The sequence below is a fragment of the Pristiophorus japonicus genome, chromosome 1 (assembly GCF_044704955.1).
Source record: "Pristiophorus japonicus isolate sPriJap1 chromosome 1, sPriJap1.hap1, whole genome shotgun sequence".
Taxonomy (NCBI): Eukaryota; Metazoa; Chordata; class Chondrichthyes; family Pristiophoridae; genus Pristiophorus; species Pristiophorus japonicus.
The window spans coordinates 456,323,311-456,467,489 of NC_091977.1; the positions used below are offsets into that span (position 1 = coordinate 456,323,311).

At 43.8% G+C, this 144,179-nt stretch overlaps 2 protein-coding genes across 2 annotated transcripts in view; both read left to right on the top strand.

The window, feature by feature from the left end:
- Positions 1–4,785: 4,785 nt before the first annotated feature.
- LOC139276152 (copine-3-like) lies at positions 4,786–106,850 on the top strand. The gene is made up of 16 exons (XM_070893699.1): positions 4,786–4,865; positions 37,803–37,939; positions 38,911–39,090; positions 42,580–42,654; positions 45,730–45,801; positions 46,073–46,156; positions 47,549–47,638; positions 48,720–48,818; positions 53,092–53,178; positions 61,978–62,037; positions 63,069–63,202; positions 77,473–77,527; positions 77,613–77,664; positions 101,533–101,666; positions 102,757–102,993; positions 105,506–106,850. The coding sequence occupies exons 1-16, from the start codon at positions 4,841–4,843 to the stop codon at positions 105,611–105,613; spliced, it is 1,629 nt and encodes a 542-aa protein (XP_070749800.1). The 5' UTR covers positions 4,786–4,840; the 3' UTR covers positions 105,614–106,850.
- Positions 106,851–121,780: 14,930 nt separating this feature from the next.
- Positions 121,781–144,179, top strand: part of LOC139276156 (copine-3-like) — a 151,479-nt gene continuing 129,080 nt past the window's right edge. The window contains exon 1 of the mRNA XM_070893714.1: positions 121,781–122,016. The gene's annotated coding sequence lies outside the window, so the exon portion shown is untranslated. The remainder of the gene's footprint in view (positions 122,017–144,179) is intronic.

Below are 144,179 nucleotides of genomic sequence, written 5' to 3' on the forward strand. Positions count from 1 at the left end.
ACCTGTTTTCACCCTTTCACCAAAATATCACCCCCACCCGCGAAGAGTTTCCCCTTGTCCTATTTGGTTGTTAGTCTTGAATAATGTGACCAACCTGGAGACTGTGATAATTGTGAACATGTGATTGGCTGTATGTGGCCTCTATAAAAAGGCAATTGAATTGTTAGTTCAATTCCTCCCTAGCTCCAGTATCAAGTTTGAACATCTCACAACTACTTAACAAAACTACTTATTCAATTGTTTTCTCCTTTGATTCAGTCTATAAAGCAATGCACTATTTTCATTTAAAAAAAAATGAAAAGGACAAAAATATTTAAAATTGTTACTGTACTTGCCAAAGGTTATAATCAATTAATAATGGTTAGGAAAGGGTTTAAAAATTGTAAAGGGTGTCTAAATCTATTCTCATTTGACTAACTGGCACAATTTATATATAATTCCTTCCTAAAAGAGCACCGTGCAAATAACGGTCATTATTTACATATTCTCAAGTTGTATATGATAAAACTGGGCTCTCTGCCTTTCAGATATTTGATCAAAAAACATGCTCTATAAGGTGATAGTGTATAAGATACATACTTCAGCTCATGAGGGCTGAAAATAAACCAATCTCCAAGTCTCTTTAAAATGCTTACTATTGGAGACACTTCCAACATGTATTCTTTTCCACATTTTTCAACATTGAACAGCATCTGGCACCTATGCAAATTCTGCTAGCTATGTCCCGCTACAATCTTCTATAATATAATTTGCCATTTTGTCAGTATGCTGCCATCAGCGAATGTCAATATTTTCCCCTTAATTCCTCAGTCTATGACTTACTTATATAGTAAATAAAAGCAGCCCCAACTGTGACCCCTCTGGCTCACTTTGAGCCATATCTTTTCCATTTTGAGAACCATATCTTTACCTGTACCTTTTTGATTTCTTTCCTCCAACTATCTAGCCATGTGGCTACATTCCCCTCAATTTCACAAAGCATAATCTTTACATTGTCACAGGCTTTCAAATTCATCAAAAAATCATATCCCTGCAATTCCTTTATCATTTAAAAAAATTCTATAAGGTTGGTCAAGTACAAACAGCCCTTTAGAAATCTGTACTGACTGGCCCTGATGTTTCCCCATATTTCTTCTATATTAAATAATAAAATATGTAACCTGATGGGAGTACATTAAGGAAGTGACATATGGTGGATGGGGAAATGGAGTGGATATGGTGTACACTGACTTTCAAAAGACCTTTGACAAGGTACCATACAGGAGCCTATTGGAGAAGGTAGGGGTATGGGATGATGGAGATAGTACTAATCAAAGAAAATTACAACACAGAAGCAGGCCATTCTGCCAATCACATGCGTATCGGTCGAAAAAGAGCTACCGAGCCTAATCCCATCTTCCAGCACTAGGTCTGTAGGTCGGCTCTTTAAGGGATTTTTAAATGCGATGAGAGTTTCTGCCTCTATCACCCTTTCAAGCAGCAAGTTCCAGCCCCCATCACCCTCTGGGTAAAACATTTTTTCCTCCTCTCCCTTCTAATCCTTCGACCAACTACTTGAAATATATGCCCCCTGGTTATTGACCCCATTTGCTAAGGGAAATGGGTCCTTCCTATCCACTCTATCTAGGCCCCACATAATTTTGTACACCTCAATTAAATCTCCCCTCAGCCTCCTCTGTTTCAAAGAAAACAAACTCCAGCCTATCCAATCTTTCCTCATAGTTAAAAATTTTCCAGTCCTGGCAACATCCTCATAAATCTCTTCTGCACCCTCTCTAGTGCAATCACATCATTCCTGAAATGTGGTGACTAGAACTGTACGCAGTACTCAAGCTGTGGCCTAACTAGTGTTGTATACAGTTCTAGCATAACTTTCCTGCTCTTGTATTCTATGCCTCGGCTAATAAGGGAAAGCATTCCGTGTGCCTTTTTAACTAACTTATTGACCTATCCTGCTACCTTTAAGGATCTGTGGACATACACTTCAAGGCCCCTCTATTCCTCCACTCCTCAGTATCCTCCCATTTATTATGTATTTCCTTGCCTTGTTGCCCCTCCCCAAATGCATTACCTCACACTTTTTTCTGGATTGAATTCCAATTTCCACTTTTCTGCCCAACTGAACAGTTAATCGATATCTTCCTGCAGTCTAAAGCTTTCCTCCTCACTGTCAATCACGTGGCCAATTTTTGTATCATCTACAAATTTTTTGATCAGGTCTCCTACATTTAAATCTAAATCATTAATATATCCTACAAAAAGCAAGGGACCAAGTACTGAGCCCTGTGCAACCCCACTGGAAACAGCCTTCCAGTCACACACACATCCGTCAACCATTACCCTTTGCTTCCTGTCAATGAGCCAATTTTGGATCCAATTTGCCACTCTCCCTTGGATCCCATGGGCTTTTACTTTTTTGATCAGCCTGCCATGTGGGACCTTGTCAAAAGCCTTGCTAAAATCCATGTACACTAAATCAAACACATTGCCCTCACCGGCCCTCCTTGTTACCACCTCGCAAAATTTAAACAAGTTAGTCAGACATGACCTTCCCTTAACAAATCCATGCTGACTGTCCTTGATTAGTCTGTGTCTAAATGAAGGTTTATACTGTCCCTCAGAATTGATTCCAATAATTTGCCTACCACCGAGGTTAAGCTAACTGGCCCACTTACTCGGTTTATCCCTTACTCCCTTTTTAAACAATGGTACAACATTCGCAGTTCTCCAATCCTCTGGCACCACTCCTGTAGCCAGGGAAGATTGGAAAATGATGGTCAGAGCCTCCACAATTTCCAACCTTGCTTCTTTTAATAGCTTAGGATATATTTCATCTGGTCTTAACGATTTATCTACTTTCAAAGATGCTAAACCCCTTGATACTTCCTCTCTTACTATGTTTATCTCATCCAATATTTCACTCTCTTCCTCCCGTCAGCATCGTCTCCCTCTTTTGTGAAGACAGCCGCAAAGTATCAATTAAGTACCTTACCCACAGGGTCATCCAGGGGACTCTAAATTTGGCAGCTGTACCCTTTTTCTTTATGGGAACATGTTTATTCTGAACTCCATGTATTTCTCTCTTTAATGCCTCCTACTGCTCAGACATCGATTTACCTTCAAGTAGCTGTTTCCAGTCCACTTTTGCTAAATTGCTTCTCAACCTAGTAAAATTGGACTTCCCCCAATTGAGAACCTTTATTCCTGTTTTATCTATGTCCTTATCCATAATATGTTAAAACTAACTGAATTATGATCACTACTAAATGGGATTAAATGATTAGCAGGGAAGAAACAGAATAGGAAGTAATTGACCTTAGCTGCATGTATTTAACAGTAGTGTTATGGCTTTAAAAGGATACAGATTATAAAATAAACATGGATCAGAAAGGCTATTTGGCCCATTCAAATTATTTCAGTTTTCACCTTCACTACTCTACCTGGAAGTCCATTGTATGTGTTGATCACCATGTGAAGAGCTTTCTGGTGTCAATCCTAAATAAACCTGTGCTCTCTTGTCCTGCTATCATAATTTAGTTTGAAGTACTATCTGTAGCTACCTTTTTCAATAGTTCCTTCTATACCTCTAACACTACCTCCCTTCAAGGATGCAAAACCAAAATTTCTCCAGTCTTTCGCATATTTCAGTCCTCCGATGCCAATAATTAGCTTGTGGCTCTTGTTTGAACTGCCTGCGGGGCTTAAACGTCTCTCTTGTGCTTTGGTAACCAGAAACGATCCATCAAGCAGCATACTACATGGTATTATGCTCCTCACATTATAAAACAGTGCATCATAAAACTTATGAACAATACCACTAGAATATGTACAACATGGCATATTGTGTCCAACATACTTCCAGTGTCACACTTCACACTGCGTAACTCGTATGTTTTTATCACACTTGGTTGGTTGAAATTTCATTTTCATAAATCTAACATCTTGAACTCTCACTGAGAAACTGAGCACTGGAAAAAAATTTACAACACAAGGGATGTACAAAATATAAAAGTTACAAGTAAATTCTTAAATTTAATTATACACTATTTTCTGTGTTCAACTATGTCTACGTTTTATATCCAACATGTGTGTGCCCCTCTATAAAGACGGAATAAAGCACGACGGGCCTATGGAGCAAAACTCACCATAATGCAGAAAAACGGCATACAGCCGCTGGTTCCAAATATTCTAGAATTTAAGAACATCATATACCGACAGTTGCCCTTGCGGTTCGCATGTATGTTGTAATAGGTGGATTAGTGGGCGCAGAGGCCTCAAGAATGTTTAACGCCTTTACAGTGCAAATCAGTGAGGACAGAAAACAAAGTAACTTTGGAACCTTTCAGAAAAAAAACTACTTTCAAGATCCTATTTTTTTAGAGAATATGTATGAAAGGCATTTAGAATGCAAACATAAAAATACAATGAGTAAAATATTACGAACGGAAATTTCCTCATTAATTGGCTTTACTATTTTGCACTATTTTCTTTACGAGTGACACTTTTTTTGTTAAATGTTAAATGTGTCTGTTGTATTTCCCTGGATATAGCCGCACAAGAAAAGAGTTTGCAAATCTGCCTCGCATCGTCTTGAAAATGTATGGGGGCAAATGCTTTTAGTTTGCAGAATGGACTGCAGCTATATAAATTATACGTCCATATACATCATCCCTTCACTGGCGTAAGACAGATACTCATTTCCACTGGATGGATTGGTAAACAGGATCGACGTCGGCCGGCTGCGGCAGGGCGGGTGCAAGCTGGCCAATCAGACTGGCGCGCTCCCCAGGACTGAAGGTTGTGTCAGTCGGCATTGTGCGCGAGCGGGCTGGGTGAGCTAATGAATGTGGCTGCGGCGCCCACTGGTAACACTTTTCTTTGTATAGCTACTTTTCCTAATTGTACTAAGGAATTATATACAATAAGGTACTTGTTATGTTTTAAAAAATATATATTTTCGCTTCATAGAGACGCGGTGAAGTCAGTTTTCAACGAGAAGATGTGGCCACTCCTGGGGTAGTTTTACGCCTATTCCTCAGTGTGATGTCTTTCGGAATGATCAGTGCGTTATTTTACAGGGCGTCGTCACAGCAGGAACTAGGGCTGTGTTGTGCGACTGTTGTCATAGTCCTCTCAAATCTGTACTTTGAGTGATGACATCTTGCTTTTTATTGGACCTCTGCAGTGGAATTCTAACGATTTTTTTAAAACTGAAGGCTCTCTGTGAGAATAACATTGCAGATTAAGTTGAATTTTGTGCACCGAGTGGTTCAAACCATTGAGTAAAGTTCCCAATAGTGTCCGTGAAATTTTGAAACGTAGTGTTGGTCAATAGTATGTAAGTGGTAATAGCACGTTTAAAAATGTCTTGTGTGCATGGTGTCTCAGCTGCTCGATTTTCTGCTTCATTCGCCAAATGCGTTTTTTTCTTCCTACTTTGTTATTTTTCACTTACTGTTTTGCTAATTCTGTGACGCAGAAATTCGCTTTATCCTCAATCCCATTTCAACAAAACTGTTCTTTAGGGATGAACAAGTGTTAGTGCATTGCACACTCACTTTGTATCAACGCTGCTGTTTCATTTTGCACGGAGAGTGATTATAGTGTAAATACAGTTTTGAGTCTGGAATCAAAGGCCCATCTAAAACTGCAGCGAGGTGAATGAGAATCTGGAGGAGCTGTTGTCATAAGAATTAGGAACAGGAGTAGGCCATCTAGCCCCTCGAGCCTGCTCCGCCATTCAACAAGATCATGGCTGATCTGGCCGTGGACTCGGCTCCACTTACCCGTCCGCTCCTCGTAACCCTTAATTCCCTTATTGGTTAAAAATCTATCTATCTGTGATTTGAATACATTCAATGAGCTAGCCTCAACTGCTTCCTTGGGCAGAGAATTCCACAGATTCACAACCCTCTGGGAGAAGAAATTCCTTCTCAACTCGGTTTTTTTAAATTAGCTCCCCCGTATTTTGAGGCAGTGCCCCCTAGTTCTAGTCTCCCCGACCAGTGGCAACAACCTCTCTGCCTCTATCTTGTCTATCCCTTTCATTGTTTTAAATGTTTCCATGAGATCACCCCTCATCCTTCTGAACTCCAACGAGTAAAGACCCAGTCGACTCAATCTATCATCATAAGGTAACCCCTCATCTCCGGAATCAGCCTAGTGAATCGTCTCTGTACCCGCTCCAAAGCTAGTATATCCTTCCTTAAGTAAGGTGACCAAAACTGCACGCAGTACTCCAGGTGCGGCCTCACCAATACCCTGTACCGTTGCAGCAGTATCTCCCTGCTTTTTTGTACTCCATCCCTCTCGCAATGAAAGCCAACATTCCATTCGCCTTCCTGATTACCTTCTGCACCTGCAAACTAACTTTTTTTGGGATTCATGCACAAGGAATCCTCGCCGGCCGTCCGGACACGCCATGGCGTACCATCTTGCCGTCCGGAGGAGGCGGGGGTCCCCGATGGAGGGCACTCTATGCGGGAGTCCTCCCACTATTCATCGGGGACTTGGCCTGGAGGGTGGTGCACGGAGCAGTGCCGAGCAACAAATTTTTAAGCCGGTTCACAGACTCCCATGCCGCCTGCAATTTCTGCGGTCTGGAGGAGTCCGTGTTCCATGTTTTTCTTGAGTGCACGAGGTTGCAGCCCCTGTTCCATTATTTAAAGGGGCTGCTCCTGAAATTCTGGCTGCACTTCAGTCCCACTCTCCTGATCTTTGGGCACCCTGTGCGGAGGGGAGTGGGTAGGTCCGAGGGCCTCCTCGTAGGACTGCTCCTGGGCACGGCCAAGGGTGCCATCAGCCGGTCCAGGCAGCGGGCGGTCGAGGGGGTCGTTCAACCTGACTGCCTGCCTCTCTTGCGCTCTTACATCCGGTCCAGGGTGTCCTTGGAGATGGAGCACGCGGTGTCCACCGGTACGCTCGCGGCCTTCCGGGAGAGGTGGGCACCGGAGGGACTGGAGTGCATCATCACGCCCGGCAACCAAATTTTAATTTGATTTTACGTTTTAAAGTTTAATTTGTTTTAATTGCCGGTGCTTTTAGTGTCCCCCTCCCCTTTTATAGGGGGCACTGGAGGAAAAAAAAGTGATTTTAGTGCCCAAAAAAAGAAAAACACAAAAAAAAAGCACCAAAAAAAAGGGGCCTTGTAAATGTCTGGTGTGTCATCCAGGTCGGGTGGCACCGATTAATGTTTTATGTTTTACAGGTAAATTCCAAAAGAGTTTCATGCACAAGGACCCCCAGGTCCCTCTGCACTGCAGCATGTTGCAATTTCTCCCCATTCAAATAATATTCCCTTTTACTGTTTTTTTTTCCAAGCTGGATGACCTCACATTTTCCGACATTGTATTCCACCTGCCAAACCTTAGCCCATTCGCTTAACCTATCTAAATCTCTTTGCAGCCTCTCTGTGTCCTCTACACAACCCGCTTTCCCACTAATCTTTGTGTCATCTGCAAATTTTGTTACACTACACTCTGTCCCCTCTTCCAGGTCATCTATGTATATTGTAAACAGTTGTGGTCCCAGCACCGATCTCTGGCACACCACTAACCACCGATTTCCAACCCGAAAAGGACCCACTTATCCCGACTCTCTGCTTTCTGTTAGCCAGCCAATTCTCGATCCATGCTAATACATTTCCTCTGACTCCGCGTACCTTTATCTTCTGCAGTAACCTTTTGTGTGGCACCTTATCGAATGCCTTTTGGAAATCTAAATACACCACATCCATCTATCCTCTATCCACCATGCTCGTTATATCCTCAAAGAATTCCAGTAAATTAGTTAAACATGATTTCCCTTTCATGAATCCATGTTGCGTCTGCTTGATTGCACTATTCCTATCTAGATGTCCCGCTATTTCTTCCTTAATGATGGCTTCAAGCATTTTCCCCACTACAGATGTTAAACTAACCGGCCTATAGTTACCTGCCTTTTGTCTGCCCCCTTTTTTAAACAGAGGCGTTACATTAGCTGCTTTCCAATCCGATGGTACCTCCCCAGAGTCCAGAGAATTTTGGTAGATTATAACAAATGCATCTGCTATAACTTCCGCCATCTCTTTTAATACCCTGGGATGCATTTCATCAGGACCAGGGGACTTGTCTACCTTGAGTCCCATTAGCCTGTCCAGCACTACCTCCCTAGTGATGGTGATTGTCTCAAGGTCCTCCCTTCCCACATTCCCGCGACCAGCAATTTTTGGCATGGTTTTTATGTCTTCCACTGTGAAGACCGAAGCAAAATAATTGTTTAAGGTCTCAGCCATTTCCACATTTCCCATTATCAAATCCCCCTTCTCATCTAAAGGACCAAGATTTAGTCACTCTTAGTCACTTTAGTCACTCTTTTCCGTTTTATATATCGGTAAAAGCTTTTACTATCTGTTTTTATGTTTTGCGCAAGTTTACTTTTTCATAATCTATCTTTCCTTTCTTTATTGCTTTCTTAGTCATTCTTTGCTGTCGTTTAAAATTTTCCCAATCTTCTAGTTTCCCACTAGCCTTGGACACCTTATACGCATTGGTTTTTAATTTGATACTCTCCTTTATTTCCTTGGTTACACACTCATGCCTCTTTGCTTTTGAGTTAGTTTGCCCTTTCACACTCAATTTAAGCTCCAACAACAAATTGCATTTATATAGTGTCCTTTTAATTTCGAAAAAATATCCCAAAGGGTTTTACAAAGGCATGTAGAAAAAACAGACACTGAATCAAAGGAGAGATTAGGAAGGATCACAGAGGCAGGTTTTTAGGAGGAAATAGAGGTGGAGGAGTATCGGGAGGCAGTTCCAGAGTGTGGGACCTAGCTGGTCGAAGGCAGGGATACCAATGGTGGGGTCACGGGGGTAGGGGAGATACACAAGAGGATGGCATCATAGGAAGAGAGATTTGAGGGAAAGGCTGGTGGAGATTATAGGCAGTGGATGAAAAATACAAAGATGAGAATTTAAAATTGAAGGTGTTGGGAGCAGGAACATTATTTAAGTAAATAATGAAGGGCTGAGCAGGACTTGGTTGTGGAATAGGATATCGATGGCAAAGTTTTGGAAGAACTGAGGTTTATGAAGGATAGAGTATGGGAGGCCACTAGACCAATCAGGAGGGTATTGGGAGTAATTGAGTCTGGAGATGACAAAGGCATGAATAAGGATTTCAGTGGCAGATTGACTGAAGTAAGGAGAGGTGGGCAATGCTACGGAGGTAGAAGTAGGCAAAGTTTGTGTTGCTGGCGATTATGGGGTTGAAATCTCAATTCAGTGATGAACAGAATACTGTGGTTGAGAACAGTTTATTTTCAGTCTGAGGCAGAATATAACAAGAAATAGGATCAGGAGTAGGCCATAAGGTTCCTCGAGCCTACTCCGCCATTTAATACAATCGTGACTGATCCGATCAGGGACTCGGATCCACTTCCCTGCCCGCTCCCCATAACCCCTTATTCCCTTATCGGTAAAGAAACTGTCTATTTCTGTCTTAAATTTATTCAATGTCCCGGCTTCCACACCTCTCTGAGGCAGTGAATTCCACAGATTTATAATCGTCCTGAGAGAAGAAATTCCTCCTCATCTCAGTTTTAAATGGGTGGCCCCTTATTCTAAGACTATGCCCCCTAGTTCTAGTCTCCCCCATCAGTAGAAACATCCTCTCTGCATCCACCTTGTCAAACCCCCTCATAATCTTATATGTTTCTATAAGATCACCTCTCATTCTTCTGAATTCCAATGAGTAGAGGCCCAACCTATTCAACCTTTCTTCATAAGTCAACCCCCTCATCCCCAGAATCAACCTAGTGAATCTTCTCTGAACTGCCTCCAAAGCAAGTATATCTGTTCTTAAATATGGAAACCAAAACTGTATGCAGTATTCTAGGTGTGGCCTCACCAATACCCTGTGTAACTGTAGCAAGACTTCCCTGTTTTGATACTCCATCCCCTTTGCCATAAAGGCCAAGATTCCATTGGCCTTCCTGGTCACTTGCTGTACCTGCATACTAACCTTTTGTGTTTCATGCACCAGGACTCCCAGATCCTGCTGTACTGTAGCACTTTGCAATTTTTCTCCATTTAAATAATAACTTGCTCTTTGATTTTTTTTTTCTGCCAAAATGCATAACCTCACACTTTCCAACATTATACTCCATTTGCCAAATTTTTGCCCACTCACTTAGCCTGCCTATGTCCTTTTGCAGGTTTTTTTGTGTCCTCCTCACACATTGCTTTTTCTCCCATCTTTGTATCATCAGCAAACTTGGCTACGTTACGCTCGGTCCCTTCATCCAAGTCATTAATATAGATTATAAATAGTTGGGGTCCCAGCACTGATCCCTGCGGCACCCCACTAGTTACTGATTGGAAACCTGAGAATGAACCATTTATCCCAACTCTTTGTTTCTGTTAGTTAGCCAATCCTCTACCCATGCTAATATATTACCCCCAACCCTGTGAACTTTTATCTTGTGCAGTAACCTTTTATGTGGCACTTCTCAAATGCCTTCTGGAAGTCCAAATACACCACATCCATTGGTCCTCCTTTATCCCGTCCTGTTCGTTACATCCTCAAAGAATTCCAGCAAATTTGTCAAACATGACTTCTCCTTCATAAATCCATGCTGACTCTGCCTGACTGATTTATGCTTTTCCAAATGTCCTGTTGCTGCACTCCCAACATTTTCCCAATCATAGATGTTAGGCTAACTGGTCTATAGTTTCCTGCTTTTTGTCTGCCTCCTTTTTTAAATAGGGGCATTACATTTGCAGTTTTCCAATCTGCTGGGACCACCCCAGTATCCGGTAAATTACAACGAATGCATCCATTATCCCTGCCGCTACTTGGCTTAAGATCCTAGGATGCAAGCCATCGAGTCCAGGGGATTTATCCGCCTTTATTACCAATATCTTACTGAGTACCACCTCCTTAGTGATTGTGTTAAGTTCCTCCCGCCTCCCCCCATAGCCCCTTGACTATCCACTGTTGGGATATTTTTAGTGTCCTCTACCGTAAAGACTGATACAATATATATTTGTTCAGAGTTTCTACCATCTCCATGTTCCCCATCACTAATTCCCTGGTCTCGTCCTCTAAGGGACCAACATTTACTTTAGCCATTCTTTTCCTTTTTATATACCTATAGAAACTCTTGCTATCTGTTTTTATATTTCGTGCTAGTTTACTTTCATAGTCTATCTTCCCTTTCTTAATCATTTTTTTTAGTCATTCTTTGCTGGCTTTTAAAAGCTTCCCAATCTCTGTCCTCCCATTAGTTTTGGCCACTTTGTATGCCCTTGTTTTTAATTGGATACCATCCTTTATTTCTTTAGTTAGCCACGGATGGCTATCTTTTCTTTTACACACTTTCCTTCTCGCTGGAATATATTTTTCTTGAGCGTTAGGAAATATCTCCTTAAATGTACGCCACTGTTCATCAACCGCCTAATACTTTAATCTATTTTCCCAGTCCACTTTAGCCAACTCTGCCCTCATACCTTTGTAGTCTCCTTTTATTTAAGCTTAGTACGCTGGTTTGAGATCCAACTTTCTCGCCCTCAATCTGAATTTGAAATTCAACCATGCCATGGTCACTCGTTTCAAGGGGATCCTTTACTAGGTGATTGTTTATTAATTCTGTCTCATTACACAGGACCAGTTCTAAGATAACCTGTCCCCTGGTTGGTTCCATTACATACTGCTCAAGGAACCCATCCCTTATGCACTCTATGAACTCTTCCTTAAGGCTACCCTGACCAATTTGATTTGTCCAATCAATATGGAGGTTAAAATCACCCATGATTATTGCTGTTCCCTTTTTACAAGCCCCCACTATTTCTTGGTTTATACTCCGACCAACAGAGTTGCTACTGTTAGGGGGTCAGTAGGCTACGCCCACCAGTGAATTGTTCCCCTTATTATTCCTTATCTCCACCTAAACTGTTTCAACACCCTGATCATTTGAGCCAATATCATTTCTCACTATTGCAGTGATTCCATCCTTTATCAACAGAGCTACCCCACCTCCTTTTCCTTTCTGTCTGTCCTTCCGAATTGTCAAGTACCCCGGAATGGGTGATTTTAAACTCCATATTGATTGGACAAACCAAGTTTGACAAATTTGCTAGAATTCTTTGAGGATGTAACGAACAGGGTGGATAAAGGGGAACCGGTGGATAAAGGGGAACCAGTGGATGTAGTGTATTTGGCCTTCCAAAGGCATTTGACAAGGTGCCACATAAAAGGTTACTGCACAAGATAAAAGATCACGGGGTTGCCGGTAATATATTAGCATGGATAGAGGATTGGCTAACGAACAGAAAACAGAGAGTAGGGATAAATAGTTCGTTTTCGGGTTGGCAATCAATTAACCAGTGGGGTGCCGCAGGGATCAGTGCTGGGACCCCAAATATTTACAATCTATATTAACGACTTGGAGGAAGGGACTGAGTGTAATGTAGCCAAGTTTGCCGTCGATACAAAGATGGGAGGAAAAGCAATGTGTTGAGGCTGCACAAAATCTGCAAAAGGATATAGACAGGCTAAGTGAGTGGGCAAAAATTTGGCAGATGGAGTATAATGTTGAAAAGTGTGAGGTCCTGCACTACCGCAGAAAAAAAAATCAAAGAGCAAGTTATTATTTAAATGGAGAAAGATTGCAAAGTGCTGCAGTACAGAAGGACCTGAGGTACTTGTGCATGAAACACAAAAGGTTAGTATGCAGGTACAGCAAGTGATCAGGAAGGCCAATGGAATCTTGGCCTTTATTGCAAAGGGGATGGAGTATAAAAGCAGGGAAGTCTTGCTACAGTTACACAGGGTATTGGTGAGGCCACACCTGGAATACTGCGTACAGTTTGGTTTCCATATTTATGAAAGGATATACTTGCTTTGGAGGCAGTTCAGAGAAGGTTCACAAGGTTGATTCCAGAGATTGGGGGTTTGACTTATGAGGAAATGTTGATTTAGGTTGGGCCTCTACTCATTGGAATTCAGAAGAATGAGAGGTGATCTTATCGAAATGTATAAGATTATGAGGGGGCTTGACAAGGTGGATGCAGAGAGGATGTTTCCACTGATAGGAGAGACTAGAACTAGAGGGCATAATCTTAAAATAAGAGGCTGCCCATTTAAAACTGATGAGAAATTTCTTCTGAGAGTTGTGGATCTGTGGAATTCGCTGCCTCAGAGAGCTGTGGAAGTTGGGACATTGAATAAATTTAAGATCGAAATAGACAGTTTTTTGAACGCTAATGGGTTGTGGAGAGTGGGCAGGGAAGTGGAGCTGAGTCCATGATCAGATCAGCCATGATCGTATTAAATGGCGGAGCAGGCTCGAGGGGACATATCGCCTACACCTGCTCCTATTTCTTATGGTATGTTAAGTTCCCAGTCTTGGTCACCTTGCTACCACGTCTCTGTTCTGGCTATCAGATCATACCCATTTGTAACTCTGCTGACAGCTCATCTAATTTATTATGAATGCTGCGTGCATTCAGAAAAAGAGGTTTTAAATGTGTTTTCTTACCATTTTCTCCTGCTTTGGCCCCAGTTTCTGATACTCATGTTTATAGATTCTGTCCCTGTCATGCTCTGGTTTTCATTTCCCCCAATGCTACCCTGCTCTGTTGCCTTCATCTTGTTCTTTTGAGCTTTTAGGTCTCTACTCACCTCAACCCTTCTCCCCACCGCCCCCCCCCCCGAGTAATTAGTTTAAAGCTCTCTCTGCAGCCCTAGTTATTCGGTTCCCCAGGACCCTAGCTCCAGCACGTACCAAGTGGAGTCCATCCTGACGGAACACTCCCAATGCCCCAGGTATCAAAACCCATTTCTCTCACACCAGTCTTTGAGCCACGAGTTTAACTCTCTGATCTTGTTTAACCTATGTAAATTTTCTTGGGGCTCGGGTAGTAATCCAGAGATTATTACCTTTGTGGTTCTACTTTTTAATTTGGCCCCTAGCTGCTCATAATCCCTTAGCAGAACTTTCTTGTCTGTCCTTTCTATGTTGTTGGTACCCACGTGGACCACGACAACTGGATCTACCCCCTCCCACTCCAAGTTCCTCTCTAGCCCTGAGGTGATGTCCTTAACCCTGGCACTGGGCAGGCAACACAGCCTTCGGGATTCACGCTCACGGCTGCAGAGAACTGCATCTATTCCCCCTTATGATACTGTCCCCTACTAATGTAATGCTTCTTTTTACTCCTCCTGTTTGAATGGCCTCCCGTACCATGGTGCTGTGGTCAGTTTGATCATCCTCCCTGCAGTCCCTGCTCTCATCCACAAAGGGAATAAGAGCCTCGAACCTGTTAGACAAGAGCAAGGACTGAGGCTCCTCCATCACTACCTCCTGCATTCCCATACCTTCCTCACTCATCGTCACACCCTCCTGTCCTTGACCATTAGCCAAATCTGAGTTAGTTAGCCTAAGGTGTGTGACTACGCCCTGAAACACGGTGTCCAGATAACTCTCCCCCCTCCCTGATGTGTCGCAGTGCCTGCAGTTCGGACTCCAGCTCATCAATGCGGAGCCGAAGTTCCTCAAATTGCAGGCACTTACCGCAGACGTGGTCACCGTGGACCTCAATGGTGTCCACCAGCTCTCTCGTGTTGCAGCACTGACAGATCACCTGCCATCTTAATGTATTTAATTAATTTAAATAAGTAAGTTTTATTTTTAGTCCCACCAATGCCACAGAATTCTAACCCTTAGTAAAACAAAAACTACTGCTATTTAGTAAACAGTGGATGAATTAATTAAGCAAGAAAGGAGAGAGAACTCACCAACCAATCACTTTCCTGCTTTCCTGTGACGTCTAATGCAGACGTGCGTGCTGTCTCTTGAACGCAGCATGCACGTCTGCATGAGCCCCCGGCCTGCGAGCACCATCGGAGCAGGCCGGGGAGCAGAAGGAGCAGCGTGGCAGCCTAGCCCAGCAGTCTGTGCGGCCCCCGGTCTGCGAGCAACATCGGAGCAGGCCGGGGAGCGGAAGGAGCAGCTTGGTGGTATACCACTTCAGGGAGCAGCACGTGCTGGAGCAGGAGATCAATGGCAGTGAAAAGGGACGTCGTCAAAGTCCAGGTCAGTGATTGGAACGTGGGCAGGTACAGCAGGAGCGGCGAGGTCAGGGCAAAGGAGCAGCGAGAGATTGTAGAGGGATGTAATTGGGGTCCAGAAGAGGCGAGGGCCCAGAGGTAGCACGGGCCAGCCCACTCTGCGATATGTGTGCGCACTAGGTCCGTGTAGCAGAGTTGGTCTCCAGTCGTCTTGGTTAACCCTTGCTACTGGACAAGACCTAGCTCTGTCAAGCCCGTGTGGTGGCTGGTGTGCAACGGCCATCACATGTTAAAAAAATCCAAGCACAGGCATTTTCCACCCCTCAAGATTTAGTTCGGACCTGGAACTTTAGGTCCTTTATTGAAACACCTGTGAACTTTTTGACGTGGAAGCAAGTCATCCTCGATTCAAGAGACTGCCTATGATGATGAATGTAGTTGCCCAGTTCCACCTCGTCACAGTCACCAACCTGCTCGCGCTGCTCCCTGGCGTATCTAGCCGCCGCCGCTGCCTTTAAGCTGTCTGTGGGGGGGGGGAGGCGCTTAGCTGAGGTCGCGGTGATCTGGGGCATTTTCCAGCAAAGAGGATGAAGATGATGGCTACAGTCTCACTCGTGTTTAGCTGGAGGAAGTTCTGTATCCTCCAAGACTCTCGCTTGTTAGAGGTGAGGGTGGAGAAGACAGAAAAGGAGATAATTGGACAAACAGATGATGGGTCAAAATAAATCATGGGGAGGTAGAGTCTGGGTGTCATTGGCATGCATATGGAAGCTGAAACCATGGGTTTGGATGATAACTCAAAGGGGCGAGGTAGATGAGTAAAAGGAGGGGCCCGAGTACAGTTCCTTGGGGGACTCCGAAGGTGTTCGTGCAGGCGTGGGAAGAGCCCCCATTGTTGGCTATGATCGGTTATGTAAGAGCAGACCCATCCCTAAGACAGCCTATTTCCACCTCTGTAACATCACCCTGCCTCAGCTCATTTGCTGAAACCCTCATCTATGCCTTTGTTACCCCTAGACTTGACTATTCCAACGCACTCCTGGCCGGCCTCTCGTCTTCCACCCTCCGTAAACTGAAGTCATCCAAAACTCTGCTGCCTATGTTCTAACTCTCATCAAGACTCGTTCACCCATCATTCCTATGGTCGCTGACCTACATTGGCTCCTGGTTAAGCAATGCCTCGATTTTAAAATTCTTATCCTTGTTTTCAAATTCCTCCAAAGCCTCCCTATCTCGGTCACTACCTCCAGCCCTACAATCCTCCCAAGATTTCTGCCCTCCTCCAAATCTGGCCTCTTGACCATCTTCGATTTTATTTGCTCCACCATTAGTGGCCGTGTCTTCAGCTGCCAAGGCCCTAAAGTCTGGAATTCCCTCCTTAAACCTTTCTGCTTCTCTACCTCTCTCTTCTCCTTTAAGGGGCATCTTAAAACCTACATCTTGGTCATCCGCCTTAATATCTGCTTGTGTGGCTTGGTGTCAAATTTTGTTAATGCTCCTGTGAAACGCCTTGGGACGTTTTATTACATTAAAAACGCTATATAAATACAAGTTGTTGATGATGATGATCATCGTTATCCATCACCAAGAAGCTCCAGTCCATTAGAGCTGGACAATGGAGGAGGATAATGTGTCATGAGGTTGATGAGGGATAATTCACCATGGTCGCTGTCACAAAGGATGTAATTCCTGATTTTGGTTAGCGCTATTTCAGTGCTGTGGGAGGGGCAGAAAGCTGATTGCAGAATTCAGATAGGAGATTGTGGGAAAGATGGGCACAGATTTTGTAGGCAACAATACCTTCAAGGACCATGGAGTGGAGTGGGTGATTGGAGTTGAGGTGGTACTTCGTGAAGATAGGGTGGAGAGTGGATTTTTTTTTTAAAGTATGGGTTAATGGCTATGAAAGCAAGGGGGAACAGTGCCTGAGGAACGGGAACCATTTACATTATGGGCTAATAGTGGACTAGGGAGGGAATCAGAAGTTTAGTAGCAGTGGAATTGAGGGACCAGGGACTGGGTGTTGTGGATATGAACGTGAAGATAGAATGATTGATTCAAGGTAGAGTGAAGGCATGACAATGGGGAGGTTTGGCTTAGTAGGCAAGGGGAAGGGATGAGCAGCTGAATGGATGGTCTCTATCTTGGTGACATAGAAATCCATGAACTACTCGCACTTGTTAGAGGTGTGGATGGAGGGGGCAGAGGAGAGTTGGCGATTGGTAGTCAGAGAGAGGGGTTTAAGGATGCGATTGGTAGCATAGAAAAGGAGCCTGAAATTGCTTTGTATTGATGCTAAACTAGTAGTGTGAATGCACTGTTGGATTCAGCTCCTCGTCCACTTTTGGGGGGGGGGAGGGGGGGAAACCAAAACATTAAGAACTCCTCTGCACCCCCAAGCAGCACAAAACATTGAACATCCTGGACTCTGGATACACCTTCCCCTTCATACAACATGATTTCTAGCTGGGCAACTAATGTCCACACTGCAATATACTGTTAGTTATCTGATTCCTGTGACTCTCCAAGATAGTTGGATTCAATTTTAGCTGTGTGTTAGAAGGAGGTACAAGCAAAGCTGATATCCTCTTTCACAAGTGGGAAGGGAAATCGCAGGGTTACTCAATCACAGGCTGTGATCAGTAGCCTGCAGAAAAGACAGCTATAGTCAGGCCTACTCTCACTGTGCACCCAACCAATTTGGTTAAAATCTACAATTTAAATGAAATAAATTAATTCTGTTCCCAGTCATTCCCATGCATAATTTATATTTGTATGTACTGTCATCTTTCCATTCAAATGCCCCTATGTTAATATTCCTTTTTCTATATTTGTTCTCGGAATGTGGGAAACACTGGCAAGGCCACATTTATTTCCGATCCCTAGTTGCCCCGAGAAGGTTATGGTGTGCCTTCTCCTTGACCTGCTGCAGTCCTTGTGGTGATGATGTTCGCACAATGGTGTTGGGTAGGGATTTCTTGACTCAGCGATGAAGGAACAATGATATGAGGAGTTTTCAATGTTCATTATGTCCACACCTATGTTACATCTGATGATGCCTGTCCTGTCACATTTTTAAGAAGAATCTGGTAGCCTGTGATGTTAGAATCCTTTTTAAGAATTGCTTTAATTTAAAATTCTAATTCTTCTCCAGCCATATCATCTCTGAGAACTCTTCCTCTAACTCTGGTCTCTGATAGGAATCCGTATGAGCTGTGCTAAAGATTTGTTGTTTGCACTTTAATTGTACTTTTACTAAAATCCATTCCTATGTTTTCAAGCACATTCCATGTTTTATGCTGTACAATTTTAAGCTACCTAATACTGCATTTTGACTCTTCAAAGTCTAAATAAACCATTGCAATGGCCCTGAAATTCTGGTCGGTGGCTCCTTTCGAACGAACGCCTCCGACCGGAGAATTTTAACGAATTTACCTGGTGGTCCTGGAGATGCCTGGGATTCCGGTGGGGAGGCCTTCTCTTCCCGTGTTGCGAAGCGCACTCCCGTCCTCCAGGTTCCAACGCAGATGCAATCAATCAAGTAAGGTATTCCACAGCATTCTCATTAATAGCAATGAGAACTCGTAGCTACAGAGGCGCAAGAGATGGGTAAATACCACAATCTTGCCCATGCGAATGTCCTGGCTGTGAAGATGCGAAGGATCGGTGTCGAGGAAATATTTAGCTTAAATTAACTTGGGCGGAGACTTTCAGAAGTTGCTTCGAGAGAAGTTTATTACTAAAGCTAACAAGATATCTTGGAGAGCTTGCTTGGACCGTACCAAGGCAGAACTCTCCCGTACAAGCAAATTGCACTTATCTTTATACAGAAATTGAATACAGAAATAGAAAAGGAATCTTATTCATTCGTCCCGCGAGTACAAAGGTCGTCTCGGGAGGTACACACTCTATCTGTCCTTGCATAGTTTTTCTCTGTTCACAGTCTAATAAGCAGAATCAAAGGAGACTCCCTTTTAATATCAGATAGTCATTTAATTGCATCTGTAAGTTTCAAGGCTAAAAAGCGTGGCTATTTTCTAGTCTTATTATTTCTTTAAGCATAGCTAATAGAAAAAGAATTTAACCCTTCCCTCTTTCATAAGCCATGGATTCATAGATTCTTTCTTCCACAATTCCCTCCTTGTTGATCTTTTTATTTTTTAGATCAACACAATTTCCTATATCTTCTTCTTTATCAAAAGGGGGTGTATACCCTTCCGGATAGGGTCGCATTTGGAGATAATCGACTTCATCAACCTTTTCCTCTAAGCGACTTAACCTTCCTTTCATGCATACACCTTTTCTTTCTATTTCGGAGAGCAGGCCTATTACTTGACTAATTACGTTTTTTAATTTTATCCACATTCCGCAAAGGATTATTAATAATACAAGCATAACCACACCTACGATTACTATGGGGTGTATAGCAAGCTTCAGTACTGCTGTAGCTTTTGGGGACCATCCGGTAAACACATCCCACCAGTGGTGTACTGTCAAAGAGGTGACTTCGTCTGCGATTCTCACTAGCTGCCCCTTCTTGTAACTCATTTCGACTCTAAATTGGTGGATGTCTCTGCCTTGCTTTGACAGAGCCTCCTCAATGTTCTTGTCATTCCGTATCAAATTGTGCAATCTGGTCAAATTAATTACAGGGGGTAAGGGTTCAATTTTGTGCATAGACAGATATTTGTCTACATTTTGCCACTGCCCAAAGGTATAAGTTCTTTTTACTGCAGGATCATACAGGGTGTAGACTCTGCTTACGCATTTATTAATGGGGGGTTTATACAAAATTCCATCCAGATAGACAGGTTTATTTCCTGTCACGCAGATAAATAAGTCGTTACAATAATAACACGTCCACACGATAGTAACAGTGACCCAAATAATAAAGGCCCAAACTTGCACACAGATGAGCTCTGACATTCGTCTGTGAATTTTGTGCAATAATTTAAAGTCCAAATATTTAATACAAGAGCAGGTACAGTTCTTCAGCGAGAAGATGGCTGTTTTCTTAATCGGGCGACCGTAGTACGTCCTGGTTCAATGCCTTTTCCTTCGGCTGTGATTCGTCGGGGAAATAATGTTTACAGCGGGTCGCATGCACCCAGTTCGTGTGCTTTTCCAACTTCAAAGCGGTTCGTGTTGTGAGAATTATCTGATATGGTCCTTTCCACCTAGGAGAAAAGGATTCTTTGTTTAATGTTTTTACCAACACTTGATCTCCAGGCCTGAAGGGGTGCATATTTCCTTCCGATGGGGGCACCTGTGTCTGCTTTATTTGTTCATGCAGACTTCTTGCTATTTCACACATGGCCTGAGCATACTTTAGTGATTTTTCATCGTTCCAAATTAATGCTATTTTTTCATCTGACAGTGGTGGTTTTACGCCGGTAGGCATTGGTCTTCCCAATAAGGCTTCATGTGGTGTCAAATCAGTGTTTCGGTTTTTCTGGTTTCTCATTGTATACAATACTAATGGTAAGGCTTCTGGCCACTTCAGTCCAGTCTCCTGACATACCTTGGTAAGGGTAGATTTTATTATCCCATTTACTCTTTCTACCATTCCCGAGGACTGTGGCTGATATGGTATATGTAACTTCCACTGGAACCCTAACGCTTCTGCAAGGTTCTGCACTATTTTTCCGGTGAAGTGGGTTCCCCTATCACTGTTGATTCCCATAGGTATCCCATATCTTGGTACTATTTCTTTAAATAGAATTTTTACTACGGTTCGGGCATCGTCTTTCCTAGTGGCGTACGCTTCTACCCACCTTGTGAACATATCTACTATGACTAATAGATATTTAAGACCTGATACTGGAGGCATGTGAACAAAGTCAATTTGCAAATTTTCAAAGGGCATACTTGGTTGAGGTAGATGATCATATCCAGCAGGTGTTTTACCTCTGTTATTTTGTTGACAAATTTGGCATGTTCTAGCAACTTTCTCAATTACTACTGTCATTCCTGGTGCATACCACTGTGCATTAATAGCATGTATCAGATACCAAATGCCGTTTTTTAGAAAACAACCCTGGTTTTCCCAAGTTCTTCCTTCTTGTATAGTAACTTGTTGTTGGGCTGTTTTAAGTTGTTGGATGTCAAGTACCTGTGGAGGGGAGACTGAGACTGCTTGAAGGCAGTCTGCCTGTGCCGAAGCGGCCTGTTTGGCTGCCTCGTCAGCCCTCCTATTTCCTACTGATACTTCATCCTCACCGGTTGTGTGAGCTGCACATTTAATAACGGCTACCTTACTTGGCAACTGAATGGCGTCTAATAGATTAAGCACCAGTTGAGAGTGCTTAATATGCTTTCCACCAGAGGTGATAAAGCCTCTGTTTTTCCACAGTTGTCCAAAATCATGGACCACACCGAATGCATATCTGGAATCAGTATAGATATTAGCAGTTTGATCTTTAGCTATTATACAAGCTCTAGTGAGGGCAAACAATTCAGCAGCCTGAGCCGAGGTTCCGGGAGGCAGGGCGAATGATTCAACAGTTTCGTGGGGATTTACAATAGCATAGCCTGCCAAAAACAAATCATCCGACGGCCTATGTGATGATCCATCCGTATAGAGAATAAGATCAGGATTGTCCATGGGTTCTGTGAGCAAATCTGGTCTTGGTAAGGTGGCTACTTCCACCGTTAACAGACAATCATGCTGGTCTGGATCCTCTACTTCTTTAGTAGGAAGAAAGGTGGCTGGGTTCACTACCGGTGCACGTCGAAAGGTATAGTTAGGGTGTGACAGCAGTAATACTTCATAACCTGTTCTTCTAGATGCTGTAAAGTGTTGTGTGGCAGCTGAATTCAAAAGTAATAACACAGCATGGGCTGTAATGACAGTACATGGATGATCCAAGACAATAGGTACCGACTTCTCCACCATGACCGCAGTAGCAGCTACAGCACGTAGACATGCTGACATTCCCCTTACTACTGGAGGCAGTAAAACCGAATAATAAGCAACTGGTCTATTTCCCCCACCATGTTCTTGGGTTAGTACTGCTGTTGCAAATCCTTCTTTTTCATTCACATGCATCTGAAAGGGTTTACCATAATTCGGAAGTCCCAACGCCGGAGCATTAGTAATGGCTTTCTTTAACTGTTTAAATGCCTCCTCTCTCTCTGGGGTCCATTCCACCTTGGGTGGGGCATCATTTAGGGCAGCTGATCTTAGGACCGCATCCCATTCTCGATAATCGGGGATCCATTGTCTACAGTACCCAACCATCCCCAAAAATGACAAGATATCCTTCTTTGTCTTTGGTATGGTGGCCCTTTGAATTGTCTGAATTCTTTCGGGTCCTAGCTGCCTTTGCCCTTGAGAAATGTGAAAACCCAGGTACTGGACTTGAGTCTGACAAAATTGTAGCTTTTGTAACGACACTCGGTGCCCTCTTTCACATAGGTGCTGTAACAGTTTCAAGGAATCTTGTATGCACCTGTATCCGTGGCTGGAAGCCACAAGCAAATCGTCCGCATACTGCAGCAGTACAGACTGGTCTGATAATGAACAGTCTTCGAGGTCTCTTTTTACTGCTGCTGCATATACTGCGGGGCTTTCGGTGTATCCTTGGGGCAACCTGGTCCATGTGTACTGCTGTTTCTTGTGGGTGAAAGCAAACAGATACTGACTCTCTTGATTTAACGGGATGGAGAAAAAAGCTGAACACGGGTCTATCACAGTAAAGACAGTTGCTGTTGGTGGTATAGCAGATAGTATAATGTTGGTGTCCGGTACCACAGGGGTGATAGGGACTACTATCTTATTAATAGCTCTCAAATCTTGCACAAATCTCCATTCATTCGGCCTATTAACCTTTGGTATGGGCAGTATCGGAGTGTTACACGGGCTCTGTGTCTTTTCTAAAACTCCTTGTTCCAACAATGCAGAAATGACTGGCTCTATCCCATTTTCTGCCTCTGGGGGCAGTCTGTATTGCCTAATGCTTGGTAACACGGCATTCTTTATCAATTGTACCCGATGGGGTACTGCAGAATGTACTTGCCCAACATGATTCTTATGCTTTGCCCAAAGTTCAGAAGATACTTGATTCAATGCCATTGGCAGCTTAGGGCTTTGTTGTTCCGGGGGTTGCTGTTTTTTAAAAATGGAAGCATGATTTTTACCTTTCCACTGGAGAATCCCCCTGTTGTGGGTGATAAAGTCTATCTGAACACTTTGTAATTTTATTACTGCCCAAGGTCGATAGCCGTGTTGCTGTTTTTCTCTTTCTATTCCTACAATCATCGGACCTATATCTTCAGGTTTCGCTGGCGGTTTTACAGCCAAGGTCAGATGGGGTGTCGAGTTCGCTTCCCTAAACCGCTGTTGCTGTAAGGGTGTCAAGTCGATGGCTACTCCCAATCCTTCTGGTCCAAAATAAATGCGGGGCGTAGCTTCGACTATTTCTTCTCTATTTAAAAAGGATTGTACCAAACACTGGTAAGTTTCAGCTTTTTTGACAAGTGTACCAGGCTGTACAGTGAAGCTGAACTGTCTCAAAGCTTGTCAAAATTATATACATCAATTCTTCAGTATTAGGGTCAAATTTAGCTTTTAAGTTTTGTAAATCTTCGTGTATCAAGGGGGAATAGAAGTTGCCAATCAATTGCCAACAATAGAGGGCAGCCTTTTCTTTGTTATCCTCCCTTCTCTCTTCTTCAATCCCATTATAGAACTGATGGATTTTATTTGGAGGGAGCTCCATGTACATTCCTTCCTTTGTGCAATAAATTGTGGCTCCTAGTTTGCACAAAGTCTGTCTTCCCAATAAAGGGAGAGGTGTTGTTTTAGAGACTATCAAAGTCTCATCATTAACCGATTGTCCTTCAATTATCAATTTGGTAGGTTCCGATAAAAATTCTTTCATGGGGATACCAGCCACACCCATACTTAAGACGGTGGTGTTGCTTACAGGTAATCCCACAGAGGATGGTACAGAAGACAAGTAGCACCGGTATCCACCAGGAATTTCACATAAGTGTCTCCTACTTTTACTACTGCCAGAGGGTTTTCTTCTATGTCCGCTGATAGGCGGAGGGCTGGCGCCTGTACCACTAAGCCTCCGGGGCATCCCTATGCTGATTGGTGCGGGTTGGGGTTAGAGAACGAAAACTGATGGGCCAATGAAGGTGGAGGTTCGGGGAAACCCCCTTGCAATCTTCCACCCTGTTTCGGGGGGCATCTGCAATCGCGAGCCCAATGCCCTTTTCTTCCGCAATTTCGCTACACATCTTGAGAGCGGTCTCTTTGGGGCCACTGTCCTCTCCCTCTTCCTCGTCCTCCATATCCTCTATTATTCTGTGCCTGTCCTCTTCCCTTTTGCTGATAGTACTGACCTGCTGTTTTAGCCTTATTTTCCTTATAGGTAAATAGTCCCTCCCTATCCATGTTGGCCAAGACGGTAATTGTTTCCTCCCAACTTTTTCCTTGCCAGTCCAAAACCTTTATTTTGTATGTTCTTGCTTGTTGTGGTAACATACAATTTAACAAGGTTTGCACTACCAAAGGTTCATTTTGATCCATTGGTATTCCTGCATGCTCGTCCCAACTATTTTTCCATCTGCCTGCAAAATCTATCATCGATTCTTCTGCTTTCTGCAAGCAGCGGGTGACTTCTCCTATATCTCCATGTTTTTTAGCTCCCTTTAATATGGCATCCTTGCCCCGGTGTTGTAACCAATGTTCCCGGGACTCATTTCCTTCTATGTCATTATCTTCCCGCCAATCTCCATTTTCGCCGGCGGGTATAGGGAACATATCTTTTACCCCCTGCCAAGAGGACCCATATGCTGCCTGCAGTAATAATTTCACATCTCCGGGGAGGGGGTTATAAATGGTACAGGTTTGTTCAAGCCAGTTGTGAAAGGCTACTGGCTTCTTAACAGGATTAGGGGCGGCTGATATCATATCTCTGGCTTCTCCAGGGGACCATGGTTTTAAAACTGCCGTAGTTCCTATCATTACCCTAGGATTTTGGCTGACGTGGGTTTGGGAAGTAGAGTCAGCGGCTTCTCTTTGAGCCGCTTGCCCTCTTGTTTCTACCCCATATCTGTGGTCTATGCCCTCTTGTCCAGAGGCTCTGGCGTCCCCTGACCCAGATGCTCCCGGGTCTCCTCCATCGGCTCCTCCACCTGCTCCGTTTTCATTTTCTAGTGGGTTTTGTGGATTTTCTCGTCGCCTAGAGGCCTGATCCAGCTGAGCGGCCACTATTTCTATAATCTCCTGCCAATCATCTGGCTTGGTGGTTGGAAGACGGGGGTATAAGCCGACAGGGGAAGCGGTCATAACCGGGGCACTCGGGGGGCTGTAAGAGGGAGGGGGCTTCTCCTTACTCTCCTCCTCCTTCTTTTTAATTTTAGGGGGCTGGTGCCTCTTTGCCACCTCTGTCCATTTTTTAAAACAATTCTCCATATAATCCTTATCCCAAGTGGGGTCCCCCGCCCCATCTTTGGTGGTCTGTCTCCATTCCTCAATTAAGGACAATTTAAAACTTCCTCCATACGGCCAATCCCCATCAGACCAACCGTACAAATCGCTACTAAATGTTACCGCGTATCTGTCGTCTCCTGTTTTTTTAATTACAGTGTCCGCCGGCGAGCCAGGCGGCACAATAGGATCTCCTACCTTCTCTCGTTGCTTTACTACCTTACTGATTCTTTTCTCAGTCTTAGGATGTACTTTCATTCTTTCAGTTGAGAGGTCGTCCGTCTTTCCTTTTCTAGGAACTGGGCGCGAGCGCCCTGCTCGACTAGAGCCGTTTCCCATTCTTCCGGGTGCAACGTCTCGCGATCTTTTCTGAAATGAGAGTTAGGACAATCCTACAAAATATACAATAATTTACAAAGCGCTCACCGGTGTTCTATTTTCTGCTCAGCTCGGGGTCTCCTTTTGCCTTTTTGTTATTTTAGCTTCTTAGCGGTAGCTACCTTATGCCTCACCCTCCAGGGGATCTCGGCGGCTCGTCCCCCTTTCAGCTAGGACGGCCTAGGCACCTTCCTCCTTTCAGCTAGGAAGGTCCTTAAAATTCCTCTTTTCTCTTTAAAAGTTAAATTTAGTTCTTTTGGATCTCGTTTTTTTTTTAGAGATCCTGCCGGACTACGCCAGAATCTGTCGAGGAAATATTTAGCTTAAATTAACTCAGGCGGAGACTTTCAGAAGTTGCTTCGAGAGAAGTTTATTACTAAAGCTAACAAGATATCTTGGAGAGCTTGCTTGGACCGTACCAAGGCAGAACTCTCCCGTACAAGCAAATTGCACTTATCTTTATACAGAAATTGAATACAGAAATAGAAAAGGAATCTTATTCATTCGTCCCGCGAGTACAAAGGTCGTCTCGGGAGGTACACACTCTATCTGTCCTTGCATAGTTTTTCTCTGTTCACAGTCTAATAAGCAGAATCAAAGGAGACTCCCTTTTAATATCAGATAGTCATTTAATTGCATCTGTAAGTTTCAAGGCTAAAAAGCGTGGCTATTTTCTAGTCTTATTATTTCTTTAAGCATAGCTAATAGAAAAAGAATTTAACCCTTCCCTCTTTCATAAGCCATGGATTCATAGATTCTTTCTTCCACAATCGGAAAAGCCGGTTTTCGGCGCATGTGCATTTTTTGCTGAAAACCGGCTTTTGCGATGCTTTCCGAGGTCCATACACACTCTGTACAGACCCAAGGAGGCCGGGATTTTTGCCCCATTATTTTATTTGAAGCTGAGTTCCATCCTTTTTTAAATGTATCACTTTGGAGCTCACCTCAAACTAGCCCAGCTTACAAATGCATGGTGTTCCCAATTTATTCACCTTCCTGTGACACTTTTACATATTCCCAAAATTGAGGCTAATCCTTTCTAATTACAATAGAAAAGATTTAGAAGTAAGATTTATAATTTCCAAAATGACAACAGTGACTACACTTCAAAAGTAATTAATTGGCTGTAAAGTGCTTCGGGTCGTCCTGAGGTCGTGAAAAGTGCTATATAAATGTAAATCTTTTTTTTTTAAGTGATTACAAGTAATCTCTACACTTAAATTAAAAGCATGGTATTTAGGAATGTTTAGCTTTGGAAAAGATAATTACAATCTGACCTCAAAGTTTAAAAAAAAAACTGTATTGTGCACTTTGTTTTATAACCATTAGTTGCTTCTAATGGCAAAAAAAACTATCTGGCTCCCTTTTAAACTTGCTGACACTGTCTCCCTATGCATTGAGTTCCAAAGACCCTTACCACTCTGTGAAATAGTTGAATCTGATATTTGTTTTACATTAAGTGCATAGCAACAAGGTACAGGCAGAAATATCCCTAACCAGGATTGATTTCTGATTTAATGATACTGATGGTACTGGCAGTGTGGAAAAATGTTTTAAAAACTGTATTGAGTACAAGCAAGCAATATTGAAATGCCGTTCCCTGTCTCATCAGTGATTTAATTAATTGTTTTTGGGCAGACACCAGTTAGCATGATGGAGAGCACATTTTCTATTTCCACTCTTAGATACCTTAAGTATTTTGCCCATTCAGTGATGACAAATGACTAGCTGGAGGAACTTCCAGATCTTTATGACAGATAGTGCTGCAAAAAATGGTTGTTCAACAGGTCTGGTTCATTAATTGTACTGCTTGTATTTCAATGGAAATAATTGGACCAACTGTGGACAATAATACGGATGAAAAGATTAGAGATCACTGATTTATATAGGATTGCAGGAACTTGAATATAATAATTAAACATAAATGCAAAGCATGTGAAAAGGTGCCAAATGGTTGGTGAATGTGCTGTGCAGTCGGGTTTTATTTCATATGCCTTGTTACCCACTTAGTCAACAATCACAGGCAGTCACTGACTACATGAAATTTGTTTCCACACAAAGAAGGGACAAAGGAAAATAAACTCTCTTTATGTTAATACCAGGGCCTGTAAGTTGTTTTGTGTGCTCCGTGTGTCTCTGACTCTCCCTTGAGTCGACCCGTACTTTAAAACTCCCCGGTTCGGGTTGTTTCGCTTTGGACGGCTGGAGCTTTTGCCAATAGTTCCTGCCTAGCCCGTCGACTAGCGGGTAATCCCACAGAGAGAGAGAGACCAAGGTCAGATAGGTCTTCTCCTATGCCCAATGCGCAGCGTCCCCAGCGGGATTACTGTGTAACCCGGCCGTGAGCGGATGCCACCTGGTTTATGTCGCGAACCACAGGCCCTACAACCCCCAAGTTTCGGACACAAGGAGTTACTATGGATAGATTATAATTGACTCCAAGACAAAACAAAATAGTTCCAGTTGGTCAAAGATCGATTCCTTTTATTACATTCTCAAACCGACAACTCCTGCTCCTCTCTCTTACGGCTTGAAGAGTAGGTGACTGTGGACACTAGCTTAAAACCTGAGACTAAATATCCACCCTGTCGGTTACGCTGAACCAACCCCCTTCCCAGCATCGAAACCTAGAAAATGGAAACCCTTCTAACTAAACCCCTCTCCCGGTTTGGTCAGACACACACGTGTTAGCTTGCGTCTTGGACACTTGCAGTTCCTCAGCAGCTAAACACGCTGGCGGTCTTGGGGATTTCCAGAGGTCCATGCTGGTTATAATTACCAGCTCTTGTCGTTGATTCACACGGTCCCGGGTCTGTTCGGCTCTGAAGACAAAACTGTGTCTAACAGAGGCATGTGATGAGGCCGAGAGAGTTATGTTCAGGCGGTATGCGAGGCACTCACTTCGGGCGTCCCTGGAGAGTTGACGGACGCATAGCCACTTTTTTTCCCCCAAAATATACTTTATTCATATAAAATTTTCACAATACACTGGAAAATAGCTCAGTACCTAGCGTGCATTTCATTTCAAGGTACAGTTTAGTACAATCCGTAAATCACGTTACATGTAGTACTGTGCAAATGAGGGTATTACATGGAGCAGATGAGAACAGGTTTACCTTGGATTCCAGGATACATTTCAATGCCGATCATGAATCACGTTACATGTAGCACTATGCAGATGAAAGCAGTACACTGAACGGATGAGAATACATTTACATTTCTTTACAAGTTACTAAACAGTGCAAAGACTTTCTTTATATATGGCACAACACAGGTGTTTTTCAATACATGGTGCTCTGTATACAAGCAGATTAACAAGTACAGCCCGAGGGGGGTCTGATTCCATCCCCTGCGTTTACCATGGCGGAAGGGCCTTAAATTGTGGCTCTTCCCCATCGTGCCTTTGCGGCGACTGCACCAATCTTTAGTGCGTCCCTCAGCACGTACTCCTGGACCTTGGATTGCAACACTTGGCCGTGGATATCTCCTTGCTCTGGAAGATCAAAGTGCGTCTTATACCGAGTTGATGGCTCTCCAGCAGCAGAATATGTCTGTCTCGGTATGCGTCCCTGGGAACAGTCCGCAGAGCACAGAGTCCTGTGTTACAGAACTGCTTGGGATGAAACTCAACAGCAACCATTGCATCTCCTTCCAGACCTGCCTTGCAAAGGGGCAGTCCCAAAGGAGATGGATGACAGTGTCATCCGCACCACAGTCAACTCGGGGGCAGAGTGCCATGAAGGATCTGACTGGTAGGGCCCTTCTCGCCGCCAACCAAGCTACATCTTGGTGCTTGTGTGAAAGCTCTGGCGATGAGACATTCTGCCAAACGAGTTCGACAGTCTGCTCGGGGAACCGTCCGACAGGATCCATCATCTCCTTTTTGTAGGGCGTCCAGGACCTTGCGTGTCGACCACTGCTTTATGGCCAAAGGTGTTTTTCTTGAAAAACTTTTCCACGAAGGACAGGTGCTGAGGCATGGTCCAACTGGTTGGAGCGTTCCGCAGCAGACTGGCCAGAACCATCCTTCGCAACACCGGGGACAGATAGAATCTCAGCACGTAGTGACATTTGGTGTTTGCGTACGAAGGGTCTGTGCACAGCTTGATGCAGCCACACACAAAGGTGGCCATCAGGATGAGGGCCACGTTCGGAACGTCCTTTTCCCCCCTTGTCCAGAGATTTGTACATCGTGTCTCTGTGGACACGGTCCATTTTTGATCTCCAGTCGAAATGGAAGACGGCTTGGGTGACTACCATGGGCCACGTACAACAACACTGAGAGCACCTCACTCCTGATGACCAAGTTCTTTCCTGCAATGGAGAGTGAACGCTGCTTCCACCATCCCAGTTTGTTTGGCTTTAACGATATGCTCCTTCCAGTTTTTGCCGTCTGCTCCGAACCATATTCCCAAAACCTTCAGGTAATCTGACTTCACAGTGAAGGGAATAAAGGATCGGTCGGAGCAGCTTCCAAAGAACATGGCCTCGCTTTGGCTGCGATTTACCTTCGCTCCCGAGACCAGTTCAAACTGGTCACAGATTGCAAGCAATCCGCGGACCGACTGTGGATCCGAGCAAAAGACGGTGACGTCATCCATGTATAGGGAGGTCTTGACCTGAGCGCCTCCGCCTTGGGGATGCTTCGACCAGGTGCCCTCACCTGGTGTTGGTTGGTCCTTGTGTGCATCCCGTGTGGTATCGTCGCTCACAGCGTTCTGGAGCTGTGGTGCATCTGTCGCTTCGTCGCTCCCGGAGATCCGGAGTGGGGGTACATTGGTGGCTTCGTCGCTCCCGGATGCGTAGCCACGTAGGAAACCCCGTTCCAGATGGTAGAGAAAGTAAGCCACTAAATCCCCCAAAGTTCAGCATCTTTATAGCCCGTATAATACACACAACTGGCTGGGTGATTTCTGGTTACCATGGTCGCGGAGATGCTAGTTGGTCTTCCTGGTGACGTCTCTGTCCTGGATTGGCCATTTCTGTAGATGAGCAGTTCTCGAAGTGCAAACCGTTTGTTGAGTTCTTGACTGCTCCTTCATTGAAAGAGTCCAGAGGCATTACATTTGGCCTGCAAACTTCATTGTCCATCCAGACATCCTGGCACCATGGACAAAAGGTGTTTTTCCACAAATCACACACAGTTCAAAATCAAAAGGCCTTTCCCTTTCATGATGTCAGCGTTGAGGCTGGTCCCATGCCAAAAGACAGACAGCTCCTGCTATCAGTCCTTTTTAACGTCCAAATTATGGGCCCAAGCTTCGAGCCGCGCCTAGAACAGCGCAGTCCCGACCTGGACGCCCGTTTTTCGCGCCACAAAGTGCGCCGGAAAAAAACCCTCCAGATTCTCCACCTCCCTGCAGTTCTTCTGGCCCTCGGCAGCAGCACAGCAGGAGCTGTAGGGGGCAGAGCCAGGTCCCTGCGCTGAAAACAGTGCCAGGACCTCTGCACATGCGCGCTGCAGTGGGCACGCAAGTGCAGTAGCTCCAGGCGCCCGAAACTGTGTGGGAGGGGCCCGAAGCACGCAGCCCCTAGCCCTGGCCGAATGGCCTCACTGGGGCTGCGTGAATAAGGCTCCTGCCACGGCCAGCTCCTGCTTCCTCCCGACTCGACTCCTGCTTCCCGCCCCCGGACCGGACCCGACACCCGCTCCCCCCCCCCCCCCCCACCTCCGGACCGGACCTGACACCCGCCCCCCCCCCTGCCCCCAGACCAGACCCCACCCCACCGCCGGACCCGACACCCGCTCCTCCCCCGCCTCCGGACAGGACCCGACACCCGCCCGCCTCCGGACTGGACCCGACAACCCCCCGGACCTGCCCCCCCCCCCCCCCCGCCTCCGGACCGGACCCGACACCCGCTACCCCCGGACCGGAGCCGACACCCCCCCGCCCCCGGACCGGACCCGGCACCCGCGCGCTCTCTCCCCAGAACCCGACCTGACCTCCCTCTCCCTCCCTCCACCTGACCCAAACCGAACCGAACTCCCTCCCACCAACCCCCGACCCGACCCAATGCCAGCTACCTGTAAATCTGGTGCTGGGGACAGGCCCGGCCCGAAGTCTCGGGCCCGGCCCGTACAGCTTCCCTCCCCCTTCTCCTTCTCCTTCTCCCCCCCCCCCCCCCCAAATCTCCTTCTCCCCCCCCCCCCCCCCAAATCTCCTTCCCCCCCCCCACCCCCCCCAATCTCCTTCTTCCCCACCCCCCCCAATCTTCTTCCCCACTCCCCCTCCCCCCCCCAATCTCCCTCTTCCCCACCCCCCCCCCAAATGTTTGTAAACTTCACAAACAACACCCCACCCCCCTCCCACCATTCCCTACGCCTGACTTGTAACCTACGCCTGATTTTTTTTAAGTGTAGACAAGGTTTTTTCGAGCGTACAAAAATCTTCACTTACTCCATTCTAAGTTAGTTTGGGGTAAGTTTTCACTGACGAATCTTTGAAAACAGGCGTAAGTGGCCGGACACGCCCCCTTTTGGAGAGAGAAATTCTGTTCTAAAGTGAAACTGTTCTAACTGACTAGAACTGGAGCAAACTAAATGACGAGTATTCCGATTTCTAAGATACTCCGTTCTACACCAGTTGCTCCTAAAAAATCAGGAGCAAATCATGTGGAAACTTGGGGCCGTTCAAACTCCATTTTGAAACGCAGCCCATGTTAAAAGAGTACAGATCCATTTTAAATGTCCAAAAATCCTTCCGGTCCATACACACACTGATGTTGGCACCGACCAAATCCTACAGGCCTGGCCTAGTGTATCCTTTTGAGTGACCAGTTTTAGAGCACCACCAGTACTAATCTGGGAGCAATGTGCTCTGTCTGTCCTGTTTGATTTGTACAATTTAAAAACAAACTTTTTTTTTTAACAAACATTACAAATAAAATTAGTTGAGGAAGGACCTACTTCCCTTAGCAGATGGATCAATAACCAGGGGGCATAGATGTAAAATAATTAGTAGATGGATTAGAGGGGAGCTGAGGAGACAGTTTTTTTTACCCAGAGGGTGCTGGGGAGTCGGGAACTCGCTGCCTGAAAGGGTGGCAGGGCAGAAACCTTCAACACATTTAAAAAGTACTTGAATATGCTGTAACCTACAGGGCTACAGACCAAAAGCTGGAAAGTGGGATTCAGCTGGACAGCTCTTTTTTGGCCGGCTTCTTTCTGTACGGTTAACGTCTATGATTTTGTGATTACTTTTGTGTTGGATATTTGGTAGTTTTTTTAAAAACTTGGTACTGTGGATAGTAGTTGGGCTTGCGTTTAAAAGCTCTGAGGTCTGGGCTAATTCCAAAGGGCTGGAGTGAGTCGCAACAATAAGAAATCAGACCCTGGGAATTATAGGCTTGATTTTCCATCTGTTGCAGAGAAGATGATAGATGGCATTTTAAGGCCTGTGACTTCTGATCAGCTGTAGAATCAACAATTCTAAGAGAATCACAGCATTGCTTTAGGAAGCAGAAGCCTTGCCTCAATAATCTGATTTGAGTTCTTTGAGGAAGGGAACACATTAGTGGATGATGACCATGTCATAAATGTTGTAGAGCTTGATTTCCACAGAGCCTTCAATAAAGTGTCACATGGAAGGCTTTTGGATAAGATTTCATCAAGTGGAGTTGGCGATCAGACATCATGCCCGTGAGGAATTTGATTGCAATCTGGTAGGCAGAAGTTTGTGGAAGGAGATCTATATGGGTCTATCTTTCATTTTCATAGATATGATGAGAGCATTAATAGAACCATTCATACATTTGCATAGGATTGCGAATTTAGATCAAATGGAGAGGTTACCAGCTGATTTAGGTACGTTTTTTAGGGCGTCACTGGCAAGGCTTGCATTTATTGCCCATCCCTAATTGGCCTTTACTGAGTGGCTTGCTAGGCCATTTGAGAGGGCTGTTAAGAGTCAACCACATTGCCGTGGGTCTGGAGTCACATGTAGGACGGAAGGCATATTTCCTTCCCTACAGAACATTTGAAACCAGATGTATTTTTATGACCCTGTTCATGGACACCATTACTGATGCTCGCTTTTTATTCCAGATTTATTTAATTAACTGAATTTAAATTCCCCAGCTACCGTGGTGGTATTTGAACTCGTGTCTCCACATCATTAGTCCAGGCCTTGGATTATGAGTCTAATATGCTACCATTCCCTTAAGTTAAGGAAATGGGCCCGTTGTGACAGATGTTCTACACTGTGGATAAGTGGCGTTTTGCATTTGGGTCTGAGAAACTCCAAGCATGTGTTTAAATTTTGGCAATATCTGCTAAAGGTTACAATGCAGGAGAGGGACCTTGGGTCATAACTACTAAATCATTAAAGGTCCACAAGCAGAGTGACATGGCCATTGGAAAGGCCAATAGGGTTTTAGGTTATATTGCTAGATCAGTACAATGGAAAACTTGGCTTGTACAAGACTTTGGCATGGCTGAACTTGGAGCACTGTGTCCAGTTTTGGTTGCCACAAGGACCTTGGTGAAGGTACAGAGGAGGAAGACCAACATTATAACTGTCTTAGTTAATGGATAGGCCCGATGAGTTGCAGCTAATTTCATTAGCGAAGTGCTAGTTTAGAAAAGGTATGATTTGAGGTTCTAAAATGATGGGATTGGATTCTGTCTGGTTGGATAGGTTATTTGAGATGGAATGGACTGGCAGAACTAGGGCATGTGTGATGGCAGAACCAGGGTACCTGTTTAAAGTGCATAAGCAAAAAGTTAGGTTAGATGTTGGAAAGTATTTCTTTTCAAAGTCATTGCCCTCAGCACACCAAAAGTTGTCGAGAAATATTTTTTTAAACCCACAGAAAAATAAGTTTACAATAATGCTTCCATCTTTACTTAAACTATTGGTCTTTGTTTTTACAGAATTAACATAAGAACATAAGAAATAGGAGTAGGCCATTTGACCCCTCGAGCCTGCTCTGCCATTCAATTAGATCATGGCTGATCTGATCATGGACTCGGCTCCACTTCCCTGCCCGCTCCCCATAACCCTTTATTCCCTTATCACTCAAAAATCTGTCCATCGCTGCCTTAAATATATTCAATGACCCAGCCTCCACAGCTCTCTGGGGCAGAGAATTCCATAGATTTACAACCCTCAGAGAAGAAATTCCTCCTCATCTCAGAATAAGGGGCCGCCCATTTAAAACTAAGATTCTGTCCCCTAGTTTTAGTTTCCCCTATGAGCGGAAATATCCGCTCTGCATCCACCTTGTCGAGCCCCCTCATTATCTTATAAGTTTCAATGAGATCACCTCTCATTCTTCTGAACTCTAATGTGTATAGGCCCAACCTACTCAACCTATCCTCGTAAGTCAACCCCCCATCTCTGTAATCAACCTAGTGAACCTTCTCTGAACAGCCTCCAATGCAAGTATATCCTTCCTTAAATGCGGAGACCAAAACTGTACGCAGTACTCCAGGTGTGGGCTCACCAATACCCTGCACAGTTGTAGCAGGACTTCTCTGCTTTTATACTCTACCCCCCTTGCAATAAAGGCCAACATTCCATTTGCCTTCCTGATTACTTGCTGTACCTGCATACTAACTTTTTGTGTTTCGTGCACAAGGACCCTCAGGTCTCTCTGTACTGCAGCACTTTACAATTTTTCTATTATTTCTGCCCAAGTGAATAACCTCACATTTTCCCACATTATACTCCATCTGCCAATTTTTTTCCCACTCACTTAACCTGTCTATATCCCTTTGCAGATTTTTTGTGTCCTCACAATTTGCTTTCCCACCCATCTTTGTATCATCAGCAAACTTGGCTACATTACACTCAGTCCCTTCATCCAAGTCATTTAATATAGATTGTAAATAGTTGAGGACGCAGCACCGATCTCTGCGGCACCCCACTAGTCACTGTTTGCTAACCGGAAAATGACCCATTTATCCCGACTCTTTGTTTTCTGTTAGTTAGCCAATTATCTATTCATGCTAATATATTACCCCAACTCCGTGAGCTTTTAGCTTGTGCAGTAACCTCTTATGTGGCACCTTATTGAATGCATTCTGGAAATCCAAATACACCACATCCACTGGTTCTCCCGTATCCACCCTGCTCGTTACATCCTCAAAGAACTCAAGCAAATTTGTTAAACATAATTTCCCTTTCATAAAACCATTCTACTTCACTGACTATTGAATAATGTACAAATATCAAAAAAATACTGTACTAGTGGAGGTTCTGTTGAAATAGTTATTGCAGTGCAACTGTATACACTGAATCATGCGACTGTGTGTGTGTGGCTGTATATGGAGCTTGTCTATACAGCCCTTGGGTAGTTTGCAACAATAATTCATGATCAACGCAATATTATGTCAGATGTGCAACGCATGCACTTAATTATTTTTGTTTCTACTAATGTCCAGTAACTTTGAGATTGCATAGGAAGGCATAACTGATCACATCACAAAATAGTTGCTTGATTATTTAAATATTGGCAGCACAGCCCCTTAATATTGTAGCAGGAGTAAACCTGAATGGAATAAAATATTTTTTTTTTGGAGAAGCACATTCAGTACTAAAAAAAGTATCTTTTTTTTAAAGAAAAAGGTGACTTTAAAGAATACCTTCAATAAATGAACATAAGAACATAAATAGGAGCAGAAGTAGGCTATTTGGCCCTTCGAGCCTGCTCTGCCATTCAATAAGATCATGGCTGATCTACACACAGACACAGAAACGCACACACTGTGTCTGCGTCTGTGTGTGTTTGTGCAGCGGCCCGGCGACGGCTACGAAGCCAGGTCGCTGATTGCAGTGCGGACGGGTACACAGTGCGATATGTGTGCTCTCTAGGTCCGTGCAGCAGAGCTGGTCTCCAGCCGTCTTGGGTAATCCTTGCCACTGGACAAAGACTGAGCTCTGTCAAGCCCGTGTTGTGGCTGGTGTGCAACGGCCACCCCATGTTAAAAAAAGTCCACGCACAGGCATCTTCCACCCTTCAGGATGTAGTTTGGGATCTGGAATATTAGGTCCTTCATTGAAACACCTATGAACTCATCCCTTTTTGGCATGGAAGCAAGTCGTCCTCGCTTTGAGGGACTGCCGATGATGATGATGATGATGATGATGATGATGGCTGATTTGCAAATTAATCTATACGTTAAATTTTATGATAGCATTTGGCTGGGAAGGGAGTGCTTTTTTTTTTCTTGCATCTGACTGGCCGCTGACTTTGGCCATCATTGCATAGTAGAAAAAAATGATTTGATATTAAATGCACTCCTGTAATTGGGGAAAATGGTTAATTTTCCTTTTAATCATAAAAATTGCAGCCAGTGCTTTACAATTGCACTTAGTTTTGTTTGTTTTTTCAATTTTTTTTAAATTTTTGCAGCAAGTGCTTGTGCTTCAATATAAAATGAGTAAGCTGCTAATACAGAGGCCCAGAATTTGCGGTCAGCGACGAAGTGAAGATGTTCACTGTAATCCCCAAATTTTGCCACCTCTGTCGAGAAGTTTAGGTTTTCCAACATTCAATTCAAATCAGTGGAAGTTAATGGGGATGCCCTTGTGCGAGCTGTCTAAGCAGCCAATTAAAACGTAAAATTTGCAAGTGGGTAAGCTCTTTTAAAATTCTAACTTTTAAAAAAATGTTGAGAGCAAAATAAAGATTGGGGCACTCACATGGGTAAGAGGTAACTGAAATAAAGATGAACAAACTTTGTATTTTTTATTAAAATGAATAAATTTCACATTGCACAAAATTAAAATTAGTTTTTCTAGCTCATAACCTTTGTTTAGCAGTCTATACGCTGTTAAAACTGAAGTCACAGCTAATCCCTTTGGGTCTAACTTTTAGTGGGGAATTTTAAGAGTTGGACCTATAAAGAAAGGAAGGGGTGGTTGTAGTGGTTCAATCAAGTGCAATCTGTGCTGCATCTTTACGTAGTTTTGCTCTGTTTATTTTGCAGGGCAGCAGATGGCCGATTGTGTCAGCAAAGTTGAACTGAGCGTCTGCTGTGAGAACTTACTGGATAAAGATATTACTTCCAAATCGGATCCGCTATGTGCACTGCTCATGAATGTTGGTGGAAATCAGTGGGTCGAGGTAAGTTTATAACATTGTTTTTCAGTAACTTTTTTGTTGACATTGTTATAGTCTTGGTTTACCAGCATATAAATAATGCTTTTCAAACTATCTTGGTGAGGGCTGAAAATTGGAGGAGGAAACTGAATCAGAAATAATTTTATGGTTCAATTTTCAGTTTTAAGCATTTATACAAAAGACGTTCAAGCCATACTTTAGATTTACTAGGAAAATGCCAGGGACAGGAAACTAAACGTATGAGGAGAGACTTGAGATACTGGGGCTATTTCCAATGGAGCAGAAAAGGCCAAGAGGAAATGCAATGGAGGGTTTTAACATTATGAAGGGCTTTGAGAGGGTGAATAGGGTTGGAGTCAACAATTTAAAATGTCATGGAGAGTGGTGGGGGATGGGGGTCGTCGGAGGGAGAAGAATTTTCTTTACTCAAGTTGAAGCATAGAATGCTTTGTCACTAGATGTAGTTGAGGCAGAAACCAGTGCATTTTTTAATGGAAAAGTGGGTAAATGTTTAAAGCAGAGGAAGATATAAAGCCAGGGGATTAATTTTTGGAATTCTGTAGCAAAGAGACGACACAGATGCGATGGGCTAAATGGTCTCCTTTTGTGCTGTCAACCTGTATGGATCTGTGAATATCCATTTTACGCACTCTGTGTCAGCATTAAGCACTTTTTTCTTTCTCTGTATTTCAAGGGACTTTATATTGGAATAAGTGCCCTTCCAGACCTTGGTTCTGTATAGGTATAACATCATTGTAGTTTACTTTTCTAGCAGCCTAATTAAATATTTTATATAAATGGGCCAACTTCCAATCAGTAGGCGATACTTGAAGAAATTTGAAACAGTGACGACAAGGAAATGTAAATCGAGCTGTGTGTTTTCTGCATTTTGAGTTTAGAATGCACTATTCGCATGATCTGTACTTGTTCATTTCACTCCAGCGGTTTTAATTAGGGGATTTTATTTTTTGTAGATTGATCGCACAGAGAGAGTTAATAACTGTCTCGCTCCAAAGTTTGTGAAGAAGTTCCTGATAGATTACTGCTTTGAGCAGGTTCAAAAACTGAAGTTTGCGATTTACGATATTGATAACAAAACCATTGATTTGAGTGATGATGACTTTCTGGGAGAATTGGAATGTACTCTGGGACAGGTAAATACAAATAAAAGCTTCTATTATTTACCTTTGCTGCTGAATAATACTTTGGGGACACTTCTACAATGTTGAATTAGGAAAACAATTTACAAACCTTGGGTTATCTCTCTCTTATAACCAGTAACAAATTTGTTGTGTGAGAAGAAAGAAGGCTTGAAGAGGATTAACTTTATCAAACAGAAAAATAAGGCTTATTCTCATGGATATACTCCCAGTTGGCGACATCATGTAAACCCACGACAACGAGTTCGACATGTATGCTGCCGATATTACAATTTCAAGTGTTGACATGAAATTATTTTGTGCAGTGTGTATTGTAGTCTTTTACAACTGTCACCATTATAATTTTTTAATTGTCGATCTCCTGACGCATTACACACTGGAGTCAAAACCAAATGTAATCTTCAGATGAAATGGGGTTAGAGGCTGGAGTCAAGATGGTCATATGAACTTCAGTTGTAATTTTAAAGTCATACATTCTGTTAACTTTAAATCATTCCCTTATAAATTCCTGTGGCTATTTATAGTGGAAACTGACTATGTAAACTTGTCACATTGGAATGACAGCTTCTTGCTCATAGCAGCACTGCAGTGCCTCCAGTGGGGGAACAGTATAATTACAGTGCAAGAAGTTTACATAGGCAGTTAATTGACTGTGTGTAGTTGTAAGAGTTTTAATAGAAAAACATAATGGTCATATTTTTATTATTTCACTAAATTTGAATATGAAACTTGATGAATAATGTGTTTTGCAGTAGCAGTCTATGATATCTAAAGCCAGCTAACCATTTTTAAATTGCTAGTGAGATTTCCTACTTGTTCAAAGGGTTTTTGAAATTTAAAAAATACACACAAACACGGACCACTTCCTAATTCGCTCAGTTATCACCATCAACATTGCCCCAAAACACCGATGGCAACAGAAATAATGCCGCAGGAAAATCAACGTTGGAGCACTCAAAGATCTTGCTAAGAAAGCCCTTTTCAGCCAGCGCCTTGCTACCAACCTGACGACTCCCAGAGACGCAGAATGTCCACAGTGCCTGGTCTGCCCTCGAGGCTTCCATAATTAGCACCTGCGAAGAGACGCTCGGTCACTTGACCAGGAAACACCAAGACTGGTTCGACGCGAATGACCAGGAGATCCAGGAGCTAATATGCTGCAAACGCAAGGCATTCTTGGACTGGAAACAGCAACACAACTCGAGGGCAAGAAAGCAGCTCTACAGACATCTGAAGGCTGAGGTCCAATATAAAACCCGCGACCTAAAGAACAGATGTGGGTGGAGAAAGCACAAGAAATCCAGCAGTTAGCCGACAACCACGATGTGCGAGGATTCTTTAGCGCAGTCAAGACAACCTATGGCACAAGCACCCAAGGCCCTACCCCACTACTGGCCAAGAACGGAGAGGTGCTCATCAAGGACAGAGAGGCAGTCAATGCCCGCTGGATGGAGCACTTCGAGGATCTTCTTAACCAAGACTCTATCTTCGACGTGAGTGTCATCGACTCCATCCCACAGCATGCCACCCGCCACCATCTCAGCACAGCTCCAGCCTGGCATGAGGTTGAAAAGGCCATCCGCCAACTGAAGAACAACAAGGCATCAGGAACAGATGAAATCCCCGCCGAAGCACTAAAACATGGTGGAGAAGCACTACTGTGCGGATTCATGACTCTCTTATCTGGAAGGAGGAGATCATGCCAGGAGATCTCAGATGCTGCAATCGTGACCATCTTCAAGAAAGGTAACCAGTCCGACTCTGGTAACTACAGAGGAGTATCCCTGCTGTTGACCACTGGGAATGTCATCGCAAGAATCCTTTGCCCTTTGACTGAAGAGCTTCTCTTCACTGAAATGCGGCAGTGAAGAGAAATGCAGGGAACAGCACCAACCCTTGTACATGGCCTTCTTTTGACCTCATAAAAACCTTCAACACGGTCAACCGTGAGAGATTATGGAGCGTCCTCCTCAGATTCGGCTGCCCGCAAAAGTTTGTCACCATCCTCCGCCTGTTCCACGATGATATACAAGCCGTGATCCTGACCAATGGATCCATCACAGACCCATTCCACGTTCGCACCGGGGTCAAGCAAGGTTGTGTCATCGCACCAACGCTTTTCTCGATCTTCCTTGCTGCAATGCTCCATCTCCCCCTCCGCAGGCTCCCCGCTGGATAAACTGGAATCTGTTCAACCTCCGCCGCCTCCAGGCCAGATCCAAGGTCGGCCCATCCTCCGTCATCAAATTACAATACGCAGACGATGCTTGCGCCTGTGCCCACTCGGAGGCCGAACTCCAAGCCATCGTCAACACCTTCACTGAGGCGTACGAGAGCATGGGCTTTACACTAAACATCAGTAAGGCAAAGGTCCTCTACCAACCTGCCCCCACCACACAGCACTGCCCGCCCCCGGTTATCAAAATCCACGACGAGGCTTTGGGACAACGTGAACCATTTTCTATACCTCGGGAGCCTACTGTCAACAAGGGCAGACATCGACGACGAGGTCCAACACCACATTCAGTGTGCCAGTGCAGCCTTCGGTCGCCTGAGGAAAAGAGTGTTTGAAGACCAGGACCTCAAATCCGGTACCAAGCCCATTGTCTATAGAGCGGTAGTGATACCCGTCCTCCTATATTGCTCAGAGACATGGATTCTGTACAGCAGGCACCTTAAAACACTGGAGAAGTCCCACCAACGTTACCTCCAAGATCCTGCAAATCCATTGGCAAAATAGGCGCTCCAACATCAGTGTTCTTGCTCGGGCCAACATCACCAGCATCGAAGCATTGACCACGCTCGATCAGCTCCGCTGGATGGGCCACGTCGTCCGCATGCCTGACATGAGACTCCCAAAACAAGCTTCGACATGGCAAGCGAGCTGCAGGTGGGCAGATGAAACGCTTCAAGGACACCTTCAAAGCCTCCTTGAAAAAGTGCAATATCTCCATTGACATCTGGGAATCCCTGGCCCAAGACTGCCCAAAGTGGAGGAAAAGCATCTGGGAAGGCGCTGAACACCTCGAGTCTCTTCTCCGAGAGCAAGCTGAAGCCAAGCATCGACAGTGGAAGGAGCTTGTGGCAACCCAGGCACCCCAACCTCCTGTTCCTCTAGTCACCGTCTGTCCCACCTATGACCGAGACTGTACGAGCCGCATTGGACTCATCAGTCACCTGAGGACTCCTCTTTAGTATGGCAGCAAGTCATCCTCGACTCCGAGGGCCTGCCTAAGAGAGAAGACCTTGTCAATGTTTGTTTGCTGTCGTTTATTGCTTTGGTCCCAACCATGCAATACATGAACAAGTGACAACACAGTTGAGGTAGCATGCTGCTCTTTAGTCTACACCATTAAATAATGCAGTGTGTTCAGGTTTTAGTGTGAGGTAAATTAGCTCCTCTTTTCAGTGATTTCTAACTTTTGTGTCTATGGTAATTGTTCTGTTAGAAACTGAGCATCTACAGTTGAATTGTTTTGACAGATTGTCTCCAGCAGAAAACTGACCAGACCTCTTGTGCTGCGAAATAGAAGACCAGCAGGAAAAGGAACAATCACGGTACAGACCTAAATATCTTGATCTTATTTAGTTGTTACGGGTAGACTTTGGTGAATGCAGCAAGTAGTTTTAATATTATTTCAGCAACACTAGAAAAATTAAATAATAGATCACACTAATGTATTTGTCTTAAATGTTTTTCCCCTTTTATTTTTTATTGTCTCTCTGCTAAAAGGTGGTGACTTGTGCTGGAGCCCTCTGACATCTTGCCCAGATAATCATACTGTGCCTGAGTTTAGACTTCTGCTTCACCACATGATACTGTTGGAGACTCGTCTCATTTTCCAGACATTAATGAAATTGTAGAATGGGCATATAATTGACAACAATAATATTGAGGGGGTTCTCATATGGGCCTTCATGAAGTTATCAATGGCACCATGTACATGGGGGATTCCTGGATTCCTGCTATTCTATAAAAGGTATCATCATCATCATCATCATAGACAGTCCCTCGGATTTGAGGATGACTTGCTTCCACTCTTAACATGAGTTCTTAGGTGGCTGTACAGTCGAATACGAGAACCACAGTCTCTGTCACAGGTGGGACAGATAGTCGTTGAGGGAAGGGGTGGTGGGATTGGTTTACCGTGTGGTGTTCTGGCCTGTCGCTGTTGGAGTTGTCCGTGAGGGTCCTGATGTTCCAGGTCCTGAACTTCATGTTAGAGGAGTGGAAGATGCCGGTGTGTAAGTTCTTTTAACATGGGGTGGTCGTTGCACACCGGCTACCACACGGGCTTAGTTGAGCAAGTTCTTGATCCAGTAGCAAGGGGGTCCAAGATGACTGGAGACCTAGCACTGCTATATGGGCCTAGTTGCCTACGGTGAGATGTTGGCCGCAGGCTTGGCGCTGGGTATCGCCCTTGATGGTAGGTGATCCGAGGCTTGGTTGGGGGCAGGCATCGAGAGGGTCAGTGGCCCACTGGGGTTCAAAGTGGGAGGGCGGGGGGGGGTCACAGCCATGGTACTCACCACGTGCTGGAGGAGGAGAGGAGGCCAGGTCACCAGTGGGGAAGGAGAGCTCCAGTCGTCGCTGAAGGAGGGGGGGAGGCCAGCCGACCTGGTCGCCGTTGAGGAGGAGGTCGTCTGTCGCCACAGGAGGTTCAGCTGTCGTCGAGGAGGCCAAGAGTTAACTGGTATCTGCTTGGCAGGGTTCATTTAAGAAGCCTGCCTGAACAGAGCATCTGTAACCACCTTAATACAGTGATGCCCAATAGATGGAATGATGTGAATTGGGTCATCCAAAGCTGCCTGGAAGGACCCGGTGATGCAAAAATTCAGTGCTGTGGTCACTTAAAAGTCAATGACAACACTGTGTCCCTTATTCATTTGGGCTGCAAGTCTGCAGCTGGCATAACTAGTCAGTTGCATTCAGGTGAATCGGTTTTCTAATATTGCCTCAGAAATGGCAACTTATGGCATCCAAGGTTGGTGTACTCTCGAGTGGGTAGGTACGTGTCAGATGCTGACGCCTTCCATGATATCTTCCTCTCCATGCTTCCTTCCTTTCTTCCATGTTCTTGTCATTCTTGCCATTATAACACAGGAATGAGGGTATTCTCTGTGAAACCTGCAACAAATTACAAGAAGATATAATGAACTTGTAGAAATGGCATATAATTGGCAAATGAATTTCAACACTTAAATGTGAGGTATTACATTTTGATAAGAAATATAAGGAGGTAACATATTACTTTGGAAATAAGAATCTAAATTGGGTAGAAGAGCAAAAGGATCTGAAAGTAGTGTTGCAGGTTAATAAAGCCATTAAAAAAAGCAAACCAAGCACTCGGGTTTATTTCTAGAGGGATAGAATTGAAAAGTAGAGACATTATGCTGAACTTATATCAAACCTTAGTTAGACCACACTTGGAGTACTGTGTTCAATTCTGATCGCCATATTATAAAAAGGCTATCGAGGCACTGGAGAGGGTGCAAAAAAGATTTACAAGGATGATATCAGAAATGCGAGGTTATACCTATCAGAAAAGGATGAACAGGATTATAGTTGGGATCCTTTTTTGTAGCATTTAAATTGAGTGATCTGGATCCTAGCAACAAAAAAGAACTACAAAATGAAGAATCCGAATAGGACATTCTGGCTGAGAAATTGCATCGTGCAGCACCAGTTTCCAGGTCCCAAATTGGTAGGCAGGAAGCATGCACATATTTTCAGCCGTATAGGACATAGTGGATAAGGACAAACAAGGCATCCTTTACCTATGCCTGAAGCAGGCATCGAGTTCTTTGCATATGCAAATAAGTGGCTGAACATCTGCTTGAGATTCCCGCTGTAACATTGGTTTGCCCTGATTCACTCAGGGAAATGGGCCCTACAGAACGCATGCAAAAAAGAAGATAATTAATTTAGCTGAATGTGGAGCCAGGAGAAAGTAATAGTGCTTCTCCCAACACCACACTAAAAGACCCTCCCGTAAGCCACTGCTATCCCCATCCCCCGGACCTACTTACCTGAGGGCCCCTGCCGTGCTAGTAGTGGCCACTGGCACCTGGGAGTCCCTGGCCCAAGACCGCCCAAAGTGGAGGAAGAGCATCTAGGAGGACGCTGAGCACCTCGAGTCTCGTCGCCAAAAGCATGCGGAACTCAAGTGCAGACAGCGAAAAGAGCGTGCGGCAAACCAGTCCCACCCACCCCTTCCCTCAACGACAATCTGTCCCACCTGTGACAGAGTCTGTGGCTCTCGTATTGGACTGTTCAGCCACCAAAGAACTCTCTTCAGGAGTGGAAGCAAGTCTTCCTCGATTCTGAGGGACTGCCTATGATGATGAGTAGTGGCCCAATTTCTTACCGGTCCTCTCCACTCTTTATAGGTGGGCTGTAGCGCCATGCCAGTTCTATTACCTTGAGGTCCGAGGCCCAATATCAGGGGTGTCTTGGTCCTCATCATTCTGGTGCAGGATATTTGCCCTGTGTGCCCCCCCTCCCCCAATGCCTAAAAATGGGCGGTCCTGAATTTTTGGCCAACGCCTCTAGTTCAGATATTTAAAATGCAAGTTATTTGATCATCGTGTTTTTAATTGGTTTCTATTTTGTTCTCTATTTTCATGTTTAAGATTTTTGCAGAAGAGGTGAAAGACAACAGGGTGGTAAATTTTGAAGCTCAAGCACGGAACCTGGATAAGAAGGTGGGTTTCATATATAAAAACTGAAAATACACGGCAGGTTCTTCAACTGAAAAGAGGGAAAATTGGCCAATGATTTGGATAGAGACATTTCATTAACACTGGCTGTTTATTTCCATCATTTTTTGTTTCATATTAACCGCATTAACAGTTTTGCTTTTTATCTCTGGGTTTTGTGTATCATTGAAGTATTATTTGTAGTTATTGTTGGTTCAAATTTTCTATCTGGCAATAACGTCTGTTCCATTTTATTACTCGTGATGGTGGTGATCAGGATTTCTTTGGGAAGTCGGATCCTTATTTGGAATTCTACAAACAAACTGAGGATAGAAAATGGCAAATGGTTCATAGAACAGAGGTGAGAGTTACAATTTGAAGGGTTGGTGTTGACATGTTTGCTCTTAATTTATAATACACACATTATTGACTACTTTTCTTCCTTATACAAACTGGCTATCTACCAAGTTGTTCCTTTCAAATGCGTTGGAATGCTCAATTAGACTGTTGTGATTTTATGCTGGTTATGTAATACTGAAAGTATGGGGATAAATTGGGCCGTGTAGCGCCCAATTTTTAGGTGCTCCGTGGATCAAAAATTGGATCCAAGTTGCTTGCGCGCACTTCCGCTGACTACATTATCAAGAAAGCGATGTTGAATTTGTACATCACATTAATTAGACCAAAATTGGAGTTTTACATGCAATCCTGGACACCCCTTTATAGGAAGGCTATTAGTACTATGGAACGGATACAACGAAGATTCACGCGATAGATAACCGGAATGAGAGATTGTAGTTATGAAGAATCCTTAAAAAAAAAAAATTGGGGCTTTATTTCACTAAAACTAGGGTTCTGATAGGAGTTTTAAAAATTACGAAAGGCTTTGACTGGGGCTTTTGAGAAGAGAAATGGTAAGATTTTTTGCAGTGGTTGACAACTTAATAATTCTTAGATTTGATCCTTATCCCTAGAAGAAAGAGGAAATTTGAATAAATATGGGCTATTCGAACCTGGAATATTTTGCCACAAGTGGCTATTGAGACAGACTACAACATTATTTAAAATGTAATTTGATAAGGATTTGTAAAGGATAGAGGCGAAGGGTTATGGAATTGGGATTAGAGTAGCAGCTCGACTTGACAAGCTAGCACACACAATGGATTGAATGGCTTGTTTCTTTTTGGAAGCCCAGGGCTGCATTTTACCCTGGATTCTGACTTCAGCATATGTTTCCAGTGCTTTCTGATCCACTTTTCCCCTTTGTCAACAGCCGATATGCACTTTAGAATATAAAATGGCTAACTGTCGATCAGTGCATTGACAAACTGCTCCAATTTAATTGTCTTTTACAATCTTTTCTCTCAACTGCTTTCTGTTTATTTCTTTTTCTTCTAAAATCCATTTTTTTCATTTAAACTTAGCTTATCTTGTATGCACAATCTCTGACCCCTCACATTAATTTAACACTTTTTTTATGCACTGATTATTTTGCCTCCTTTATCATTTTAGAACAATATACAACTTTTATTTAATGAACAATGCCCCAGGAGATGATAGAGCATACAATCGTTTTCTGTCTCTTCACTTTTTACAATTGGTGATCTTTCCAATTTCAAAAATTGATGCTGTGGCCCTCTGTACAGTTAAGGAACTTGATTGAACTGTCACACAGATTACAAGGGATTTTTTTGAAGTCACAGCAACACTTTTGTGATATTTCAGTGATGCTACTGTATTTCCTACTTTTTAGGTAATAAAGAATAACCTGAATCCGAGTTGGAAACCTTTTAAAATCCCTTTGCGGTCTCTGTGCAATGGCGACTTACAGAGGTCTATCAAGGTACTTTTATATTTATCTACATAGAAGGGAAAATGAGTAATTCCTCATCTTTTTCAGAATATTGATTGTTTTTTAAATTAATCAGTAGGGAAATATTTAGCTGGTTATCTTTCATAGTGATAAATATAAAATCACATCAGCAAGTGTGTCTACCTGAATATTGGTATCGCCATCAGTATTCTTGTAAAGAATTGACCAGACTGAGCAAGCTCATTCAATTGTGAGTGAAGTCATTGGTTAAATTTTGTTGTACAAACAAGTAGCAACAGAGGTTTTGAATACGTACAATGTATGGTTTGGGAATTTCTAGTACTCAAAGATTATTAAAGGATGGCTTTCTTTCTGAGTGGCCTTGCTTCATCTCTAAATGAGTAAGTTCTATAATTAGTTCTACTTATTGGGCTAATTCAGAGTTTGGCAAACTTTTCATGGGCACTATCCTTACTGATACAAGTTCATCCTGCCCAGGAGATAAAGCATTTTACTTGGGTGCTGTACTCATTTAATAGCTCATCCGGCCAGTTTTCAGGAACTCTGTTAACAGGATGAGTTTGAATTAAAATAGTATTTGAGTTTTTATTGGTCCTAATGGGTTGGCAATGGTGATGCATATAAATAAGCTAGTTTAGAGAGCTCGGGTTCCAAGTGTTGATGACACTTCATGGTCAAAGTACTTCATTGGCTGTAAAACGCTTGAGACGTCCAGTGGTTGTGAAAGGCGCTATATAAATGCAAGTCTTTGTATTGGCAGAAAATCTAGGGCTTTAAATCAAACCATCTCATTTGGATTGCAGTTGCAAAAATGTCAGCTTTTGTCTAACTGCTCACTTCTGGTATTTTACAAAGATGTTTTGTCCACAAGCTTGCTTAGTTGCTCAAGGTTTTTGCTGCAGATTTGCAGTGAGAATTATTTGGAGCAGTACTGGTCATAATCAGCAAAAGAGGGTAATGCGCAGAGGAATGTTTGATGCATCATCAACAATAGGCCCATTAATACTGCAGATTGAGGGCAGCAGAGTGTGGAAACTTGAAAATAGCAATTTATACAGTTGCAACAAAATTTTAATTTAATCTTTTTCAGGTGGATTGCTATGACTATGATAATGATGGATCACATGACCTAATTGGTATATTTGAGACTGATATGACCAGACTACAAGAAGCATCCTACAGCTCACCAGTAGGTTTTTACATAGAATTACATAGAATAATACAGCCCAGAAACAAGCCATTTGGCCCAACTAGTTTGTATTGGTGTTTATACTCCACACTAATATTCTCCCATTCCATTTACCTAATTTCAGCATATCTTTCTATTCCTTTTTCTCATATACTGGTCCAGCTTCCTTTCGAAAGCAGCAAAGTTGTTTGCCTCAACCACTTCTTGTGGTAGCGAGTTCCACATTCTAACCACTCTGAGTAAAGACATTTCTTCTTATTTCCCTATTGGATTTATTAGTAACTATCTTGTATTTATGGCCCCTTGTTTTTGTTCTTTTAATTATTTTTGCTCAAGTCTAAAGTACAATGTCTCTCTAGCTGCTTTTAAAGCTGTAGTACCTTTAAAGGAGGAATTTTCAGACTTTGCACATTCACTGGAGAGCCTGGCAATGCACATTGGAACTTCAGGTGCATGTTGCATCCAATTATTTGACCATAACTAATGGTTCAAAATTGGATGCACCAAGTACCACAATTTCTGATTGCAGACAAAAATTCCTGCTGGGCACACAAAGTTGTTGTCTTCTACAGTTTATTTTTGCTGCAGTATCCTAACTGTTTATATTTTCATAACGCCTAAACTCTCAAATACTTTTAAATGTTAAGAATGCCTGTGTTGACTTTGAATTTCTAGAGTTACATCTGGAAGTTCTTGCAGCACTTAGCCAATAGCCTATTGTCAAATGTGGTTTGTTTAAAAGAAAATAGCCATTTCTATGTGTCATGTTGAGCATACCTAGCCTACCTCAATGACCAAATCATTAAAGGCGCTATATAAATGCAAGTTGTTGGTTCGATCCATCAGTGACTTATTCACTATACAAAAAATAGCTAAGTATACCAAAGGAATGCTGCCTCCTTGTAAAATTGCACTTGGGTGTGTGGCAGGTTAAAGGGCTGATTCCAGAAGACATAATTTTGCATTCAGTGAAGCATGTAAATAATGAGTCAAGAGGATGGATTTTCTGAGTCCTTGCCCATGATGAGGTAGTTGGTCTGCCATGAGCACTTATTGTAAAAATGTGTTCAAGCATTCATAAATTGATCCTGTGAGGCTGTGGCTTGTTTATACACTAGTCCAGTGTTTTAGTGGTTCCATTTGATAGTTCTATGTTCCATTGTGGATGAAATCTGACTTTTTTTTCCTGTGCAGATACATATAGGTGTGGCAATTTAGTCCTGTAGATTTCACAGAAAAAAATCTGCACAGAATTTTGACCTCACATTTTCACTCTTTTATTGGGCAATCTTTATTGAATTATCTGGCTGGTGTGCTAGGGGAACTGTTTCATAAAGGAGAGTAAGAAATGGGGAACTGCAGCCATGCACATCCTCTACAGAAGCTGATCCATTCAGTTGCCTCTGCCACTTTCCCATCTTCCCCAAGTCCACCCGGCCAAACTTCCCCCAAGGTTCCTCCCTGCCTTAGCCCTGAACTTGCATCGTTGTCTAGTTTCTCTCCTATCTCCCCTCGTGCCGCCTTTGAGCTCACCCATGTCCATACGACTCGCCTGCTGCTCCTTCGACCCTATTACCACCAAACTGCTTATCACCAAACTTCTCTTCCTAGGCCCCATGTTAGCTGATATTGTTAACAGTTCCCTATATTCAGGTACTGTCCCCCTCCCAATCAAATTTGCTGTCATCACCACTCCTTTTTATTTTAAAAAACCTTTTAGCCCGCCCCTCCTGTCCTTTCATCTACTGCCCCATCTCCAAACTCGCTTTACTCTCAAGCCCTTTAACATGCTGTCACCTCCCAAATTCTTGCCCATCTTTCCCACAACTCCATGTTTGAATTCCTCCAATCTGGTTTCTACCCCTGCCACAGCATCGTAACAGCCCTTGTCAAAGTCACAAATTGCAATCCTATGTGACTGTGACCATGGTAAGCTATCTCTCTTCATCCTTCTTGACTTGTCTGCAGCTTTTGACACCGTTCACCACACCATCCTCCTCCAGTGCCATTCCTCTGTCGTCCAGTTGTGTGGGACCGCCCTTGCCTGGTTCCATTTTTAACTATCCAGAGAATCTCCTGCAATGGCTTTTCTTCCCACTCCCACACCATTACCCCTCGAGTCCCCCAAAGATTCATGCTTGGCCCTCCTATTTTTCATCTACGTAAACCTTGGTGACATCATCCAAAAACACAATGTCCACATTTATGCTGACAACACCCAGCTCTATCTCATCATCACCTCTCTCGATCACTCCACTGTCTTTGATTTGTCACACTGCTTGCCCGACATCCAGTACTGAATGAGCAGAAATTTCCTCCAACTAAATATTAGGAAGGCCGAAGCCATTGTCTTCAGACCTTGCCACAATCTCCATTCCATAGCCACCAAATCCTTGACAACTATCTGAGGCTGCACCAGGCCAGCCTTGGTGTCAAATTTGACCCGAGATGAATTTCAAACCACACATCCGTTCGATCATTAAGACCGCTACTTCCACCTCCGTAATATCGCCTGCTTCAGGTCATTGCCTGTTGAAACCCTCATCCATGCCTTTGTTACCTTTAGACTTGACTCTTCCAATGCTTTGGCCCAGTCTCCTCTTCCACCCTACATAAACTTGAGTTCATCCAAAACATCGCTGTCCGTATACTAACTCGCACCAAGTCCTGTTCACCCATCACTGCTGTGCTCGCTACATTGTCTTGCAGTCCAGCAGTGCCTCTATTTTAAAATTCTCATCTTGTTTTCAAATCCCTCCATGGCCTCGCCTCCCTATCTCTAACGTCCTCCAGCCCTACAGCCCTCTGAAATGGTTGCGCTCCTCCAATTTAGACCTCTTGCACATCACCGATTTTTAATCATTCCACTATTGAAGGACATGCCTTCAGCTGCCGAGGAGCAAATCTCTGGAATTCTCTCTGTAAATATCTCTGCCTTTCTCTCTTCCTTTAAGACACTCCTTAAAACCTACCTCTTTGTTTTTGGTCATCTGTCCTAATGTTGTTAACATTCCTGTGAAGTGCCTTGGGACGTTTTACTATGTTAAGGGCACTATATAAGTACAAGTTGTGTGTATGTGTATATGTGTGTATATATATATATATATGTGTGTGTGTGTGTGTGTGTGTATATATCACACGTATGTATGTTTAAAAAAAAAGTTGTGTATTTTTAGATATATAAATATATATATATTATATAGATATATAATGCTGAAAATATTCAAGTCGGGCAGCATCTGTAGAGAGAGGAACAGAGTTCACGTTTCAGGTCGATGACCTTTCATCAAAAGTATGTAACAGAATATTGCAACATTCCTGTCTTGAAGCTTGTCTTGAGTGTTGATGAGGTAACGTGTATCAATAAAGCTCCAATGGCTGTCTTTCTTTTTTTTGCAGTAACTTAGTGTCACTGGCGTTGGTTTTACAATCGCAGCGATCATTTTAATGCCTTGCATGGAATTACGTAGAACATACAGTGCAGAAACGAGCCATTCGGCCCAGCCAGTCCATTCTGGCATTTATGCTCTACTTGAGCCTCTTCCCATCCTTCCTCATCAGCATAACCCTCTCTTCCTTTCTCCCTCATGCTTGTTTAGCCTCCCCTTAAATGCATCCATACTATCCGCATCAACTACTCCCTGTGGTAGCAAGGTCCACATTCTTACCACTCTCTGGGTAAAGAAGTTTCTTCTGAATTCCCTATTTGATTTCTTTGTGACTATCTTGTATTGATAGTCTCTAGTTTTACTCTTCCCTACAAGTGGAAACACCGTGTTTATCTTATCAAAACCTTTCATCATTTTGAGACCTCAATTTGGTCACCCCTCAGCTTTCCCTTTTCAAGAGAAAAAAGACCCAGCCTGTTGTTCATCTTTTCCTGATATGTATACCCTCGTAGTTCTAGTATCATCCTTGTAAATCTTACAATTCTCCAGTGTCTCCTTTTTATAATATGGTGACCAGAACTGTACACTACTCCACGTGTGATCTAACCAAGATTCGAAACAAGTTTAGCACAACTTCTCTACTTTTCAATTCTATCCCTCTAGAAATAAACCCTAGTGCAGGTTTGCTTTTGTTACGGCCTTGTTGACCTGTGTCACAAGTTTCAGTGATTTGTGTATTTGTACTCCCAGATCCCTTTGCACCTCTACCCCATTTAGATTATTATTTTCCAAGTGATATGTGACTACTTTAAATTTATATGATCAGGCCATTGTGTTTAGTCTTATGATTTGCTGTCACATTTCTCATGGCGTTTCTCTTGCAGACAGAGTTTGAGTGCATTAATCCAAAGAAGAAACAGAAAAAGAAAAGTTACAAAAACTCAGGAATAGTGAGTTTTAAATTATGCCAGGTAAGAAATGTTGGCCCTTATCTGATTATTGATGAAGGGTTTTATCCTGACTGCTGCAATGGTTGCTTAGTAGGTTATTTTTATTTTCTTTCTCTCCCTCCTCTCTACTGTTGCTTTATGATTTCTCTCTGTCCCTCTCTTGCTCTCCCCATCGCTTACTCTCCTCCTCCTCCTTTCTCCAGCCTTCTCTCCTGCTTTCTTGCTCTCACTCCTGCCTCAACCATTGCTCTCTTTGCTGCCTTATGTCTGAAGCCTCAACAAATTGTTTTGCCTTCCACAATGGCTTCCTTGAACCTCAACAGCTCTGTTTCCTGCCCCCAGGACTGCTGCTGCATCTTTGCTGATTTTGCAGCATCAAGTCAGCAGCTTAGTTTTTTATACTGGCTGTATTTGCTGACTATATATTTGGCAAATACATTATAAGCATAATGATGCTTTAAAAATGAAGCAATTGTTTTCCCAGCTCCGTGCTGATGATGATGATGGGGAAATGCCAACGGAGGAGGGGAAGGCAGGAAAGCGAGAAAGAGGAGAAGAAATATAGGAAGGGAAGAAAGGCAAGGGTCAGGGATGGCAGTGAGGTGGAGAAGGAGGATGAGACGACATGGAGAGGTGATGAGTGGTATGTAAGGTGGCATGCCACCTCTTCCACATTGTTTTCTGTTACTGCTCTGTGGCTCACAACCCACTGTCCATCACCACAAAGCCACCCTGCAACCCTGGCTGGATCGAGCACCAGATGTAGCTCCAACTCAACTAACAGGAGAAAGATTCCCACCCAAGGCGCTGCTGCTGCTCAATCTCCACTGCTCCCACTGGTGATCGTATTCAGATTTGGAACCTAACTCACCGGGCCCATTTCCTCGACCTGCCTGCTTCTAATGCTACCAACCCCATTGAAATTTCAGACTTTGACCTGCCCGCCCGTTCCCACTGCTATCATATCCTGTCCTATTGATGTTTTGAGCCTCTGACTACATGCCTTAAACTTTATGCTTCAGGCCTCCGACCTACCCTACACCGGCATCCGCCTTGAGCTGTAACCCGTGTTCCATCCTTTTTAAAAATGTATTTGTTCAGGAGATGTGGGCTTTGCTGGCAAGGCCAGCATTTATTGCCAATCACGAATTGCTCTTGAGAAGATGGTGGTGGACTGCTGACTTGAGCCTCTACGGTCTATGTGGTGAAGGTGCTCCCATAGTGATGTTAGGAAGGCAGTTCCAGGATTTTGACCCAGTGACTGAAGGAATGGCGATATATTTCCAAGTCAGGATGGTGAGTGACTTGGAGGGTTACTTGCAGGTAGTGGTGGTTGCATGTGCCTGCTGCCCTTGTCCTTCTAGGTAGTAGAGGTCGTGGGTTTGGGAGGTGCTGCCGAAGAAGCCTTGGCGAGTTGCTGCAGTGCATCTTGTACATGGTGCACACTGCAGCCATGGTGCACCGGTGGTGGAGGGAGTGACTGTTTAAGCCGTCTGATCTCTCATCTGATGCATCTCCCTTCCTATCGGTCTGCCAAAGTGACCTAAGAAACCAACAGAGTTTGGGGGGGATTTTGGGCAAACGGGATTTTTTTTTTTAAGCGGGAAGTTAGGATGGGAGAGGGAGTAGGAATGACAGAAGTGATGTAAAAATCATGTGGGGCAGGGGTACAGATCAAGCCGCCTCTCAAATTGCAATTGCCAGAATGCCATCCACCACCCATTCTTTTGGTTTGTGACTGCATTTCATGCTAGGGAGGGAAGAGTCGAGCATTCTGGCAGTTGCAATTTTAGAGACAACACTTGATCTTTGTGTCTGTGTTTGTTTTAGTCCTGCTTTGTTTTTTTTTATTCATTCCACTCATGGCTTTTGTGTACTTAAGTATGTCACTGTTTTTAGCCCTGCACCTGTTCTTTGTATTTCTTTTCCTACTTCTGCTGCTGATATTGCTGTTTATTTTAGTACTGCTGGTGGTGTTGGTATTTTTCCTACTTCATGACAAATCCACTTTCAAAACGCGCCAAAATGAGCATAACTACCAATGTGGATTCCTGGGTCTGTTAATAGAGGGAAAGGTGGGGGAAATGGGAAGTCTAACAGAGTAAGGGAAGGTCCTGGACCTGTCACAGCTAGTTTGTAAGTTCTGCAAAAAAGGACCAAGAGGGGAAAAATAGAATATGAGAGTAAATTGCAAGGAACATAAAAAACAACAGCAAAAGTTTCTACAAGTACGTAAAAAGAAAAAGATTAGTGAAGACAAATGTAGGTCCTTCACAGACTGAAATGGGAGAATTTGTAATGGGAAACAAGGAAATGGCAGAACAATTAAATAAATACTTTGGTTCTGTTTTCACGGAAGAGGGCACAAATAATGTCCCAGAAATGCGAGGGAACCAAGGGTCTAGTGAGCAAGAGGAATTAAAGGACGTGATCATTAGTAAGAAAATAGTGCTGGAGAAACTGATGGCCAATAAATCCCCAGGGCCTGATGATCTGCATCCTAGAGTACTAAAAGAGGTAGCCATGGAAATAGTAGATGCATTGGTTGTCATCTTCCAAAATTCTATAGATTATGGAACAGTTCCTACAGATTGGAGGGTGGCAAATGTAACCCCACTATTTAAAAAAGGAGGGAGAGAAAATAGGGAACTACAGACCAGTTAGCCTGACATCAGTAGTAGGGAAAATGCTAGAGTATTATAAAGGATGTGATAACGGCACACTTCGATAATATCAGCGGGATTAAACAAAGTCAACATAGATTTATGAAAGGAAAATCATGTTTGACAAACCTACTGGAGTTTTTTGAGGATGTAACTGATAGAATAGATAAGGGAGAACCAGTGGATGTAGTGTATTTGGATTTTCAGAAGGCCTTTGATAAAGTCCCACATAAGAGGTTAGTGTGCAAAATTAAAGCCCATAGGATTGGGGGTAATGTATTGGCATAGATTGAAAATTGGTTAACTGACAGGAAAACAGAGTAGGAATAAGCGGGTCTCTTTTGGGGTAGTGGACAGTGACTAATTGGGTACCACAGAGATCAGTGCTTTGGCCCCAGCTATTTACAATATATATAAATGATTTGGATGAGGGAACCAAATGTAATATTTCCAAGTTTGCTGACGACACAAAACTAGGTGGGGTTGTGAGGAGGATGCAAAGATGCTGCAAAGGCAATTTAGATACGTTGAGTGAGTCGGCAAACACATGCCAGATGCAGTATAATGTGGATAAATGTGAAGTTATCCACTTTGATAGGAAAAACATAAGTATTATTTAAATGGTGATGGCTTGGGAAGTGTCGATGTACAGAGGGACCTGGATGTCCTTGTACACCAGTCATTGAAAGCAAACATTTAGGAAGGCAAATGGTATGTTGGCCTTCATTGCAAGAGAATTTGAGTACAGGAGCAAGGATGTCTTACTACAGTTATACAAGGCCTTGGTGAGACCACACCTCTGGAGTATTGTGTGCAGTTTTGGTCTCCTTACCTAAGAAAGAATATACTTGCCAGAGAGGGAGTGCAGCGAAGATTCACCAGACTGATTCCTGGGATGGCAGGACTATCGTATGAGGAGAGATTGGGTCGACTAGGCCTGTATTCACTGGAGTTTAGAAGAATGAGAGGGAATCTCATTGAAACGTGTAAAATTCTGACTGGGTTGGATAGACTGGATGTGAGGAGGATGCTTCCCTTGGCTGGGAAGTCTAGAACAAGGGGTCACAGTCTCAGGATACGGGGTAGGAAATTTAGGACCGAGATGAGGAGAAATGTTTTCACTCAAAGGGTGGTGAACCTGTGGAATTCTCTACCACAGAAGGCTGTGGAAATATATTTAAGAGGGAGATAGATAGATTTCTAGAAACAAAGGGCATCAAGGGGTATGAGGAAAAAGCGGGAATATGGTGTTGAAATAAAGGATCAACCATGAACTTTCTGAATGGTGGTGCAGACTCGAAGGGCTGAATGGCCTACTACTGCTCCTATTTTCTATGTTTCTAATACATTTCTGGAAACAATTGAATTAATTATTTTGTGACTGGTTCCTGGAAGAATACTGTTTTCCTTGGATAAGTAAGGATCGCAGCTGCATAAATAAATATATGTTTTGTCTCTCTGAAACTATGAAACATATCAACTTCAATAAAAATGTAGTTTTTATTTTTGATCTACTCATAATAAAGAATGAAACTGAGTATTGTGAACAATGAACAAGTGTGACCTTGGCTCCTTTAATAAGACTCCAGAGTGCAGATACCTTGTGGGTGGCCTGCTTATATACAGTGCTCCCAAGGGATGCTGGGATCCTTTGGGACTCCAACAGGTAAGCCCTCTGGTAGTAGTGTGATACAGGTCGCAAGGGGTTAAATACATAACATCACTCTCTTGTAAAGTTAAAAGTACACTTATTTACAAGGTGAGACGATCTGGAGCTTTTCGCTCCCTTGTCGATCGTCTCGGTACAAATACGGGTGTCGGTGGGCTGTTTAGTTCTTCACTGGGCTGCTGTGCAGCCGGCCTTGCCAGGCTGCTGGGGATGTTGAGTTCGGCTTTGTGGTCAACCATGATAGCCATGTGTGTGTGTGTGTTGGAGGGTCAAAGTTGGTGGTGTCTTCGGGTTGTTCGTAGCTGTTGGTGGACCGCAATTTGTTTTGGTCCAAATGTTTTCTGCATGTTAGCCCATTGGCCAATTTGACCTGAAACACCCTACTCCCCTCTTTGGCTATGACCGTGCCAGCGAGCCATTTGGGACCATGTCCATAATTGAGTATAAACACAGGGTCATTGACCTCAGTATCGCGTGACAAATTTGCACGGTCACGGTGTGCACTTTGTTGATGCCGCCTGCCATTCACATGATCATGGAGATCAGAGTGGACAAGAGAGAGCCTTGTTTTGAGCGCCCTTTTCAGGAGCAGCTCGCTTGAGGGAACCCTGGTGAGTGAGTGGGGTCTGGTGCGGTAGCTGAGCAGCACTCGGGACAGTCAGGTCTGCAGGGAGCCTTCCTACACACGTTTTGCTTGATGGTCTGAACTGCCCGTTCTGCCTGGCTGTTGGATGTGGGCTTGAACGGGGCAGATGTGACGTGCTAGATCCCATTGTGGGTCATGAATTCCTTGAATTCAGCACTGGTGAAACACGGCCCATTGTCGTTGACTAGGACATCAGGCAGGCCATGCGTGGCAAACATGGCTCGTAGGCTTTCAATGGTGGCCGTGGATATGCTTACAGACATTATTGCACGTTCAATTCATTTTGAGTAAGCATCCACGACAACAAAGAACATTTTGCCTAGAAATGGGCCCGCATCGTCCACGTGGATCCTTGACCACAGTTTGGAGGGCCACGACCACAAATTTAGCGGTGCCTCTCTGGGTGCATTGCTCAGCTGAGAGTAAGTGTTGCATTGGCGCACACATGGCTCTAAATCTGAGTCGATGCCTGGCCACCGCACATGGGATTTGGCTATGGCTTTCAATGCCTGGGTGGGTGCTGTGCAGTTCACAAATAAACATATCTCTGCCTTTCTTGGGCAAGACCACGCGATTACCCCACAACAGACAGTCCGCCTGCAGGGACATTTCGTCTTTGCGCCTGTGGAACAGCTTAATCGCCTCCTGCATCTCCACTGGGATACTGGACCAGCTCCCATGGAGGACACACAGTTTTTTACCAAGGACCGTAAAGGATCCTGGCTGGTCCAGGTCCTGATCTGGCAGGCCGTAACAGGGGACTTTTCGTTTTCGAATGCATCCATTACCATGAGCAAGTTTGCAGGCTGTGCCATTTCCACCCCAGTGGTAGGCAATGGTAGCCGACTGAGAGCATCGGCGCAGTTCTCTGTGCCCGGTCTGTGGCGGAATAGTTGTATGCCGACAGCGTGAGCGCCTATCTTTGGATGCGGGCAGAGACATTAGTGTTAATCCCTTTGCTCTCGGAGAACAGCGATATGAGCGGCTTGTGGTCAGTTTCAAGCTCAAACTTGAGGCCAAATAAGTAATGGTGCATTTTTTTTACCCCGCCAGAGCCTTTTTGTCAATCATGCTGTAGGCCCTTTTGGCCTTGGACAAACTCCTGGACGCATAAGCGACCGTTGCAAAATCCCTGATTCATTAGCCTGTTGTAACACACACCTGACCCTGTATGACGACGCATCGCAAGCTAGCACTAATCGTTTACAAGGGTTATACAGGACAAGCAGTTTGTTTGAACACAACAGATTTCTGGCTTTCTCAAAGGCAGCCTCTTGTGAATTCCCCCATACCCAGTCGTCTCCCTTGCACAGTAGCACATGTAGGGGTTCTAGCAGGGTGCTTAACCCAGGTAGGAAATTACCGAAATATTAAAATAGTCCCAGGAACGACCACAGCTCCGTCACGTTCTGTGGTCTTGGCGCGTTCTTGATGGCCTCCGTCTTGGCGCCGGTGGGCCTGATGCCGTCTGCTGCGAATCTTCTTCCCAAGAACTCGACCTCCGGAGCCAGGAAAACACACTTCAAGCATTTCAACCTGAGTCCCACGTGATCCAACCGACTAAGAACCTCTTCCAGATTCTTCAAGTGCTCAGTGGTATCCTGACCTGTAACCAGTATGTCATCCTGGAAAACCATGGTGCGAGAAACCAACTTTAGCAGGCTTTGCATCTTCCGTTGGAAGATTGCCGCGGCTGACCGAATCCTGAATGGGCATCTGTTATAGATGAACAGACCTTTGTGCGTGTTGATGCAGGTGAGGCCTTTTGAAGACTTCTCCAGCTTCTGCGTCATGTAGGCCGAGGTCAGATCCAACTTGGTGAACATCTTCCCTCCAGCCTGGGTCGCAAATAAGTCGTCTGCCTTGGGTAGTGAGTACTGGTCCTGCAGAGAGAAATGGTTAATCGTTACTTTATAGACCCCACAAATTCTGACCATGCTGTCCTCTTTAAATACTGGGACAATCTGACTAGCCCACTCATTGAATTCCACCGGCATGATGATGCCTTCTCGCTGCAGCCTGTCCAGCTCAATTTCCACTTTCTCACGCATCATATATGGTACCGCCCATGCCTTGTGGTGGATGGGTCGTGTACCGGGAACCAAATGGATCTGCACTTTGGCTCATGAGAAGCTTCCAATGCCTGGCTCGAACAACGATGGAAATCTGCTCAGAACCTGGGCACATGAGGCGTCATTGACTGACGAAAGCGCTCAGATGTCATCCCAGTTCCAGCGGATTTTTCCCAGCAAGCTTCTGCCGAACAACATGGGGCCCTCCCCTGGCACGATCCACAGCGGGAGTTCGTGTACTGCTCCCTCATAGGAGACTTTGACTTCTACACTGCCAATTACAGGGATTAGTTCCTTGGTGTAAGTCCTTGGTGTAAGTCCTTAGTTTGGTGTGAATGGGGCTGAGCTTGGGCCTGTGTGCCTTGTTGCACCACAGCCTATCGAAGGTCTTTTTACTCATTATGGACTGACTCGCACTCGCGTTCAGTTCAACTTTCAACATTATTGGTGGACATTTCGTGGTGAATGTGTGTACCCCGTACACTTCTGCCTCCTCGGTACGAGTCTCCAATTCAGCCTGATCCACAGTGGATCGATCTTCCTCTGCAATGTGGTGGTTTGCAGGGTTTGCAGCTCGCCTGCACAATCGCTGGAGGTGTCCCGTTGTTCTGCAGCCGTTGCACGCATAGTGTTTGAAGCGGCATTGATGGGGCCGATGATTACCTCCACAACGCCAACAGGGTGTTAACTGCCTCGCATTAACGATTGATGGCGGACTCTGGGTCATCTGAGGTCGTGCAGCAGCAGCCGGCGTGTATGTTCTGCCATGTATATTCCTGCTCGAAAACGACGTTACTTTGTGCACAGTACTGGCCGAAACCCCTTTACTCTGCGAAATCTGTTTGGTGTTGTCGCTGATGGACATAAATGCCTGGGCTATCGTTATGGCTTTGCTTAGATTTGGAGTTTCAACACTTTGCGAAGGATTACCTCATGGCCAATGCCCAGTACAAAAAAGTGTCTCCGCATTTGTTCTAGGAATCCCTCAAATTCGCAATGTCCTGCGAGGCGCCTTAGTTCGGCGACATAGCTCTCCACTTCCTGGCCCTCCAACCGTTGACACGTGTTGATCCATAAAAACGCTTTCCTTAGGATTCAGGTGCTTCCGGACCAGCATACACAATTCTTCATAGGATTTAGTTGTTGGTTTTACCGGAGTTAGAAGATTCTTCATGAGGCCACAGGTTGTTGCCCCACAGACAGTAAGGAGGATTGCCCTTCGTTTGGCAGCGTTCTCGTCCCCTTCCAAAGTATTGGTCGAGTCTCTCCACGAAGGCCTCCCAATCGTCCCCTTCTGAGAACTTTTCCAGCATACCAACTGTTCTTTGCATCTTCGCGCGGTTGTTTGTTACCTCGTCACCAATTGATACTCATAATAAAGGATGAACTGAGTACTGTGAACATTGAACAAGTGTGACCTTAACTCCTTTTAATAGGACTCCAGAGTGCAGGTATCTCGTGGGTGGCCTGCTTATATACAGTGCTCCCAAGGGATGCTGGGATCCCTTGGGATTCCAACAGGTAGGCCCTCTGGTGGTGGTGTTTTACAGGTTGAAGGGGTTAAATACTTAACAATTTTCAAATAGCAAAATTCAATCAGCAGTGATCACATCTGTTAGAAAATGGGTGGCAGAGGTGGGGCTTACAATCCTGTTGTAAAGGTCCAGTTTTCCTGCGATACATACATGCTTCCAGAAATTACCTCTGGAAAACATTATTTACCTGCGATAAAACAACATTGTTTTAGTTCTTTAAAAATCTAATTTGCAGATCGTGAAAGAGTACTCTTTCCTGGATTACATCATGGGTGGCTGTCAGCTGAACTTCATTGTAAGTAAAACATCCCCTGAAGCTAATCAATGTAAATTTGGTCCCTCCTCAGTCTCTCCTAATTCTCAAAGCAGATCAATATGAAGTATTATATACAAACACAGTTGATATTTGAAATAACCTAGAATTGATAGAGGAACATTAATAACGCTTGTTCATATAGAATTCCTTCTTTTGACAGATTAATTTTATGTTTTTGGTTTATCCTACCCTTGCCTTGTTAGCCGTCCCTAAATGCATTACCGTACACTGCTCTGGATTGAATTCTATTTGCCTCTGTTCTGCCCACCTGACCAGTCCATTGATTGATCTCTTCCTGTTTCTGTTGGATACCATGTCAGAAAAATTAATCTGTAAGCAATTTATATCCCAGTAGAGTAGCATAGTGGTTATGTTCTTGGACCAGTAATCCAGAGGCCTGGACTAATGATCTGGAGATAGGGTTCAAATCCCACCACGGCAGCTGTGGAATTTAAATTCAGTTAATTAAATAAAGCTAGTATCCGTAATGGTGACCATGAAACTGCAGGATTGTCGTAAATACCCATCTGGTTCACTAATGTCCTTTTCGGGAAGGAAATCTTACCCGGTCTAGCCTATATGTGATTCCAGACCCACAGCAATATGGTTGACTTTCAACTGCTTTCTCAAATGGTGGCTCATATCGCAATTAGGGATGGGTAATAAATGCCTGCCAGCGACATTAATGAATCACGTGAATAAATTTTTTAAAAGCTTACTGAATGAAATATATAAATACTGCATGGTATTCAATTTACAGTGATGTTAGTCCAAGTATCCTAGTAAAACAATTAATAAATTATAATCCCTGTTGCTTTTAACATTAATTGATGTTAAATAGGAAACACTTGCCATTACAGCTAATTTTAAAATTACACTGACCATTCTGACCATTATTTTTGTGTTCGTTAAATATAATTTGTTTGGGAAGATGAATGTTAACCCAAAGGTCTGCATGCTACATTTCATTGTTTATTTCCAATAAATGTTTTCATGTTTCCCAATTGCAGGTTGGTATAGATTTCACAGGCTCTAATGGAGATCCTCGCTCACCTAACTCTCTACATTATATACATCCTAATGGATTTAATGAATACCTGATGGCAATCTGGTCTATTGGAATGATCATTCAAGACTACGATACGTAATGCATTCCTTTATTTTTTTTGTCAATTTACAGTTCCATTTTAAGTTTTTCCTCAAGACTAGCGTAGAAAATTATATCTGCTTGTGAAGATAAAAACTGTATAATACAAATTCTTGTAGATATGATTTTAATGTTTCCATTGCTTGTCTAATGTTAATGAAAATTATTTTTAAAGCTTTTTTTATGTACAGTTATGGAAATATAACACTAACAGTATTATAGGCTCCAGGTTTTTACATGCTTTTGTAACCGTGGTGAGATCTAGTAATGCTTTTTTATCCATTGCAATTAAAAGTCAGATTCTGTCTTTGCAATCCTAAAGATGTAGGTTATTGTGACAGAGCTTTCCAATGGGGCAGTTTGTGGCATAGCCATATTGGCCAGGATCTTCTTTTGAATTTAGCTACAAAACATATTTATCAATCCCCAGCTGTGTCACATTTTGGAATTTCATCATAGGCAGTCCCTCGGAATCGAGGAAGACTTGCTTCCACTCTTAACATGAGTTCTTAGGTGGCTGTACAGTCCAATACGCGAACCATAGTCTGTCACAGATGGGGCAGATAGTCGTTGAGGGAAGGGGTGGGTGGGACTGGTTTGCCGCATGCTCTTTCTGCTGCCTGCGCTTGATTTCTGCACGCTCTCGGGATGAGACTCGAGGTGCTCAGCACCCCCTCGGATGCGCTTCCTCCACTTAGGGCGGTCTTGCGCCAGGGTCTCCCCGGTGTCAGTGGGGATGTTACACTTTGAGGGTGTCCTTGTAACGTTTCCGCTGCCCACCTTTGGCTCGTTTGCCATGAAGGAGCTCCAATTGGAGCGCTTGCTTTGGGAGTCTCGTGTCTGGCATGCGAACTATGTGGCCTGCCCAGCGGAGCTGATCAAGTGTGATCAGTGCTTCGCTGCTGGGGATGTTGGCCTGGTCGAGGACGCTAATGTTGGTGCCCCTGTCCTGCCAGGGGATTTGCAGGATCTTGCAGAGACATCGTTGGTGGTATTTCTCCAGCGACTAGAGTTGTCTACTGTACATGGTCCGCATTTCTGAGCTATACAAGAAGGTGGGTATGACTACAGCCCTGTAGACCATGAGCTTGGTGGCAGTTTTGAGGGCCTGGTCTTCAAACACTCTTCCTCAGGCGGCCGAAAGCTGCACTTGCGTACTGGAGGCAGTGTTGGATCTCGTCAATGCCTGCTCTTGCTGATAGGAGGCTCCCGAGATAAGGAAAGTGGTCCAAGTTGTCCAGGGCCGCGCCGTGGATCTTGATGATTGGGGGACAGTGCTGTGCGGCAAGAACAGGCTGTTGGAGGACCTTTGTCTTTCTGATGTTTAGCGTAAGGCCCATGCTTTCGTACGCCTCAGTAAATGCGTCGACTATGTCCTGGAGTTCAGCCTCTATATGCACAGACGCAGGCATCGTCCGCATACTGTAGCTCGACAGCAGAGGTTGGGGTGGTCTTGGACCTGGCCTGGAGGCGGTGCAGGTTGAATAGTTTCCCACTGGTTTAGTTCCACTCCAGCGGGGAGCATGTCGACTGTGAGATGGAGCATGGCAGCGAGGAAGATTGAGAAGAGGGTTGTGGCAATGACGCAGCCCTGTTTGACCCCAGTCCGGACGTGGATTTGGCCTGTAATGGATCCGTTGATAACGTCAGCCTGCATGTCGTCGTGGAGCAGGCGGAGGATGGTGACGAACTTTTGGGGGCATCCGAAACGGAGAAGGACGCTCCATAGACCCTCGCGGTTGACTGTGTCAAAGGCCTTTGTAAGGTTGTATAAGGGTTGGTGCTGTTCCCTACATTTTTCCTGCAGCTGTCGTGCTGCAAAAATTATGTCCATTGTGCCCTGTAGGGGACGGAATCTGCACTGTGACTCCAGGAGGAGCTCCTCGGCAACGGAGAAGACGGTTGAGGAGAACTCTAGTGACGACTTCCCAGTGGCTGATAACCGGGAGATTCCTCTGTAGTTGCCGCAGTCGGACTTGTCCCCTTTTTTTAAAGATGGTCACGATCACTGCATCTCTGAGATCTCCCGGCATGCTCTCCTCCGTCCAGATGAGAGAGATGATTCGCGCCAGTCGTGCCTCTCCGCCATACTTCAATGCCTCAGCAGGAATTCTATCCGCTCCCGAGGCCTTGTTGTTCTTAAGCTGTCTTATGGCTTTTTCTACCTCGTGCAGTGTTGGGGTTTTACTGAGGAGTGGTGAGTAGCATGCTGCGGGATGGAGTCGAGAACACTCGAGTCAAAAGCAGAGTCTCGGTTGAGGAGATCGTCAAAGTGCTCCTTCCAACGGGCCCTGACTGCCTCAGTGTCTTTGAGTGTTTCCTTGTTCTTGCCCAGCAGTGGGGTGGGGCCTTGGGTGTTTGGACCGTAGCTGGCCTTGACTGCGATGAAGAATCCTCGCACATCATGGCTGTCGGTCAGCTGCTATATCTCCTGTGCTTTCTCCATCCACTACCTGTTCTTTAGGTCATTGGTTTTTTGTTGGACCTCAGCCTTGACGCGTCTGTAATGCTGCTTTGCTGCTCCGGAGTTGGGTTGTTGCTTAAGGCTCAGAAATGCCCTATGTTTGCGATCTATTAGCTCTTGGATCTCCTGATCATTCTCATCAAACCAATCCTGATGTTTCCTGGTCGAGTGACCGAGCGTCTCTTTGCAGGCATTGGTTATGGAGGCCTGGAGGGCAGACCAAGCGCTGTGGACATTTAATCATCGTAGGCAGTCCCTCGTATCGAGGATGACTTGCTTCCATGCCAAAAGGGATGAGTTCACAGGTGTTTCTTATATTCCAGATCCTGAGCTACATCGTGAAGGGTGGAAGATGCCTGTGCTTGGATTTTTTTGTTGCACACCAGCCACCACATGGGCTTGGCAGAGCTAGGTCTTGGCCCAGTGGCAAGGATTACCCAAGACTAACCGGAGACCAGCTCTGCTGCACAGACAGAGCGCGCACACATATCACAGTGTGGGCTGGCCCGTGCTGCCCCTGGGCCCTCGCCTCTTCTGGGCCCCAGATTCACGCCTCTCCTGGGCCCCGGTCACTTCCATCTACAAACTCTTGCCGCTTCTTCGCCCCTCCTACTGTGCCTGCCTGCACTGCAATCAACGACCTGGCCGGGGCCTTTGGAGGAGCAGCTTGCGACGGCCCGGCCCGGAAATCAGCGCGGTCCCGGCCTGCAAGACCATCAGCAGGCCGGGGCCATCGGAGGGAGCAGCGTGCAGTGGCATACCACTGCAGGGAGCAGCGCGTGCTGCTGCAGGAGGGCGACAGCTACGAAACCAGGTCGCTGATAGATTTAAAATAGCACCTTAGATAAATGAGTTGACGACACATAGAAATAAATGGGTATGATCTGATAGCCATTAGAGAATGGTTGCAAGGTGACCAAGGCTGGGATCTGAATATTCAGGGATATTTGACATTCAAGGAGGATAGGCAGAAAGGAAAAGGAGGTAGAGTAACCCTGTTAATAAAGGATTTGATCAGTGCAGTAGTGAGAAATGATATTGACCCAGAGAATCAAGATGTAGAATCAGTTTGGGTGGAGATAAGAAGTCACTGGTGAGAGTAGTCCATAAGCCTCGTAACAGTAGTTACACTGGGGTGCGGACCGTCAGGTCCAGGAGACTTGCCAACCTTTAGTCTCATTAGTTTACCTAGTAATTTTTCTATAGTCTAAGTGATTGTATTGGGTTTCCCCCCCTCCCTGTCGCCCCTTGATTATCTATTATTATTGGGATGCTTTTAGTGTCTTCTGCCTTGAGGTGTAGGGATTTGTTCAGGGTCTCTGCCGTTTCCCGTTGTTAATTCCCCGGTCTCATCCTCTGGAGGACCAACGTTTGCTTTGACTACTCTCTTCCTTTTTATATACCTATAGAAGCTTTTGCTGTCTTTTTTTAAATATTTCTTGCTAGTTTACTCTCAATCTATCATCTTCTCTCTCATTTTTTTTAGTCGTCCTTTGCTGGTTGCTAAATAATTCCCAATCCTCTGGCCTACCACTAATCTTTGCAACATTGTATGCCTTTGTTTTCAATTTGATACCATCCTTAACTTCCTTAGTTAGCCACAGATTGTTCATCCTTTTGAATCTTCTCACTGCAATATATCTTTGCTGAGAGTTATGAAATATCTACTTAAATGTCTGCCAATGTTTATCTACCGTCTTACTTTAATCTATTTTCCCAGACCACTTTAGCCAACTCTGTCTTCATTAATTTGTAATTGTCTTTATTTAGGTTCAGGACACTATTTTGAGACCCAAGTTTCTCACATTCAAACTGAATTTGAAATTCTAACATGCTTTGATCGTTTTTCCCTAGAGGATCCCCTTTACTATGAGATCATTAATTAATCCCATCTCATTACACATTGCCAGATCTAAAATAGCCTGCTCCCTGGTTGGTTCCAGAATGTATTGTTCTAAGAAACCATCCTGAATACACGCTATGAATTTGTCCTCAAGGCTCCCTTTGCCAATTTGATTTGTCCAATCTGTGTGAATATTAAAATCACCCATGATTATTGTGGACATTTACTACTGCCCCCACCCACACATTCATAATCCAGCACCATCTCCGCTGAGCAGGATTCTGTTGCTCGCCCCTCAAAATAGTGGCTGTCCCCAACTGACCATTTCATTACCTCTCATTGGGCCCAAGTTTCCACATGATTTGCGCCTGATTTTTAGGAGCAACTGGTGGAGAACGGACTATCTTAGAAATCGCAATTCTCCACATTTTTTTTTCTGCAGTTCTAGTCAGGTAGAGCAGTTCTAGTCAGGTAGAACAGTTCTACTTTGGAACAGAATTATTTTCTTCAAAAGGGGGCGTGTCCAGCCACTGACGCCTGATTTCAAAGTTTCCACAGTGAAAACGTACTCCAAACTAACTTAGAATGGAGCAAGTGAAGATTTTTGTAGAACTGAAAAAACCTGTTCTACACATTAAAAAAATCAGGCGCAGGTTACAAATTAGGCGTCCAGAACGAGGTGGGGGGGGAGGGAAGGGAAGTCATTAAATTCTACAATAAATCCTTATTTATACTTATACAAATATTATACAAATAAATCCAACCTGAATAAACATATATGAGCAAAGAAAAGATTAAATAAACCATCTTCCTACCTGTGTGAAAGTGCTTCAGGCAGGCCTTTTGGGACCGAAGGCTGAACGGGCCGGCCCGAGACTTCGGGCAGGGCCCGTCCCCAGCACCAGATTTACAGCTAGGTGGCGTTGGGTCGGGTCGGGGAGGTTCGGTTCGGTTCAGGTCGGGGGGAGGGAAGGAGAGAGAGGGGGGAGAGGGAGGGAGGGGAGGGGGAATCGGGTCAGGTCCAGTCGGGGGAGGGGGGAGCGGGAGCGGGAATCGGGTCGGGTCCGGAGGCGGGGGGAGTGGGAGTCGGGTCGGAGGGCGGGAGCGGGAGTCGGGTCGGATCCAGTCGCGGGGGGGGGGAGCGGAGTGGAGCGGGAGTCGGGTCGGGTTGGATCCAGTCGGGTGGGAGGAGCCTTATTCATGCAGCCCCAGTGAGGCCATTCGGCCAGGGCTAGGGGCTGCGTGCTTCGGGCCCCTCCCACACAGTTTCGGGCGCCTGGAGCTACTGCACTTGCGTGCCCACTGTAGCGCGCATGTGCAGAGGTCCCGGCACTGTTTTCAGCGCAGGGACCTGGCTCCGCCCCCCCAAAGCTCGTGCTGTGCTGCGCCGTGGGCCAGAGGACCTGCAGGGAGGTGGAGAATACGGAGGATTTTTTTAGGCGCACTAGGCGTGTGGAAACTTGGGCCCATTATTTCTCCCCTTATCATTCTTCCCCCTCATTGCAGTTTTTCCATGTACAGCACGTTATTAACTTTGAACAAAATGTGTCTTGAGTTTTGTTTTGCATTCACAATCATTTGCTTCCTTAAGCAATTGATTTTTAATGTAGTTGTCTGTTACTTGCATACACCTTAACTTCAGTAGAAATGCACCCTTCGCTAAAGGGCTCCCTTTGTTACAGAGCAGCTATTTGCTCCAAAGTTCTTGCAGCTGAAAGGTTCAACTTGATTGGGGAAGCAACAGTGGAGTCATGTGAAGCCTTCCCAGTCCAGTGGCTGAGAATTGGGGGCCAATCATAATGGAGTCCCCACCCTCCAGACCAGTGATATTGGGCCCCAAGTTTCGAGCCGCGCCTAGAACGGCGCAGTCCAGACCTGGACGCCTGTTTTTCACGCCACAAAGTGCGCCTAAAAAAAACTTCCAGATCCTCCAGCTCCCTGCAGGTCGTTTGCAGCTCTGCTCGGCGCAGCGCAGCAGGAGCTGTAGGGGACGGAGCCAGGTCCCTGCGCTGAAAACAGTGCTGGGACATCTGCACATGCGCGCTACAGTGGGCGCGCATGTGCAGTAGCTCCAGGCACCCAAAACTGTGTGGGAGGGGCCGAAGCACGCAGCCCCTAGCCCTGGCCCAATGGCCTCACTGGGGCTGCATGAATACGGCTCCTCCCATGGCCAGCTCCTGTTTCCTCCCGACCCGACTCGACTCCCGCGCCCCCCCCGGACCGGACCCGACTCCCGCTTCCCCCCCCGGACCCGACACCGACCCGACTCCCGCTTCCCCCCTGCCTCCGGACCGGACCCGACCTGACCTCCCTCTCCCTGACCCGAACCGAACCGACCTCCCTCCCACCACACCCCCGACCCGCGCTCCCCCCGATCCAACCCAACGCCACCTACCTGTAAATCTGATGCTGAGGACGGGCCCTGCCCGAAGTCTCGGGCCCGGCCCGTTCAGCCTCCCTTCCCCTTCTCCTTCCCCCCCCTCCCCCCATCATCTCCCCTCCATCTCCTTTCCTTTCCCCCCTCCATCTCCTTTCCTTCTCCCCCCTCCCCCCATCATCTCCTTCCCCCCTCCCCCCATCATCTCCTTCCCCCCCCCCCCCCCCATCATCTCCTTCCCCCCCCCCCCCCATCATCTCCTTCCCCCCCCCCCATCATCTCCTTCCCCCCCCCACCATCATCTCCTTCCCCCCCCCCATCATCTCCTTCCCCCCCCCCACCATCATCTCCTTCCCCCCCCCCCCATCATCTCCTTCCCCCCCCCCCCATCATCTCCTTCTCCCCCCCCCCATCATCTCCTTCTCCCCCCCCCCATCATCTCCTTTCTCCCCCCCCCTCATATCTCCTTTCCCCCCCCATCATCTCCTTCCCCCCCCCCCCCCCCCCCCTCATCATCTCCTTTCTCCCCCCCCCCCCCCCCCCCATCATCTCCTTTGGGCCATAGTGAGGCCATTGGCCCCCATCCCTCCCACATTGAAAACTGTCACAGGACCTGCCTTTCCCTGCCTGTCCCTCGAAAGACAGCTGTAGAACAACACAATTGGGGCTTACATCATCTAGCCGATTACAGCCGATGTAAAGTTCCAACAATATGGCGATGGACCTTTAAGTATCTCTCACCTCATGCCTGTGAGAATTGAGAGATTACTGGGCTTGCTCCAATGGAAGAGTTTACTGACCTGTTCACCTCCCCTGCCAAAAGTCTGTGTGCCTGCCTGGTTCCCCCTCTGCTGAAATTGCATTAAATATGATCATTTTTGTACATTATAATCCAACAGGAAGCATTTGTATAAATGCTTATCTCACAAACTACAAAGTTATTAAATTAATTTTGATCTCTTGGAATTTTGAAATGAAAAATCATTAACTGAGGAGAAGCACTTCCTTGTAGGGAAGATGGGAAGGAAAATCAACAAGCAAGTCACTCATGGATGCCTAATACAGAAGACAATGTAGGAATAGAAGAGGCCAAAAATAATTTTGAAGATGTTCTCACTTTTATTTTTAGTTTTAATTTGCTGCCAATATTTTACCATATGTTACTTTCATTCATAAACAATAATATATCGCAGTGCTGAAAAAAAAATCATCATCATCATCATCATCCTAGGTGGTCCCTCGAACAAGGATGACTTGCTTCCAAAAGAGTTCATAGATGTTTCAATGAAGGACCCGATGTTCCAGTCCTGAACTCCAATTGAGGGGCTGGAAGATACCTGTACATGGATTTTTTTAACATGTGGGGACTGTTGCACATCAGCCACCACACGGGCTTGACAGCTAGGGCTTAATTCAGTGGCGAGGGTTAACCAGGACAACTGGAGACCTGCTGTGCTGCACCGACCTAGTGTGTACACATATCGCAGTGTGGGCTAGCCCATGCTGCCCCTGGGCCCTCCGCTCTTCTGGGCTCCATATCCTCATTTGCAAAAATCATGCTAGCTTGATGGCTCCCAATAATTCCTGTTGTGTGAGCATTGAGTTGAACAGGATTTGGAACTAAGCTGGAACCAAGGTCCGAGAGGAAATGATAACTAGGGCTGTAAGTAAGACTTTAAACTAATAACATGGGGGAAGTGAACTTCTAGAAATGACAGAAACCCAACAATAAAAGAACCAGGAAATGTGAGTAATGGACAAACTAAAGGAAGGAATAAGGATATCCTGATTGGATAGTCATATAGCATAAAGTTAAAATAATGAAAAGAGAGAGAGAAATAACATATTAAAAACAATAAAAACTGTTGGTACAACATGTATGTAGTATTCAAGATGAACTGGAGGCAATCATTTGCAGAGAGGATCTGGATATAGTAGGGATGACTGAAACATGGCTACATAGAACAGGATTGGCAACTAAATAATGCAGGATATAACATATTTTGGAAAGAAGAGAGGTGGAATATTTGTAATAGTCTCACTGTTAAAGGCACTATATAAATACAAGTTGTTGTTGTTGTAGTCACAGATACTATTATGGCAACAACAGCTTGCATAGTAAAATGCCCCAGGACACTCCACAGGAGTGTTGTCAAGCAAAATATGACTCCGAGCTACATAAGATATTAGGACAGATCACTAAAAGCTTGATCAAAGAGAGAGATTTTAAGTAGCATATAGAAAGGAGGAGAAAGAGGCGGAGAGGTTTAGGGGAAAAATGGATGTAACTAGCAGTAAGATGGATCCAGAATCAATGTGGATTGAGTTAAAAGATAAGGGATCCATCAGCCTAATAGGGGTATACTATAGACCATCAAATAGTGCAACGATTTTTGGAGGAAGAAATATGTAGCCAAATCTACGAGGTAAGTAGCAGGCATTGAATAATAATCATGGGAGATTTCAACTATCCCCCGGCCCAAGTAAGCTGTCAGGAAGAAGTAACAGAAGGAGAAAATGGAATTTAGTTTCTATGGTGTACACTGGACTCCTTTCTCTCTCTACACAATAAAAGAATCACTGCTGGATCTTGTAATGGGTAATGAACCAGCATAGAAAGGAGAAGAGAGAGCATCTTTGTATTAGAGATCATAATATAGTAAGGTTCAAGATTAGGATCGAGAGTGACATAAGTAGGACAAAGACTAAGATAATTGGAAAAGAGCAAATTGAGGAAATGAGGGCACAACTAAAGGAGGTGAACATAAATCAGAGCAGGAGTAGGCAATTTGGCCCTTCAAACGTGATCCCACATTCAGTAAGATCAGGGCTGATCTGCCTCAACCTCACCTTCCCGCACTATCCCCATAAACCCTTAATTCCCTTGGTATCCAAAAACCTATTGATCTCTGTCTAGAATATACTCAACGACTGAGCATCCAGCTCAGCTCTCTGAGGTAGAGAATTCTAAAGATGCACAACCCTTTGAGTGAAGAAATTTCTCATCTCAGTCCTAAATGGCCGACCCCTTATTCTGAAATTGTGACCACGAATTCTAGTCTCCCCAGCTAGGGGAATTATCTTCCCAGCATCTACCCTGTCCAGTCCCTTAAGAATTTTATGTTTCAATTAGATCACCTCTCATTCTTCTAAAGTCTAGAGAATATAGGCCCAATCTCTCCTCATGGGATAATCCCCTCATCCCAGGAATCAGTCGAGTAAACCTTTGTTGAACTCCCTCTAAGTCAAGTATATCCTTCCTTGGGTAAGGAGACCAAACCTGTACACAGGAAACCAGGTGTGGTTTCACCAAGGCCCTATATAATTGTAAACTGGGAAAAAATCTTGAAAAACAGAAAAACAGTGGGAAATCTTTAAAAGGGTAATCAATAGAGTTCAAGAGAAATCCATTCCATTTTTTAAAAAAAACCAGCACTCTAATTATGAAGTACTAAAGTTTAATATAGAACTAAAGGGAAAATTGAATATATATATATATTTATTTATATGTGTATATAATATGTAGTGCATGTATGTGCACACATTCCATAGAAGAGTGGGTAGTGCCACAGGACAGCTAATGTTCTTAATATATGAACAGATAGATGAAATTATAGATCAGTCAGTTAACTTCAATGATAGGAGAGATACTGGAATCTATACTAAAAGAAATAATATAATAGCTTCTAGAGACAGAAAATATAATAAATAGTCAGCGTGGATTCCGAAGAGATAAAGACTAAACAAAGGTAATGGAGTAGATGTCATATACTTGGATTTTCAAAAGGCCATCGATAAGGTACCACGCGGTCGGCTCATGACGAAGGTTAGGGCATGTGGAGTCGTGAAAAGTCGGTGAATAGATAGAAAATTGGCTAAAAAATAGAAAGCAGAGAGTTGGGGTAAAAGCTAGTTATTCAGATTGGAGGAAGGTAGAAAGCAGTGTCCCAAAAGGATCAGTGCTGGGACCACTGTTATTCCTAATTTACATTAATGAATTAGATTTAAGAACAGGTAAGTCAATATCAAAATTTGCAGATGTTACCAAATTAGGGGAACAGGGGAGGAATGCAACATAATACAATAAGACATTAGAAAAAGTGCAGACTGTGCAGTTACGTGGCAAATGAACTTTAACATAGATAAATGGGAGATGATGCTCTTTGGTAGGAAAAATAGAAACATCACCCGCAGCGTAGAAAATCAGAAACTGAATGGGGTAGAAGAGCAAAGAGATCTAGGGATACAGGTGAACAAATCATTAAAAGCAGCATTGCAGGTAAGCAAAGCAATTAAAATGCTAACAAAGCAGAGCTTTATTTCTAGGGGTATAGAATTCAAAAATCATAGATGGTTCCTCGAACTAGGAAGTCTTGCTTCCACAAGAGTTCACAGGTGTTTCAATGAAGGACTCTGTTCCAATCCTGAACTCCAGTTGAGGGGGTGGAAGATGCCTGTGCGTGAATTTTTTTAACGTGTGGCGACCGTTGCACATCAGCCACCACACGGACTTGACAGAGCTAGGCCTTTATCCAATGGCAAGGATTAACCAGGACGACTGGAGACCTGCTCTGCCGCATGGACCTAGCTTGCACACACACATCGCAGTGTGGGCCGGTCCATGCTGCCCCGGGCCCTCGGCTCTTCTTGGCCCTGCATCCTCATTTGCCGCACCTCCACCACGATGTTCCAGGGCCAGCGCTCCAGCTCTATTTATAGCCCCAACCTGCGGTGGTGTTCTCACACAGGTCGGGGCGACCCACGAGTTGGTCATTATCCCACCATTCACACCCCAGCTTGACTTAATGTTTTTTTAGCTCCTAGCATTACCATTTGAATTTGGGGCCACCATCCCTTTTGTGTCTCTCGTCTCTCCTGCCTTCCACCCTATCACAGACCTTCCCTTTTGTTCATTACTACCCTCCCTCTTTCAGTGCTTTTTAAAGAATCTGTTCTTTCCGAACACTCTCCAATTCTGACAAAGGGTCACCGACCTGAAACGTTAACTCTGCTTCCTTTCCACACATGCTGCCTGACGCACTGAGATTTCCAGAAATTTCTGTTTATATTTATTATTTGAGTCATGTTAGGGTACAATTCCATGCATCCCAGGAGGCGATGTTCCCCAGAAGCTGTGCGGCTGCACAGCCGGCTCACCGACTTCTAAATCCGAAAAAACGCGCCTGCGCGATATTTTGAATGGGCCAAAAAAAATGTAACAATTAACGGGAACATTGCCAGAAGGCCTTCAGTAACTCGGGCAAATTGGCTAACTAACAGAAAGCAGAGAGTCGGGATAAATGGGTCCTTTTCAGGCTGGCAATCGGTGGTTAGTGGTGTGCCACAGGGATCGGTGCTGGGACCAATATACATAGATGATCTGGAAGAGGGGACAGAGTGTAATGTAACAAAATTTGCAGATGACACAAAGATTAATGGGAAAGCGGGTTGTGTAGAGGACACAGAGAGGCTGCAAAGAGATTTAGATAGGTTAAGCAAATGGGCTAAGGTTTGGCAGATGGAATACAATGTTGGAAAATATGAGGTCATCCACCTTGGGGGGGAAAAAAAACAGTAAAAGGGAATATTATTTGAATGGGGAGAAATTACAACATGCTGCGGTGCAGAGGGACCTGGGGGGTCCTTGTGCATGAATCCCAAAAAGTTAGTTTGCAGGTGCAGCAGGTAATCAGGAAGGCGAATGGAATGTTGGCCTTCATTGCGAGAGGGATGGAGTACAAAAGCAGGGAGGTCCTGCTGCAACTGTATAGGGTAGTGGTGAGGCCACACTTGGAGTACTGCGTGCAATTTTGGTCACCTTACTTAAGGAAGGATATACTAGCTTTGGAGGGGGTACAGAGACGATTCACTAGGCTGATTCCGGAGTTGAGGGGGTTAACTTATGATGATAGATTGAGTAGACTGGGTCTTTACTCGTTGGAGATCAGAAGGATGAGGGGTGATCTTATAGAAACATTTAAAATCATGAAAGGGATAGACAAGATAGAGGCAGAGAGGTTGTTTCCACTGGTCGAGGAGACTAGAACTAAGGGGCACAGCCTCAAAATACGGGGGAGCCAATTTAAAACCAAGTTGAGAAGGAATTTCTTCTCCCAGAGGGTTGTGAATCTGTGGAATTCTCTGCCCAAGGAAGCAGTTGAGGCTAGCTCATTGAATGTATTCAAATCACAGATAGATAGATTTTTAACCAATAAGGGAATTAAGGGTTACGGGGAGCGGGCGGGTAAGTGGAGCTGAGTCCACGGCCAGATCATCCATGATCTTGTTGAATGGTGGAGCAGGCTCGAGGGGCTAGATGGCCTACTCCTGTTCCTAATTCTTATGTTCTTATGTTCATGTGTGAGCCTTGATAGGAAGTACCAGACAGCTATTTGACTATGAAAAAGCTTTACTCAAGCTCAAACTTGCCCTGATGACCACACGAGCACACCGTTGCCAGCAGGGACCACTGGATAGTGATTCCAAAGTTGCTGGATTTTCCCTTCCCTTCCACATTTTCCTGCCCAAGCTGCTGGACTGCTTACTCAAACTGTATGGTCCAATGCTACACTGGACTGTCCTCTTACCCACAATCAGGGCAGCTTTACATTGGATAACTTTTTAATAACATACTTTTAGATGTGATGCACAGACCACAATCACTGCTATCAAAAGGATAACACTCCCCCTTACAAAAAAAGTGAAGTTATGTTAAATTTGTATAAGACTTTGGCCAGGCTGCACTTACAAGGATGGAACCTGAACTGAGAGATTACAGCTGTCAGGAAAGATTGAACAGGTTGAGACTTTGACTTAGAGGTGACCTGATAGAGATTTTTTAAATTGTGAATGTGTTAGAGAGGGTAGAAGTGGAGAGAATGTTGCCACTTGTGGGAGAATCCAAAACTAGGTGCCATAAATACAAGATAGTTACTAATAAATCCAAAAGGGATACAAAGAGAAATTTCTTTACTCGAGTGTTTAGAATGTGGAACTCACGAGCACAAGAAGTGGTTGAGGCAAATAGCTCAGAAGCTTTCAAAAGTAAACTAGACCAGTATGAGAGAAAAGAGAACAAAAAGATATGCTGAAATGAGGTAGATGGAATGGGAGTAGTCTCGTGCAATATAAAGAGCAGCACAGACTAGTTGGGCCGAATGGCTTGTTTCTGTGTTGCATATTCTATGGATTAGATTCAATTGAACAGTTAGCTGAAATAGATTATATTTAGGTTTCAGTCAACCATCTAAATTTTGTACTTAATTATTGTAAAGGGAATTTTCAAGATGACCAGTGACCTTTTGAGAGGGATGAGGTCTATCATGTTATTGAAGTGGCTTCTTCCCTCCTAATAACTGAATAAAATGAAACTTTTGTGAAGTGGTGTATAATTAAAATATGTTTGGAGCAGCAATTAAGTAAAATTAATATATGCAATAATTTGTGTACCACAATTTGGTTATCTGGTTTCTAACTTGTGGAGATATTTATTGTATGTCGCTACTGGAATGATTTAATCTCACATGCCGCCTTTTTCCAGTGATTTATAGGCAGATGTCTAATTGTGATTGTATCGTTAACAGAGACAAATTATTCCCAGCATTTGGATTTGGTGCACAAATACCCCCTACCTGGCAGGTAAATATAGATCATTTGTATAAAAGATTTATTCAAATATATTTTTATATACAAGTCATACTATGTAGTGGCATTTTTCCTGTAGGTATCACACGAGTTTCCACTTAACTTCAACCCTGAAAACCCATTTTGTGGAGGTATGGAACACATTTATTTTGTAATAACTTTTTAAATGGGAGGAAGAAGGGGACGATGTGGTTAAAGCAATGTTAAGATTCCAAGTAAGATGTGGGACTGTCCATATGACATTACTTTGTTGTCATATGACTCAAAATAATTGATTCCCATTTTGTTTTACTTGTTTATGGGATGTGGGCGTTGCTGGCAAACCTGGCACTTATTGCCCATCCTTAATTGCCCTTGAGAAGGTGATGGGGAACTATCTTCTTGAACTGCTGCAGTCCGTGTGGTGAAGGTACTTCATAGTACTATTAGCGAGCGAGTTCCAGGATTTTGACCCAGTGACAATGAAGCAAAGGCGACATACTTCCAAGTCAGGATGGTGTATAACTTGGTGGTGATGGTGTTCCCATGCGCCTGTTAACTTTGTTCTTCTAGGCGGTGACGGTCATGGGTTTGGGAGATGCTTTTGAAGAAAGCACACCTCCAAACATGTTATGAATATTCTGTTGTACAGCATTAGCTCCTGTATTTGAGGTATCCAACCCTCAGAACTAATCTAACCTGATTTTCTTGTCTCTCCTCACTGCAACCAATACCATGAAGTCTTGCTACAACTGTACAGGGCGTTGGTGAGACCACACCTAGAGTACTGCGTACAGTTTTGGCCTCCTTATTTAAGGAGGGATATACTTGCATTCAAGGCAGTTCAGAGAAAGTTCACTTGGTTGATTACTGGGATGAGGGGGTTGTCTTATGAGGAAATTTTGAGCAGGTTGGGCCTGTACTCGTTGGAGTTTAGAAGAATGAGAGGTGATCTTATTGAAACATGTAAGATTCTGAAGGGGCTCGACAAGGTAGATGCTGAGAGGATGTTTCCCCCTCTCGGGGGGGGAGGGAAAGAGGAGAGTGGGAGGGAGGGGGAGAGGAGGAGGAGGAGGAGGTGGGGAGGGAAGAGGGGGGGGGAGGAGAGAGAATCTAGAACTAGGGGGCATAGTTTCAGAATAAAGGGTCACCCATTTAAGACTGAGATGAAAAGGAATTTCCTCTCAAAAGATCGTGAATCTTTGGAATTCTCCACCCCAGAGCGCTGTGGAGGCTGAGTCATTGAATATATTCCAGAATATAGACATATTCTTGAACTATAGGGGAGTCAATGGTTATAGGGAACAGCCAGGAAAGTGGACTTGAGACCAAGATCGGATCAGCCATGATATTATTGAATGGTGGAGCAGGCTCGATGGGCTGTATGGCTTACTCCTGCTCCTATTTCTTATGATCCTTATGCCGCCTACTAATTTTAAAAACACACATCCAAATGTAGCACAACAGTTTTTTTTCCCCTCTTAACTCTCCACTCCTGGCTTTGATGACGAATACTCCATTGGTTCCATTGATGCTCTTCGCTCTTCACCTCACTTCAGGTATGAGCTGACGTATGTTGACAGAATGTTCCAACTGAGAGGCATCATGGTTGAATCTATTCCTGTTCCTACCCATTGCCATTGGATGGCCACTTTCTGGGGATTGAAGGTCACTTGATAGCTGTCAGGAGTTAGAACCCTAGTTCATTTACCAGCAGCCTAGCCCAGCCCAGGACACGGATTATAATTTAAGGGCTCAAATTTCCCCAGGAGTTGCCCCGCTTTTTTTGGAGCAAGTAGCTTTTTTTTGGAGTAACTTAAAAATCGCAAATTTCCCCATTTAACTTTCTCCAGTATAAGTCAGTTAGTTAGGTTTTTTTTAAGTTTAGGTTTTTGTTCCAAAAGGGGGCGTGACCAGCCACTTCTGCCTGTTTTGGCCATGGAAGCAAATTTGGCCAGCTATAAGTTACTCCAAACTAACTTAGGCCAGTGTGTGTGGCCACTTTTGTAGGCACAGAAAAGCCTTACCTACATTTAAGAGATCAGCATCGGGAACCATAGATAGGGGCGGGGGGTGGGGGTGCGGGGAAGGTGAGTTAGAGGATTCTAAATCACTAAACACCTTCACAGAATCAGCACAACATCAAAACAACTTCAGCTTAACAACTTCACGACATTATCAAAAATAAATGAAAGATAAATCAGCTACTGAAAGTAGAGCAGTCCTGCCTTGCCAACTGCAGAACGCGTCTGCTAGCCCTTCAGCCAGGGCTACGGGCAGCAGGCCTGCATGGGTGAGTGATTTTTTTTTTTTTAAACAGTTGTTCCTAAATGTTGTGTGGTGATAATGGAACATGAGTCAGTTTTAATGCAAAAAATCTTTTATTGGAAAGTTTACAATGCACTTCAACAACAACAACAACAACAACAAAGAAAGGCTGCACCCATTTCTCATCCACATATCACTTCCTCATAGGGGCGGTGGGGGTGGCGGCTGGGGGCCCAGCTTGGGTCTCAACAGAAGCTGGTATGGGGATTGCAGTGGGAGTGGCATTTGATTTTCAGGCCTGTGTGCCCTTATTGCAGTAGCTAGCTCCCGCATAGCCTCTGCCATCATTTGCACTCCCTCTGACATACCCGCCCTCAGTTCCTGTCTCAGTGCTTAAAAAAAGGAGGGAGAGAGAAAACTGGTAATTATAGACCAGTTAGCCTGACATCAGTATTGGGGAAAATGTTGGAATCAATTATTAAGGATGAAATAGCAGCGCATTTGGAAAGCAGTGACAGGATCGGTCCAAGTCAGCATGGATTTATGAAAGGGAAATCATGTTTGACAAATCTTCTGGAATTTTTTGAGGATATAACTAGTAGAGTGAACAAGGGAGAACCAGTGGATGTGGTGTATTTGGACTTTCAAAAGGCTTTTGACAAGGTCCCGCACAAGAGATTGGTGTACAGAATTAAAGCACATGGTATTGAGGGTAATGTACTAACGTGGATGGAGAACTGGTTGGCAGACAGGAAGCAGAGAGTCGGGATAAATGGGTCCTTCTCAGAATGTCAAGCAGTGACTAGTGGCGTGCCGCAGGGCTCATTGCTGGGACCCAAGCTCTTTACAATTTACATTAATGATTTAGATGAAGGAATTGAGTGTAATATCTCCAAGTTTGCAGATGACACTAAACTGGGTGGCGGTGTGAGCTGTGAGGAGGATGCTAAGAGGCTGCAGGGAGACTTGGACAGGTCAAATACATGGCAGATGCAGTATAATGTGGATAAATGTTATCCACTTTGGGGGCAAAAACACGAAGGCAGAATATTATTTGAATGGTGGCAGGTTAGGAAAAGGGGAGGTGCAACGAGACCTGGGTGTCATGGTTCATCAGTCATTGAAAGTTGGCATGCAGGTACAGCAGGTGATGAAGAAGGCAAATGTATGTCGGCCTTCATAGCTAGGGGATTTGAGTATCGGAGCAGGGAGGTCTTATTGCAGTTGTACAGGGCCTTGTTGAGGCCTCACCTGGAATATTCAGGTGTTCAGTTTTGGTCTCCTAATCTGAGGAAGGACATTCTTGCTATTGAGGGAGTGCAGCGAAGATTCACCAGTCTGATTCCTGGGATGGTTGGACTGACATATGAGGAGAGACTGGATCAACTGGGCCTTTATACACTGGAGTTTAGAAGGATGAGAGGGGATCTCATAGAAACATATAAGATTCTGACGGGACTGGGCAGGTTTGATGCGGGAAGAAAGTTCCCGATATTGGAGAAGTCCAGAACCAGGGGACACAGTCTTGGGATAAGGGGTAGTCCATTTTGGACTGAGATGAGGAGAAACTTCTTCACTCGGAGTTGTTAACCTGTGGAATTCCCTACCGCAGAGAGTTGTTGATGCCAGTTCATTGGATATATTCAAGAGGGAGTTGGATATGGCCCTTACGGCTAAAGGGATCAAGGGGTATGGAGAGAAAGCAGGAAAGGGGTACTGAGTGAATGACCATCCATGATCTTATTGAATGGTGATGCAGGCTCGAATGGCCTACGCCTGCACCTATTTTCTATGTTTCTAATTCTCCCGACAGTGTCACAACCTTATCACGCACCCCACTGACGGCGGCCACGAGTGATCGGGTAAGGGCATTGGTCTCCTCACCCAATGACATAACCTGATGTACATCTGATGAAGGCTGCATCTCAGGAGAGACTGGTCGGCTTCTCCTTCCCCTCGCCGTGGGTCTGCATAGCGGCACCCCTCCAGTGCGAGGTGCAGGCTGAGACGGTGGGGCCCCAGATGTTCCAATCTGCAGTCCACCACCGCCACTGGGACCCACAACCTTGGTAGGTGTGAAGCCAAGGAATGTCGTGGCAGAGCTCATGGAGGTGTCTGGCAAAGTGATGCCCGATACAATGGACTGATCCATATCACGATCATTCTCCCGTGAACACAGGTCCATGAACCCTCCCTCCCCCCACCCGCCTTGGTCTGGAGCGGACGCATCTTGTTGATCTTCAGGATGTTCAGAATTTTCTTCTTCTGCAAAATGCAACAGATCAGTCAAATGGTCAGCAGGAAAGGAGGGGGCAGGATGGGTGGAATGAGTAGTCTCACGTGTAGCAGACCAGTCAGCAGGAGGATTTGAAGGGTGACTATGCATTTTCATGATTGACCCTCACCCTCGTGTGTGTGTGTGTGGGCCCAGCTTGGTGCAGAGCTGATTCTTTTTTCTGTAGGTGCGACTCAGCAAGGCAGCGACCCTCTGTTCCAGTGGTGAGAGTTGGTGCAGATTTGACGGACCTCCTCCTATTCTAGTTCTCTCACTTTTGTTGTGGGCCAATTTATTTTGCAAAGATGAAAATATAATTTTTGCCACATGGTGAGCTTCTGATGGATAGTAACAATTGCAATTTCATTTAAAACTCAAGATAATACTTATACTCACTACTTGACCAACGTCCCGCCATTTCTTTTTACACTGGCTTTCAGTTCTTGCGGTCTTCACCCCTGCGGAGAATTCTTCTGCAGCTAGATTACAACGTCTCCTCATTTCTTTGGGTGGAACTTTTGTGGGACCACTCTTACTGATATCCAGCTCCTGCCATCTGACCTCAATGACAGTGACTAGTTTCTCCACCTCCTCATGCAAGAAGTTCTTCGTCCTTGCTGCGTCATTGGTGTATTGGATTTACACTCGGGTGATCTTGAAAACACAGTTCTCACCTTTCATACATCTATGCAGCACTCCTTTCCACTCCCTCAGCCACCCAAAAATCACAATTCACACCTTACCTTCTAATATGGCCCACTGCCAATGCTGCTGAGGCACCGAGGATGCTCTCCCTTAGAATGGCCGATTGCCAAGGTTCCTGCCCCACTGTGCGTGCGCGCATGCACAAACGGTCATGTGTCCCCCTGCCGGCACTCAAGGACACGCCGGGCCAAACCCCGCCCACCTGCCGGCTGAGCTGAACATGCCTCCCGCAGGTTTCTCAGCGCCACGCCACGGAACCACAGGGATCCAGGAACAGCCAAATTATCCCGGTAATTTGTCGGCGCATTTTTTCCTCCACAGTTGGCGCACCACATCGAACTACGCCGCTCTAAGCGGCTGGGGAAATTTGGGGCCATAGTACCTCCACTATCACCATGGCTGAGATCAACTAATTCAGCACAAACCAAGGATTAAACCTGAAACCTTCATAGTTTATGTTGCTCAGTATCACACTATTCAGTGGCTTTTCCCCACTGACATTGTGGATAAGTTTTGGAAGGGGACGGAGATAATGGGAGCTCGCTTCAAATCCTAATATAAAAAAACAAAATGTTCAAGCTGTCGATCAGGCAACATACTCAACAAAACTCAGTTTTGAGCCTTGAAGTCTAAAATAAAAAGCAATTGGAGCATATGTTTCTATCCGAGAGCTGAAAACGTTGCTGTGTTTCATTTTAATGCATTGTATGTGCTGTATTCTAAAAATGTTATAATGGGATGAATAAAATAGTTCACAATTTTCTTCAAATACCCAATTATGTCAGACCTCTTGGCTGTCCAGATCAAAAGGCACAACTTCTTGGGTTACGGAGAACTGAAAAAAGAGGCAGACAAAAAGCAGGAAACTATAGACCAGTTCGCCGAACATCTGTGGTTGGGAAAATGCTGGAGTTCATTATTAAAGAAGCAGTAGCAGGGCATTTGGATAAGCAAAATTCGGTCAGGCAGAGTAAGCATGGATTTATGAAGGGGAAGTCATGTTTGACAAATTTGCTGGAGTTCTTTGAGATTGTAATGAACAGGGTGGATAAAGGGGAACCAGTGGATGTGGTGTATTTGGACTTTCAGAAGGCATTTGACAAGGTGCCACATAAGAGGTTACTGCACAAGATAAAGGTTCACGGGGTTGGGGGTCATAGAAACATAGAAAATAGGTGCAAGAGTAGGCTATTCGGCCCAACGAGCCTGCACCACCATTCAATAAGATCATTTCACCTCAGTACCTCTTTCCGGCTTTCTCTCCATAGCCCTGGATCCCTTTAGCTGTAAGGGCCACATCTAACTCCCTCGTGAATATATCTAACGAACAGGCTTCAACAGCTCTCTGAGTGAAGAAGTTTCTCCTCATCTCAGTCCTAAATGGCTTACCCCTTATTCTTAGACTATGACCCTGGTTCTGGACTTCCCCAACATCGGGAACATTCTTCCTGCATCTAACCTGTCCAGGCCCATCAGAATTTTATGTTTCTATGAGCTCCCCTCATTTTTCTAAACTCCAGTAAATACAGGCCCAGTCGATCCAGTCTCTCCTCATATGTCAGTCCCGCCATCCCGGGAATCAGTCTGGTGAACCTTTGCTGCACTTCCTCAATAGCAAGAACGTCCTTCCTCAGATTAGGAGACCAAAACTGAATACAATATTCCAGGTGAGGCCTCACCAAGGCCCTGCACAACTGCATTAAGACCTCCTTGCTCCTATACTGAAATCTCCGAGCTATGAAGGCCAACATGCCATTTGCCTTCTTCACCGCCTGTTGTACCTGCATGCCAACTTTCAATGACTGATGTACCATGACACTCGGGTCTCGTTGCACTTCCCCTTTTCCTAATCTGCCGCCTTTCAGATAATATTCTGCCTTCATTTTTTTGCCACCAAAGTGGATAACCTCACATTTATCCATATTATACTGCATCTGCCATGCATTTCCCCACTCACCTAACCTGTTCAAGTCACCCTGCAGCCTCTTAGCATCCTCCTCACAGCTCACACTACCACCCAGCTTAGTGTCATCTGCAAACTTGGAAATATTACACTCAATTCCTTCATCTAAATCTGATGTATATTGTAAATAGCTGGGGTCCCAGTACTGAGCCCTGCGGCACCCCACGAGTCACTGCCTGCCATTCTGAGAAGGACCCATTTAGCCCTACTCTCTGCTTCCTGTCTGTCAACCAGTTTTCTATCCACATCAATACATTACCCCCAATACCATGTGCTTTAAGTTTGCACACTAATCTCTTCTGTGGGACCTTGTCAAAAGCCTTTTGAAAGTCCAAATACACCACATCCACTGGTTCTCCCTTGTCCACTCTACCAGTTACATCCTCAAAAAATTATAGAAGATTTGTCAAGCATGATTTCCCTTTCATAAATCCATGCTGACTTGGACCGATCCTGTCACTGCTTTCCAAATGCGCTGCTATTTCATCTTTAATAATTGATTCCAACATTTTCCCCACTGCTGATGTCAGGCTAATCGGTCTATAATTCCCCGTTTCTCTCCCTTCTTTTTTAAAAAGTGATGTTACATTAGCTACCCTCCAGTCCATAGGAACTGATCCAAAGTCGACAGACTGTTGGAAAATGAACACCAATGCATTCAGTACTCTGGGATGCAGACTATCAGGCCCCGGAGATTTATCGGCCTTCAATCCCATCAATTTCCCTAACACAATTTCCTGACTAATAAGGATTTCCTTCAGTTCCTCTTTCTCGCTAGACCCTTGGTCCCCTAGTATTTCCGGAAAGTTATGTGTCTTCCTTCGTGAAGACAGAACCAAAGTATTTGTTCAAATGGTCTGCCATTTCTTTGTTCCCCATTTATAAATTCACCTGATTCTGACTGCAAGGGACCTACGTTTGTCTTCACTAATCTTTTTCTCTTCACACATCTATAGAAGCTTTTGCAATCAGTTTTTATGTTCCCAGCAAGCTTCCTCTCGTACTCTATTTTCCCCCTCCTAACTAAACCCTTTGTCCTCCTCCTCTGCTGAATTCTACATTTCTCCCAGTCCTCAGGTCTGCTGCTTTTTCTGGCTAATTTATATGCCTCTTCCTTGGATTTAACACTATCCCTAATTTCTCTAGTGAGCTACGATTGAGCCAACTTCCCCATTTTATTTTTACTCCAGACAGGGATGCACAATTGTTGAAGTTCATCCATGTGATCTTTAAACGTTTGCCATTGCCTATCCACCGTCAACCCTTTAAGTATCATTCGCCAGTCTATTCTAGCCAATTCACATCTCATACCATTGAAGTTACCTTTCCTTAAGTTCTGGACCCTAGTCTCTGAATTAACTGTGTCACACTCCATCTTAATAAAGAATTCTACCATATTATGGTCACTCTTCCCCAAGGGGCCTCGCACAACAAGATTGCTAATTAGTCCTTTCTCATTACACATCACCCAGTCTCGGATAACCAGCCCTCTAGTTGGTTCCTCAACATATTGGTCCAGAAAACCATCCCCAATACACTCCAGGAAATCCTCCGCCACCGTATTGCTACCAGTTTGGTTAGTCCAATCTATATGTAGATTAAAGTCGCCCATAATAACTGCTGTACCTTTATTGCACGCATTCCTAATTTCTTGTTTGATGCTGTCCCCAACCTCACTACAACTGTTTGGTGGTCTGTACACAACTCCCACTAGTGTTTTCTGCCCTTTGGTATACTGCAGCTCTACCCATACAAATTCCACATCATCCAAACTAATGTCCTTCCTTACTATTGTGTTAATTTCCTCTTTAACCAGCAACGCTACCCCACCTCCTTTTCCTTTCTGTCTATCCTTCCTGAATATTGGACCAGCCTTGGTCACCTGGGAGCCATGTCTCCGTGATGCCAATTATATCATATTCGTTAATAGCTGCCTGCACAGTTAATTCATCCACCTTTATTACGAATACTCCTCGCATTGAGGCACAGAGCTTTCAGGCTTGTCTTTTTAACACCCCTTGTCCTTTTGCAGTAGACTTTTGCTGTAATGTGGCCCTTTTTTGATTTTTGCCTTAGGTTCCTCTGCCCTCCATTTTTACGTTTCTTCTTTCTATCTTTTGCTTCTGCCCCCACTTTATTTCTCTGTCTCCCTGCATAGGTTCCCATCCCCCTGCCATGTTAGTTTAAACCCTCCCCAACAGCACTAGCAAACACTCCACCTAGGACACCGGTTCCGGTCCTGCCCAGGTACAGACCGTCTGGTTTGTACTGGTCCCACCCCTCCCAGAACTGGTTCCAATGTCCCAAGAATTTGAATGCCTCTCATTTGCACCATTCCTCAAGCCACTTATTCATCTGAGCTATCCTGCAATTCCTACTCTGACTATCACGTGGCACTGGTAGCAATCCTGAGATTACTATATATTAGCATGGATAGAGGATTGGCTAACTCTTTTCTGAGAGTCAGGATAAATGGTTCATTCCAAAGGGCAGAAAACGTTAGTGGGAGTTGTGTATAGACCATCAAATATAGTAGTGAGGTTGGAGACAGCATCAAACAAGAAATAAGGGATGTGTGCGATAAAGGTACAGCAGTAATCATGGGCGACTTTAATCTACATATTGATTGGGCTAACCTAACTGGTAGAAATGCAGTGGAGGAGGATTTCCTGGAGTGTATTAGGGATGGTTTTCCAGACCAATATGTCAAGGAACCAACCAGGGAGCTGGCCATCCTAGACTGGGTGATGTGCAATGAGAAGGGACTAATTAGCAATCTTGTTGTGCGAGGCCCCTTGGGGGAAAGTGACCATAATATGGTAGAATTCCTTATTAAGATGGAGAGTGACAAAGTTAATTCGGAAACTAGTGTCCTGAACTTAAGGAAAGGTAACTTCGAAGGCATGAGGCTTAAATTGGCTAGAATAGACTGGCAAAGGATACTCAAAGGGTTGACGGTGGATAAACAATGGCAAACATTTAAAGATCACATGGATGAACTTCAGCAATTGTTCATCCCTGTCTGGAGTAAAAATAAAACTAGGAAGGAGGCTCAACCATGGCTAACAAAGGAAATTAAGGATAGTGTTAAAGCTAAGGAAGAGGCATATAAATTGGCTAGAAAAAGCAACAAACCTGAGGACTGGGAGAAATTTAGAATTCAACAGAGGAGGACTAAGGGTTTAATTAGGAGGGGGAAAATAGATTATGAGAGGAAGCTTGCAGGGAATATAAAAATTGACTGCAAAAGCTTCTATAAATATGTGAAGAGAAAACGATTAATAAAGACAAACGTAGGTCCCTTGCAGTCGGAGTCAGGTGAATTTATAATGGGGAACAAAGAAATGGCAGACCAATTGAACCAATACTTCGGTTCTGTCTTCACGAAGGAAGATACAAATAACCTTCCGAAGGTACTAGGGGACAGTGGGTCTAGTGAGAAAGAGGAACTGAAGGATATCCTTATTAGGCGGGAAATTGTGTTCAGGAAATTGATGGGATTGAAGTCTGATAAATCCCTGGGGCCTGATAGTCTGCATCCCAGAGTACTCAAGGAAGTGGCCCTAGAAATAGTGGACGCATTGGTGATCATTTTCCAACAGTCTATCGACTCTGGATCAGTTCCTATAGACTGGAGGGTAGCTAATGTAACACCACTTTTTTAAAAAAAGGAGGGAGAAAGAAAACGGGTAATTATAGACCGGTTAGCCTGACATCAGTAGTGGGGAAAATGTTGGAATCAATCATTGAGGATGAAATAGTGCATTTGGAAAGCAGTGACAGGATCGGACCAAGTCAGCATGGATTTATGAAAGGGAAATCATGCTTGACTTATCTTCTGGAATTTTTTGAGGATGTAACTAGCAGAGTGGACAAGGGAGAACCAGTGGATATGGTTTATTTGGACTTTCAAAAGGCTTTTGACAAGGTCCCACACAAGGCTGCAGGGTGACTTGGACAGGTTAGGTGGGTGGGCAAATACATGGCAGATGCAGTATAATGTGAATAAATGTGAGGTTATCCATTTTGGGGGCAAAAACACAAAGGCAGAATATTATCTGAATGGCGGCAGATGAGGAAAAGGGGAGGTGCCATGAGACCTGGGTGTCATGGGTTCATCAGTCACTGAAAGTGGGCATGCAGGTACAGCAGGCGGTAAAGAAGGCAAATGGTATGTTGGCCTTCATAGCTAGGGGATTTGGATATAGAAGCAGGGAGGTCTTAATGCAGTTGTACAGGGCCTTAGTGAGGCTTCACCTGGAATATTGTGTTCAGTTTTGGTCTCCTAGTCTGAGGAAGGACGTTCTTGCTATTGAGGTAGTACAGCGAAGATTCACCAGACTGATTCCAGGGATGGCTGTGCTGTCATATGAGGAGAGACTAGATCAACTGGGCCTTTATTCACTGGAGTTTAGAAGGATGAGAGGGGATCTCATAGAAATGTATAAGATTCTGATGGGACAGCACTGGATAGATGCGGGACGAATGTTCCCGATGTTGGGGAAGTCCAGAACCAGGGGACATAGTCTTAGGATAATAGGTCGGCCATTTAGGACTGAGATGGGGAGAAACTTCTTCACTCAGAGAGTTGTTAACCTGTGGAACTCCCTGCCGCAGAGAGTTGTTGATGCCAGTTCACTGGATATATTCAAGAGGGAGTTAGATACGGCCCTTACGGTTAAGGGGATCAAGGAGTATGGAGAGAAAGCAGGAAAGGGGTACTGAAGGAATGATTAGCCATGATCTTATTGAATGGCGGTGCAGGCTCGAAGGGCCAAATGGCCTACTCCTGCACCTATTTTCTATGTTTCTATGTTTCTCTGGTTAGCAACCAGTAACTAGTGGGGTGCCGCAGGCATCAGTGCTGGTATCCCAACTATTTACAATCTATATTATCGACTTGGGAGAAGGGACTGAGTGTAACGTAGCCAAGTTTGCTGAAATACAAAGATGGGAGGAAAGGCAATGTGTGAGGAGGACACAAAATCTGCAAAAGGACATAGAGAGGCTAAGTGAGTGGGCAGAAATTTGGCAGATGGAGTATAATGTTGGAAAGTGTAAGGTCATGCACTTTGGCAGAAAAAATCAAAGAGCAAGTTATTATTTAAATGGAGAAAGATTGTAAAGTGCAGCAGTACAGTGGGACTTGGGGGTACTTCTGCATGAAACACAAAAGGATAGTATGCAGGTACAGCATGGTATCTTGGCTTTATTGCAAATCGGATGGAGTATAAAAGCAGAGAAATCGTGCTACAGCTATACAAGGTTTTGGTGAGTCTACACCTGGAATACTGCGTGCAATTTTGTTTTCCATATTTACGAAAGGATATACTTGCTTTGGAGGCAGTTCAGAGCAGGTTCACTAGGTTGATTCCGGGGATGAGGGTGTTGACTTAGAGGAAAGGTTGAGTAAGTTGGGCCTCTAATCACTGGAATTCAGAAGAATGAGGGGTGATCTTATCGAAACGTATAAGATTATGAGGGGGCTTGACAAGGTGGATGCAGAGAGGATGTTTCCACTGATGGGGGGGAGACTAGAACTAGAGGGCATGGTCTTAGAATAAGGGGCTGCCCATTTAAAACTGAGATAAGGAGAAATTTCTTCTCTGAGGGTTGTACATCTGTGGAATTCGCTGGCTCAGAGAGCTGTGGAAGCTGGGACATTGAATAAATTTACAACAGAAATAGACAGTTTCTTAAATGATAAGGGGTTATGGGGAAGGGGGCGGGGAAATAGAGCTGAGTCCAAGATCAGATCAGCCATGATATTGAATGGCGGAGCAGGCTCGAGGGGCCGTATGGCCTATTTCTTATGTTCTTATGAAGGTATTAAAGTCTGATTTTGCATGGTGCTGGCCCAGTAATTATCTAATAAGAGCTTGGACAGACAGCCTCCCTTCCTTCACCCTCCATGGACTTGAATGTAATCTGGGGAGGAGATTGAAGCCACAACCTCCTGACTTGAAGGTGACCGTGATGTCTGAGACATCAAAGTGAGCTTTATTCTGCATGTGGCTATGTTATACCTGAGTTGGAAGAGTTTGTTGCTGACAAAAATACAGCAAGTAGAAGAACAACGAGCACAAAATGCATACTTTTTTTATTTGTTCATGGGATGTGGGCGTCGCTGGCAAGACCAGCATTTATTGCCCATCACGAATTGCCCTTGAGAATGTGGTGGTGAGCTGTTGCCTTGAAACCGCTGCAGTGCGTTCGGTGAAGGTACTCCCGCCGTGCTGTTGGGGAGAGAGTTCCAGGATTTTGACCCAGCGACGATGAAGGAACGGTGATATATTGTCAAGTCAGAATGGTGTGTGACTTAGAGCGGAATTTGGAGGTGATGGTGTTTCCATTTGCCTGCTGCCCTTGTCCCTCGAGGCAGTACAGGTCGTGGCTTTGGGAGGTGCAGCCGAAGAAGGAATGTGATGGGCGATGATTCATTATTCTTGCTGATCTCCACTCATTTAACTTCTGAAATGATCAATCTTCCTAGTATCGATATAATATTATTATATTGTCCCCCTCATTCACTGAAACTTTACGAAACATGGTTCCTTGGATATATCTTATTGGCAAAGGATTTTACTGTCAGTGGATTAAGTACTAGTTACTGCAGTGGGGATGAATCCAAAATCTTCTATCTTACAGGTGAGAGTACTATTCAAAGCTGTTTCAAATCTAAAGCCCAGCAGTGAAATAAAGTTTGCTGATCTATGGTTTTATTCAATTCTAACTTGCCATAGAGGGAGTGCAGCGAAGATTCACCAGACGGATTCCTGGGATAGCAGGACTGTCGTATGAGGAGATATTGGGTCGACTATGCCTGTATTCACTAGAGTTTAGAAGAATGAGAGGGAATCTCATTGAAACGTATAAAATTCTGACTAGATTGGATATACTGGATGCGGGGAAAATGTTTCCCCTGGCTGGGAAGTCTAGAACAAGGGGTCACAGTCTCAGGATACGGGGTAGGAAATTTAGGACCGAGATGAGGAGAATTTTTTCACTGAGGGTGGTGAACCTGTGGAATTCTCTACCACACAGGGCTGTGGAGGCCAAGTCACTGAATATATTTAAGCGGGAGATAGATAGATTTCTGGAAACAAAAGGCTTCAAGGGGTATGGGGGAAAAGCGGGAATATGGGACCCAAGTTTCCACACGCGGCGTAAAAGGCGCCCCTCATCTGGGCGCCTGTTTTTCGCGCCGAAAACGGCGCCTGAAAAAAAACGTGGAATTCTCGAGCTCCTTGCAGCTCGATGTCTGCTTGGCGCGGCGCACAGGGGGCGGAGCCTACCACTCGCACCGATTTTGTAAGTAGGAGGGGGCGGGTACAATTTAAATGAGTTTTTTTTGGTGCCGGCAACCCTGCGCGTGCGCGTTGGAGCGTTCGCGCACGCGCAGTCTGAAGTAAACATTGGCACTTGGCCATTTTTAAAAGTGCTGCAGAAAAAGTGAAAATTTGTTTATTGGACCCTTGCAAAGGCTTGCATTTTAATTTTCTTGATATTTCTATGTGAGGGAGTGCTTTTAGCAGCACTGCTGAATAAATCACCTGCTGAATTAATGTTGGCTCTTTAACCAGTGTTACTGCAGCAACTGTGCATTTTAATTCAGCCTTTACAACTCGTTACCTTTTCAATCTCCAACACTCATTCTGTAATTAAAGATAGACTGTGATAAACGGGACACATGCACTTGTTTGAGACTATTCAAATTCTTTGCAGCTGTTCAATTTTTAACATTTTTTAATAAAACCACATTGCCCTTCCATGATCAGCAATGAGGCTGCTTGCTGCTTCTTGCCCCTGCCGTCGGGACCGACGCCACGGCACACCGCTGCCTCAAGCACTGAGGCTGCTTGCTGCTTCTTGCCCCTGCTGTCGGGACCGACACCACGGCACACCGCTGTCTCAAGCATTGAGGCTGCTTGCTGCTTCTTGCACCTGCCGTCGGGACCGACGCCACACCGCTGCCTGAAAGGCCTGCCTGAAGCACTTCCACACAGGTAGGAACATGGTTTATTTAATCTTTTCTTTGCTTATAAATTTTTATTCAGGTTGGATTTATTTGTATAATATTTGTATAAGTATAACTAAGGATTGATTGTAAAAGTTAATGACTTCCCTTTTCCCCCCCCTCACCCCCCCACCTCGTTCCCGACGCCTAATTTGTAACCTGCGCCTGATTTTTTAATGTGTAGACAAGGTTTTTTCAAGCGTACAAAAATCTTCACTTGCTCCATTCTAAGTTAGTTTGGAGTACGTTTTCACTGTGGAAACTTTCAAATCAGGCGTCGGTGGCCGGACACGCCCCCTTTTTGAAAATAAAATTCTGTTCAAAAGTGAAGCTGTTCTACCTGACTAGAACTGCAGAAAACTTAAATGTGGAGAATTCCGATTTCTAAGATACTCCGTTCTCCACCAGTTGCTCCTAAAAAATCAGGAGAAAATCATTGGAAACTTGGGGCCATGGTATTGAGATAGAGGATCAGCCATGATATTGAATGGCGGTGCAGACTCGAAGGGCCGATTGGCCGGCTACTGCTCCTATTTTCTATGTTTCTAACCATCAACACAGAGGAATATAAAGTACCATAGGTAGCCACAAAGGAAAAAAAATGAAATATCAGGGCTTTCCCTTATCTGCATTTCAACTTTGTTTGGTGGAATAAAGAGGTAAAGAGCAGTGGAGTTCTGATGATCCCAGTCTGAAGATGTGATTTTGAAAAAGCACTGTCCTCTCCAAGAAACAGTAATTCTTCTCAAATACATAAAAAATAGGAGCAGAAGTAAGCCTTACGGCCCCTCGAGCCTGCTCTGCCATTCAATTAGATCATGGTTGAACTACATCAACTCTACTTTCCTGCCTGATCCCCATATCCCTTGATTTCCCCTAGAATCCAAAAATCTATCTGTCTCAGCCTTGAATATACTCATCGACCCAGCAGCCACAGCCCTCTGGGGGTAGAGAATTCCAAAGATTCATAACCCTCCCGAGTGAAGAAATTTCTCCTCATCTTAGTCCCAAATGGCCGACCCCTTATCCCGAGACTATGCCTCGCAGTTCTGGACTCTCAAGGCAGAGGAAACAGCCTCTCAGCATCTACCCTGTCAAGCCCTCTAAGAATTTGTATGTTTCCATGAGATCGCCTGTCATTCTTCTAAATTCCAGAGAATATAGCCCATTCTACTCAATCTTTCCTCATAGGACAGTCTTCTCATGCCAGGAATCAATCTAATGAACCAGTATTGCACCCTCTCTAAGGCAAGTATATGCTTCCTTGGGTAAGGAGGCCAAAATTGTGCATGTACTCCAGATCTTACCAAAGTCCCTTATAATTGCAACAAGACTTCCTTACTCTTGTACTGCAACCCACTTGCAATAAAGGCGAACAGACAATTTGCTTTCCTAATTGCTTGATGTATCTTTTAACATGTAAAAGGACACCCAAATTCCTCTGAATACCAACATTTACTAGTGTCTCGCCTTTTTTTATATATATATTCTGCTTTTCCATTCTTCCTACCAAATGGATAATTTCACACTTCCCCACATTTTACTCCATCTGCCACCTTCTTGCCCAATCACTTAATCGGTCTATATCTCTTTGTGGCCTCTTTACGTCCTCCTCACAGATTAACTTCCCACCTAGCTTTGTATCATACTTGGTCCCCTCATCCAAGTAATTGATAAATTGTAAACAGTTGAGGCCCAAGCACTGATCCTTGTGGCACTCCACTAGTTACATCCTGAAAATGACCCATTTATTCTTGCTGTTTTCTGTCTGTTATCCAATTCTCAATGCATGCTAATATATTACCCCCAATCCCTTGAGCTCTAATCTTGTGTAACAGCCTCTTGTGTGGCACCTTATTGAATGCCTTCTGAAAATCCAAATACACTACATCCACTGGTTCTCCATTATCTACTTTGCTAGTTACATCCTCAAAAAACTCAATAGATTTGTCAAACATGATTCCCCTTTCATAAAATCGCATTGACTCTGCCTAATCATATTGTGATTTTCCAAGTGCCCTGTTACCACGTCTTTAATAATTGATTCTAGCATTTTCCCTACTATTGATGTCCATTTAACTGGCCTTTAATTCCCTGTTTTTTCTCTCCCTCCTTTCTTGAACAAGGCGGTTACATTTGCTCACTTCCAATCCACGGGGATCATTCAAAAATCTATGGAATTCTGGAAGATCAAAACCAATGCATCCACTATCTCTGTAGCTACCTCTTTTAAAACCCTAGGATATAGGCCATTAGGTACGGGGGATTTGTTGGCTTTTAGTCCTATTAATTTCTCCAATACTTATTCTTTGATATTTACTTTAAGTTCTTCACTCTCATTAGACCCTTGGTTCCCCACAATTTCCAGTATATTCTTTGTTTACCATCTCTGCCATTTCCTTATTCTCCATTATAATTTCTTCTGTCTCTGCCTCTAAGGGACTCTCGTTTACTTTCATTAATCTCTTGCTTTTTACATACTTGTAAAAGTTCTTACAATCTGTTTTTATATTTCTTGCCAGTTGCTTACTCTAATTCTATTTTCTCCCTCTATCAATCTCTTGGTCAACCTTGGCTGATTTTTAAAACCCTCCCAATCCTCAGGTTTACTCTGTTTTTGACAACATTGTAAACCTCTTTGAATTGAAAACTATCCTTAACTTCTAGTAAGCTATGGTTGTACCACTTTTCAGGTGAATTTATAATGGAGAACAAAGAAATAGCAGACCAATTGAACGAATACTTTGGTTCTGTCTTCACTAAGGGAGACACAAATAACCTTCTGGAAATACTAGGGGACTGAGGGTCTAGCGAGAAGGAGGAACTGAAGGAAATCCTTATTAATCAGGAAATTGCGTCAGGGAAATTGATTGGATTGAAGGCCGATAAATCCCCAGGACCTGATAGTCTGCATCCCAGAGTACTTAAGGAAGTGGCTCTAGAAATAGTGGATGCATTGGTGGTTATTTTCCAACATTCTATAAACTCTGGATCAGTTCCTATGGATTGGAGGGTAGCTAATGTAACCCCACTTTTTAAAAAAAGAGGGAGTGAGAAAACAGGGAATTATAGACCGGTTAGCCTGACATCAGTAGTGGGGAAAAAGTTGGAATCAATTATTAAAGATGTAATAGCAGCGCATTTGGAAAGCAGTGACAGGATCGGTCTAAGTCGGCATGGATTTATGAAAGGGAAATCATGCTTGACAAATCTTCTAGAATTTTTTGAGGATGTAACTATGTAGAGTGGACAAGGGAAAATCAGTGGATGTGGTGTATTTGGACTTTCAAAAGGCTTATGAAAAGGTCCCACACAAGAGATTAGTGTGCAAAATTAAAGCACATGGTATTGGGGGTAATGTATTGATGTGGATAGAGAAATGGTTGGCAGACAGGAAGCAAAGAGTAGGAATAAACAGGTCCTTTTCAGAATGGCGGGCAGTGACCAGTGGGGTGCTACGGGGTTCAGTGCTGGGACCCCAGTTATTTACAATATACATTAATGATTTAGACAAAGGAATTGTATGTAATATCTCCAAGTTTGCAGATGACACTAAGCTGGTGGCAGCGTGAGTTGCCAGGAGGATGCTAAGAGGCTGCAGGGTGACTTGGACAGGTTAGGTGAGTGGGCAAATGCATGGCCGATGCAGTATAATGTCGATAAATGTGATGTTATCCACTTTGGTGGCAAAAACACGAAAGCAGAATATTATCTGAATGGTAACAGATTAGGACAGATTGGCAACGAGACCTGGGTGTCATGGTACATCAGTCATTGAAAGTTGGTGTGCTGGTACAGCAGGCGGTGAAGGCGGCAAATTGCATGTTGGCCTTCATAGCTAGGGGATTTGAGTATAGGAGCAGGGAGGTCTTACTGCAGTTGTACAGGGCCTTGTTGAAGCCACACCTTGAATAATGTGTACAGTTTTGGTCATCTAATCTCAGGAAGGACATTCTTGCCATAGAGGGAGTGCAGCGAAGGTTCACCAGACTGATTCCTGGGATGGCAGGACTGACATATAAGAAAGACTGGATTGACTAGGCTTATATTCACTGGAATTGAGAAGAATGAGAGGGGATCTCATAGAAACATTTAAAATTCTGATGGGATTGGACAGGTTAGACGCAGGAAAAAACATAGAAACATAGAAATTAGATGCAGGAGCAGGCCATTCGGCCCTTCGAGCCTGCACCGCCATTTAATAAGATTATGGCTGATCATTCAACCTCAGTATCCCTTTCCTGCTTTCTCTCCATAACCCTTGATCCCTTTGGCTGTAGGGGCCATATCTAACTCCCTTTTGAATATATCTAACGAACTGGCCTTAACAACTTGCTGTGGTGGAGAATGCCACAGGTTAACCACTCTGAGTGAAGAGGTTTCTCCTCATCTCGGTTCTAAATGGCTGACCCCTTATTCTTAGACTGTGACCCTGGTTCTGGAACTCCCCAGCAACGGGGACATTCTTCCTGCTTCTGACCTGTCCAATCCTGTCAGAATTTTATATGTTTCTATGAGATCCCCTCTCATTCTTCTTAACTCCAGTGGATACAAGCCCAGTTGATCCAGTCTCTCCTCATATGTCATTCCTGCCATCCCAGGAATCAATCTGGTGAACTTTCGCTGTACTCCCTCAATAGCAAGAACGTCCTTCCTCAGATTAGGAGACCAAAACTGAACACAATATTCCAGGTGTGGCCTCACCAAGGCTCTGTACAACTACAGTAAGACCTCCCTGCTCCTGTACTCAAATCCTCTAGCTATGAAGGTCAACATGCCATTTGCCGCCTTCACCGCCTGCTGTACCTGCATGCCAAACTTAAATGACTGATGTACCATGATACTCGGGTCTCGTTGCATCTCCCCTTTTCCTAATCTCACCATTCAGATAGAAAATAGGTGCAGGAGTAGGCCATTTGGCTCTTCGAGCCTGCACCGCCATTCAATAAAATCATGGCTGATCATTCCAGTACCCCTTTCCTGCTTTCTCTCCATACCCCTTGATCCCCTTAACCGTAAGGGCCATATCTAACTCCCTCTTGAATATATCCAGTGAACTGGCATCAACAACTCTCTGCGGCAGGGAATTCCACAGGTTAACAACTCTGAGTGAAGAAGTTTCTAGTCATCTCAGTCCTAAAAGGCCTACCCCTTATCCTAAGACTATGTCCCCTGGTTCTGGACATCCCCAACATTGGGAACATTCTTCCCACATCTATCCTGTCCAGTCCCGTCAGAATCTTGTATGTTTCTATGAGATCCCCTCTCATCCTTCTAAACTCCAGTGAATAAAGGCCCAGTTGATCCAGTCTCTCCTCATATGACAGCCCAGCCATCCCTGGAATCAGTCTGGTGAATCTTCGCTGCACTCCCTCAATCGCATTATATTCTGTCTTCCTGTTTTTGCCACCAAAGTGGATAATCTCACGTTTATCCACATTATACTGCATCTGCCATGCATTTGCCCACTCGCCTAACCTGTCCAAATCACCCTGCAGCCTCTTAGCATCCTCCTCACAGCTCACACCGCCACCCAGCTTAGTGTCATCTGCAAACTTGGGGATATTACATTCAATTCCTTCATCTAAATCATTGATGTATATCCCAGCACTGAACCCCGCGGCGCCCCACTGGTCACTGCCTGCCATTCTGAAAAGGACCCGTTTATCCCTACTCTTTGCTTCCTGTCTGCCAACCAGTTCTCTATCCACGTGAATAAATTACCCGCAATACCATGTGCTTTAATTTTGCACACTAATCTTTTGTGTAGGACCTTGTCAAAGGCCTTTTGAAAGTCCAAATACACCACATCCACTGGTTCTCCCTTGCCCACTCTACTAGTTACATCCTCACAAAATTCTAGAAGATTTGTCAAGTATGATTTCCCTTTCATAAATCCATGCTGACTTATGTTCCCGATGTTGGGGAAGTCCAGAACCAGGGGTCACAGTCTAAGGATAAGGGGTAAGCCATTTAGGACCGAGGTGAGGAGTAACTTCTTCATTCAGAATTGTGAACCTGTGGCATTCTCTACCACAGAAAGTTGTTGAGGCCAGTTCGTTAGATATATTCCAAAGAGAGTTAGATGTGGCCCTTACGGCTAAAGGGATCAAGGGGTATTGAGAGAAAGCAGGAATGGGGTACTAAAGTTGCATGATCAGCCATGATATTGAATGGTGGTGCAGGCTCGAAGAACTGAATGGCCTACTCCTGCACCTATTTTCTATGTTTCCAGCAGAGTTTTTATTTCTCAAGAATGTTTATTTGTTGAGAATTATGAATTATTTCTTTAAATGTTTACCATTGCTTATCTGCCATCATATATTTTAATCTAATTTCCCAATATAGTCAACTCACCCCTTACATCTCCATAATTGGCTTTGTTTAAATTTAAGACCCTAGTTTCGGACTTAATCATATCACTCAAACTTGAGGTGTTCTACCTTTTTTAATTTGTTCCCTAGCTCCTCAAACTCCCTTCATAGAACCTCATTCCTAGTTCTACGTATGTTCTTGGTTCCTATGTGGACCACAACTGGAATCCCCGCCCTCCTGCTCCAAGATCTTCTCCAGCTGCGAGGAGATGTCCATAACCCTGGCACTGGGCAGGCAACACAGCTGTTGGGACTCCGGTTGCTGCTGAAGTTCCATTTTCGTTCAAAGTGACAAGCTTCTAATTATGTCCCCAATCCTGTTGTCTTGGTTCAGCACAAAGAACGTCTGGTGGTATGACTCATTCCTTCCAGTTGTTCCGCTGTCTTGTATTAAATAGGTGGATCAGTGTAAGTGAGATGGAATGATCATGTAGAGTAGGGAGAGACAAGTTCTAATCTCATTGATGGACCAATTAAATGGCATGTCTTGGTAATGTCTGAATATGATTCAGTATCAAAGTATCTATTTAATTACAGTTTGGTGAATTATTTGTCCACTGCCTCTAGATCTTTACAGATTGCAAAATGTTATAATGATCAAGACTTTCATATTAAAAATATCAGTCTGATCATATCCTATAACTTTCTTTCATATATGATGCTGACTTTAAATTTTAAACATTTTAGTGACTCCATGTCATTCTCTCAATTGGTGTTTTTAAAATTGAAACCATTTTTAGAAAGAATGGTCTTGCCATTTATATTGACCCTTCTGTCATTTCCTCAGGACATCTCCAAGCACTGCACATTTAGTGAGTTGCTTTTTGTAGGGGAAAACAGGAAGGCTTCTCCTCCCCCGAGCGGGGGCCCCCTGATAGAGGGTCGACGCTCGCCCCAACCCACGTAGCAGTTCTCGAAGTTAGTAGACAGAGGTAGATGGCAAGGTGTAATGATCTTTATTATGAACGTCTGGGAACACCTCTCATCACAGCCGCCTGTGAGTGGAGATGCTCCCCAAACAGCACAATCATACAACTTTGATACATTTCAAAAACCCCTCTGTTCCCTGTGAAGACCTCCCGAGATCACTGATTGGACTACCTTATCAGTACTACTACTCTAATTGGACTACCTTATCAGTACTACTTCGGATTGACCGGCCAAGATCTCGTGACCACCTTTGGCCGGAACTCGAATGACTTAATTCGGCTAAAATTTGTTAATCTCTTTTGGTGCCATGAAGTCTATCTCGGGCCTCTTCACAAGGCCTTATCAGTGGTCTGTTTAGGCTCTCTCATATGCACATGTCTTGTTGGAATGCTATCTGGTATCCCAACCCACATCAGTACCTTCTGGAACCTTGGTACTGGAATGTGCAAGGCCAGAAGAAACAACATTATCCCCTTTGTGGGAGCCTGCAGAACTGACACTTTAACCCTTGACTTGCTTATATCCCTTTTGCCAAATTCTTCTCTTACATTTTGAAGTGCAGTCACTATTGCAGAAATCACTGCAGCCAATTTAATCACAACAAGGTCAAAGTAAATGAGATGAATGACTGGTTAATCTTGTTTTTGTGGTGGTGTTTGAGGGGAAAATATTTGCCAGGGAAATCTGCATGCTCCTCTTGAAAAATGCAACAGGAATTTTTACATGTAAACAGGAAGATGGGGCCTCAGTTTAACATCTCATACGATTAGATAGAACTTTGGAGAATGCAGCACTCCTTCAGTACTGCACTGAAGTGTCAGCCTAAGCCTATGTGCTGAAGTTGTGAAATGGGTTAACACCCATTTGACTCCAGTGAGGGTGCGGAGAAATGAACCAAGCTGTCACTTAGCACTTTAACCTTAATCAGGCAAAATTATTCTGAAAACATGTATGGGAGGCAATCAAGATCTCTGCAGCCTCATCTATTTTTTTGGTTGTTTCTTGAGAAGCAAAGGAGAAAAAATAATATTCTTAAAATGACATTCTCAATGAAAATACATGGCATGTATTTTCTTGTAAAGCAGTAACTCTTCTGGAAAGCAGCACTGTTATAAGTGGCGTGCTGTATTGTAACTCATGAACCTGAGTAACAACGACTTTGAAACTTGTCATTTATGCATAATCAAGTTCTCTTGAGTTATAGTTTTTTTTTAAAAGTACACCGCAAATTGTAAATTATTGTACTCTATTTCTCACCCATAACTCACCATTATAAATAGAAGCATTGAGTTCATTAAAGTACTGAGCATGTGATGTGTTTAGTCTGCTGCTTTGTAATTGCTTAAATAACTATCACCTAACTCCTAATAGTTCCCCGATGGTAACAATCTTAAGTCTTGAAGAACTTAAGACTGAAATTAGAGTGGCACCAAATGGGGTTTTAATAAATGCATTTATTAACATTTTATTACTGATTGGGTTTTTTAGGGGTGCAGGGGATTGCTGATGCCTACCGCAACTGTCTTCCTCAAGTCCGGTTATATGGACCCACAAACTTCTCTCCAATAATAAACCATGTGGGGAGATTTGCAGCTGTAGCAGCACAGCAGCCAAAAGCTTCAGTAAGTATCTCTACACATAGTTGCACCCACTAACTCATTATCTCTGAGCAGGTAGTGATAGAGCAGCTTTGACGGATGCTAGGAAGCAGATCACGTACCCCAGTGTCTAGATGAGAAATTTTGTGTCAAAAGTGGAATGGGGAGAAAATAGTAATGCTTCATATAATATTTAGAATCTCAAAGATCATTGATATCCAAGGTTTAAATGTTTAGGACTATGACAAAGTAATTGATATTCCACAATCACATTATTAGTCTTTTGTGAAAGGAAAGAATCCTAAATAAATATTTTTTCTCTTTTGCTGAAGACATGGCTTCTTGCTGGGGTGTAATTTCATGAGCACTGGGCTGCCTCAGTACCTTATGCTTCTCTATTAATTTTGTGAGCTTAGATAGTGAATATCATGAAGCTATTTGGGGGGAGAGGGGGTGAAGAGACACAAATGACAGCCAAGTCTGATTCTGTCCCTGCCTGCACGTTTTCCAGCAGGAGTTAATGATGATGAGCCTGAGCCTGCTTTCCCTCACTACTTGAAGGCTAATTGTAGTATCTTTTCCACCATATCAGCTGAGATCAGCAAACTCAATGAAGACCATGATTGAACTTTAGACCTTCTCTGTCTGTATGGCTATGTTCCACATTTGAAAGTGTATTTCCTGAGTGAGCCCTGAATACTGACCTCGATTGTGTAATTGTCAAAAAGGATTGGGCTTTTTTTTACAAATCTCAAACACAGCCGAAATTACTGAGTGATTAATATTTTAATCCAGTATTTGATTTATATATTTTTGAATTTTAGTAGACAGAAGTTATATGTAAAACTGCTTTACTTTTGCTTTAAAATTTAGACTCCTAGAGCATCTGAATTAAAGTAAAATGAAGTAGAATAAAAGGCTCAGCATACATAAAATCAATTTCAACATATGTGGTAATTATTAGAAGAAATAGTCATAATCCAACTGTTTTACAATCTTTGCAATTAAACTATCTATCAAGAAGCTATGCTTTCTGTTTGATCTTGACAAACTAATCCATTTGCTCTATGATTTTGATGAATTATTTATGGTAAGATCGCTTTTATTTTGGCAGCAATATTTCACCCTGCTGATCATCACGGATGGAGTGATAACAGATTTAGATAATACAAGACAGGCCATTGTGAATGCCTCTAAGTTGCCAATGTCCATCATCATCATTGGTGTTGGTGGTGCAGATTTTAGTGCCATGGAATTTCTGGATGGAGACGATGGTGTTCTGAGATCACCCACTGGAGAAGTAGCTATCCGAGACATTGTTCAGTTTGTGCCTTTTAGGAAATTTCAAAATGTAAGTATGTAACACTGCCCAGTAATAGTTTTGAATCCTACTTCACAGACTTGAAATAACAAAGTATTGTATTAGACAAATGTATGCAATATTGTAAAAATCTGACATACAACCCACATTCATGGAGATGGTTAAATATGACTGGTAAAACTGAAAATGAATGAATTAAGAAAATCTCTGACTGCGCAACTGGGATTTCTTGAGATGCGCCTCCTGAAAGAACCAGATCATAGAATCATCTCTCATATTTACAAGTAGATGCTGTGGCATAAGATGCAAGCAGCAAAATTGCAAGTGTGTTGCATCTGGTTGATCCATTTGCACATGCCTGTTTTCTGAGAGATGATTCTATGATCTGGTTCTTTCAGGAGGTGCATTTCAACTGTCAGCCAGTGGCTCAGTTGGTTGCACTCTCGCCTCTGAGTCAGAAGGTTGTAGGTTCAAGTCCTACTCCAGGGACTTGAGCACAAATATCTAGGCTGACACTCCAGTGCAGTACTGAGGGAGTGCTGCATTGTCGGAGGTGCTGTCTTTTGGCCCTGTCTGCTCTCAGGTGGATGTAAAAGATCCCATGGCACTATTTCGAAGAAGAACAGGGTGTTATCCCCAGTGTCCTGGCCAATATTTATCCCTCCATCAAAATAACAAAAACACACTTTCTGGTCATTATCACATTGCTGTTTGAGGGAGCTTGCTCTGTGCAAATTAGCTGCCGCGTTTCCCACATTACAACAGTGACTACACTTCAAAAGTTACTTCATTGGCTGTAAAGCACTTTGTGATGTCCGGTGGTCGTGAAAGGCACTAAATAAATGCAAGTTTTTCTTTTATATAATGGGTAAGTATTTCAGCTAGCTCTAGTATTAAATGTTTTTAAAAAAAAATAAAACTCACCTCTTATGGATAATAATGTGACTGTCACAATTATGTCGATCCAGTGTACTGAATTATGAGTCATGAGTTGAATACAGCTGGTAAAGGGATTATTTTTGAGTTTGTCATTGTATGTTTTTAAATTTGCCAAATTTCAGTGGAAAAGGTTATACCAACATTGTAATTTGGTCTCAAATAGTTTACTTTGTGGCACCTTAAAATAGTCCCTTAAAAATTGTATTACTGGTATAACAAGATGATTGCACCAAATTGTGTAAGTTAGAAGTTCACAACACTGACATCTAGTATGAGGTTGCAAAATCGGCATGAAATTGAATACCAGAAAACCTGCTGAACAACTGCAGCAAATCTTTGGCATTGAAACAAGTTTCCTTTTAGAGAAGTAGAACTTCATGGCCCAGGTCTTCGCTTTTGTGGATTTGAGGCACCATATTTCACGCCATGCTTCTGGTTTCCAAAAAGATATTCCCTGACCACAGCTAATCTTGTGGCCATTGGTTATTTAAATAGTTTTGGAAGGCACTCTGGCCCCCACCAAACAGCCCACAGTACTAAGAGCAAAGATTTGTTTGTGGCAGTCTGCTGGTGAGACTTTTGATTCGGGCAATTACACAGGCTTTCTGGATTTTAAAAGTTAAAGTCCCCCCTTTTTGCTGCCGTAACATTGCTGGATGCTATGGGTAAACAACCATCCCTGGCTTCTAGCATTGCTATGGGCCAAGTGACAGAAAGTACATTGGTTGATGTATTTTCATAATTTGACATTCATTTCAATATGCGCACTCATTTATGGGCAGATATAGTGAGCATCACACGTCACTTCCAACTGGAAATCTAATGCTTGTGTAAGCTTGCAGTGTGTGTCCCTGTCTCTGTTTCTGCTCCAGTTCCACCTAAAAAGCGATGGAAGGAAGATCCCAGCCAGTGTTTTAGTACTGCACTGATTTTGGTAGAACTATTTAATTTTAATGCAAGAGAAGCCAACTTGTCAAGATAGTTGGGTGCAGCCCGCCCATATGGCTTTGAAAGTAATTGGCTGGGGTTTTCTGCTTCTAGACCAGCCTGCAATTTCCTAATCCAGTGGAAAATCACTGACTGGCGAGTGAGAAGCAGAAAGATCCAACCATTGTCATTAATACAATTTAATACAAACTAGCCTTGGTGGTCGGGTGGGTAGGGGTACCTCTGTGTGTAACATCACAAATATATAAATGAGGAGAAACTGTTTCCACTGGCAGGACATAGATTTAAGGTAATTGGGAAAAGAACTAGAGGGAAGATGAGAATTTCTTTAATGCCGCGAGTTGTTATGATCTGGAATGCAGTCTGAAAGGATGTTGCAAGCAGTTTCAATAGTAACTTTCAAAAGGGAATTGAATAAATCTGGAATGGGAAAAAAATTTGCAAGGCTATGTGGCAAGAGCTGGGAAGTGAGATTCATTGGATAGCTCTTTCAAAGAGCTGGCACAGGCACGATGGGCTTAATGGCCTCCTTCTGTGCTGCATCCTTCTAAGATAATGTAGACTGAAAATTTGTTGTGTGATGTCTGTCACTTGCTGTTTCTTGTCCACATGATTGTTCTTTTCAAAGTAATAACATTCTCATCTCATTAAACAGGCACCCAAAGAAGTTCTTGCACAGAGTGTACTGGCTGAATTACCTCAGCAGGTGGTGTGCTACTTCAACACACGCAAACTCCATCCTCCTAACGAGCCGAGCACTTAAATATCTGAGTGTGTGATCTGACTTCAGTGCATGGCCTACAAATGTATTCACTGGAGTACAGAAATCTTCAGTCCTGTCAGTATTGGCCAATATACTTATTTTTTATGATGTATTTTGGTTAAAAATGTTCTAAATGCATATGAATTAAATTCATTTCCATGTTAATATTTTGAATAATTGCTAAAATAATATACTGAAATGTAGTTAAATTGTTCTGTATAATTTTGTTATATCTTGTTAGCCAATGAAAAAACAGATCAATCGACTTACTAACTATCTAGGATTGGAGTATCTCTTGTTCTGTTTTTTCTCCAAACCTGTAAATTGTTTCCATTCAGTTTTCCATTCTGATGAAGGGTTAAACCTGTTTATTTTATAGATGCTGAGGACCTTTCTGTGTATTTCCAGTACTTTCTGGTTTTGTTTCAGATTTGCAGCATTTCAGTTTTTAAAAAAAATGTACTGCATATTTCCAAGTTATTCTGCAGATGTTTTATTTTAATATTTTATAACATTCTGTTTGAAATGTACAATTATCTTTGAATGTTTAGATTGGGGCCAAATACTTGTACATGAAGTAGATTCTGTTATTAAATAATTGAGTGGTTAGGGCTTTCATATTGTAGCACCACAAATATTCATTTAAGCTAAATGATGACTCCAGAGTAACTTGTAGAGTGTACTCCAGAGAATGACACCAACATACTTTATCTTGTATAAAGGGGCGTAGTGAACTTTGGCAGTTTTATAAGCAGCTGATGACTACAAAACAATATATATTTTTTTAAACACCCAGCAAAATATAGAAGGAATGTTCTTGAGCTTGTCAATAAGTCGTCATCTTTGTATTTACCTTTCAATTAAATATATCTGTCACAACATTTTATCCATCCTTGTTGACTTAATCCAAATACCTAGTTAAATACATAGATTTCCAAATTCACCACAGCATCGGGTGAAAACATTTTAGGATTTGGAAATGTGCACAGCTAGTACTGTGTAGAATATTTACAAAATATACACCAGACATTTTGATGCATACTGTAGTTTCTTGAAAATAAGTATAGTTATATTTAAAGTGTATTTCAATAGAAGACATCAGAGGCAGTTTAGAAAGTACCGCATGGCTTTTACATTGAATAAAGAGAGGGCAAAAGTTGCAATTATAATTAATGAGTATGTTCTTAAAAGTATGGAAGCTGGGAAACTTGTATAAATAAAGTAAGAATTATTACTTTCTGCATGTAAGTGACTGAATATTTACTGACACTTCTGGGTTTAGAACATAAGAACATAAGAAATAGGAACAGGAGTAAGCTATACGGCCCCTCGAGCCTACTCCGCCATTCAATAAGATTATGGCTGATCTGATCATGGACTCAGCTCCACTTCCCCGCCCACTCCCCATAACCCCATATCTCCTTATCATTTAAGAAACTGTCTATTTCTGTCTTTAAATTTATTCAATGACCCAGCTTCCACAGCTCTCTGAGGCAGCGAATTCAACAGATTTACAACCCTCAGAGAATAAATTTCTCCTCATCTCTGTTTTAAATGGGCAGCCCCTTATTCTAAGATCATGCCCCCTGGTTTGCTTGTGTTGTGTTATGTTTATAGTTATGGCACTTTTTTCTTAATATTGTAATTTATGTGATATCATTTGTAGTTCATTGGACCTTTAGCTTCGCATTAATCACATGCATTGACATCTTTCTACAAACCATTCACTATAGCTTTTCAGTAATTTTCTGATACTATTTGTGCTACATAATTATAATAACTGCAGAATGTTAAAATAATTGACCTGCAGTTAAATTCATGTTTGTATCCTGTAAGTGGCATTCATGTCATCTGAAACTTGTTTCTTTTTATGCTCGTCATGCTGAGATACATTGAATCAATGGTTGCCTAAAATTATCATGTGAATATTTTTCATGAAACAATAATTATCAGAAATAACATCCTGGGTAAAATAAAATTACAAATTCATGACATTGGCAATGGGTTCAGATATTGAGCAAAGTAATCTAGAATACCTTAAGGGAAAAATAATTTACCACCAATTTGTTTAAGGGAATCATTAATAAAGAAAATGTGACTTTTATATTTTTTCTGCAAATGATCATTTAAAAGGTAGTGTCAAAGCTATTTGGCATCACATATTTATGATAGCAATTACTTATGGTGTTGTGATTCAATGCACACAACACACTTTTTAGATAGGGAGTGTTAGTTGTCTGGCAGTCTAGTGTAGCAGTGTATTGATGTGTTGTGCCATGGCCTAGAAGAGCTGTATCTGTAGCTCTGCTGACATTTACATTTGGATATTAATCGTAACAGTTGTCTAAGGTGTTCAGTCACACTTCAGTATCCCTTGACCACTGTATTGAGGGAGTTGGGATGGTTCTCTGTTGCTATGAAGTTAGAAAATATTTCTGTTCTCAAACCAGACAAAGGCTGTGTCCCAAGTACAAATCCATGCCCTCTTTAATGCAGGTTTTAAAATTTCAAACAGGATGTTAGTCCAGTACAAATCAAGCATCCTTTATAAAAGGTTAATGCTCAGCAGATTCAATAACTAAAGTCCAGGGATGTTCTGAAAAGAGTGGCTCAAAGATAGCTCCCTTCAATCATCATGGAAATAGACTGACTGTAAATAAATGTATCTCTTGCATTTAGAATATGTAATTTTATTATATAGTAAATTATCTCCAGCATGTATAAATTATACAGTCACTGTCTAGTTTGAGATTTATACGGTGAAAGTAATCTGGCTGAGATTTGCTCTTATAATTTATTAAAGCATCAGAAATAATTACATACTGCACCTAATCCTGTTGTCAACATTTTTTTAAGGGTTTTGCATAATGAATTGCTTATAGGGGGTAGTACAAGCAAACATGGTGGCAATCCTACATCAGCAATGTATCTGTACATCCTTTCTCTTGATATTGAATTGAGGGATTAATGTTGGTGAGGACATTGAGAGAACTCTGTCCTCCTTCAGATGGTCAATACTAATCACCAACGTATTTGAAGGATAGCATCTTAAACAATGCAATTGCACTGTAGATAAGATCAAATACTGATGAGATTTAGAAACATAGAAAATACGTGCAGGAGTAGACCATTCAGCCCTTTGAACCTGCACCACCATTCAATAAGATCATGGCTGCTCATTCATCTCAGTACCCCTTTCCTGCTTTCTCTACATACCCCTTGATCCCTTTAGCCGTAAGGGCCATATCTAACTCCCTCTTGAATGTATCCAACGAACTGGCATCAACAACTCTGCAGTAGAGAATTCCATAAGTTAACAACTCTGAGTGAAGAAGTTGCTCCTCATCCTTAGACTGTGTGCCCTGGTTCTAGACTTCCCCAACATCGAAAACATTCTTCCTGCATCTAACCTGTCCAGTCCTGTCAGAATTTTATGTTTCTGTGAGATCCCCTCTCATCCTTCTAAACTCCAATGAATACAGGCTCAGTTGATCCAGTCTCTCCTCCTATGTCAGTCCTGCCATCCCAGGAATCAGTCTGGTGAATCTTCGCTGCACTTCCTCAATAGCAAGAATGTCCTTCCTCAGATTAGGAGACCAAAACTGAACACAATATTTCAGGTGAGGCCTCACCAAGGCCCTACACAACTGCAGTAAGACCTCTCTGCTCCTATACTCAAATCCCTTAGCTATGAAGGCCAACATAACATTTGCCGCCTTCACCGCCTGCTGTACCTTCATGCCAACTTTCAATGACTGATGTACCACGACACCCAGGTCTCGTTGCACCTCCCCTTTTCCTAATCTGCAATTCAGATAATATTCTGCCATCGTGTTTTTGCCACCAAAGTGGATAATCTCACATTTATCCACAGTATACTGCATCTGCAATGCATTTGCCCACTCACCTAACCTATCCAAGTCACCCTGCAGCCTCTTAGCGTCCTCCTCGCAGCTCATACCACCCAGCTTAGTGTCATCTGCAAACTTGGAGATATTACACTCAATTCCTTCATCTAAATCATTGATGTACATTGTAAAGAGCTGGGGTCCCAGCACTGATCCCTGCGGCACCCCACTAGTCATTGCCTGCCATTCTGAAAAGGACCCATTTATCACGACTCTCTGCTTCCTGCCTGCCAACCAGTTCTCTATCCACGTCAGTACATTACTTCCAATACCATGTGCTTTAATTTTGCACACCAATCTCTTGTGTGGGACCTTGTCAAAAGGCTTTTGAAAGTCCAAATACACCACATCCTCTGGTTCTCCCTTGTTCACTCTGCTAGAATTTTTGAGGATGTAACTAGAAGATTTGTCAAGCATGATTTCCCTTTCATAAATCCATGCTGACTTGGACCGATCCTGTCACTGCTTACCAAATGCGCTGCTATTTCATCTTTAATAATTGATTCCAACATTTTCCCCACTACTGATGTCAGGCTAACCGGTCTATAAATTACCCGTTTTCTCTCCCTTTTTTTAAAAAGTGGGGTTACATTAGCTATCCTCCAGTCCATAGGAACTGATCCAGAGTTGACAGATTGTTGAAAAATGATCACCAATGCATCCACTATCTCTAGGGCTACTTCCTTAAGTACTCTAGGATGCAGAGTATCAGGCCCTGGGGATTTATCGGCCTGCAATCCCATCAATTTCCCTAACACAATTTCCCGACTAATAAGGATTTCCTTCAATTCCTCCTTCTCACTAGACTCATTCGCCTAGTATTTCCGTAAGGTTATTTGTGTCTTCCTTCGTGAAGGCAGAGCCAAAGTATTTGTTCAACTGGTCTGCCATTTCTTTGTTCCCCATTATAAATTCACCTGATTCTGACTGCAAGGGACCCACGTTTGTCTTCATTAATCTTTTTCTCTTCACATATCTATAGAAGCTTTTGCAGTCAGTTTTTATGTTCCCAGCAAACTACCTCTCGTACTCTATTTTCCCCCTCCCAATTAAACCCTTTGTCCTCCTCTATTGAATTCTAAATTTCTCCCAGTTCTCAGCTTTGCTGCTTTTTCTGGCCAATTTATATGCCTCTTCTTTGGATTTAACACTCCATAATTTCCCTTGTTAGCCACGGTTGAGCAACCTTCCCCATTTTATTTTTATTCAAGACAAGGATGTACAATTGTTGAAGTTCATCCATGTGATCTTTAAATGTTTGCCATTGCCTATCCACCGTCAACTCTTTAAGTATCATTCGCCAGTCTATTCTAGCCAATTCACATCTCATAATATCGAAGTTACCTTTCCTTAAGTTCAGGACCCTAGTCTCTGAATTAACTGTGTCACTCTCCATCTTAAAGAAAAGAAAGACTTGCATTTATAGGGCGCCTTTCACTTCCACCGGACATCCCAAGCCAATGAAGTACTTCCTGAAGTGTAGTTGCTGTTGTAATTTAGGAAGATGGGAGGCCAGCCAGGAGATAGTTGGAATAGTCAAGTCCAGAGGTAATCAAGGTATGGATGAGGGTTTCGGCAGCAGATGGGCTGAGGCAGGGATGGAGTCGGGTGATGTTACAGAGGTGGAAGTAGATAGATATGTGGTCAGAAGCTCCTCTGGGGGTCAGATATGAGACCAAGGTGAACAGTCTGATTCACGTTCAGACAATTGCCAGGGAGAGGGATGGAGTCGGCTAGGAAACAGAGTCAGTGGCTAGGGAACGGAGTTTGTGGTGGAGACTGAAGACAAAGCTCCTCCAGTGGGGGGGTGTTCCTGGGTCTGTGCTCAGCTGCATTGGATTACTGGACGCAGCAAATAATGAAAAATTGGGCCGATTGGAGGGCATGGAAGCAAGCAATTCGATGGAAACAAGCAGTCAAAGCAGGGAACTATCAGTACAGAGAAAACCCCATAACACTTGTATGATTATTTATACCACTTGAGTAGTCCCAATGTAAACCACAAACTCTTGGTTATCTGTTGAGGCTTTTGCTCCAGGCACCGGGGCCAACATGAATCAATAAGTTCACATACATTATAGTAATCTTGCGTCTTAGAAATATTAAAGAGCTAACCAAGCCGGCTGGCCTGCATGTAAGTGTGGATATTTTAATAGAGTTTGGGGTATTGCTTTTCTTCCCAGAAAGACAATGTAACTTGGATTTTTCAATCCAGACCAGAGAACAGGTATGCTTGACCTTCAATCATTGTTGAAACTTGTTCATTTTTCCTCATGTCGACACGAACAAGAACAGCCTGTTGAGGTCTCACCTGGAATACTGTGTTCAGTTTTGGTCTCCTAATCTGAGGAAGGATGTTCTTGCTATTGAGGGAGTGCAGCAAAGGTTCACCAGACTGATTCCCGGGATAGCAGAACTGACGTATGAGGAGAGACTGGATCGACTGGGCCTTTATTCACTGGAATTTAGAAGGATGAGAGGGGATCTTATAGAAACATATAAGATTCTGACGGCACTGGACAGGTTGGATGCGGGAAGAATGTTCCCGATGTTGGGGAAGTCCAGAACCAGGGGACATAGTCTTAGGATAAGGGGTAAGCCATTTAGGACCGAGATGAGGAGAAACTTCTTCACTCAGAGAGTTGTTAACCTGTGGAATTCCTTGCCGCAGAGAGTTGTTGATGCCAGTTCATTGGATATATTCAAGAGGAAGTTAGATATGGCCCTTACGGCTAAAGAGATCAAGGGGTATGGAGAGAAAACAGGAAAGGGGTACTGAGGGAATGATCAGACATGATCTTATTGAATGGCGGTGTGTAGGCTCGAAGGGCCGAATGGCCTACTGCTGCACCTATTTTCTATGTACAGCCCAATGACCTCCGACAGTCACGTCACCTAGTGGCTAGTAACTCCAAGCATACATACATGACAGAATTCATATTGCCTGTTTGTACTAGATTTTTATTGTACGGATGACAGTAAATTTGCTTCTGATAATTAATTCCATTATTTTACATTGAATGGAAATAAGACTATTGGGTCTCTCGTTGGATGTCTATTTTTCTAACCGTTCATTTCCTTTAGCAATGTTAAATGATTTGCCAATCTTTGATAATTAAAAATATGTTTGTGATTGCAGAACCAATTAACTCTGCAACTATTATGTAGGCTGTAGAAACTCACACACTGTGGTTCCTTTCCAAACAACTTGGCTGCTATGGGCTGACAACTTTTTGTTCAAAAAATGTTTTGTGTGACCTTGAATGTTGAACCCTTACATGCTGCTTCTAGCAATACAAAATACAAGTTAAAATTTCAACACAGACAATGGATACATTTTTTGACACAATTGTCTGCAACACGTGGTATCATTCAGTTACAGGTTCCCTTATAAAACAAACCTACCATACGCACTGCTCCTTTAGTTCAGTGTGTGTGTATAGTGGCTGCTTGGTGCTGTGCACATCTGGAGCTACCTGATCAAACTGGCACTGTTCCATTACAACCCCGCTGTTTCCAAAAGGCATATTGGGCAATTTCCATTGTGTCCATTTGAGCTGGGGGCCGGTGAAAATGGATCCAGTTATTTGCACTGTGTTTCTGGCTCATTGGCACTCCATTATCACATGACCTAATTGCTGATTGGTCCCCTTGGAGGATAAGCCACACCCAGAAGTTTCTCTGGAGTGTGTAATTGGAATCGTCCAGCCCAAGTTCTGAATGACTTTGCAAAGTGCAATTTGAGCCATTCTAACTACAGTAACAGGGAGGATAGAGCTTCCAGCAAAAGTCTCCCAAATCCCTGACCCCAACCCAAGTGCATTCCTCCCCAGCCAAAGTCCCTGACACCCCCAGCCCAAGTTCCTGACCTTAGCCTCCCCCTCGGTCTCACCATAGACAGGGCATTGTGTGTGGGTCACGGATTGTGAACAGGTTTATTGGGTATGAAGTGAATAGTGACAGTGTCGTGACTTCCAGATTTCATCCACTGTGGGTGTAAAGGGGGTTGGAAGAATGTGATACGTCCCTGAATTGCCTCTTTCCCTTCCAATTCCCCCCCCTCCCGCTACCCCATCTCTCCCTCTTGCCCCACGCCTTCTCTCTCCCCCCCTTTCTCTCACTCCCTGCCTCCCTCCCTCGCCACCAACCCCCCCCCCCTCCCCATCTCACTCTATCGCTCCTGCCTGCCCGCCATCTCTCTCTACCCCGCCGTCTCTCTCTCCTACAGTAGGCCGTAATAATGCAAAGGCTGGAAGCAATGTTTCAGCAGCAGACTACATGCAGGTCCCACTTCCAGTTCCAGGTCCGAGGAGTCTGCGCATATGCGGGAGGAGTCGGGGGCGGAGTCCAGAGGACGCAGGTACAGAAAAAACACTGCATATAGTCACTCTGGGTGAATATAGCTGGTAGGCTCTTTATGCTATTTCATTTCCCACTGAATGAAGCCTAGAAAATGTTTTTTTTTAATGAAAGTGAGAAGAGGAAATGATGAGAAATGGGGCATGTGACATAATTTGCACTTAATTTGCTTGGATGGTCCAAAAATAAACATACAAACATAGAAAAATAGGTGTAGGAATAGATCATTTGGCCCTTCGAGCCTGCACTACCATTCAATAAGATCATGGTTGATCATTCAGCTCAGTACCCCTTTCCTGCTTTTTCTCCATACCCTTTGATCCCTTTAGCCGTCAGGGCCATATCCAACTCCCTCTTGAATATATTTAACGAACTGGCATCAACAACTCTCTGCGGAAGAGAATGCACAGGTTAGCAACTCTGAGTGAAAAAGTTTCTCATCTCAGTCCTAAATGGCTTACCCCTTATCCTTAGACTGTGACCCCTGGTTCTGGACTCCCCCAACATCAGGAACATTCTTCCTGCATCTAACCTGTCCAGTCCCGTCAGAATCTTATGTTTCTATGAGATCCCCTCTCATTCTCCTAAACTCCAGTGAATGCAGTCAGTTGTTATGTTCCCTGCAAGCTTCCTCTCGTACTCTATTTTCCCCGTCTTAATTAAACCCTTTGTCCTCCTCTGTTGATTCCTAAATTTCTCCCAGTCCTCAGGTGTGTTGCTTTTTCTAGCCAATTTATATGCCTCTTCCTTGGATTTAACACTATCCTTAATTTCCCTTGTTAGCCACGGTTGAGCCACCTTCCCCGTTTTATTTTTACTCCAGACAGGGATGTTCAATTGCTGAAGTTCATCCTTGTGATCTTTAAATGTTTGCCATTTCTTATCCATCAAGCCTTTAAGTGTCCTTTGCCAGTGTATTCTAGATAATTCACGCCTCATACCGTCGAAGTTACCTTTCCTTACGTTCAGGACCCTAGTTTCCGAATTAACTGTGTCACTCTCCATTTTAATAAAAAATTCTTCCATATTATGGTCACTCTTCCCCAAGGGGCCTCGCACAACAAAATTGCTAATTAGTCCTTTCTCATTACACATTACCCAGTCTAGGATGGCCAGCTCTCTAGTTGGTTCCTTGACATATTGGTCTATAAAACCATCCCTAATACATTCCAGAAAATCCTCCTCCACCGCATTGCTACAAGTTTGATTAGCCCAATCAATGTGTAGATTAAAGTCGCCCATGATAACTGCTGTACCTTTATTGCACACATCCCTTATTTCTTGTTTGATGCTGTCCCCAACCTCACTACTACTGTTTGGTGGTCTGTGCACAACTCCCACTCGCGTTTTCTGCCCTTTGGTATTCCGCAGCTCCACCCATACCGATTCCGCATCATCCAGGCTAATGTCCTTCCTTACTATTGCATTAATTTCCTCTTTAACCCGCAACGCCTCCCCGCCTCCTTTTCCTCTCTGCCTATCCTTCCTAAATGTTGAATACCCCTGGATGTTGAGTTCCCAGCCTTGGTCACCCTGGAGCCATGTCTCCGTGATGCCAATTATATCATATCCGTTAACTGCTATCTGCGCAGTTAATTCGTCCACCTTATTCCGAATACTCCTCGCCTTGAGGCACAGAGCCTTCAGGCTTGTCTTTTTAACACACTTTGCCCCTTTAGAATTTTGCTGTAATGTGGCCCTTTTTGTTTTTTGCCTTGGGTTTCTCTGCCCTCCACTTTTACTATTCTCCTTTCTATCTTTTGCTTCTGCCTCCATTTTATTTCCCTCTGTCTCCCTGCATAGGTTCCCATCCCCCTGCCATGTTAGTTTAACTCCTCCCCAACAGCACTAACAAACACTCCCGCTAGGACATTGGTTCCGGTCCTGCCCAGGTGCAGACTGTCCGGTTTGTACTGGTCCCACCTCCCCCAGAACCGGTTCCAATGTCCCAGGAATTGGGACGTGTGTGTGGCCCAGGTATAAAAGGCAAGCCATCATGTAATGTATTCACTTTAGGCCCGAATAAAGCAGAGACAGATTCGTACCTGTGTTAGTTTACAGTAATCAGTCTATCGCGTTATTAAACATACATAACATTTGGCGACAAGGTAACTTAAGAACCTTTGCATGCAAAAATGAGCACAATTGGAATTCTGGAGAGATTCATGGAGGGAGAGGATTGGGCAGATTTTGTAGCTCGCCTGGACCAGTACTTCGTGGCCAACAAAATGGAGGAACCCACTGACGCAGTTAGGCGCAGGGCGGTCTTCCTCACAGTTTGCAGTCCGAAAATCTATGGACTCATAAAGAATCTTCTCTCAACTGTAAGTCCAATGGACAAGGACAATGAGGAATTGTGTGCTCTGGTACGTGACCATCTCAAACCAGAAGAAGGCATCATCATCTCACGATATTGATTCTACAAGCACGTTTGTTCTGAGGGCCAGGATGTGTCGGAATTCGTTGCCAAACTAAGACGTCTGGCTGGACCGTGTAAGTTTGAAAACGCGTTGGGAGACAAGCTGCGGAACTTCTTTGTAACCACGAGGTGATCCTGCGTAAGCTACTAGCAGCGGAGATGCTGGTTTTGAGCAAGGCCATCACGATTGCCCAGGCATGCATGACAATGGTCAAAACCTTAAAGCAGATATCATTGAAAAATTGGAACTTGGCAAGTACTGTAAACAAGATTGTGTCGTCGTTTGGCAGAGCTGCGTATGGCAGGGCCTACTTGACTGCGTATGCGAAACCCGCGGCTGCCCAAAGTCTGTCAACGGGAATTAATCCAATTTCACCGTGTTGGTGTTGTGGGGGCAATCATCGGCCTCATCATGTCGGTTTAAACAGCACATTTGTAAAGGCTGTTCAAGACTGGGGCATCTGTCTGCAACTGAGCAAACGTGCTGCAACACACCACGTGGAGGATGATGACCAGTATAGCGCAGATCCGGATATGCAATCAGAGATATCAGAGGTGGAAGTGTATGGACAGTATTCGTTCCTAACAAAGAGCCAACCAATAATGATTAATGTGAAACTTAACGGTGTGCCGGTACTGATGGAATTGGACACGGGTGCGAGTCAATCAATAATGAGCCAGAGGACATTAGACAAGCTATGGGACACTAAGGCTGTGAGGCCTAAGCTAAGTTCAGTCAATGCCAAATTGCGTATGTACACTAAAGAACTCATAATGGTGATTGGCAGTGCAGTAGTCAACAGTGATTTACCATTATGGATTGTTGCAGGCAATGGTCCAACGCTGTTCGGCAGGAATTGGCTAGAAAAAAATCAAATGAAATTGGAACGATATCAAAGCGTTGTCGTCAGAGAATGATACTCCATGTGCTCAAGTGCAGAGCAAGTTCCCCTCGATGTTTGAACCAGGCATCGGCAAATTCACGGGAGCCAAGGTGCAGATCCACGTGGACTCGGATGCAAGACCCATCCATCATAAAGCTTGGGTGGTTCCATACATGATGAGGGAGAAGGTCGAAATCGAACTGGACAGACTCCAGCGTGAAGGGATCATTTCACCGGTCGAATTTAACAAGTGGGCAGCCCCATTGTTCCTGTGTTGAAGAATGATGGCACTGTCAGGATTTGTGGAGACTACAAGGTTACGATCAACTGAGTTTCAAAACAGGATCAATACCCGTTACTGAAGGCCGATGACCTGTTTGCAACGCTAGCCAGGGGGATGTTGTTCATTAAACTGAATCTGATGTCGGCCTACATGATACAGGAGCTGGTCGAGACGTCGAAGAAACTTACGTGCACCAACACTCATAAAGGACTGTTTATCTACAACAGGTGTCCTTTCAGAATTCGCTTGGCTGCAGCCATATTTCAGAGGAACAAGGATAGTCTACTGAAGTCCATCCCTATAACTGTCGTGTTCCAAGATGACATCCTGGTCACAGGTCGTGACAGCGCAGAACATCTGAACAACCTGGAAGAGGTTCTACATCGTCTGGACAAAGTGCGAAATGCATCTTCATGGCACCGGAAGTCGAATTCCTGGGGAGGAAATTTTCTGCTGACGGCATCGAAAACCAAAAATGCACCCAAGCCTCAGAATGTGACGGAGCTACGTTCGTTGGTCTACTCAACTACTTCGGTAATTTCCTACCTAGATTGAGCACTTTATTAGAGCCACTGCACATGCTGCTAAGAAAAGGCGATGACTGGGTTTGGGGTGTGTCTCAAGATAGAGCTTATGAGAAAGCTACTAATCTGCTTTGCTCTAACAAGCTGCTGGTACATTATGATCCATGTAAGCATCTAGAATTGGCTTGTGGTGCTTCGTCATATGGAGTTGGTTGCGTGCTCCAACAAGCTAATGAGTCGGGTAAACTACAACAACTACAACCTGTTGCGTATGCTTCTAAAAGTTTGTTAAAGGTGGAAAGAGCCTACAGCCTGGTAGAAAAAGAAACATTAGACTGTGTGTATAGGGTTAAAAAGTTGCATCAGTACCTGTTGGTCTTCAATTTGAACTGGAAACAGATCACAAGCCACTCATTTAATTATTTTCGGAAAACAAAGGTATCAATACCAATGCATCGTCCCGCATCCAGAGGTGGGTGCTGACATTATCTGCCTATGATTATGTTATTCGCCATAGACCTGGCACTGAGAATTGTGCCAATGCATTGAGCCATCTGCCATTGCCCACACTGGAGGTGGAAACATCACAACCTGCAGACCTACTGTTAGTCATGGATGCTTTTGAAAGTGAAGGAATCCCTGTCATGGCTCAACAAGTTAAGACCTGGACTGGCCAGGACCTGATATTATTGGTTGTGAAACGTTGTGTCCTTAGTGGTGATTGGTCTGCCATACCCAAGCAAATGGGTGATGAGACCAAACCTTATAACCGTTGCAAAGACGAACTATCCATTCAATCAGATTGTTTACTGTGGGATAATCGTGTTGTTATGCCTAAGAAAGGCAGAGAGAAATTTGTACATGATCTACATAGCACTCATCCCGGTATTGTCATGATGAGAGCCATTGTCAGGTCTCATGTATGGTGACCTGGAATTGACTCTGATCTGGAATCATGTGTGCATCAGTGGCAACACTTGCATGCAGCTAAGTACGCACCAGCGGAATCGCCGCTGAGTCTGTGGTCGTGGCCATCTGAACCTTGATCCAGGATCCCCATCGACTTTGCAGGTCCCTTCCTGGGAAAGATGTTTTTAGTTGTGGTGGATGCATATTCCAAGTGAATAGAGTGTATAATCATGTCATCCTGTTCATCCACAGCTACCATTGAGAGCCTTCATGTCATGTTTGCCACTCATGGTCTGCCCGACATTGTTGTAAGCGACAACGGATCTTGCTTCACTAGTCTGGAGTTTCAAGAGTTCATGAAACTCAATGGTATCAAACACGTGAGATCAGCACCATTCAAACCCGCATCTAATGGTCAAGCAGAGCGTGCTGTCCAAACCATCAAGCAGAGTGTGAATCGTGTAACTCAAGGTTCACTGCAGACTCGCTTGTCACGCATATTGCTTAGTTACAGGACAAGCCCCCACACGCTTACCGGGGTCCCCCCTGCTGAACTATTGATGAATAGAGGTCTCAAGACCAAGCTCTCTCTTGTCCACCCTGACTTGAACGATCATGTTGAATACAGACGTCAAAGTCAGTAGTGGTATCATGAGCGCACTGCTGTGTCACGCAACATTTCTGTTAACGATCCTGTGTATGTACTAAATTATGGTCAAGGCCCCAAGTGGATCGCCAGTACTGTTATGGCCAAGGAGGGTAACAGAGTGTTTATCGTCAAGCTCAAGAATGGGCAAATATGTAAGAAACATGTTGATCAGATAAAGCTGCAGCACATGGATGAACTGGAACAGTCTGAGGAAGACACAATCAGTGACCAACCAACCTACCCTCAGTCCTCACAGGACTGGACTTTCAATCCCTGACATGGTCAGTACCCATTCCCATCAGATCAGCTACCCAGCCCCCAATCAAAACAGACTCAGAATGCTCGCCCAAGGCTGGAGTTGAACTGAGACAATCAACTCGTGAGCGGAAAGCCCCGGACCGTCTCAATTTGTAAAAAGACTGTTACTAATATCTTAAAGGGGGATATTGTCATGTATGTATGCTTGGGGTTACTAGCCACCAGGTGGCGCGACGTTGGAGGTTATTGGGCTGTACGCACATGTGTGAGGCCCAGATATAAAAGGCAAGCCATCATGTAATGTATTCACTTTGGGGCCGAATAAAGCAGAACCAGGTTCGTACCTGTGTTCGTTTACAGTATTCAGTCTATTGAGTTATTACATACATAACAAATTCAGAAAGGGAGGATCTTTTCTGACCAAGCTCCTCGATTTCTTTGAGTAAATGACAACACACGTGGGCTGTGGAAAGCTCTGTGATATGGTACCCTTTGACTTCCAAAAGGCTTTTGATAATGCTTCGTGAAAGGCTATCAATTGTATTCAAAGTTGTGGTATTTTAGGATATATGTTAGGAATGGCTGAAGGGTAGGAAACAACAAACACTCGTGAGAGAAGTTGGGGTGAAACTGGGCAGAATGGCCAATAGTGAATTGGCAGCCTGTTTTACACCTCGGCCGATTTTCTATTGAAGCCTTCAATCTTTCTCTCTGCACAACTTTTTCGTGCTTGCTTATTTTATCAATGTTCTTTTGTGTTTTCATTCTTGTTCCCAATACAGTCCACTCCACATACATAATTTTATCGGCTCCTCTTCCTACATTTTCACTGTTGAAATCAAAACTTATTACACAGCTTCCTACCCCCAACTCAATCTCCACCCCCCTCCGAATCTGTAAACTGCCCTCCTTCAGTCTTTTTTCTATAGTCTTCAGACTTTTGAAACTTAGTCTTGCGTCATCTTGAAAAGGAAATTCAGGAAGTTCTTCATAAGAATGTTGAACACGTGGAATTAATTTCCTAAATTAATTAAGGCAAAAATCCTGGAATTATTTAAGAGGTTATTGGAAGGCATGATGGGTGAGATAGTAGGGTCTGGCTGAATGGCCTTCCTCATCTGGAAAAATAAGGAAAAACTTGCATTTATATAGCGCCTTTCACGACCACCGGATGTCTCAAAGCGCTTTAACGCCAATGAAGTACTATTGGAGTGCAGTTACTATTGTAATGTAGGAAAATTTGTATTTATCTTGTGAACTTATATTGGTCATTCATTCACCAGTGACTTGACTTCACATAGGAAGAAAATATAGGCAATACGTATACCCCATAAATGGTTTGAAATGGTATGAGGCTGAAAGAGACCGTGGAATTTTAGTAGTCTGAAGCTAAAGCAACGCAGAGCAGCTATTAAGGAAACACACAGGATACGTCAGATGAATTAGTAATCAAACTTCATATTGCACTGTTAAGACCGCATCTCGAATACGGTAGCCAGTTCTCATTGATAAGAAACAAGACATTCAAGCGCTGGAGTTAGTGCAGAGAAGAGCCACAAGGCTGATCCCCAAAGGCAAAGACTAGGCAGACCAAGGCTTTTCAGTCTTGAAAGGAGGCATCCCATAGATGATGTTATAGAGATATACAAGACTTTTAAGGGCATAGAAAAAGTTATCATAGAATATTATTTTAAATGGAAAGTGGAAGTAGATCTAGGGGACCCAGATTCAAACTACAGATATCGGATTGTTAGCAGGAAATTCATCCACATAGAGGGCAGTTAGTTTATGATTAAACTTCTAGATAGAATAATGGAGGCTAAACAATTGGATGCTACAATAGGGGGACGTCAGGTTTTAATTAAGATGAGCCAAAAGGGCTTTCTTCTTCCGCAACTTGTTGATCGTATGAATCAAGTCTCCGTCCATTGTTGATAGGTGCATGCGCAGTGCATGCAGTAGGCAGGCTCTGGGAAGTTGAGGAGGTATCTGTCACTAAAACTCGACTTGAGAGGGAGCAAAAGCTCTTCAGTCTGAAGTTAGCGCAGTGCTGGTCGCCTTTTTTATTTTTTTATTCTAGCTACCTTTTTGGATGAGTAACACGTATTCTTACGGTAATTATTGTCGACGTATTTCTTTTCTCGTTCCAGCTTTCTTAATCTCTGTCTAGACTGAAAGGAATTATTTGGGGAGTTTTGGTCACTTTTCAGGTAATTTTATACATTCAGATCAAATGTTTTGTTTTTAGTCTAAAAAAGCGACCTCCGGTATTAAGATGTACGTTTAATTGCCAGTATTGAAACTTTCTAGGGCGTAACCAGGTTGGGTAAGAGACGAAAAGGTTGCGTTAATGAGCGTGGGGGACTGTGTCAACAAGTCAGGCTGCTCTTGGCCTCGAGTTGTCCGGTGGTGGATTTCGCGGAGCACACTGCTGGTTAAAATTCGTTTTTTTGTTGGAATAAAAGAAAAGATACGATGCTTTTCATGCATTTTAACACTACGTAAAAAGTAGGCGGACAATATTTGTACAGATTTAATTGGCCGAGCGGCCTGTTGCTGTGCTGTAAATATTCCGCGGTTCTCCTAAATAGCTCTCCCCACCAGAATCAGAATGAAAACCAGAGTCTGGGAATTCTAACGTTTGATGTGGACACGTGGAGGCAAACAAGCGAATGAGACTGCGAAAGGAATGCTGACCTTAGAGTAAACGTACGTCTGAAAACACGTTTGATCTTTCCACACTCCCCAAAGTGTAATGAGGGCGAGAGATGTCGCTCATCCGTCGCCAATGGGTGGCAAATCACACACAAGTTATAACGGTGGGAGTGAAGGGGTAGGACGCTACTACAGACTTTTTATGCATTCCTCAAAGCTGTATCGGTTGAATAAATTATGGGAGGGGGAGGGGATGGTGAGTAATTTTTCCCTCTGAGTACAGAGTAATTAAAAAGAGTAAATTTTCTCTGAGTACAGTTTGAAAGATCCAGTTGTTGTGGTCCACATAGGTACCAATGATATAGGTAGGCCAAAGAAAGGTTCTGCTAAGGGAGTATGAACAGCTAGGGACTAAATAAAAAAAGTAGAACCACAAAGGTAATAATCTATCAGAGAGCTGAATGCGTGGCTCAAAGATTGATGTGGAAGAAATGGGTTTCGATTCATGGGGCACTGGCACCAGTACTGTGGAAAGAGGGAGCTGTTCCGTTGGGACGGGCTTCGAACATAAGAAATAGGAGCAGGAGTAGGCCATTTGGCCCCTCTAGCCTGCTCCGCCATTCAATAAGATCATGGCTGATCTGATCTTGGCCTCAATTCCACTTCCCTGTCCGCTCCCCATAATCCTCAACTCCCTTATCATTCATTTGAACCATGCTGGGACCAGTGTCCTGGCAAATCAAATAACTAGGGCTGTTTATAGGGCTTTAAACTAAATAGTTGGGGATGGGGGTTCAGGTGAGGGGAAATTAAAAAAGTCAAAGAGAAAGAAGAAGGCAATAATGCAGGGTAGTGATAGGGGTAATGATAACCAGAGTGTGACAGGAAAGGACAGCGTATAAACATAAGAATACACCAGAAAGTAGTCAGAGTAGGCAAAAATCGTAAAAAAAAACAAAATTAAAAACTCTTTATCTGAATGCATGCAGCATTCGTAACAAGATAGATGAGTTGACGGCACGAATAGAAATAAATGGGTGTGATCTGATAGCCATTACAAAGACATGGTTGCAAGGCTAGCAACTGAATATTCAGGGGTATTTGACATTTCAGAAGGATAGGCAGAAAGGAAAAGGAGGTGGGGTAGCTCTGTTAATAAAGGATGAGATCAGTGAAGTTATGAGAAATTATATTGCCTCAGAAGATCAAGATGCAAAACAGATACACTGCTTTGAGTACTGTTGGGGGGGATGACTCATCAGGGGAGGACAGCAGCAGCCAAGTTCCGTGGCTGGCTCTGCTGCACAGGAGGGCAGGAAAAAGAGTGGGAGCGCGATAGTGATAGGGGATTCAATGGTGAGGGGAATAGATAGGTGTTTCTGCGGCCGCAACCGAGACTCCAGGATGGTATGATGCCTCCCTGGTGCAAGGATCAAGGATGTCTCGGAGCGGGTGCAGGACATTCTGAAATGGGAGGGAGAACAGCCAGTTGTCGTGGTGCACATTGGTACCAACGACATAGGTAAAAAAAAGAGATGAGGTCCTACGAAACGAATTTAAGGAGCTAGGAGCTAAATTAAAAAGTAGGACCTCAAAAGTAGTAATCTCGGGATTGCTACCAGTGCCACGTGCTAGTCAGAATAGGAATCGCAGGATAGCGCAGATGAATAGGTGGCTTGAGCAGTGGTGCAGCAGGGAGGGATTCAAATTCCTGGGGCATTGGAACCGGTTCTGGGGGAGGTGGGACCAGTACAAACCGGACGGTCTGCACCTGGGCAGGACCGGAACCAATGTCCTAGGGGGAGTGTTTGCTAGTGCTGTTGGGGATGAGTTAAACTAATATGGCAGGGGGATGGGAACCAATGCAGGGAGACAGAGGGAGACAAAAAGGAGGCAAAAGCAAAAGACAGAAAGGAGATGAGGAGGGGTGGGGGGCAGAGAAACCCGGGGCAAAGAACAAGAGGGGCCACTGTACAGCAAAATTCTAAAAGGACAAAGGGTGTTAAAAAAACAAGCCTGAAGGCTTTGTGTCTTAATGCAAGGAGTATCCGCAATAAGGTGGATGAATTAACTGTGCAAATAGATGTTAACAAATATGATGTGATTGGGATTACGGAGACGTGGCTCCAGGATGATCAGGGCTGGGAACTCAACATCCAGGGGTATTCAACATTCAGGAAGGATAGAATAAAAGGAAAAGGAGGTGGGGTAGCATTGCTGGTTAAAGAGGAGATTAATGCAATAGTTCGGAAAGACATTAGCTTGGATGATGTGGAATCTATATGGGTAGAGCTGCAGAACACCAAAGGGTAAAAAACTTTAGTGGGAGTTGTGTACAGACCTCCAAACAGTAGTAGTGATGTTGGGGAGGGCATCAAACAGGAAATTACGGGTGCATGCAATAAAGGTGCAGCAGTTATAATGGGTGACTTTAATATGCACATAGATTGGGCTAGCCAAACTGGAAGCAATACGGTGGAGGAGGATTTCCTGGAGTGCATAAGGGATGGTTTTCTAGACCAATATGTCGAGGAACCAACTAGGGGGGATGCCATCTTAGACTGGTTGTTGTGTAATGAGAGAGGACTAATTAGCAATCTCATTGTGCGAGGCCCCTTGGGGAAGAGTGACCATAATATGGTGGAATTCTGCATTAGGATGGAGAATGATACAGTTAATTCAGAGACCATGGTCCAGAACTTAAAGAAGGGTAACTTTGAAGGTATGAGGCGTGAATTGGCTAGGATAGAATGGCGAATGATACTTAAGGGGTTGACTGTGGATGGGCAATGGCAGACATTTAGAGACCGCATGGATGAATTACAACAATTGTACATTCCTGTCTGGCGTAAAAATAAAAAAAGGAAGGTGGCTCAACCGTGGCTATCTAGGGAAATCAGGGATAGTATTAAAGCCAAGGAAGTGGCATACAAATTGGCCAGAAATAGCAGCGAACCTGGGGACTGGGAGAAATTTAGAACTCAGCAGAGGAGGACAAAGGGTTTGATTAGGGCAGGGAAAATGGAGTACGAGAAGAAGCTTGCAGGGAACATTAAGGTGGATTGCAAAAGTTTCTATAGGTATGTAAAGAGAAAAAGGTTAGTAAAGACAAACGTAGGTCCCCTGCAGTCAGAATCAGGGGAAGTCATAACGGGGAACAAAGAAATGGCAGACCAATTGAACAAGTACTTTGGTTCAGTATTCACGAAGGAGGACACAAACAACCTTCCGGATATAAAAGGGGTCAGAGGGTCTAGTAAGGAGGAGGAACTGAGGGAAATCTTTATTAGTCGGGAAATTGTGTTGGGGAAATTGATGGGATTGAAGGCCGATAAATCCCCAGGGCCTGATGGACTGCATCCCAGAGTACTTAAGGAGGTGGCTTTGGAAATAGCGGATGCATTGACAGTCATTTTCCAACATTCCATTGACTCTGGATCAGTTCCTATAGAGTGGAGGGTAGCCAATGTAACCCCACTTTTTAAAAAAGGAGGGAGAGAGAAATCAGGGAATTATAGATCGGTCAGCCTGACCTCAGTAGTGGGTAAAATGATGGAATCAATTATTAAGGATGTCATAGCAGCGCATTTGGAAAATGGTGACATGATAGGTCCAAGTCAGCATGGATTTGTGAAAGGGAGATCATGCTTGACAAATCTTCTGGAATTTTTTGAGGATGTTTCCAGTAAAGTGGACAAAGGAGAACCAGTTGATGTGGTATATTTGGACTTTCAGAAGGCTTTCGACAAGGTCCCACACAAGAGATTAATGTGCAAAATGGGATTGGGGGTAGTGTGCTGACGTGGATTGAGAACTGGTTGGCAGACAGGAAGCAAAGAGTAGGAGTAAATGGGTACTTTTCAGAATGGCAGGCAGTGACTAGTGGGGTACCGCAAGGTTCTGTGCTGGGGCCCCAGCTGTTTACATTGTACATTAATGATTTAGACGAGGGGATTAAATGTAGTATCTCCAAATTTGCGGATGACACTAAGTTGGGTGGCAGTGTGAGCTGCGAGGAGGATGCTATGAGGCTGCAGAGTGACTTGGATAGGTTAGGTGAGTGGGAAAATGCATGGCAGATGAAGTATAATGTGGATAAATGTGAGGTTATCCACTTTGGTGGTAAAAACAGAGAGACAGACTATTATCTGAATGGTGACAGATTAGGAAAAGGGAAGGTGCAACGAGACCTGGGTGTCATGGTACATCAGTCATTGAAGGTTGGCATGCAGGTACAGCAGGCGGTTAAGAAAGCAAATGGCATGTTGGCCTTCATAGCGAGGGGATTTGAGTACAGGGGCAGGGAGGTGTTGCTACAGTTGTACAGGGCCTTGGTGAGGCCACACCTGGAGTATTGTGTACAGTTTTGGTCTCCTAACTTGAGGAAGGACATTCTTGCTGTTGAGGGAGTGCAGCGAAGATTCACCAGACTGATTCCCGGGATGGTGGGACTGACCTATCAAGAAAGACTGGATCAACTGGGCTTGTATTCACTGGAGTTCAGAAGAATGAGAGGGGACCTCATAGAAACGTTTAAAATTCTGACGGGTTTAGACAGGTGAGATGCAGGAAGAATGTTCCCAATGTTGGGGAAGTCCAGAACCAGGGGTCACAGTCTGAGGATAAGGGGTAAGCCATTTAGGACCGAGATGAGGAGAAACTTCTTCACCCAGAGAGTGGTGAACCTGTGGAATTCTCTACCACAGAAAGTTGTTGAGGCCAATTCACTAAATATATTCAAAAGGGAGTTAGATGAAGTCCTTACTACTCGGGGGATCAAGGGGTATGGCGAGAAAGCAGGAAGGGGGTACTGAAGTTTCATGTTCAGCCATGAACTCATTGAATGGCGGTGCAGGCTAGAAGGACTGAATGGCCTGCTCCTGCACCTAGTTTCTATGTTTCTATGTAGAATCAGTTTGAGTGGAGATAAGAAATAATAAGGGAAATAAGTCACTAGTGGGAGGGTCTATAGGCCCCCTAATAGTAGCTACACTGAAGGACAGAGTATAAATCAAGAAATGATGGAGGCTTGTAAGAAACGTACAGCAATAAACATGGGCGATTTTAATCTTCATATAGATTGGAGAAATCAAATTGGCAAAGGCAGCCCTGAGGACAAGTTCATACAGTGTATTCGGGATGGTTTCTTAGAACAATCCGTTGTGGAACTAACCAGGGAGAAGGCTATTTTAGATCTTGTAAAGAGATAGGATTAATTAATGATCTCATAGTAAAGGATCCTCTTGGGAAGAGTGGTCATAGCATGTTAGAATTTCAAATTCAATTTGAGGGTGAGAAACTTGGGTCTCAAACTAGTGTCCTGAACCTAAGTAAAGACAATTACAAAGGTATGAAGACAGTTAGCTAAAGTGGACTAGGGAAATAGATTAAAGGGTAAGATGGTAGATAAGCAGTGGCAGACATTTAAGGAGATATTTCATAACTCTCAGCAAAGATATATTCCGGTGAGAAAGAAAGACTCTAAGAGAAGGATGAACCATTCATGGCTAACTAAGGAAGTTAAGAATGGTATAAAATTGAAAACAATGGCATACAATGTTGTGAAGATTAATGGTAGGCCAGAGGATTAGGAAACTTTTAGAAACCAGCAAAGGCTGACAAAAAATAATAGAGAGAGAGAAGATAGATTATGAGAGTAAACTAGCAAGAAATATATTAACAGACAGTAAGAGCTACAGGTATATAAAAAGGAAGAGAGCAGCTAAAGTAAAAGGATGAGATTGGGCAATTAATAATGGGAACCAGGGAAATGGCAGAGACTTTGAACCAATATTTTCTATCGGTCTTCACGGTAGAAAACACGAAAAGCATCCCAATAATAATAAATAATTAAGGGGCTGTAGGGAGAGGAGGACTTAAAACAATCACCATCACTACAGAAAAAGTATCTGGTTTATGCCTCTCCCAGGAGATCACATGGCTTTGGTTGGGGTGGAGTGTTTCAGTATAAGGGGTGTCGCAGTTGTGTGAGGCGGACTGGTTGGGCTGGGTGCTCTTTGCTTTTCCGTCATTGTTCACAGGTTTATATGTAACCTTTTCGGGCTGCTGACCAAGGACCATGCGGCTCTTTGTCGGCTGGCGAGGACACGGTGGGCCAAAATGGCCTCCTTCTGCGCTGTAAATTTCTATGTTTCTAATGGGACTAAATGTGGACAAGTCCCCATGACCTGATGGCCTGCATCTTAGGGTCTTAAAAGAAGTGGCTGCAGAGGTAGTGAAGGGATTGGTTGTAATCTACCAAAATTCCCTGGATTCTGGAAAGGTCCCAACGGAATATAAAACTGCAAATGTAATGCCCCTATTCAAGAAAGGAGGGAGACAGAGAACAAGAAACTATAGACCAGTTAGCCTAACATTTGTCATTGGGGAAATGCTGGATTCCATTCTTAAGGAAGTAGTAGCAGGACATTTAGAAAATCATAATACAATTAAGCAGAGTCAACATGGTTTTATGAAATGAAAATAATGTTTGACACATTTTCCAGAGTTGTTTGAGGATGTAACGAGCAGGGTGGAGAAAGGGGAGCCAGTAGATGTACTATACTTGGATTTTCAGAAGGCATTCGATAAGGTTCCTGCACAAGATAAGAGCTCATGGGGTTGGGGGTAATATATTAGCATGGATAGAGGATTGACTAACAGAAAACAGAGAGTTGGGATAAATGGGTCATTTTCAGGTTTACAAACTGTAACTAGCGGGGTGCCACAGGGATCTGTGCTGGGGCCTCAACTATTTACAATCTAAATTAATGACTTGGATGAAGGGACTGTGTGTAATGTAACAAAATTTTCTGATGATACGAAGATAGGTGGGAAAACAAGTTGTGAAGAGGACAAAAATAATTTGCGAAAGGATATAGACAGGCTAAGTGAGTGGGCAAAAATTTGGCAGATGGAGTATAATGTGGGAAAATGTGAGGTTATCCACTTTGGTAGGAAAAATAAAAAAGCAAATTATTATTTAAATAGGGAGGGGTTACAAAATGCTGAGGTACAGAGGGATCTGGGAGGGGTCCTTGTACATGAAACACAAAAAGTTAGCATGCAGGTACAACACTAATTAGGAAGGCAAATGGAATGTTGGTCTTTATTGCAAGAGGGATAGAGTATAAAAGTAGGGAAGTCTTGCAGGGCGTTGTACAGGGCGTTGGTGAGTACTGCGTACATTTTTGGTCTCAATATTTAATGAGGGATATCCTTGCATTGGAGGCAGTTCAGAGAAGGTTCATTAGGTTGATTCCTGAGATGAAGGGGTTGTCTTATGAAGAAAGGTTGTGCAGGTTGGGCCTATACTCATTGAAGTTTAGAAGAATGAAAGGTGATCTTAATGAAACGTATAAGATTCTGAGGGGGCTTGACAGGGTAGATGCTGAGAGGATGTTTTCCCTCGTGGGGGAATCTAGAACTAGGGAGCATGGTTTCAGAATAAGGGGTCATAGAAACATAGAAAATAGGTGCAGGAGTAGGCCATTCGGCCCTTCGTGCCTGCACTGCCATTCAATAAGATCATGGCTGATCATTCCCTCAGTACCCCTTTCCTGCTTTCTCTCCATACCTCTTGATCTCTTCAGCCATAAGGGCCATATCTAACTCCCTCTTGAGTATATCCAATGAACTGGCATCAACAACTCTCTGCGGCAGGGAATTCCACAGGTTAACAACTCTGAGTGAAGAAGTTTCTCCTCATCTCAGTCTTAAATGGCCTACCCCTTATCCTAAGACTATGTCCCCTGGTTCTGGACTTCCCCAACATCGGGAACATTCTTCCCGCATCTAACCTGTTCAGTCCCGTCAGAATCTTTGGTCTCCTAACTTGAGGAAGGACATTCTTGCTATTGAGGGAGTGCAGCGAAGGTTCACCAGACTGATTCCCGGGATGGCGGGACTGACCTATCAAGAAAGACTGGATCAACTGGGCTTGTATTCACTGGAGTTTAGAAGAATGAGAGGGGACCTCATAGAAACGTTTAAAATTCTGATGGGTTCAGACAGGTTAGATGCAGGAAGAATGTTCCCAATGTTGGGGAAGTCCAGAACCAGGGGTCACAGTCTGAGGATCAGGGGTAAGCCATTTAGGACCGAGATGAGGAGAAACTTCTTCACCCAGAGAGTGGTGAACCTGTGGAATTCTCTACCCCAGAAAGTTGTTGAGGCCAATTCACTAAATATATTCAAAAAGGAGTTAGATGTAGTCCTTACTACTCGGGGGATCAAGGGGTATGGCGAGAAAGCAGGAATGGGGTACTAAAGTTGCATGTTCAGCCATGAACTCATTGAATGGCGGTGCAGGCCAGAAGGGCCGAATGGCCTACTCGTGCACCTATTTTCTATGTTTCTATGTTATACGTTTCTATGAGATCCCCTCTCCTTCTAAACTCCAGTGAATAAAGGCCCATTTGATCAAGTCTCACCTCATGTCAGTCCAGCCATCCCTGGAATCAGTCTGGTAAACCTTCGCTGCACTCCCTCGATAGCAAGAACATCCTTCCTCAGATTGGGAGACCAAAACTGAATACAATATTCCAGGTGAGGCCTCACCAAGGCCCTGTACAACTGCAGTAAGACCTCACTGCTTCTATACTCAAATCCCCATGTTATGAAGGCCAACATTCCATTTGCCGCCTTCACTGCCTGCTGTACCGCATGCCAACTTTCAATGATTGATGAACCATAATACCCAGGTCTAGTTGCACCTCCCCTTTTCCTAATCTGCCGCCATTCAGATAATATTCTGCCTTCGTGTTTTTGCCCCCAAAATGGATAACCTCACATTTATCCACATTATACTGCATCTGCCATGCATTTGCCTACTCACCGAACCTGTCCAAGTCACCCTGCAGCCCCTTAGCGTCCTCCTCACAGCTCACACCGTCACCCAATTTAGTATCATCTGCAAACCTGGAGATATTACACACAATTCCTTCATCTAAATCGTTAATGTATCCTGTAAATAGCTGGGGTCCCAGCACTGAGCCCTGTGGCACTCCACCAATCACTGCCTGCCATTCTGAAAAGGACCCGTTTATCCCGACTCTCTGCTTCCTGTCTGCCAACCAGTTCTCTATCCACGTCAATACATTACCCCCCAATACCATGTGCTTTAATTTTGCACAACAATCTCTTGTGTGGGACCTTGTCAAAAGCCTTTTGAAAGTCCAAATACACCACATCCACTGGTTCTCCCTTGTCCACTCTGCTGGTTACATCCTCAAAAAATGCCAGAAGATTTGTCAAGCATGATTTCCCTTTCATAAATCCATGCTGACTTGGACCGATCCTGTCACTGCTTTCCAAATGCGCTGCTATTTCATCCTTAATGATTGATTCCAACATTTTCCCCACTACTGATGTCAGGCTAACCGGTCTATAATTCCCTGTTTTCTCTCTCCCTCCTTTTTTAAAAAGTGGTGTTACATTAGCTACCTTCTAGTCCATAGGAACTGATCTAGCGTCGATAGACTGTTGGAAAATGATCACCAATGCATTCACTATTTCTAGGGCCACTTCCTTAAGTACTCTGGGATGCAGACTGTCAGGCCCCGGGGATTTACCGGCTTTCAATCCCATCAATTTCCCTAACACAATTTCCCGCCTAATAAGGATATCCTTCAGCTCCTCCTTCTCACTCGACCCACTGTCCCCTAGTACATCCGGAAGGTTATTTGTGTCTTCCTTCGTGAAGACAGAACTGAAATATTTGTTCAATTGTTCTGCCATTTCTTTGTTCCCCATTATAAATTCACCTGAATCCGACTGCAAGGGACCTAAGTTTGTCTTCACTAATCTTTTTCTCTTCACATATTTATAGAGGCTTTTGCAGTCAGTTTTTATGTTCCCTGCAAGCTTCCTCTCAAACTCTATTGTCCCCCTCTTAATTAAACCCTTAGTCCTCCTTTTGTTGAATTCTAAATTTTTCCCAGTCCTCAGGTTTGTTGCTTTTTCTAGCCGATTTATATGCCTCTTCCTTGGTTTTAACTCTATCCTTAATTTCCCTTGTTAACCACAGTTGAGCCACCTTCCCCGTTTTATTTTTACTCCAGACAGGGATGTACAATTGCTGAAGTTCATCCATGTGATTTTTAAATGTTTGCCATTGCTTATCCACCCTTTAAGTATCCTTTGCTAGTCTATTCTAGCCAATTCACGCCTCAAACCATCGAAGTTACCTTTCCTTAAGTTCAGGACCCCAGTTTCTGAATTAACTGTGTCACTCTCCATCTTAATAAAGAATTCTACCATATGGTCATTCTTCCCCAAGGGGTCTTGCACAACTTAATTGCTAATTAGTCCCTTCTCTTACACATCACCCAGTCTAGGATGGCCAGCTCTCCAGTTGGTTCCTCAACATATTGGTCTCGAAAACCATCCCGAATACACTCCAGGAAATCCTCCTCCACTGCATTGCTACCAGTTTGGTTAGCCCAATCAATATGTAGATTAAAGTCGCCCATGATAACTGCTGTACTTTTATTGCACACATCTCTAATTTCTTGTTTGATGCTGTCCCCAACCTCACTACTACTGTTTGGTGGTCTGTACACAACTCCCACTAGTGTTTTCTGCCCTTTGGTATTCCGCAGCTCCACCCATACCGATTCCACATCATCCAGGATATCAACTAACATTTAAAACGGAGATGAGGAGGAATTTCAGCTGTGGGTTGTGAATTTTTGGAATTCTCTACCCCAGAGAGCTGTGGAGGCTGGGTCACTGAATGAATATATTTAAGGTAGAGATAGACAGATTTTTGAACAAATTGGGAGTCGAGGGTTATGGAGAGCAGGCAAGTCGAATTGAGGCCAAGTTCAGATCAGCCATGATCTTATTGAATGGCGGAGCAGGCTCGAGGGGACAAATGGACTACTCCTGCTCCTATTTCTTATGTTCTTATGAAACTACTTCTGTTTAATTATTTGTGAGCTCACACGGCATCTTTAGTTTATCCACTTGTGTAAAATATTTAGCATTTGTAGACTTATAATATACAGTAATTATAAATGAATTTATTACTTATATATTGTATTAGTATTTTTGTAACGGGTTGCTATTTTGAAGTACTTGCAGTATGGTCTATTTCGAGGCTGGATTCAATTACAATAGCATACAGTAGTGAAAGTGAAATCACATCAGTTTGTGGTTACATTGTAGTGTTGCTTAAGCACTACATATTTTTTAATGAATATTTTGATTCTATTTGTGTTATTTTTGTGAATTTTTAGAATTTTATGTTGTATGTCCATTGCACAATTATTGCAGCCTTTAATTCTTGCCTAATTGTTAGTTGATATTCTGGTTTTATTATTTTGGTTAATTTTATTCTATTTAGTTTAATTTCTGGTCTGCATTGGTCTTTTTGGTGCTTTATGACTCTGGGTTTCTCATTGCCAACTCCCAGCATCTTTTAAGAATGAGTATTGTATTGATATGAGCTTAACACAATTGGGACATAAGGAGTACATGATATGCTGTGTAGAATGTGCTACAATGGAGCTGTGTGTGCCTTGTGTTAAACTGTGAAGACATGTTGCTCAGATCCTAGTGCAGTGAGGTAAATCACTGCAGGCGGGCAGTGGCTTGTTTCAGGTGAGACTGAACAGACAATTGTTGGTCTGCTTTGATTTGAGTATTTAATTTTAAGATTTTGCCCAAGTATTATTTCAGATATATTACGGGTAGGCAAATGTAATATAAATAAAATATGTCACGCTTTGATTCCAGTTCTTCCAGCTTGTAGTTGGGTTCAAGCTATGGCCAAGTGTATAGCACCATAAGAACATAAGAAATAGGAGCAGGAGTAGGCCATATGGTCCCTCGAGCCTGCTCTGCCATTTAATACGACCATGGCTGATCCGATCATGGACTCGGCTCCACTTCCCTGCCCGCTCCCCATAATCCCTTATCCCCTTATCATTTAAGAAACTGTCTATTTCTGTCTTAAATTTATTCAATGTCCCAGCTTCCCCAGCTCTCTGAGGCAGCGAATTCCACAGATTTACAACCCTCTGAGAGAAGAAATTTCTCCTGATCTCTGTTTTAAATGGGTGGCCCATTATTCTAATATCATGCCCTCTAGTTCTATTCTCCCCCATCAGTGGAAACATCCTCTCTGCATCCACCTGGTCAAGCCCCCTCATAATCTTATTCGTTTCGATGTGATCACCTCTCATTCTTCTGAATTCCAATGAGTAGAGGCCCAATTTTTCCCTTATAAGTCAACCCCCTCATCCCTGGAATCAACCTAGTGAACCTTCTCTGCCTCCAAAGCAAGTATATCCTTTCGTAAATATGGAAACCAAAACTGCATGCAGATTTCCAGATGTGGCCTCATCAATACCTTGTATAGCTGTAGCAAGACTTCCCTGCTTTTATACTCCCTCCTCTTTGCAATAAAGGCCAAGATTCCATTGGCCTTCCTGATCTCTTGCTCTACCTGAATACTATCCTTTTGTGTTTCATGCACAAGTACCCCCGGGTCCCGCTGTACTGAAGCACTTTGCAATCTTTCTCCATTTAAATAATAATTTGCTCTTTGATTTTTTTTCTGCCAAAGTGCATGACCTCACACTTTCCAACATTATACTCCATCTGCCAAATTTTTGCCCATTCACTTAGCCTGTCTATGTCCTTTTGCAGATTTTTTGTGTCCTCCTCACACATTGCTTTTCCTCCCACCTTTGTATCGTTAGCAAACTTGGCTACGTTACACTCAGTCCCTTCGTCCAAGTCGTTAATATAGATTGTAAATAGTTGTGGTCCCAGCACTGATCCCTGCGGCACCCCACTAGTTACTGATTGCCAACCCCAGAGAATGAACCATTTATCCCGACTCTCTGTTTTCTGTTAGTGGTGGTGGTTTATTTTTGATCTGACCATTAGCCCTTTCCCATCTACTGTATAGCTGGTACTTTCCAACAGCCCTTTCCTCTAGTCTTCTGCAGTTGAAGATAGTTTTGATTTTTCTCACCCCAGCCTTTTGCAGATGAAGGTATAGTGCAGTATTGTCCAGTACATTAGCCACAAGTCATATGTCGCTGATTGGGAATTAACATGTGGCTACTTGCATTACATAAGAACAAAAGAAATAGGAGCAGGAATCGGCCATTTGGCCTCTTGAGCCTGCTCCACATTCAACAAGATCATGCTGATCTGATCTTGGCCTCAACTCCACTTCCTTGCATGCTCCCCATAACCCTTGACTCCCTTATCGTTCAAAATGTCTGATTAGTAAATAATTAATGAGTAATAGATACCATCCTTGGGCATATGCTCTTAATACTCATGCACATGGTGTATGCATGTGTACTTTAACTAACCGTTTTTTACATTTGTTGATTATACAGTAAGACAAAAAGCAAAATGAGTGTGTTTTTTGATCATTGTTAAATGGTTTACTTACTTGGCTACTGAATAGTGGTAGATGTTTGATAAATGAACATACATGTATTGTTTGAGTTAAAATTAGTGCATATAGCTATAGCGGTGTCGCTGCCTATAGCTAGTGGCACTGAAATTGCAGAGTCTGTGATGGCACATCGTATTCCCTTTGCTCGAAATCCGGAACTTGCGATCTGTCAAGGTATGCCTTAATGGATTATCCAAACTGCCTGCCGTGAATTGCTGGTGCAGAGTTGGGCTATCTGCCCAGCATTTGCCCACACAACTCTTACAGCTGGTAACAGCAGGCATAGAGCCTGTTTGCTTCAACCTGAGGGTATATATAAGGCCTAAATAAAACATATAAAAATCCAAAATTATGAACATACACTTTAAATGAGTTTATGCAAAGTTATGGCCCAGATTAAGATATTTAAAATTATTTATCAAAAAATTAAATTTTTATTGAGGGTTGGTGCAATGAAAGAGGCACTTTTATGAATAAAATTTCAATTCAGTACATAGTATAATTATTAGAATTCTGTACATCGTACAATTAGTTAAGGATTCATTGCAAAGCATTAGGGGATTCTCTTCGTAAATGATTTCAATGGAATTCTCCTTCGTCATTGGACAACCAAGCCCACGTGATCCCAGGGACACCTCCGAACCACTTGCGGCTCTGGCATCCATGGGCCTTTACAATGCCCTCCGCCTTGAGGCCTGAGATCGCAACTCTTCACAGCCTGGGCGCCAGGAGGTATTTTTGGAATTGTTTTATGCGTTGGAGATGTACTCCGGAGGTACGCCTTTGAATGCAATTTGTAGGCCATGGACAACACTGGTATAGAGTGCTACTCCCTGTATAGTCATACAGTATCCTGTATGTTCTTCATTCTATATATATACCTCACTGAAAATCAAGTTTCACTTCAAGTTGCCCTCATGTTTTATTTTCAACTTCTGATCAAAAGGAGGTTCATAAGCTTATAATTCACTCTGATGACTTAGCTGCTCACCTTAGCTTTGATCATTGGACTTTGATCTGCTCTGGCTACAAGTACTTCACCCTCACTTTACTAAATTAATTTGCTATCTCCATTGCTGTTGTGAATCTTTATAACTCTAGAACTTTTTAACTTATTGTCGAGCAGATTCCCATTAATTATTTCTAACTTAGTCTGGTGAAATCACCATTCTTGTTGACTTTAATGTTGGAGCATCAGGAATTGCTCTGCTTTCCCTCTTCCACTAATCAGGTTGACTCTGTGCTGAGCCCTCTACATAACAACATGAGTAGGTCCTTTAGCCCCTTGTGCCTGTTCCGCCATGCAATTAAGCTCCATTTACCCGCCTTTGCTCCATATCTCTTGCTATCTTTAACTCATCTGTCAATCAATGTCTTGGAAATTTCAGCTGACCCAGCATCTATAGCCTTTTGAGGGAGAACATTCCAAATTTCCACTAGCCTTTGTGTAAAATGCTCTACCTGATTTCACTCCTGAATGGCCTGCTGAGGAACCCCCAAAAAACGAATTAATCAGCCTATATTTTTTCTTGATTGACCTGGCCCCTCAGCAAATTCAGACCAGTACTTCTCAAACTCATCTATGTGGGGTAACTTCTGCATTGACACTGCTCCGAGGGAGCTCCAGCAAATGTTGACATACTTTCATGAATCCCTTTCACAAACATAATAGCAAATCAACAAATACAGAAGAATGGTGATTGGGAAAAATCGTCAGCCATTGCAGAGCCCTTAGGATCTCACTGGGGATATCATAGGGAACAAGGGTTCCAGTTTGAAAACATGAGCTCTAGACCTTTTCCTTATTCCAATCCTAAGAAATCAAATAGGGAATTCAGAAGAAACTTCTTTACCCAGAGAGTGGTGAGAATGTGGAACTCGTTACCACAGAGAGTAGTTAAGGCAAATAGTATAGATGCATTTAGTATAGAGGCTAGGTAACCATATGAGGGAGAAGGGAATAGAGGGTTATGCTGATAGTTAGATGAGGAAAGATGGGAGGAGGCTCGAGTGGAGCATAAATGCCGGCATGGACTGGTTGGGTCGAAAGGCCTGTTTCTGTGCTGTAAATCCTATGTAACTTATGTTTGCCTCTTGCAGAATTCCTCCATCCTTACCTCATCCCCAGTGCTGCTGAAAGTTTTTTTTCAACTTATGTTTATATTCCACCTTTAATGTAGGAAAACACCCCAAGGTGCTTCGCAAATAAATCAAAGAATAGCTGCTATGGGCAAGGTGACCAAAAGGTTTGTTGAAGAGTTAGGCTTTGAGAAAATTTTTAAAGGTAGAGTGAGAGTTGGAGGTGTTTATGGAGCGAATCCTAGAAAATAGTGCTAAAATGGCTAATGATTGAAGGCTATGCCACCAGTGGTGAAGCAGAAGAAGAGGAGAATACAATGAAGGCTAGAATCAAAGGACAGTATCCTGTTACACTTTTGGCTTTTACTTAGATACTTGTGCTCTGTTCCAAAAAACATTGCGCTAAGCAAGCCTGTGTATTCGTTAGTGCTGCACAATATTTGCCCTGGGGTCGAACGGAAACCCTTACTATGCTACTGTATTTAGCGTACTAGATATGGCGCAAGTCCTCTTGTGACGCCCTGGGCTTTGAGAAGTGGAAAAATAAACATTCTGTTAGACTGGTGCAAGTTTATTAAAAGTAAGTCAAAGCAAGAGACAATGTAACAGCTTGCACTATATTTTCACAAAACTTTTCTTGATTGGTTTCCTGAATGTACATTCACATATTTTATGAAGCTTTTATTCGTATGTACATTCATACATATATTTACAAAACTATTATTCATTTTATGCATATATACATTCCATATGTAATTTATGATTCATAGAACTTTTAACTTTTATTTTCTCCTCTGGTACAAAACAAAACAAGATATGACACTTTGTTAACTCTATGATACTCATCTGGATTAACAATTGCACTGTAACTCTTGTACATGGGTGTTCATAATAGCCCATGGAGCTCCACAAGAACCCTTCCACATAAGCTATAATACTGTACTATAATACAAAGCAAAACTGGTGAGCCGAACACAGTTTTTCCATTTATCCTTTGTAATTGAGCTATAGAACTGTCTTTCAAAGGGGACTACAAAAGGTGCTGGTGTCTTCTCCCCTTATAAACCTATCTAAGGTTCTCAACACACTTTATTACTTTGAAGATCAGGCTGTAACAAAAGAAAACAGTTTTTACACAAACAAATACAGCAGTCACTCATAGCCTGCGTCCACGCACATACAGAAGCTGAACTCCAGGACATGGTCGACGTATTTACTGAGGCGTACGAAAGCATGGGCCTTATGCTAAACATTCGTAAGACAAAGGTCCTTCACCAGCCTGTCCTCGCCGCACAGCACTGCCCCCCAGTCATCAAGATCCATGGCGCAGCCCTGGACAACGTGGACTACTTCCTGAGGATTTGAGTATAGAAGCAGGGAGGTCTTACTGCAGTTGTACAGGGTCTTGGTGAGGCCGCACCTGGAATATTGTGTTCAGTTTTGGTCTCCTAATCTCAGGAAGGATGTTCTTGCTATTGAGGGAGTGCAGCGAAGGTTCACCAGACTGATTCCTGGGATGGTGGGACTGACATTTGAGGAGAGACTGGATCAACTGTGCCTTTATACACTGGAGTTTAGAAGGATGAGAGGGGATCTCATAGAAACTTACAAGATTCTGACGGGACTGGACAGGTTAGATGCGGGAAGAATGTTCCCGTTGTTGGGGAAGTCCAGAACCAGGGGACACAGTCTTAGGATAAGGGGTAGGCCATTTAGGACTGAGATGAGGAGAAACTTCTTCACACAGAGAGTTGTTAACCTGTGGAATTCCCTACCGCAGAGAGTTGTTGATGCCAGTTCATTGGATATATTCAAGAGGGAGTTAGATATGGCCCTTACGGATAAAGAGATCAAGGGTATGGAGAGAAAGCAGGAAAGGGGTACTGAGGGAATGATCAGCCATGATCTTATTGAATGGCGGTGCAGGCTCGAAGGGCCGAATGATCTACTCCTGCACCTGTTTTCTATGTTTCTATGTTTTCCACATCTCGGGAGCCTCCTATCAACAAGAGCAGGCATCGACGACGAGATCCAACATCGCCTCCAGTGCTCCAGTGCAGCCTTTGGCCACCTGAGGAAAAATGTTTGAAGACCAGGCCCTCAAAACTGCCACCAAGCTCATGGTCTACAGAGCTGTAGTAATACCCGCCCTCTTGCATGGCACAGAAATATGGACCATGTACAGTAGGCACCTCAAGTCGCTGGAGAAATATCACCAACTATGTCTCCGCAAGATCCTACAAATCCCCTGGGAGGACAGGCGCACCAACATCAGTGACCTCGTCCAGGTTAACATCCCCAGCATTGAAGCACTGACTAGATTCGATCAACTCCGCTGGGCAGGCCGCATAGTTCGCATGCCAGACACGAGACTCCCAAAGCAAGTGCTCTACGCGGAGCTCCTTCACGGCAAATTGATCCAAAGGTGGGCAGTGGAAATGTTACAAGGACACCCTCAAAGCCTCCCTGATAATGTGCGACATCGCCACTGACACCTGGGAGTCCCTGGCCAAAGACCACCCTAAATGAAGAAAGTGCATCCGGGAGGGCGCTGAGCACCTCGAGTCTCAACGCTGAGAGCGTGCAGAAATCAAGCGCAGGCAGTGGAAAGAGCGTGCGGCAAACAAGTCCCACCCACCCCTTCCCTCAATGACTATCTGTCCCACCTGTGACAGAGTCTGTAGCTCTCGTATTGGACTGTTCAGCCACCAAAGAACTCACTTCAGGAGTGGAAGCAAGTCTTCCTCGATTCCGAGGGACTGCCGATGATGATGATGTGATTTCCCAGACTGACTGACTGCAGCCAATCTAAGTGGCTAGCTCATAATCAGCCAGATTGACCAGATTGCTATTTTTGCATATGTGCATCATGAAGCACCTCTGGGGAGATCAACACTAATGGCTTTGTAATTTAAAAAAAAAATAAAATCAAGGCCAATGAGTGTGATGACAACTGTCTGCATGTGCCATTTGTGGTTTTCTTTATAATACCATTTGTAGCCATACTTGCAGAACGTAGGGCCCAAGTTTCGGGCCGCGCCTAGAATGGCGCAGCCCCAACCTGGACGCCCGTTTTTCACGCCACAAAGTGCGCCGAAAAAAACCTCACAGATTCTCCGGCTCCCTGCAGGTCGTTTGCAGCTCGGCGTAGCGCAGTACGAGCTGTGGGGAGCGGAGCTAGGTCCCTGCGCTGAAAACAGTGCCGGGACCTCTGTACATGCGCGCTACAGTGGGCGCGCATGTGCAGTAGCTCCAGGCACCCAAAACTGTGTGGGAGGGGCTCGAAGCACACCGCCCCTAGCCCTGGCCCAATGGCCTCACTGGGGCTGCGTGCATAAGGCTTCCTCCCGACCCGACTCGACCCGACCCCCCGGACTGGACCCGACCCGCGTTCCCGACCTGACCTCCCTCCCCCCGACACGAACCGACCCGACCCGACCCGCGCTCCCTCCCTCCCCCCTACCCGAACCAACCCGACCTCCCTCCTCCCCCACCCCCCGACCCGACCTGTGCTCCCGACTGCCCCCCCGAACCCGACCCGACCCACGCTCCCGACCCCGGACCCGACCCAACGCCATCTACCTGTAAATCTGGTGCTGGGGACGGGCCCTGCCCGAAGTCTTGGGCCCGGCCCGTTCAGCCTCCCTCCCTCTTCCCTCCCCCCCCCCCCCCACCTTCTCCTCCCCCCCTTTCCCCTTCTCCTCTCCCCCACTTCCCCTTCTCTCCCCCCCTTTCCCCTTCTCCTCTCCCCCCCCTCTTTCCCCTTCTCCTCTCTCCCCCCCTTTCCCCTTCTCTCTTCCCCCCCCTTTCCCCTTCTCTCTTCCCCCCCCATTTCCCCTTCTCCTCTCTCCCCCCCTTTCCCCTTCTCTCTTCCCCCCCCTTTCCCCTTCTCTCTTCCCCCCCCATTTCCCCTTCTCCTCTCTCCCCCCCCTTTCCCCTTCTCCTCTCTCCCCCCCTTTCCCCTTCTCCTCTCCCCCCCTTTCCCCTTCTCTCTCCCCCCCTTTCCCCTTCTCTCTCCCTGCCCCCTTTCCCCTTCCCCTCTCCCCCCTCTCCCCTTCTCCTCGCCCCCTCCTTTCCCCTTCTCCTCTCCCCCCTCCTTTCCCCTTCTACTCCCCCCCTTCCCCTCCTCTACCCCCCTTCCCCTCCCCTCCACCCCCCTTCCCCTTCTCCTCCCCCCTCCCCTTCTCCTCCCCCATCCCTCCCTCCCTCCCCTCCCCCTACCCCCCCTCTCTCCCTCTAACCCCCTCCTACCCCTCTCCTCGCTGTCAGAAACACAGACACTGACAGACAGAGAGTGAGAGACACACACAGACAGACATAGAGCTAGAAACACTGACAGAGACACACTGGGCAGGGGGGCATTCCAGCACGCTGTTGGAGGGCTCCCGGTGCTGCAGTCGGTAAGTAGAAAATGTTTTATTTATTGATTTAAAAAAAAAAATTATTTCTTATTAATTTTTTTGATTGATTTATTGATGTTTTTATCATTTATTATTGATGATGGCTCTTTATTTGTAAAACTGAAGTGTTTTAATGTTTGTAAACTTCCCTTTAAACCCCCCCCCATTCCCTACGCCTGATTTGTAACCTACGCCTGATTTTCTAAAGTGTAGACAAGGTTTTTTCGAGCGTACAAAAATCTTCACCTACTCCATTCTAAGTTAGTTTGGAGTAAGTTTTCACTGCCGAAACTTTGAAAACAGGCGTAAGTGGCCGGAAACTACCCCTTTTGGAAAAAAAAATTCTGTTCCAAAGTGAAACTGTTCTAACTAACTAGAACTGGAGCAAACTAAATGCCGAGAATTTTAATTTCTAAGATATTCTGTTCTACACCAGTTGCTCCAAAAAATCAGGAGCAACTGAGGCCGAAACTTGGGTCCGTAGATTCTAACTTAATCCAGAGAGCACAAGCTTCACTTCCTATAGTCATGATTTTTGTCATACTTTTATGTCAATATTTAATGTAGAAAATCCCAATGGAAACATTTTTAAAGGGCCTTCTGTTGCATAGGTTCTAAGCTGTGGAATTCCCCCCTTAAACCTCTCCGCCTCTCTACTTCTCTTTCCTCCTATTGCTTTGACCAAGCTTTTGGTCATCTGCTCTAATTTCTCCTCATGTGACTCGGTGTCAATTTTTTTTTCTTTTATTATACTCCTGTGAAGTACCTTGGGACGTTTTACTATGTTAAAAGTGCTATATAAATACAAATTGTTGTGTAATTTAATTTTTTATGCAAACAGTTGTCTGTCACTGTTGGGGAACCAATTGGATCACTCAGAAAGCTTTTTCAGAACATTTATGCTGCCAATTTTTTTCAGTTACTGAAATTTATAATGTCCAAAGTAAACTTAAAAATATTACAATAACACAATTAACTTTGCCCATTGAATTGTAACTTTTAATACCATCATTAAAATTTTTACTTCAAAGCTGACTTTTTTTCCTAAGGGCAGGGCTTTGGCTGGATATTTTTTACTTCAAAAGTGAGCTTTCAACAACATCTGGGCATGCAAAACATGTGCAGTTTACAGAATTTCTCAGCATGAAATCTGTGCATCAACAGGAGTTTCCGGTTAGAAGGGTGTGTCTCCTCAGACTGAGGATTTTAGAGTTTCTTTGCTTATTCCAAACGATTTGGAAAGAAAGTGGAGATTGAATTCTCAACCCATTTATTTTAGATAAGGCTGATGATTATTTACATTTATTAACACCTGTGAATGGCAATGAAGAGCATTGGCTGCAATACTGATTTATTTAATACTTTCTGGTTAGAAAAGGAAACAAGCTATTTATAGAGAATGGATTATTTATTGCAGTAAAATTCAGTTTAAAAAATGTCTTCTGAGCCATTTATAAGTTTCAAGGAATTAATATGTTTAAAAACCCTGAAAATACAATTAATCAGGTAAATTTTGTTCACTTAAGGAGACTTGTATTTATTGAAGATTGTCAGGAAACTCACTAATTATGCACTAAATTACAATGGTGGGGTGGGGAACCTGTGGGCTATGAATGGTGAGAAACGTAGTTGACAGGTTGGGAAATGGGAGTTGGGGTCAGATGGCTTAAAACACGGGTTTTCAAACCTTTTTTCTTCTGAGGCCCCCCCCCTCCCGTGTTATAAAAATTCCATGGACCCCCTGTACCACAAGTATGTTTCTGTATAAAAAATTATATTTGGCTTCATCTACTGACCAAGAAGAATGACCACTTGA

Coding starts and splice junctions, on each gene's coding strand:
- LOC139276152 (XM_070893699.1), top strand. CDS start 4,841: ATGAATGTGGCTGCGGCGCCCACTG. Junction 37,940..38,910: donor GTGGAAATCAGTGGGTCGAG/GTAAGTTTATAA, acceptor TATTTTTTGTAG/ATTGATCGCACAGAGAGAGT. Junction 45,802..46,072: donor CACGGAACCTGGATAAGAAG/GTGGGTTTCATA, acceptor GGTGGTGATCAG/GATTTCTTTGGGAAGTCGGA.